Raw genomic sequence first — 144,179 nt, 5'->3', positions numbered from 1 at the left:
TTGATTATCTGAGATCACACCTCATACACACAGTCATATCCATCATGAATTGATTTGCATATTGTTTATCTCTCAAATAGTTTTATGATTGGATCCTCTATGGGGCTTGGAAGCTAGTAGAGTTACTCTTTACTAATCCTAATGTATGGTTGCTATTAGGATTAGAGTGATAGGATTTTAAATTATCATAAAGTATTAAAAGTCCTATTCACCCCCCTCTAGGACATATTCACATATTTCTACTTCAACTAAATTAGTTATTACCACAATTTCAATCAATTCATCACTCAGCACCAATCGCATGGCCGAAACCTCATACAGTGGCACCAAAACAAGTTGTATATCAAACACATGCAAGTGATGCACACATACCATAACATGTCTCAATTCCACACGTAAAGATCCATAGTTATAAATAAGCTAGTTCGTATCACCAACATACTCATTCACGGTTAAGAGTTAAGTGGTTCACCTCATTAGTTCCGTAGGAAGTGGGTGCATAAGTGTGACGTCATTATATGGCACTAGGTGCACTATCTATGAACTATGATAATACATACAGTGGTCCACTTAGTCCTTACATTCAATTGAACACCATCCAAGCATATAAACATAAATTAGCATTACCATACAATACAATCACCACATCTAACCATACACGCATCATTATCACTACAAGTATCACATATACAATCACCGCACATGTGTCATCACCACATGCATAATTAGATTTCAATCCAACACCTCAACATGTCTAATTATCATTTCAAGTGGACTAAGGCCTAGTTCATTGCCACACTTGAATGGGCTGGTTAGTGAGTTCCTGCATCCCATTCTTCCGGCTTGTTGGGTGGTCCATTTAATTACCATAAACGGTTCATTTGAAGACTCAATCACTTATTCACAAGGCCCAAATGGGACTTGGAATACATACATCATAAGAAGTCTCATGCACTTACCAAGAAGCCCAAACATAAGCCCAATACATACTTCACACGGAGTCTTACATTCTTATTAAGAGGAAGTAATCTATGGGCCTGATAGGTTTACCGCGAATAGGCCCACAAGGCATCCACTCATGGTGGGCTTTAAGGCTAATAAGCCCACCACGTTAATGCCCTTCTGAACATATTAGTGGAGTCCACAAATCAAGCCCAATACTATTAATAAGATGGGTTCAACAATCAATCTGACACACGTCCTAAGTTCACATACCTATTACATCATCATCATAGTCCACGAGTCTAGAGTGAACACACAATTCTCATATGCCCACATGGTCTTGTGGCCACTCCATTATCAGAAGTCCATATGGTTGAGTGGCCACACAAATGTCACTCTACTTGCCACCATAACGGATTTAAGATCAGATGGTTACTTATTTTTACTATACCATAACTTGCATAATGGGGTAACCACTTTATTAAACTTTCACATGGTCAGGCGGCCAGTACCACAAATTTACATAGTTTAGTATATATGCAATTACTATCATAATCTAGTGTCCACTTTTCAAAATATCCAAACATAATTGAACAATCATAATCTTACACATGAATACAAGGCTACACTAATTATGCTAAGTCTTAGGCAACAACCACCTCACACTTCATAGGGCTAATAATCCTGGTTTAGTGTCACATGATGAATGGACCAATGCCACATTTAATCACATTACATATAGTTTACTAGTCCCCACTTCCACCTTATTAATGAGCATAATATAAGGCCCATAATTATGTCACGCTATACCAAATTGAGGTCAACTTTATCATCAAGTTGTACATCATAATTCACATGACTTAGAAAATCCACACGTACAATTTTATTGTAAATGATTCGAGTGGCCATGCCAATGCTCATAAGCATGTGGTTGAGTCCTTGGATGGCCATCAATGCTACTTGATTTAATGTGGCTACATGACCATCTATACAATTTATAATCATATAGTTATATGGTACATGCATATACACCACCGTTGTGCATGATTAGGTGGCCATACTTACACCACATGACCTCATGATTAAGGGCTAGACAATTATATCCATTGCACCCTCACACCACTATAGTCCACATATTTGTTATAATCGAACATGTTCAAAGACTTAAACATAAGTCACACGATCCTACGACTTAGTTTTACACTGCAATCACAATTCCATAGGGGTCAAGAGTTAACCACACATCATCAAATTTGCTTAATTAAGTGTCGTAACTCAATCTTGCAGCATCACATGATCACATAGTGTAGATCTCACATGTCACACAATTTCACATGGATCAGGGACGACTCATGCACCACAAGTTCACATGGCTTAGCAGTTGCCTAATCATCACATGATCATGTAGTTTGGGCCACATACAATCACAAGTTTGCACATGTAAGGTGGACCACATCAAATTACCAGATCCCATATTCAGGGCCACAAAAGTCTTGATATCCTCTCCATCTAGGTTACGTCACCTTAGGAACAAGTCGAATGATAAATAACCATCACTGCAGGCCCACCCGTTGGATAGTGCAGGATACTAGCTCTGGGCCTGCTCTCAAGCGAACATATGGATGAACGACGTTGATATGAAGCACATGCCTCACATGGAATCTATAGCGAACCCATGATCTAGACAGTTCTGATGACACATAAGCAGTATAGTGGACTCGATAATGTCTTTTGAAGGTAAATGTTATTGTCCCGTGGACATGGTATACTGAGATTTGCATTTAATTTACTTTGAGTTAACATGAAGGGTTGGGTCCACTGAAATGGTGGGGTCCACTTCCCAAATGACTATAAAATGGATGAGCGGTGTAGATATGCTACACGTACACCTAAGTGGGCTACACATGCACCAATCCATGGTGGGCCTGGGGCTTAAAATCAAGTCAATTTGTGGCTTGTGTGGGCCACACCACACATAAAAGTTGAGAGGGTTACCCTATATTAAAATATTCATAATTATTTGTTGGGCCCACCAAGACATGGTTCATGAATCCAGCCCATCCATTTTGTGTGTCCCACTTGATTGAGGGGTCATTCCAAGTTTTAGATGCATCCAAATTGCATGTGGACCCAGTAAGTGCTTTTATATGCTTTAGCCATGTCTTCACATGATTTTAGATGGTGTGGGCCACTTGAGTTCCATGTGTGGCTGATTTTTGGGGATATCCCATTTTTAGAGGGGACCCATCAAATGCATGGTGTTGATGCTCAACATACATCACAGTGGGGCCCATGGTGAGACCCACCATCCTTGCCTACTTCAAGCAGCAGGATGCTGCTTGCTGCTGCATTTTTTGGACGCTGACAATAAGGGGCGTCCAACCCTTCTATTATATATATTGATGGTTTTTCATAGGTGGGGCCTACAGCAGGACGATCCAATCTGTCTGTCAGGTTCTCTAGCTCGTGATGGGTCAAATTGGCCCAACATTCAATATGTTTAGGTGTACAAGAACATCATAGTGGACCCTAACAATTTTGATAGTAAATATCACTATTAAAAATGATTTTCATTGGTGTGGCCTACCAGATATTTGGATTGGCTTCATTTTTTTCAGCTTAAGGCCTAAAATGAGTTGGAAAATTGGATGGACAGTGTGGATCAAATACATACATCATTGGGGGGGGGGGTGTTTTGGTCTCACAACCCCTCCCTTGTATAAGCAGCTAGATGCTGCTTGTTGGTAGTAGCCTCTCCCTTCCCTCTCTCTCTTTTATATATATATCTATGTGTGTGTGTGCACGCGCGCGCGTGTGCATGGGTGTGTGTATGTGAGCTTCGCCAACCCAATGGACCATACTTGGACAGTTTGGATGGCATACAAATATTCTAGTGGGTCCCACTATCAATGGGTCCCACATGAAGTCTATAACAATTTAGTTTTGTATATTTTCTCCTATACATCCACACCATTAATCGTATCATTATCATCATTATAATTATCTTCACCATCAATCATATTATCTTCATCATCCACACCATCTCTAACATTAAAGTATCATCTTCATCATCCAGAAACACAATGAAAACAAAATAAGAATGAGTGAGGAGGGTGTACTCGCCTTGATGGATTGATGGATGGTTGAGATGGAAGAAAGGGATGGGGTTGATGGCCCACCAAGATCACTTCTCTCTCTCTCATGGTAAGAAAATGGTGAAAATGTTAAGGATTGAAGGGGTATTTATAGAGAATTTGATAAAATTGTGGTTAGGTTAGATTAATGTGGTTATGATTATCTTAAGCAAGGATCATGGCAAGTAATGCATGATTAGAACATAATAGTGGGTTAAATGAGACATGGGGTGGCATGGTATGATGACATCGTGCATAAGGTGTTGTATGGAGAATGGTTGACTTTAAATACATATGATAAGGGGTAGTATGGGTGTGTGATAACACACACATGGGTAGAGATTCTCTCACCCATGTGTGGCATGGTGCATGTGTACATAGCATGTGTTGTGCACATGTGTGGAATGGAATATATGGCATCATGCGCACATGATATACCAACGATTCTTCGTAGTGTATCTCACTAACGGAGCATCGTATAAATGCATGGGCAGTACCTCCGTGATCGCGATGATGGGGCGGTCGATATCAAATAGGTTTTGAAGTCTTGGGTGTCTTGTTAGTCGGGTGTGCACTATGGATGACTAGCTTAGCCTCGAGAAGGGCGTTGATCATCGTGCACATAGGCATAGAAAATGGCACGGAATGGACAGGGTCTTACAATCTTCCCTCCTAATAAAAATTTCTTCATCGAAATTTCTAGTCACAAATACATTATCAAACTCATAACATGGAAAGCCAAACATGTCATCATACATATATAATACAATCATCCATCACACAAGTGAGGGTATTGCTCGCGGCTATCTCTCATGCCCGGGTACTAAGTATAGTCTCTAAGTTCTCAACTAGGAATCCTGTTTTGACTAGTTTCTCAAATCGGGAATCCTAGATTCATGTCTCTAGATTCATACAAATCAGGGGAACTAATAGCATCTAAGTTTTCGATCAATCACTGTGGGAGACCTAGCTTAAGTTCTTTTATGTTTTCCAACTGGTAACTTTGCTCGTAAGTGATCCCAAATCTTATGCTCCAATACCACCTTCTATCACGCCCCAAATTCGGGGACAGACAGCTTATGTAATTCCCCCAAATCTGGCACTAGACTTCCACACACCAAGTCACAAGTTCGGCGCACCACAAGGAAGACTTTTTACTAATTTTTTTTTAATAATAATACCCGAGTATGATGATCCGTAATAAAATTACTAAGAAACCGTCTCCATTATAAATCCTGATGGTTACAAGTGTAATGCTTTACAAAAGGTACACAATGTCAATATTGCCAAATCATAAAATAGATACAATGCATCAAGAAATCTATGTCCTCCAAGCTACTCTTGCCCCGAAAAAAAAAAGAAAAATAGGAAGCTTAGGCAAAAAGCTTAGTGAGTACACTCGTGTGTGCATAATGTACAAGCATACAGTAACAATCAAATATTAGAGTACAGAAACTGAAGTATAGTGATATGTAATGCTACATAAAGCCAATTGGATAAGATGCAATGTAAATGATAATATACAAAGGCATACATGATATATGTAGGCATGCAGGTCCTCCTTTAAAAATCCACATCACAATATATTATCATCATTGGGAATCACTAGGGCCTGGTATCCAGAGCAAGTCCAAAACTTGTTGAATAGAGGTCTCGTATACCCACCTTATCAGTGGGGGGCCTATAACCATGTCAATATCCACCCGACATGCGGGTAGTGGACCCATTTCAGGGGTTGGTCAAACCTAACCACATTCGCTGCAACTCTTCAGCTAAGCCTGGCCAAACCTCTTCTCACCTAACCACGTCAACGGGAGTCAGGTCTACTATGATCTTCAACACCAAGTGACCCATGGCATCCGCCTGGTCTTGATGATGAGGCTCGAGGGCACCACTTGAGGTTTAGGAAATTTCACCCAGGGGTCTGTGACCCATTATAAGAAACCCAAGTTTTCAGTGTCCACAAATACCAACCACGATGCTGTTGTGGTGGTCTGATTAATATAATCACGATGTTGTTGTGGTGTTCGATCCATCTCATGAGGATGTTATGAAAAATGCAATGATAATCCACAAGCACGCTATGCAGTAGAATTGCACTCAAGCAATGCTATGCATGTAAGCCACATATGCATACGAGACAACCCTAATACCAATCGGGCTCCTCTGCCAACCACATCCAATCTACAATCCACACTCATTATGTAAAGGATATACATGTGATATCAGTATCGACATAAACGTAAATTACAATGTAGCTCAAGTGTGCTTTAAGGACTTCAACCTAGGGACCAAGCCTATGGTCTCTCAGACCAGATAACATCCGCACATACTCCATCATGTGCACCCCACACCAACATCATCTACCACATACTCCATCATGTGCACCCCGCACTAACATCTTCTACCACATGCATATGAGATCCGCATAATCAAACTATGCACACCATGCACTTCTCATCCATGATGCATGTACATGTATATGTATGTGCAAATGCAATATGCAAAAATATCATAAGACCAGTAAAAAATTATCATAGTACCAACATGGAAAAACAATGGTATAATATGCACTCTCACTCATGATCATGGGGCTATGCGAGTGTCCACACTTCCACGTCACAAGTGTGCACCAACCACACAATAGCACATCTAGGATTAATCCATTGCTCGACACCAATCACAAGGCCGAAACCTCATATAATGTCACCAAAATAAGTTGTATATTAAACACATGCAAGTAATGCACACAAACCATAACATGTCTCAATTCCGCATGTAAAGATCCATAGCTATTCATAAGCTAGTTCGTATCACTAATATACTCATTCACGGTTAAGAGTTAATTGGTTCACTGTAAGTGCTAAGTTGTAAATCTAGCACCCTGTATTGTCAAATTTTGTTATGTCAAACCACTTTGGAGTAATTAACTTGTTTTGATAGATGGAAAGTTCACCTTCAAGTTTAATAGATGGAAAGTTCACCTTCATTCGAAGATGAATTTTCGAGTCATCTACATCAACATCAAATGCTATGACTACTTCAAGTGTGCATGTTCAACTTCGAGATCAAGCTCAAGTACTCAAGTTCAAGTGCATCTCAAGCTTAATCTTAAGTTAAAGTTCAAGCTCAAGCTCAAGTTCAAATACACTAGCTTAAGCTTAAGTCTCAAGAACACAAGTTCAAGATGCAAGGTTAAGCTTCACGTACTTCAAAGTAACCTATCTACCGAAGCGACCAATGTTACAAGTTCAATACTTACATATACATGACCCTAGAAAGACCTTAGGTTTAGGTCATTAATATTGCATATTTAATTTGGATCATAATACTTAATTTAGGCTTTGATTCGACTACTCCTAGTCATTGTTCGACAAGTCCAGGCACTGGCTTGACTAGTTTAGGATTTTACTAGAAAATTGGATAAGTCTGATACGTCTTCGACCAGTCGAGCACCCTACTCGACCGGTCATGGATACTGGCTCGACAAGTTGAGTAGGACTCAATTCGAACTCTAGCAATATGAATTTTATCCACTTGACCAGTCAAGTGTTTTGCTCGACCAATTGAGCTGGCCACTCGACTAGTCGAGTGTTTGTTTTATCCGATCATGCCAAAAAATTTAAAAATCGGTTATGTCAGGACCAGTCGAGCCGAACCTTAGACTAGTCTAGGGAACCAAATTGCAACCTATAAATAGAAGACATTTCTCAGATTCTATCATTCATTCCAAGCCAATTTAAGCCACCACTCTGAGAGATTAGTCCCCACTATTGTGAAGCTATTATGAGGTATTTAAAATTTCTTTTATATAGCTTTTTAGTTTATTAATTTCTTCATCTCTAGATTACATTTTACTTGATATGAAACGGGATTTTTCTTTAACCCTTTTTGAGATCCAAGAAATTGAATCCAAGTAGCAAAAGGTTGGATTTAATTTAAAATTCATCTAGACCTAGAACCCCTTCATTTGTAAGATTGAACATTGAACATCTTCATCTATAATGAAGCAGTTTTACCAGCTACATCAAAGAACTTCTTCAAATAAGTATTGTTTTTCAGTTTTCTGTATTTAGTTTGTGAGATTTAGCCAGAAAAATCTCTATTTGTGGTTTTAACTGAGATCAGTTAGGAAAATCTCAATGTGGGGTTTTTGATTGTGTAAGCTATTGAAAAACACATTTGTAAAGGTTTTAAGGTGAACCTTGGAAAAGCTTCTTTCTTAGTGAAAGGCAATATCCGGTGGGTGTGGATATTGGGAGTGGAGTAGTTATGTGGCTATTTGCGAATAGTTGGTGAACACACATGAACCACTATAATTCTTGGAGTTGTGGTGGATGTTATTTTTGTTATTTTTTGTGTGTGAATGCTTGTATCTCTTTTATGTAGATGTGGTGACTGTTGTAATAGCTAGATTTGTTTCTTTTACCTCTGTATTAATTTAAGTTTTTAATACTTGCCGAAGTTATAGAAATCAGGTTGTCCTACCACAAACCTTGGTTTTTGGTGTAAGGTTGTCCTTAGAACAATGTTTGTATCAACCTCTCAAGACTAGAGCATTTGAGGTTGCTATTTATTTATGACATCTGAATTTATTTTTTGCATTTATTTTTATTTGGTACAGTCCTATTCACCACCCTAGGTTTGAGAGCTTGTCCTTTTTAAGTGGTATCAGAGCTTAATAGCTCATTCCATCGGATTTATTTCCTGAGCTACTCGATCTCGAGCTTTCAATATGTCAAATTTTGATAGCCTATCTATTACTAGGCCACCACCATTTGATGGCTCCAACTATGCTTATTGGAAAGCCAGGATGAGGATCTTTTTGAGATTCATTGATGAAAGTATGTGGTAAGCAACAATTACCAAATGGAAACGACCAAGGACTAAAGTTTTAGGTAGTGATGGAATCAAGTTCATGCAAGTACCGCCTTATTATTTATGGACCACACCTTTAAAAAAAGAGCAGTGCTAATGCCAAAGCTTTAAATGCAATCACTTGTGCACTATCACTAGATGAGTTTAGAAGAATTATATCTTGTGATACTGGAAAACAAGCTTAAGATATCCTAGAAATGACACATGAGGGAACAACTATTATAAAAAAGTCTAAGGTTCAGATCCTCACCACTTGGTTTGAGGAAATACATTTGGAGGAAAATGAATCATTCATGGACTTCTATACAAAACTGAATGACATAGTCAACTTTATGTGGGGTCTTGGAGATAGCATCCTAGAAAGCAACGTTTGTGCAAAAATATTGCACTCACTTCCTAAAAGATTCAATTCCAAGGTGACTGCTATTCAGGAACTTAGAGACACTGATAATATGAAGGTCTAGGAACTTGTTGGTTCACTTCAAACTTACAACTCGAATTTCAAAGCTCCAAAAGGAAGTCTATAGCTTTAAGACCCGTATCATAGTCCGTACCATTCCGTTGATTCCCATGATTCTCCCTGTCGAATTCTGCCTACCCGCAACCTATAATCGACATTTACGCTTGACCCTGAGACACACGCTGTCAACCAGAGTCAAGTCAACCTGAAACTTGTACCCTAGCGACCGCATCGTCGCCACTGTTCCGATGCTACGTCTCGTGCGCCGGTCCGATACCTAGGCCAGGAGATGTGGGCCCGCGTTCAGATCGAAGAAAATACCGCGTGTTGTAAAACCCAAGAGAATCTCTACCTAAATATCACATCAATCCCATCAATGGTCAAGCACATGTCAACTACATATCACCTCACACCTCATCCCCAAGCAACCCCATAAGTCAACAATCACTTACACAACCCATACCCATCTTACACAATCTACCCCAAAAGTCAACAAACTCTTACACAACCCATCCCTCTCTCCCATCCATCACTCCATCCCATCTCCTCTCTCTCTTATTTCTCCCTTCTTTTCCAAGAAACCCAAAACACAAAAGAATCCCACGTCCAAGCTCTCCCAACCTCCATGAGAGAGTTTTGTGTGTGGCTCACTTCCTAACCCTCTCATCTCCCATCTCAACCCTTCATTCTTCATCATCTTCCGTTCAGATCGTAGCCAAGAGGACTACCTTTTCATCTGATTAAGAAGATCAACGGTGGGTGTTCTATAGGGTTAGATTTTTTTTTTTTGTATTTTTGATGAGGGGCCAAGTGGGGCCTACCGATTGATGGTATGGATCTCACTTTGGACCCTACATGTGGTCGATGGCCCACCATGTTTCACATGATCATCTTATGATGGGGCCATTCTCCATGGACCCCATCATGATGTTTAATTTTCTTGTATGAATAAGGGTCATCTAGACCTTGATTTTGGTGGAGAAGGGATCTCCACTGATGAATTTTGATCGGTGGGCCCACATGTAATGGGACCCACTTGATGAATGTTGTAAAAACATGAAAGGGAGGGCCCATAGTGCCGAGGTCCCTCCATCACTCGTCTATCATTCTCCCTCTTCTCTCTCTCTCCTGTTCTTTCATTCTTATTTGGTGATGATATGGCCGTGTGGCCCACCCGGATGGACCCCACCATGAAGTATGCATCTTATCCATGTTGTCCATCGAGTGGGCCCACCTGACATCCCATAAACCCACAGGCCCAAATATAGGGAAAACACAAATATCAGATTAATCCAAATCAGGTGGGCCACGTCCATGTGGGACCCACCATGATGCACGTGTTGTATCCAAATTGTCCAGCATCCAGGGACGCTGGACGTGGCCACACAGTGAAGTGTGAACTGATAGTGTGGTATACTGACTAGCTAAAAAAATAATAAATAAATAAAAGAGAATAAGAAATATAATATTATAATATTATTATTATATATACTATATTATCATATATATAATGGTGGGCCCTACATGAGACCCACCATGATATATGTATTTTATATCTGCCGCCTGGCAGCGTGGCCCCCACACATGTGAGGACTCCATCCTGATGTATAAGGTGGGGACCCACCATAGTGTATGTGTTTTACCTACACTGTCCACCGTCTAAGACCTACCCCATGTGTGGGGCTACACCTTGATGTATGCATCTATCCAGGCCGTCTGGGGCCTGGACGTTGTTATGTTAATAATAATAATAATATATATATATATATATATATATATTTATAAATAAATGTGGTGGTGGGCCCTACATGGGACCCACCTATGCTGCGTGAAGCAGCAACAACTGCATCATACATAGCTACCTAGCTGCTGTACTGACGGCAACACGTTTTGTGGGTCCCACCTATTTCATCCGCGATGTCTATTTATGGGGCCCACCATGATGCATGTATTGTATCTAGATGTCCAACCATTTGAGACATCATTTTATGGCATGAGTAAAAGAATGGGCCAAATCTATGGTTCAAACTGACCCCACCATCGAAAATTGATGGGGACGGTGACATCCACCATTCAAACTTCTAAGGGCCATAGTAGTTTCCAATCAAGCTAATATTTTGTTTTCACTTCATCTATCTCTACGTTAACTTATGAATAGGTCGGGTCCCAAAATACATAAGGATGGGCTCGACTTGATGTATATGAGGCCCATTGGTGCGTCCCGTGGACGCTGTCCACTTGATGTATATGAGGCCCACTGGTGTGGCCCATGTGATATAGCCACTTGATATGTATGAGGCCTAGATGATGTGGCCCACTCGTTATGTATGAGGCCAAGCATCGAGGCCCCTAGATGAGGCCCATGGGCATGACCCATTGTGATGTATCCGATGCCCATGGGCGTGGCCCATTGTGGTACATTCGAGGCCCTTGTATGAAGCCCAATGCGATATATGTGACGCCCATAAGCGAGGCCCGATATGATGTATGTGTGGCCATTAGGTTGTGAATGAAATCCCTTATGTGGGCCACTCCATGGGAGCAATGTTGGTTAAATGTCCACATTGATGGGCAATGATGGTTAGATGTCCTCATTATGACCTTCCTTTAGGCCTTGTTAGGTCCGTTCTCTTCATAGGTTAACCTAAATAAGTGGGCCCCATTCACCGTGCTATTGGATTGGATATAACCACAGCCGAGGGCTAATCTTTATATTATGTTTTGTTCGGCTGTTCATATATGGACCCCGCCTTTCTTATCAACCAATTATCAGTGCCGATCATCGATATTGATTATTGGTGCCGATTATCGAGGCCGATGTTGATTATCGATGCTGATTATTAGTGCTAATTATCGATACTGATTATTGGTGCCGGTTATCGATACCGATTATGAGTATATGACAAGGTAGCATCATGATATATGCCATATGCACCATCTGTATGCTTAATATGAGGAGTGATTGATCATAACACATGTCGTTGGATAGATTATTATGGCACTCCCTGATAGGGGGAGTTGCTCACACGAGCGTGCTATATGCGAAGGATTGCTGTATGACTGGGTAGTGTGATTCATGCATTTTGCATTGTGTGACATGTTTACTGTATACCTAGGGACATCAGGGCTGTAGCCTCCATAGGCGTATCATGGTTGGTAGGATTGGACACCGAAAATTTTGTTCTATATGGGGTGTTATAAATATCTTTAGGTGAAATTTTCTAAACCCTTATGGTACAAGGAGGTTGCTCCAACGTCTAGACCGAGTGGATGCATGAGCACCAAGTGTCGAATACCATGAGGCTGCACTTTCCACTGTTTCGTGGTCAATTGGAAGGGGGTGCGGCCTTACCCACCCGAGAGGAGGGGGCAAAGCTAGGCTAAGTTTGACTAGCTCGAGGAATGGGTTCGCTATCAATGAGACGAGCCTGATATTAGTAGGCGGATAGTGAGGTCTCTACCACTCACCTTATTGCGCGCGATGGGGCATCAATCTGGTTTGGAGTCTACTTGACCCCGATGATATTCCAGAGTTGAGTTGTATTGATATGTGGACTTAGATGAGGATTGGTGTGCTTGAATTGCATCTCGCATCGTATGGCCTTGGTATGGCCGACATCATTCATGCCTTACATCGCATGGCCTTGGTACGACCAATAGTATTCATGTATTCATAAGCATATTCCACATTACTCTGATATTACATAATGATATTACTACATTGCACACACACTTTCACCACCCTCTAAACTTTCTGTAAGCTTATACATGACCGTTGCATACAGGTGATGTTATCCCATCAGTGCTAAGGCAAGATCCCATCATGAAGCTTTTGTCTATCATCATTGTATTTCCCTTTATGCACATTATACTTATAAGTTTTTTCATAGTGGAAATGTGATGGAGTTTTTGGTTATTGTTTGTACGTTATGCCTTTGGTTATGCTTATTACGAATCAAACTTATGTTGAAAATCCTCCTTGTAGGATCCTAAGATTGGAAGAATGGGTGCCAAGAGCCGAGAATGGGGTACTATGGAGGCTGTCAGTGTTGGATTTAGCGATCGAAAATTTCGTGAGCCCGGTTTCTGAGTTTGGGGTGTGACAGAAGTTAGTATCAGAGCATAACTTGGGAAAAACTAAGAACATCATTACATTTCTACTATGAGTGATTAAGTCCCGAGTTCAGATAGCTTAACGATCTTTTATTACAGACCCTTAACATGTATGCTTTTGAGAGTTTTCAAAGTTGGTAGGCGCCTTTTCTCCTTCCTGTAGGACATGCCGCCCAGGAAAGTGACTCGTTTAACTTCTGCTCCACCACCTAAGACTCCCGTTCTACCACCTGCGGCTCCCACTCTACCATCTACGATCCCCACTTCACCACCAGAGATTCCTACTGCCCAGCCTAAGGATGCTGCTCTTCTACCAGAGACCAGTGCGGATCCGACTGTACCTGCCAGTGCCTCCCACTTCCAGCAGATGTTGCAGGAAGTGACAGCCACCATTCAGGGGTAGACCATGCAATAGCTGAGAGATGGCGCAAGCAAAAGTGCGCGAGCACCCTTCGTCGAGAGTTTTGACAGATCGATCCCTCACGTTTCCAGGGCGAGTCAGACCTGACAGTAGCTAAGAGATGGCGCTCCGATGTGGAGAAGATATTTGATACGATGGGATGTATGACCCAGCGGTGAGTTCGATTAGTAGTATTTCTTCTCTATGGTGAGGCTCAGTACTAGTAGACATCAGTCTCCCGAGCAACAGGCATCTATTTTGAGTGGACGTGGGGGGACTTTGTTGATTGGTTTGACCGATAATATTTTTCTGATCACATCCGATGACAGTGAGTATTGGAGTTTGAGGTCCTAGTGCAGGGTGATATGATGATGGCTTAGTATGTAGCTTATTTTGTAGCGCTGTCCAGATTTGTACCGTACTTGGTAAATGATGAGGAGCGGAGAGCCCGCCGCTTCGAGGACGACTTGCGTTATGGTCTTCGAGGTCGTGTTATTGGGCATGAGCTCCTGACTTTCAAGGGGGTGATATGGAAGGCCCAGATCTTTTAGGCTGAGTGGGCCAGTTCCCAGAGTGATCATGGCTAGAGGAGAGATCAAAAGAGGCAGGCTCCTTCCGGTGACTCCCAACAGCGTCGACCACAGTAGAGGCGCACAAGTCACCCAGCCTTCCGAGTGCCTGCATCACCTCCGAGGCAGTTCACCGATTCCTGTTTTGGGTGCAGTGCAACCGAGCACCATGTCTGGGAGTGTCCCCGTCCCCAGTTGTAGCAGTAGCCAAGAAGTTCACAGTAGCATCCCCCGCAGTTGCAGCGGAGACCCCCACAGTAACAGTGGCAACAACCCCCACTACCGGGGCGTCCTCAGCAGCACCATCAGCATTAGCCTCCGAGGTTGTAACACCAGAGGCAGCAGGTTCAACCACCTCAGTGATAGCAGCAATAGCAGCACGCTTAAAGGGGACAAACACCTCCCCAGCCGGCTCAGGCTAGGTTCTACGCAGCTCGGTAGGATCCACAGTGTAACGACCTTGGAATTTTCTGTGCTAATCTTTCCTTAAGTGGTTGTTTTGGGGTAATTAGCGCTTTACTCGATTGCTTGTGAAATTCGCATCAATCACTTTAAATTGAATCTGCATGGCTCTAAACGTGTAGATTAGTGAGCGCTACGTTACTCTGAAATCTGGGATCCATCGCTAAATCCAGTTGTTCTGGGGAATTTTTGGAAGATCTGGATCGGACCTAAACCGCGCGTCGAAAGTCCGATAGCGATGATCTTAGGCTGTTGCGGTCACCGAGTTGGGCTTGATCTTCACCTCGAAAATCAAGTCGATCTGATGTTCTGGGTCGATTTGATTGAGCTCGGAGTGAAGAGTGTGAGAACGGTTGGAATTTATTAAGCTTTTATTGAAATCTGAGTTGTGTCGCTTGCGCGACGATTTTAAGCATTCTGACCGTTGGATTCTGGCCCAATTTCACCCTCTGATCAGGATGGTTGGCCCAGGCATATCCTAGTGCTTGTGGACCTGATCGAGTTTCCGTGACCATTGAATTGAGTGTGGTCCGCCACGGCTGATCTGAAGAGCCGGTCGGTATGAAAACTCTGCTTGACCTAGATCCATGGTCAAGGAGCTTAAGTCCGACCTTTCGTGGTTATAGGCCCACCAGAAGTGCTTCGTTGGATCGAGAAAGGTGTGCTTTGGTTATAACCTAAGTATACCTTGACCCTGGGGTTATTTCCATCATTTTAAGGCCTATATATAGTCCTTAAACCCTAGCTCTCATTTCCATACGAATTTTCTCTAACCCTAGCTTGGAAAAAGAGTGGAAAAGAGAGAGTTAGTGAGAGAGATTGGTTGGTGATTCATCTTGATTCTTCCTTGTTCTTCTTCACCTTTGAACCTTTACTTTGAATCGTTCCTCTGACGATTCTGAGTTCTTTTGGGGTAAGTTAACCTAACCCTAACCTATGTTAGAGCTTAGATTAGACTTGGTGTTGTTGTATCTCATTTCTATCCTTATTTTAGGGTATTCTAGCGCCGTTGACGAAGACAACTCGTCTAAATCAGCTTGGCGGTTCTTTCTTCGCTTAAGGTGCGGGCTTTAAGTGTATAGGTTATGGTTTTCAAGGCTTTCAATCCCAGTTAGTGATTTATTCGTGTTATGGATGAGATTTCACATGTCAAATGTTATGTTTATATTGCTTTCCTGATATGCATGTGCTATATTGAGATTTGGGTATTCTAAGTGTATTTATAAAGTACCGTATACGTATAAAATACGCACTTGTGTTTGCCATGATTATTTGTCATGTATGTATGCTAGATGCATGTATGACAACTCCTTGGTAAAAGGAATTGTCTAAGTGCATGTATTCCAACATACGTCATGTATGTTGTTCCTTGTATGCTAAGTGTTTGTAGAAATGCATGAATGATCTAAGTGTAACTGATTACACTAATTGTGGGCGTTGAGAAGTGATTCTCAATACTCCTATTGATGCGCATGTTTTCCTTTATGCAGTTACCTTTCAAGTTATTTAAATTCAAGCATCTCCTATGCTTACATTTATGTTGAGTTGATATTCTTCAGATGTGTATGTAACATGATTTGAGTTATTGTTCCGTTATTGTTTTACATTCCCTATGAATATCTGTAGTAGTGTAGGATATTTGGGACTATGCCTTAGTCCAGGAGATCGGTAATTGACCCTATATTCGTGGTTGAGATTGCTTTCGCCACGTAGGACGTATTAGATGAACCCGAGCCGTATTAGAGTTGGCGCGGTGGTTTGGCCACGCGGAGTGTTTGCGCACTCTATGTCGTTCAATTCAACGTGCGCTCGTGCTAGTCGAGTTCGTCAAGTAACCCGATTGTCCGATGTATGTTAACCATGTATGGACGCTACTGCTTGAATCTAGGGTACCGAACTTACCAGTGAAATCCTAATAACCATGGTACCTGATCCGCTAAGACTCATGAGCCGGACATGGTGGTATGGGACACCGTGGTCGAGCTGTCGGCCTACGCTGGGGTGACGAGCCTCCCCGTAGTGACCAGTGAGCAACTTAACTCGTGAGCCGGTTATGGTGGTATGGGACACTATATTCGTGCTGTCGGCCTACATTGATTGGTGACGAGCCCTTTGTAGTGACCTCGAGCATACCTGGATACCGCAAGGAGGTGACGAGCCGATCTGTGGTAGTAAGGGCATGAAAGGCGTACATTGATTGGTGACGAGCCCTTTGCTACGACCTTAAATATAAAATCGCATGAGATGTCTAGGATTGACGACCCTAGTATGGATCACTGTTTGGATGGTGACATGAGGAAGGTATCTTAGTTTTCCAATCCTGTTGTGTGAAATGGACTAATAACAACTTGGTAATCATATCCATGCACCGCATTTGCATGTGCTTTGTAGATGTGGCGCACTTTGAGGCGATGTCATGCGCAACGTAAGATGAAGACGCTGAGGGTGTACGCGTGAGGGCACGCATCATACCGCATTCATACTTGCATTAACAAGAGTACTTAGGATTTATTTAATTGTCCTGCTTTATCATTACTGTTTGATTGAACTGATAACATGTTAACCAGTGCCTTATTATTCCACTGAGTTGATCACTCACTCCCACGTTTCTGGGGCGGTGTTACACACCCACCAGACTCTGTCTTAGGCCCTGATGTTGCAGATGTGAATGCGACGTCTGAGGCAGAGCGGGAGCTGGATGACGACGAGGCTGCCTTCTCCTATATGCAGCTTTTGACGGGTTCTAGCGAGCCTGGTTCCGCGGGATTTCTGGGATATTTCTAGGGACTGAAATGATGTAATTTGATACTTATAATTTTGTTAAATAACACTTTTACACGATCTGGTTGTATATGTAATTCAGGGATTACACTTGTACACATTTTACTATAAGTCTTCCGCTTGCTTTATTCACTTGTCCCTGAATCATATCTGTGTTTTGGCTTAATCTATTCCATGTTTTATGCACTAATACAGTCAACATACATTCATCATTAAATATGTTGCATAAGTGATGTTTTGGAACTCGGGAGTTGAGTTATGCTCGACCCCGAATTTCAGGGTGTTACAACTACTGTAATAAAAATTCTGAAATTGTCAAGGATCTACTAGTCAGACACGCAATTCGATCTGACTTAGGCAGAGATCATTTGCTTGTGCTCTTGTTTGAATAATGTTCTTACTCACGCAATCATTATTTCTATTTTTATCCCTTTTAGTGACTCAAGAATTGCCCAAAACGGTGGTGGCTCAAAGACAGGACATGCAATCGATACCAGCGATCCCATTGGAACCTTCCAGAAATCGCTTGATTTATGTCCGAATGACCCGATAGGCCTCAAACTATGCAAGGGGCCATTTGGGGCATTTCCAGTGGGGCCCAGGGGGGGAACCACATGTTTTGGACCAAGGGGGACTAGGAGGGCCTCGTCAAATCGGCGAGGCATCGCCGATATGTCCAGAGACCGGCGATGCCATCGCCGGTCGCCGGGCCAACGCGGGCCGATGCGGGCCGATCGTCCCTAGGTCTTGTGTGGCCCACCCTCCACGGTTTTCATTTTAAAACCTCTCCTTTTACCTATTTCCTTCACAAAACCTACCTCTCCTTTTCTTCCAAAACCTCTCCAAACTCTCTCAAATCTCTCCCAAATCTTCATCTTCCTTCCATTTTCGTGCAAACCCATCACCCCATTCTCAAATCTTCCATTCCATTGCTGATTTCTTCTTTTTCCCTTCTCATTGAGCCCTTTCATTCCCTATTTGGCTAATAGTTGTGTGGAAGCTTCACCATCTTCCTATTTCTCCCTTTCTCTCATTTCTCATGGCCCTCTTTGAGATCGTGACGGCCATCTTTTCCATTTCTTCCCTTCTTTCCTTGATGGGGAAGAAGAGAGCGCCCGTGGATGAAGCCGGGCCGAGCCGCCCAACCCGTGCACGGAGGCCGAGAGGTGCTGCCGCTAGCACGTCCGCCACGCGCGAGTTCCAGACGAAGCGGGATCTCGATCCTCGAGCTCCTGTCAGTAGGACCTTGTTGGCGAAATTGTCGCATGGAGTCTATGAGGGGCGTAGAGTCCTTTTTGAGGCTCATGTTGACCCGCGGCTCTTTGGTGAGTTCTTGTTGGAGCGCTTAGAAGGGGCTGGTTGGGGTCCCTTGTTCGAAGGCGAGTATCGCGCGAATGCTAGCACTGTTCGGGCCTTCTATGCCAATATTCTGGAGCCTTCGCTGGATCCTCTGCAGTTCAAGATTCCCTGTGGTAGCGGTCAGGTTGGAATTGTCAATGTTGCTTTGATATCCTGACTCTTGAAGGTGCCACTTGGGGAAGTGCATGCCAGCGAGAAGAATGTGGACAGTGTGCGCGAGAGGGATCATCGCACCCGATCCTTATGTGGTCGTCTAGTTGAATGGCAGCCGAATAGGAGTCTTCTGGCTTCTTTCATGACGGACGACTTCCGTTTGCTTCACCACATCTTTACGTTCAATGTATATCCAAGGTGGAGCAGCCGCAGTGAGTGTACGCGCCTGATGGTAGATTTTCTGTATCAGGTGGGGGCAGGAAGCGAAGTTGTATGTGCCAACGTACGTCTTGCACCAGATTATTCTCATCGCTCGTTCGAGTAGGAGGACCGAGTCGCTTCCATTTGGCCGCCACATTTGCAAGCTTGCACATGAGGTTGGGGATAGGCGTAGAGCTGAGAAGCCGGTCCTGTTCGCCATATCAACTTGAGGACCCTTAAGCCGATGGAGGTTGGTTCGAGTCGGCTTGCCTCGAGTGAGGGTGAGGCCGAGTCTCGAGAGTGGTGATGATGAGAGTTATGCTGAAGGTGGCGCGGAGTCTGAGGAAGAAGCAGAGCAAGGCGAGGAAGAGATTGAGGCACGATTCGAGTGATAGCTCTCCTCCAGTGGTGCCAGAGCAGGGCAGAGCGAAGCTGCAGAGATGCCCGTCTTACACGGCTTGAAGAAGGGCAAGCGCTTTACGCCAGGAGATGGTGGATCTTCGAGGCTTTGTTAAGCATAAGTTTAAGAAGATGTCTCGGACTTTGAAATCTATCTTGTGTTGCTTGCAGGATAAGGGTGCTCCGCCTCCATCTCCTGATTCCGACGAGTAGCATCGCCGTGGCCGTCTTTGCTTTGTTGTGTTTTTCTTTTTGTGTGTAGCCGTTGTTGGCTTGTAGTTGGAGTTGTTGTAGCTGTTAGTGGTTGTAGTTGTTGTGGTTGTTTGAAGTGTTAGATGTTGTTGTTTTCATGCTTTCCTAGTCGTGATTCATGTATTGCACTACTTGTATTGCGACGATTTTGGTTAATGGAATGCATGTTGTTTATTTTTGGAGTTGGAGTTGTGCTATGTGTTGTGTGGATGGATTATGTGACTTAGAATCTCGGTTGCATCCTTTGATTGAATAGTAGGGATGCCTCCTAAGGGTTCGAAGACTTCGGCCCGTCTTTCTCTGGATTGAGTCGCTTGCCGGGGTTCCTCCCTTGAGCGATAGCGAGTCAGATCCACAAGCGGGTCCATCTCGTGCCGGTGTTGGGTCGACACCTATGGCTCCTCCCGTCACACCCTCGGTTCCTGAGCCGAGCCATGCACCTTCTTCTGCTTCACCTGTTGATAGGTTTGAGCAGCAGCAGTAGTTTCAGCAGCAGCAGTAGAAGCAGCAGGAGTTCCTCTCCTCCATGGCTGGCATCTTTGCTCAGTCAGTAGGGGCGACTCCACCTGTTTCACCTATGCCTCCATCTGGGAGTGCCAGTGCCAGTGTTAGTGCCAGCGGCACATTCGAGCGATTCCAGCGCTTGCGACCTCCTACTTTTGCGGGTTCTCATAGACCCAAGGAGGCCGAGTATTGGATTGACCGCATCTCTAAGATGCTGAGACCGTTGCACTGCTCTGAGGTCGAGCAGGTTGAGCTTGCCACCTTCATGTTTGAGAAGGAGGCCAGTTTGTGGTGGGATAGTGTGTCGCACTGTTGAGGAGGACTTCGTGTGGTCGTGGCGGCGTTTGAGGCGCGCTTCCACGAGAAGTATTTCCGGTGACGTACCGACATGAGAAGGAGAGTGAGTTCCTTCGCCTCCGCCGGGGAGGGTTGTCGGTGACGGAGTATGAGAACCGGTGTGAGTTGGGGCGGTATGTTCCTTTGATCTGGGGTGATCACCCGATGAGGATGCGGCATTTTTCTCAGGGGTTGAGGCCTGAGACCGATCGAAGATTTGCTGTGCAAGCATTTCTTCATATGCGGAGCTAGTGAGCATGTCCTTGCGAGCGAGCAGAGCAAGACGGAGATAGAGCGTCCCGCATGCGAGCACCGATGCCTCCTAGGCCGCGACCGGATTTCTATGGTGCACCTTTCCTCGGCAAGAGGCCGCGTGTTGATTCTCCTCCGAGGCGTTCAGCCCCGCCGCTCAGCAGATGAGAGCCGATCTTCGAGATGTTCTTATTGTGGGAAAGGTGGGGCACTTGGACCGTTCGCTTCTCCCGTATGCGAGACGGGGTTTCACCGCAGAGGGTTAGCCAGGATGGTCTCGATTTCTCCTCCTGACCTCAGGTGATCCGCCCGCCTCAGCCTCCCAAAGTGCTGGGATTACAGGCGTGAGCCACCGCGCCCATGGTTCCTCCGCCGAATCGTCGAGCAGCTCGTGTTCATGCGCTTTCAGCAGAGGCCTATGTCTGACTTGGTGCCGAGGTCCTTTGAGGTGACAGGGCATATTGAAGGTATCCGTTTCTGTGTTAGTGGATACAGGGTCCACTACTTCTCTTATTTCTTATGCGGCAGTTAGGCGTTTGGGTTTGAGATCTGTTCCTATGCCTGGAGTGACGCTTACTACCGCTACGAGGATGTCCTCTGCCTTGGGCAAGCGTTGTATGGATTGTTTGGTCGATCTGGGAAGTGGATTGATCCGTGTTGATTTGCTAGTCGCACCGCTTTATCACTACGATGTTATTATGGGTATGGATTGGCTCACGAGGATGCGAGCTGAGATTGATTGTGAAGCGAGATCAGTGACGATCCATGGACCTGAGGGCGAGATTGTTACTTTCCCAGTTCAGGTCAGTTACCCTCTTCGTATTGATTTTTATTCTTCTTTGTTGGAGAGTTCGGCCGATTCGGCGTTGGTTAGTACGCCGGTAGTTCGGGAGTTTGAAGATGTGTTTGAGTCGATTCCTGGATTACCTCCTCAGCGTGAGATTGATTTTGCTATCGATCTTATGCCTGGTGCGGCGCCCATTTCTTTACCCACCTATCGGATGCCTCCGAGTGAAATGGAGGAGTTGAGGAAGCAGATAGATGGTTTGCTAGAATTGAGTTTTATTCGGCCCAGTGTGTCTCCTTGGGGAGCACTGTTATTTGTGAAGAAGAAGGATGGTTCCTTGCGATTGTGTATTGATTATCGCAGTTGAACTAAGTATCTGTGAAGAATAAGTACCCCTTGCCTGATTGATGATCCGTTTGATCGATTGAAGGGGGCACGGTACTTTTCGAAGGTTGATCTGCCGCAAGGGTATCATCAATTGCGCGTCAAGGATGGGGACGTGCGGAAGACCGCACTAGCTCCGGTCATTATGAGTTCCTTGTGATGTCGTCGGTCTTGTTTTACGAACGCACCGGCCGTGTTCATGGATCGATGAACAGGGTGTTTCGGCCTTTCTGCTTCGATTCGTCATTGTCTTCATCGATGACATTTTGATTTATTCCGAGCCGGGCAGAGCACGAGGAGCACTTAAGAGCGGTTTTGGGCACTCTTAGGGAGCATCAGCTTTTGGCACAGTTCTGTGATTTCTGGAAAGTGGAAGTCAAGTTCTGGGACATGTGGTGTCCAAGGAAGGGATAGCCGTCGACCTTGCCAAGGTAGTTGCAGTGCAGGACTGCAGCCTGGTTCGATTTTCGAGGTGAGGAGTTTTCTTGGCCCCGCAGGCTATTATCGACGCTTTATTCAGACTTCTCGAAGATTGCCGGACCGTTGTCGCTGACATGGAAGGATTTGAAGTTTGCTTGGAGTGAGTAGGCGGAGTTAGCTTTTCAGAGCGAAGGACAAGTTGACGTCCGCCCCTGTGCTAGTATTGCTGGACGAGAGCAAGGGGTTAAGTATATTATATATACCGACGCCTCTCGCATTGGTCTTGCTGGGGTTGTGTCCTTATGCAGAAGGACATGGTGATTGCTTATGCTTCGCCGCAATTAAGGAAACACGAAGAGAATTACCCTACGCACGACTTGGAATGGCAGTTGTCATCTTCGCATTAAAGCTTTGGAGACATTACCTCTATGGTGAGGAGTTCGAGCTCTTTTGCGACCACAAGAGCCTTAAGTATATTTTCACGCAGCGTGATTTGAATATGAGGCAGCGCAGGTGGATGGAAACATTGAAGGACTTCAAGTTCGATGTTTCTTACCATCCTGGTAAGGCGAACCTTGTGGCAGATGCGTTGAGTCGCAAGAAGGCTTTGGAGTTTGCGGCTCCGCTGATGATAGCAGAGTGGGAGATGTTGGAGTTCGTGCGCGATTTTGAGCAGAAGCTTACGGTGGTTGAGCCGTATGAGGTTATCGCACACATTCGTATACAGCGCCCGCTATCGACGAGAGGATCGTTGCGGCTCGCAGATGATGAGCTTTTGGTGAAGATGAGGCAGGGTTGGTACATGATGAGAACTCCGACCTGGAGTGTTAGTTCGATGGGGGCCTACGTGCGTGGCCGGTTATGTGTTCCTGACATCCCTGACTTGAGACGTGAGGTTCTCGAGTTAGCCCATAGTTCTAAGCTTGCGATGCATCCAGGTAGCACGAAGATGTATCAGGATATGAAGAGGTCTTATTGGTGGACAATATGAGAGTCCAGATTGCTGAATTTGTTTCTCGTTGTCTCACGTGCCAGCAAGTCAAGACAGAGCATCGCCGACCTCCTGGGTTGTTGCAGCCCATGCCCATAGCTGAATGGAAGTGGGATTTCATCTCTATGGATTTTGTTTCTGGGTTGCCGAGGACGAGAAAGGGATTTGACTCTATTTAGGTGATCGTCGATCGATTAACGAAGTCGGCGCATTTCTTACCGATCAGAGTCACTTATTCTGCAGATGAGTTGGCTAGGTTGTATATCAAGGAGATAGTACGTCTGCATGGAGTTCCCCTGGAGATTGTGTCTGATAGAGACACGCGTTTTACATCTATCTTCGGGACTTGTATCCGAGGAAGCGATGGGTGTGAAATCGAAGTTCAGCACCGCGTTTCATCCGCAAATAGATGGCGGACGGAGCGCGTGAATCAAGTCCTGGAGGATATGTTGCGAGCTTGTGTTTTGGATTTCAAAGACAGTTGGGATGATTGTCTTGCTTTATGCCGAGTTCGCGTATAATAATAGTTTCCAAGAGAGTATCGGCATGGCTCCCTATGAGGCGTTGTATGGTCGCCGTGCAGAGCACCACATGTTGGGCATAAATTGGTGAGCGTAGTTTGCTTGGCCCGAAGTTGGTGCGTGACTTGAGAGAAGGTTGACATCATTCGACGTCGACTTCTACTTAGGGAAGAGTTATGCGATACGAGGCGTCGGACCGCTTGAGTTTGTAGTGGGAGACCATGTGTTTCGAAGGTCTCTCCTATGAAGGGAGTTTTGCGGTTCGGTAAGAAGGAAAAGGTGACGCCGAGATTTATTGGTCCATTTCAAGTTCCGATCGAGTGGGAGCGGTAGCTTACCGCCTTGCTTTGCCCACACCTCTTGCGGGCGTGCATAACGTATTTCATGTTTCTATGCTGAAGAAGTACGTTCCTGATCCTTCGCATATTATCAGTTGGGAGCAAGTGCAGTTGAGTGAGGATGCCACTTATGTACTGCGACCGACGCGTATTCTGGATAGGAAGGAGCAGGTATTGCGTAGCAAGGTTATCCCTCTTGTGAAGGTGCTATGGACGCATCATGGTGTGGAAGAGGCTACTTGGGAATCTGAAGCTGAGGTCAGGAAGACCTACCCTCTGATCCTCGAGGATTATATGAAGGTATGAATTTCGAGGACGAAATTTTCTTTAAGGGGGGTAGATTGTAACGACCTTGGAATTTTTTGTGCTTATCTTTCCTTAAGTAGTTGTTTTGGGGTAATTAGCGCTTTACTCGATTGCTTGTGAAATTCGCATCAATCACTTTAAATTGAATCTGCATGGCTTTAAACGTGTAGATTAGTGAGCGCTACGTTACTCTGAAATCTGAGATCCATCGCTAAATCCGGTTGTTCTGGGGAATTTTTGGAAGATCTGGATCGGACCTAGACCGCGCGTCGAAAGTCCGATGGCGATGATCTTAGGCTGTTGCGGTCACCGAGTTGGGCTTGATCTTCACCTCGAAAATCAAGTCGATCTGATGTTCTGGGTCGATTTGATTGAGCTCGGAGTGAAGAGTGTGAGAACGGTTGGAATTTATTAAGCTTTTATTGAAATCTGAGTCGTGTCGCTTGCGCGACGATTTTAAGCATTCTGACCGTTGGATTCTGACCCAATTTCACCCTCTGATCAGGATGGTTGGCCCAGGCATATCCTAGTGCTTGTGGACCTGATCGAGTTTCCGTGACCGTTGAATTGAGTGTGGTCCGCCACGGCTGATCTGAAGAGCCGGTCGGTATGAAAACTCTGCTTGACCTAGATCCATGGTCAAGGAGCTTAAGTCCGACCTTTCGTGGTTATAGGCCCACCAGAAGTGCTTCGTTGGATCGAGAAAGGTGTGCTTTGGTTATAACCTAAGTATACCTTGACCCTGGGGTTATTTCCATCATTTTAAGGCCTATATATAGTCCTTAAACCCTAGCTCTCATTTCCATACGAATTTTCTCTAACCCTAGCTTGGAAAGAGAGTGGAAAAGAGAGAGTTAGTGAGAGAGATTGGTTGGTGAATCATCTTGATTCTTCCTTGTTCTTCTTCACCTTTGAACCTTTACTTTGAATCGTTCCTCTGACGATTCTGAGTTCTTTTGGGGTAAGTTAACCTAACCCTAACCTGTGTTAGAGCTTAGATTAGACTTGGTGTTGTTGTATCTCATTTCTATCCTTATTTTAGGGTATTCTAGCGCCGTTGACGAAGACAACTCGTCTAAATCAGCTCGGCGGTTCTTTCTTCGCTTAAGGTGCGGACTTTAAGTGTATAGGTTATGGTTTTCAAGGCTTTCAATCCCAGTTAGTGATTTATTCTTGTTATGGATGAGATTTCACATGCCAAATGTTGTGTTTACATTGCTTTCCTGATATGCATGTGCTATATTGAGATTTGTGTATTCTAAGTGTATTTATAAAGTACCGTATACGTATAAAATACGCAATTGTGGTTGCCATGATTATTTGTCATGTATGTATGCTAGATGCATGTATGACAACTCCTTGGTAAAAGGAATTGTCTAAGTGCATGTATTCCAACATACGTCATGTATGTTGTTTCCATGTATGCTAAGTGTTTGTAGAAATGCATGAATGATCTAAGTGTAGCTGATTACACTTATTGTGGGCGTTGAGAAGTGATTCTCAATACTCCTATGGATGCGCATGTTTTCCTTTATGCAGTTACCTTTCAAGTTCTTTAAATTCAAGCATCTCCTATGCTTACATTTATGTTAAGTTGATATTCTTCAGATGAGAATGTACCATGATTTGAGTGGTTGTTCCATTACTGTTTTACATTCCATATGAATATCTGTAGTAGTGTAGGATGTTTGGGACTATGCCTTAGTCCAGGAGATCGGTAATTGACCCTATGTTCGTGGTTGAGATTGCTTTCGCCACGTAGGACGTATTAGACGAACCCGAGTCGTATTAGAGTTGGCGGCAGTGGTTTGGCCACGCGGAGTGTTTGCGCACTCTATGTCGTTCAATTCAATGTGCGCTCGTGCTAGTCGAGTTCGTCAAGTAACCCGATTGTCCGTTGTATGTTAACCATGTATAGACGCTACTGCTTGAATCTAGGGTACCGAACTTACCGTGAAATCCTAATAACCATGGTACCTGATCCGCTAAGACTCATGAGCCTGGACATGGTGGTATGGGACACCATGGTCGAGCCGTCGGCCTACTACGCCGGGGTGACGAGCCTCCCGTAGTGACCGGTGAGCAACAAACTCGTGAGCCGATTATGGTGGTATGGGACACTATATTCGTCGTCGGCCTACATTGATTGGTGACGAGCCCTTTGCGTAGTGACCTCGAGCATACCCGGATACCGCAAGGAGGTGACGAGCCGATCTGTGGTAGTAAGGGCATGAAAGGCGTACATTGATTGGTGACGAGCCCTTTGCCACGACCTTAAATATAAAATCGTATGAGATGTCTAGGATTGACGACCCTAGTATGGATCCATGTTTGGATGGTGATATGAGGAAGGTATCTTAGCTTCCCAATCCTGTTGTGTGAAATGGACTAATAACAACTTGGTAATCATATCCATGCACCGCATTTGCATGTGCTTTGTAGATGTGGCGCACTTTGAGGCGATGTCATGTGTAACGTAAGATGAAGACGCTGAGGGTGTACGCGTGAGGGCACGCATCATACCGCATTCATACTTGCATTAACAAGAGTACTTAGGATTTATTTAATTGTCCTGCTTTATCATTACTGTTTGATTGAACTGATAACATGTTAACCAGTGCCTTATTATTCCACTGAGTTGATCACTCACTCCCACGTTTCTGGGGCGGTGTTACACACCCACCAGACTCTGTCTTAGGCCCTGATGTTGCAGATGTGAATGCGACGTCTGAGGCAGAGCGGGAGCTGGATGACGACGAGGCTGCCTTCTCCTATATGCAGTTTTCAGACGGGTTCTAGCGAGCCTCGGTCTGATGCGTGGGATTTCTGGGATATTTCTGGGGACTGAAATGATGTAATTTGATACTTATAATTTTGTTAAATAACACTTTTACACGATCTGGTTGTATATGTAATTCAGGGATTACACTTGTACACATTTTACTATAAGTCTTCCGCTTGCTTTATTCACTTGTCCCTGAATCATATCTGTGTTTTGGCTTAATCTATTCCATATTTTATGCACTAATACAGTCAACATACATTCATCATTAAATATGTTGCATAAGTGATGTTTTGGAAGTCGGGAGTTGAGTTATGCTCGACCCCCGAATTTTAGGGCGTTACACACAGTTATCTTAAGGGGTCATGGAGGGTATACTTTTAGTCTCTACAAGCATTGCACGTGTGTTGTTTGATTTTAGTGCATCGCATTCCTTTGTGTCCGAGAGTTTCTGCCGATCGACTAGTTTACCATTGGAGTCTGCTCTTGAGGACCTGTTAATATCGACTCCCTTGGGGAAGACTGCAGTGTTGGGCCAACTTTACTCATCTTGCCCCGTTCTGGTTGGGAATATCTTTTTGCCTGTCGATCTGTTTGCATTGTCGATGTTCGAGTTTGACATCATCCTGGTCATGGACTGGCTTGCCGAGTACCATGACTATTAGACTGCTCCGTGAGGACAGTCAAGTTCTGTATACTCAGCTTTCCACAGTTACAGTTCATTACTGAGCCCAATGAAGAACCGTTGTCCTGTATGATGTCTTGTGCCATAGAGGAGCCCATGGCAGTGAGCATCAACTAGTTGCCTATGGTTTATGATTTTCTCAATGTGTTCCAGGAGATTCCTGGATTATCGCCTCACTGCCACATCGAGTTTCAAATTTATCTCATGCCCGGTACTGTGCTTATTTCAAAGGCCCTGTATCATATGGCACAATTGGAGTTGCAGGAACTGCAGAAGCAGTTGGGAGAGTTGCGCGAGTTATGCTTTATCTGTCCGGGTAGTTTACCGTGGGGAGCGCAGGTACTCTTCATAAAGAAGAAAGATGGCTCATCGAGGCTTTGGGTGGATTACCGTGAGCTCAACAAGGTCACGATCAAGAACAATTACCCGCTCCTAAGGATTGATTATTTGTTTGACCCCCGTTTCGGTTATCATCAACTTCGGGTCCAAGAGGAGGACATTCTAAAAACGGCTTTCAGGATGCCCTATGGTCATTTTGAGTTCTAGGTCATGTCCTTCAGACTGACCAATGCACCCACGGTATTCATGCAGTTAATGAATGGGGTCTTCCTCCCATATCTCGATTAGTTTGTTGTGGTGGTCATCGACGACTCCTGATTTATTCAAGGACCTATGAGGAGCATGTACAGCATCTGAAGGTCACCTTGCAGACCTCTGCTCACACCGGCTCTATGCGAAGCTGGAGAAGTACAAGTTCTGGCAAGAGGAGGTGAAGTTTCTCGGTCACGTGGTGACGAGGGAGGGCGTCACAGTGGACCGCTCGAAGGTTAAGGCAGTACGTCAGTGGGGCCAACCCACGAACGCATATAAGATCTGCAGTTTTCTTGGTTTAGAGGGCTACTACTAGCATTTCATTGAGGGCTTCTCCCATATTGCAGCTCCATTGACCAAGTTGACTTGGAAGGATGTAGATTTTGTTTGGAGTGACGCATGTGAGCAGGTATTTGTAGAGCTGAAGGACCGTCTGACGTTTACACCTATCCTCACCCTTCCCTTTGGGAGTGATGGATTTGTAGTTTTTACCGATGCCTCACATATTGGTTTGAGTGTTATCCTGATGCAGCACAGGAGATTAGTGGCCTTCGCATCTTATCAGCTCAAGGTCCATGAGCTGAACTACCCCACACATGATTTAGAGTTGGTTGTAGTTGTCTTCGCACTAAAAGTGTGGAGGCACTATCTTTATGAGGTTAGGTTCGAGCTCTTCTCTGACCACAAGAGCTTGAAGTACCTCTTCTCGTAGTCCGAGTTGAACATGAGGCAGAGGCGCTGGATGGAGCTTCTGAAGGACTATGATTTTGATCTTCAGTACCACCTTGGCAAGGCGAACGTGGTAGCAGATGCCCTCAGCTGTCAGCCACGAGGCCCGGTAGTGTATATAATGGTCCAGGAGTGGAGGATGCTCGAGGATATAACAGAGTATAATTTTGAGTTTGGTCTGCAGTCTTCTATCATGTAGTTATCGAGCTTGTTGATTCAACCCTCTCTTGTCGCAAGGGTGATCGAGGCTTAGCAGGCTGATGAGTTGTTACAGAGTTATAGGGTTGAGGCGGCATCTGAGAGTCAGGAAGATTGGCAAATTGGTACAAATAGTGGACTTCATTTTAGAGGCTGATTATGTGTCCTGGATATTCCTGAGTTATGCAAAGACCTTTTGACCAAGGCACATCGATTGTGATTTTCTATCCACCCTGGCTCGACGAAGGTGTACCATGACATGAGGCGACAGTATTTTTGGGCGGGAATGGAGCACCAGATCACCAATTTTGTGGCCGAGTATGACACATGCCAGCGTGTCAAGGCCGATAATTAGAGACACCCTGGTCTATTACAACCGTTGAGCGTCCCAACGTGGAAGTGGGAATACATGTCGATATATTTTATTATGGGCTTATCGAGGACTCAGCGTGATCATGATGCCATATAGGTTGTTGTGGAATGTCTGACGAAGTTGGCACATTTTCTTGTGATGCGTGCGATTTGGTCTGTCGATCGGCTTGTGAGATTATTCATCGAGGAGATTGTGAGAATGCATGGCATTCCAATCTCGATCATTTCTAACCGAGACCCGAGGTTCACGTCTCAGTTTTGGGGGAGCTTTCAGAGGGTGATGGGGACTAATTTGCAGCTCAGCACTACATATCATCCGCAGTCCGATGCCCAGACCAAGAGGGTTAACCAGTTACTTGAGGATATGTTTCGAGCCTACACGAATGATTCAGAGGTAGCTGGGATGAGCATCTACGATTGGCTGAGTTCGTTTACAAGAATAATTATCAGGCAACCATTGGCATGGATCCCTTTAAGGCATTATATGGCAGACCGTGCAGATCTCCGAGTTGTTAGACCGAGGTTGAAGAACGGCCCTCCTAGGTCTCGAGCTTGTGCAACAGATATCAGAGGCTATCGATATCATCAGGTAGAGGATGCGCACAGCTCAGAGCCGACAGAAAAATTTTCCTGATCGTCGGCGTTGTCCCTTGGAGTTTGTTGTGGGGACCATGTGTATCTCAAGGTCTCACCCATGAAGGGCATAGTTCAATTTAGAGCGAAGGGCAAGCTTGCCCCGAGATTCATAGGACCTTTTAAGATCACTGGGCGCGTTGGCGCCTTGACCTATTTGTTTGCCTTATCATATCAGTTGCCTGGCATCTACAACGTTTTTCATGTCTCAATGTTAAGGAAGTGTGGGTCAGACATAGTTCCTGTTATTGATTGGCAGCCGTTGGAGGTTCGTGAGGATGCTTCTTACATTGAGCAGCCAGTTCGTATCCTTGATTGGAAGGAGCCGGTCCTTCGGACCAAGGTCATTCCATTGGTGAAGGTTCAGTGGGGTCACCATTCTGTTGAGGAGGCTTCTTTGGAGCACGAGGCCAAGATTTGAGAGCGTTATCCCCATCTCTTTAATGGATGATTATGCATTGTATTTTGTATGTTGTCTCTACTTGTATATGATGATGTTATCTTTCTTCTTCCTCATGAGTTATGTTTAGTTGCGATGATTGTGTAAATTTTGAGGATAAAATTTTTATTAGGTGAGGAGAGCTGTAAGACCTATATCATAGTCAGTACCATTCCATAGATTCTCGCAATCCTCCCTGTCGAATTTCAACAACTTGCAACCTGTAACTGGCATTTACGCTTGAACCTGAGACACACGCTGTTAACCCGAGTCGACTCAACACGAAACTTGTACCCTAGTGACCGCACCGTCGCCACTGTTCCGATGCCGCATCTTGCTTGCCGGTCTGATACCCAGGCCAGGAGATGTGGACCCGCATTCAGTTCGAGGAAAACGCCGTGCATTGTAAAACCCAAGAGAATCTCTACCTAAATGTCACATCAATCCCATCAATAGTCAAGTATATGTCAAGCACACATCACCTCACACCCCATCCCCAAGCAAGCTCATAAGTCAGCAATCCCTTACGCAACCCATACCCTTCTTACACAATCTACCCCAAAAGTCAACAAACTCTTATACAACCCATCCCTCTCTCCCATCCATCACTCCATTCCATCTCCTCTCTCTCTCTCTTATTTCTCCTTCCTTTTCCAAGAAACCCAAAACACAAAAGAATCCCACGTCCAAGCTCTCCCAACCTCCATGGGAGAGTTTTGTGTGTGGCCCACATCCTAACCCTCTCTTCTCCCATCTCAAACCTTCATTCTTCATCATCTTCTGTTGAGATCGAAGCCAAGGGGACTACCTTTCCATTGGGCCAAGAATATCAAAGGTTGGTGTTCCGTAAGCTTAGATTTTTTTTTTTGTATTTTTTATGAGGGGCCAAGTGGGGCCTTCCACTTTTGACCCTAAGTGTGGCCGATGGCCCATCATGATTCACATGATCATTCCATGATGGGGCCATTCTCCATGGCCCCCAACATGATGTTTAATTTTCTTGTATGAATAAGGGTCATCTAGACCTTGCTTTTGGTGGAGAAGGGATCTCCACCGTTGATTTTGATCAATGAGCTCACATGTAGTGGGACCCACTTGATGTATGTTGTAAAAACATGAAAGGGAGGGCCCATAGTGCCGGGGTCCCTCCGTCACTCATTTATCTCTCTCTCTCTATCTCTCTCTCTCTCATTCTTATTTGGTGATGATATGGCCATGTGGCCCACCCAGATGGAGCCCACCATGAAGTATGCATCTTATCTATGCCATCCATTGAGTGGGCCCACCTGACATCCCATAACCCACAGGCCCGGATGTAGGGGAAACACAAATATTAAATTGATCCAAATCAAGTGAGCCACGTCCATGTGGGACCCACCATGATGCCTGTGTTGTATCCAAACTGTCCACTATCTAGGGACGCTGGACGTGGCCACACAGTGAAGTGTGAACTGACAGTGTGGTGTACTCACCAGCTACAATAAATAAATAAAAGAGTAATAAATATAATAATATTATTATATATACTATATTATCATATATATATATATATATATATATATATAATGGTGGGCCCTACATGGGACCCACCGTGATATATGTATTTTATATCTGCTGCCTGGTAACGTGAGCCCCACACACGTGAGGACTCCACCCTAATGTATGAGGTGGGGACCCACCATAGTGTATGTGTTTTACCTACACTGTCCATCATCCTTGGACAGTGGGACCCACCCCACGTGTGGGGCTACACCTTGGTGTATGCATCTGCATCCAAGGTCTGGACGTTGTTATGTTATTAATATAATTATATATATATTATATTTATAAATAAATGTGGTGGTGGGCCCTACGTGGGACCCACCTATGTTGCATGAAGCAGCAACAGCTGCATCATACACAGCTGCCTAGCTGCTGTATTAACGGCAGCACGTTCGGTGGGTCCCACCTGTTTCATCCACGCCGTCTATTTATGGGGTCCACCACGATGCATGTATTGTATCCAACCATCCAACCCGTTGAGATATCATTTTATGGCATGAGTAAAAGAATGGGTTAGTTCTAAAGTTCAAGTGGACCCCACCATTGAAAATTGATGGGGATAGTGACATCCACCATTCAAACTTCTAAGGGCCACGGTAGTTTCCAATCAAGCTAATATTTTGTTTTCACTTCATCTTTCTCTATGTTAACTTATTAATAGGTCAGGTCTCAAAATACGTAAGGATGTGCCCGACTTGATGTATATGAGGCCCATTGGTGCGGCCCGTGGACACGGTCCACTTGACGTATATGAGGCCCATTGGTGTGGCCCATGTGATATGGCCACTTGATATGTTTGAGGCCTAGATGATGCAGCCCACATGTTATGTATGAGGCCTAGTGTCGAGGCCCCTAGACAAGGCCAATGTGATGTGTTTGAGGCCCATGGGCGTGACCCATTGTGATATATCCGAGACCCATGGGTGTGGCCCATTGTAGTACATTCGAGGCCCTTGTATGAAGCCCGATGTGATATATGTGATGCTCATAAGCAAGGCCCGATGTGATGTATGTGTGGCTGTTACGTTGTGAATGAAATCCCTTATGTGGGCCACTCCTTGGGAATAATATTGGTTAGATGTCCTCATTGTGACCTTCCCTTAGGCCTTGTTAGGCCCATTCACTTCGTGGGTTAACCTAAATAAGTGGGCCCCATTCGCTATTGATAAATACTCCATGCTATCGAATTGGATATAACCACGGCTGAGGGCCAATCTTTTTATTATGGTTTGATCGGCTATTCATATATAGACCTCGCCTTACTTATCGACTAATTATCGATGCCGATCATCGATACTGATTATTGGTGCCGATTATCGATGCCGATTATCTGTTCCAATTATCAATGCTGATTATTAGTGTCGATGACAATTATCAGTGCCTGTTATTGATACTGATTATGAGTATATGACAACATAGCATCATGATACATGCCATACGCACCATCTGTATGCTTGATATGAGGAGTGATTAATCATAACACATGTCATTGGGCAGATTATTATGGCACTCTCTGATAGGGGGAGTTGCTCATACGAGCGCGTGATACGCAGAGGATTGCTGCATGACTGGGTAGTGTGATTCATGCATTTCACATTGTGTGATATGTTTACTGTACGCCCTAGTGACATCAGGGTCGTAGCCTCCATAGGCGTATCGTGGTTGGCAGGATTGGACACCAAAAATCTTATTCTACATGGGGTGCTATAGATATCCCTGGATGAAATTCCTTAAACCCTTATGGTACAAGAAGGCTGCTCTAGTGTCTAGGCTGAGTGGATGCATGAACGCCGAGTGCTGAATACCATGAGGTCGCGCTTTCCATTGTGTCATGGTCGGTTGGAAGGGTTACGACCCTACCCGATCGAGAGGAGGGGGCAAAGCTAGGCTGAGTTTGACCAGCTCGAGAAATGGGTCCGCTATCGACAAGTTGAGCCTAATATTGGAAGACGGATAGTGAGGTCTCTTCCACTAACCTTGTTACATGTGATGGGGCGACAATCTGGTATGGAGGGTACTGGACCCCGGTGATATTCCAAAGTTGAGTTGTATTGATATGTGGACTTAGATGAGGATTGGTGTGCTTGAATTGTATCTCACATCGCATGACCTTGGTATGGCCGACATCATTCATGCCTTGCATCGCATGGCCTTAGTACATTTAATAGTATTCATGTATTCATCAGCATATTTCGTATTACTCTATATTGCATAATGATATAACTATATTGTGCACACACTTTCACCACCCTCTAAGCATTCCGCAAGCTTATACATGACTGTTGCATTCAAGTGACATTGGATCATAGTAGCACTGAGGCAGGAGCGCATAACAGATTATCTTGGAGCTTTTGTCTATCATCATTATATTTCCCTTTATGCGCACTGTACTTATAATTTTTTTCATAGTGAAAATGTGATGGAGTTTTTGGTTGTTATTTATGGGTTATACTTTTGGTTATGCTTATTACGAATTAAACTGATGTTAAAAATCTTCCTTGTAGGATCCCAGGATCGGAACCTGGCGAATGAGTGCCAGGAGCCGAGAATGGGGTACTACAGAGGCTGCCGGATTTGGCAATCGGGAATTTTGTGAGCCCGGTTTCCGAGTTTAAGGTGTGACAATAGCCCTTAAATCATCCAAATGTAATTCTCAAGAAAGTAATAATTCTATTTGTGAAAACTCAAAGGATGATATGGCCTTATTAACTAAAAAGTTTTAGAATATTTTTAAAAGTAAAAAGAGAGTTGATTTTCAAAAACCCTATGAGAAGAAAAAGGGTAAAACTAAAAATTGGAAATCATTAAAAGACAGCCAATGTTTCAACTGCCATGAATATGGGCATTTGGCAAATAAGTGCCTCAAAAGGGACAAGCCAAAGAGAAAAGGAATGTTGGCCACATGGGATGAATCATCCTGCTCTGAAGCCTCTTCTAAGTCGGATGATTCAGAACTCGAATTGATAAGTGAAGTCAAGGCCTTAATGACTTTAGCCAGAGTCACTTCCACAGATAGCTGTGACTCATTTGAATATGGAAATCTGAGGAGTGACCCTAAAAATGAAGATGATCTTCAGGATGCCTACAATGCCCTATATAGGGAGAGTTGTAAGAATGTTGTCAAGCTTAAACTTCAAAAAGAGAAATTCCTAAAATTAAAAGAGGATTTTGAAAACTCAGTTTTAGAAAATTCGCATATTTTTGATTGTTTTGAAAAAGCTAAATGTGACTTGAATTTCAAAACATCTGAACTTGAAAAATTAAGATCAGAGAATGATAAACTAAAACTTGAAGTTTCTTCCCACTTGAGTTTAAAGGATACATGGAGGTATGCCAGGGAGACCCTAAACTTGAAAAATTATGAACCGCATCTAGAAAATGTGGAGATAGATCAAGTCTAGGCTATAATAAAAACATGCCTCTGAAAAATAAGATTGTAACTCCTAAGTTTGTTAAAGGAGAATCTTCCAACTCAAAGGGAAAAGGCTTAAATCAAAACAGTTTTAAAAATCCTAAAACTTTTCAAGCTTTCAAAGTTAATACCAACCATATCAACCTTAGAAATTAAAATTATAACCCTTTGGCTGAGAAAATTGTGGACTTACTCAAGGAGCTTATCAAATTTAAATCGAATATGAGAGTTAATTATAAGCAAAGGAAAACCAACGGTGCTCCAAAACCAAAAATGATAATGAAATGGGTTCCTAAGGTTACTTATCTGGTTGCCCACACTGCCTTCAAGGCTTTGAGTCAATCAAAGTGGTACCTAAATAGTGGTTTCTTTAGACACATGACAGGTGACAAAGATTTGTTCACCAATTACAAAGAAATGACTGATGGGTTAATCGCATTTGGTGATGGAAGCAAATGCAAAATAATTAGCCAAGGTACGGTTCAACTTTTCAACCTTCCTCCTTTTGAAAATGTTTTATTTGTAGAAGGTCTTAAGCATAATCTTTTGAGTATTTCTCAAATCTGCGATAATAAGCATAGTGTCAAATTTACTAATCAAGGATGCGGGATCTTAAATGAGAAAGGTTGTGTGATATTGAATGGTCAAAGAACATCTGAGAATTGCTGTATTGTAAGTGATTCTAGCTCATCTAAATTATCTTGTTATATGGTCCAAACCAATGAGACCGAGTTATGGCACAAACACCTTGGACATGTAAACTACTGGAATTTATATAGACTGAGCAAGGCTGATCTGATAAGAGGTCTACCCAAGTTGAAGAAAATGGATACAATTTGTGGCGAAGGTCAAATTGGGAAACAATCAAGGAGTAGTCACAAGAAAGTGAACTCCTTCACCACATCTAAACCTTTTGAACTCCTCCACATGGATCTTGTTGGACCAACTAGAATGGAGAGTCGAGGTGTAAAGAAATATTTTTTGATAATTGTGGATGATTTTACCCAATTTATATGGGTAGCTATCATGAGAGAAAAGTCTAAAACTCTCGATGAAGTGAAAAGGGTACTTAAGCGTATCCAAGCTAAAAAAGAATCAAATATTGCTAAGATCCGTAGTGACCATGGATCGGAGTTTAAAAATAATAATTTTGAGAAGTTCTGTAGCGATCACGGAATATCGCATGAGTTTTCTGCACCTAAGACACCTCAACAAAATGAGGTTGTAGAAAGGAAAAACCGTGTGCTTCAAGAAATGGCTAATGTTGTGTTGAACAGCGCAAGTTACTTAAAAAAACTATGGGCCGAAGCTGTTAACGCTGCATGCTATATAATAAACTGAGTGTACATCAGAAAATCAAAAGATAAAACTTATGAACTATGGTTTAACAAGAAGCCCATAGTTAAATACTTTCAAGTTTTTGGAAGTAAGTGTTATATTTTGTGTGACCGCAAAAATTTAGGGAAGTTCAACACTAAAAGTGACGAAGGGATCTTCCTAGGGTATGCTCTAAATAGTTTAGCATATCGAGTTCTTAACAAGAGTACTGGTGTCATTCAGGAGTCCATAAATGTGGTTATTTATGATCACCTGAATACACCGACTACTAGTTCAAAAGATGATGAAGTCAATATAATTGACAAACCTAACTCCTCATCTAGTTAAATCAACACTAAACTTCGATCAGTTAAAGACCATCCTACCGATCAAATACTAGGTAACCCTCTCACTGGTGTGCGTACTCAAAAACAATTAGAAAATATATGTAATTATGTGTGTTTTACTTCCCAAATTGAGCCGGCCAATGTAAAAGAAGCACTTACTAATGAAAACTGGATAGTTGTCATGCAAGATGAATTGAATCAATTCATTCAAAATGATGTATGATATTTGGTTCGAAAACCATCTAATAAACATATCATAGGAACTATGTGGATCTTTAAAAATAAATCTGATGAGTTAGGGAATATAATAAGAAATAAGGTAAGAATGGTTGTACAAGGGTACACACAGACAGAAGGAATTAATTGTGATGAAACCTTTGCATGTTTCATCAGATTATTTATATCCATTACATGTTTCAAAAAGTTTAAAATATCAAATAGATGTCAAGAGTGCTTTCTTGAACGATGATTTATATAAAGAGGTTTATGTTGAACAACCTAAGGGTTTTAAAGACCCTAGACACTCTGATCATGTGTATCACCTGAAAAAGGCACTCTATGGTTTAAAACAAGCTCCCAGGGCATGGTACGAGAAACTGACTAAGTTTTTACTAACTCATGACTTCGTCATAGGGAGTGTTGATAAAACTCTATTTTTTAAGAAAAATAATGAACACATACTTATAGTACAGATATATGTTGATGATATTATTTATGGCTCTACATGTTCTAACCTGTCTACTGAGTTTGTAGAGTTCATGAAATCCAAGTTCGAAATGGGCATGGTGGGAAAACTGAATTACTTCCTAGGTCTGCAAGTAAAACAACTTAAAGACGGTTTTTCATTTCTCAAACCAGGTATGCTCTAAACTTGGTTAAGAAGTTTGGATTTGAGAGTGGTAAGAACTTTAATTCTCCTATGAGTACAATCTTAAACTTTCTAAAGATGCAACAAGTAAGAGTGTAGATCCTAGGTTATATCGAAGTATCATTTGTAGTTTGTTATAATTAACTGCGAGTTGAACTGATATAGTATTCAGCATAGGTATCTGTGCTAGATATCAATCAGATCCTAAGGAATCTCACCTGATTGCTGTCAAGAGGATTATTAGGTATGTCACAAGTTTGGTTAATTTAAGCCTATGCTATCCACATGATACTAATGTTCAATTAGCTAGTTATTCGGATGCTGACTGGGCTGGGAATATACATGATAGAAAATCCTCTAGCGGTGGTTACTTTTATATTGGGAACTTTTTAGTTTCCTAGCATAGCAAGAAACAAGTTCCATCTCCCTATCAACAGCTGAGGCTGAATATATTGCAGTTAGAAATGCCTGTACTCGGCTTGTGTGGATGAAAAGAATGTTAAATAATTATGGTATTGCGAAAGATACAATGATTCTGTATTGCGATAACTCTAGCGCAATCAATATATCTAAGAATCCCATCTAACATTCCCGTACCAAACATATTGACATTCAGTATCATTATATTTGGGAATTAGTAGAAGAAAAAGTTATTTCATTAGACTATGTGTAGAATGAAAATCAACTTGCGAACATATTCACTAAACCTCTAGATAGAAATAGGTTTTCTAAATTAAAAATAGATATTGGTATGTGTAATTCTAACTAAGATTATCATGATTACATGTTAGTATTTTTGTATATTTTTGTGTAATTTATTTTTTGAATTAAAATTGTTAAAATATGCAATTTTTGTGCTCACACGACCAGTCGAGCACATACTCGACCAGTCGTGGTGCACGGACAGTGACCCCTTTTAGGTTGAAAAAGTCTTTTTTCTCCAAATTTCTCATCTTTCTAACTCGCCCCTTCTCCAACCCATCGAATCCATATTTAATTCATGTAAGTCCTCCATTTTTTAATTCCCTTTGGATTTAGGATCCTTGAGTCTCATCTTGCTTGAGTCTTGCATTTATTTCAACTTTCCTTGTGGTTTGTTGGGTTTTTTAGAGAAAAATCTGTTGGGTTTGAAACCCTTGCTTTCCTTGTTAGTTTTTCTTGATTAATCTTATTATGGAAGGTCGTCCAAAGAAAACTAAAGCATTATCTTCTCGGACCACTTCTGTTAGGGTGAGAACCTTATGGCCTCCCGATGATGATCTCGAATATGTGTGGGATTTCCATCAATGTGAGGTCATTGTTGAGCGTTCGATAAATGCAAACCATCTCACCCAATTTTAGATCATTCCTCTCCTTGTTGTTGTAGGATGGGAAAACATTCTGAATAGGGGCGGACCTGCATACCGCTCCATTACGCAGGCAATGTTGGCTTGTATAAACGATGTCTCAATTGAAGAATTAACCTTCACAATTACATTCAAAGTAGGTTTATATAAGGTTGATCGATTTATTATTGTTGACCTACTTGATGTGAATGTTAATGACGACAATATACCTATATTGGTCTTAGCCGAGAATATAACTGAGTTAGAAAAATGGCTTTTGACTCGCAAACTATACAACATGGACTCGAAATGGAACTTTGGGAATGCACTCCTGGCCAACCAAATGTTGCCAAAATACAGACTATTGCATTGTATCTTCATTTCCAATGTATATCCCAAATCCAGAAATAAAGCTGAGTTAACATCTTTTATGGTTCGTATTCTTCATTTTGTAGTGTCTGGTACTCTTGTTTGTCTTCCCTCTCTAATTTGTTATATCATTATCCAATTTCAACTTCATCCAGGTCATAGCCATGTTCATTTTTCTTATTTGATGACCGCACTTGCATTGCACTGCAATGTGGTCATGCCACTTGCTGAAGCACTTATTATGCTTCTCCCATTCAACAATTCAAACATCAATAAGATGAATTTGAAGCTAACTCCTGGTTAAAAGGATGGGAAAGCTGAGGAAGTTGGAAAAGAAGATACATTGCCCTAAGACACTATGATGAATGACATTTTCGATGAGTTAGAAGAAGATGATCTTGAGGTTGATCCTGACTTTCAGCCTTTTGACTTTGATGAGCGTCTCCGCTCACTAGAAGAGAAGGTGGATGGACTCATAATATCCCAAGATAATCAAATGAAATATATGTGTAAGTATTTTAGACGCATGACTAAGGGATTACACCTGATAGATCCATCCATTCCACCTCCTTCTTCATCTGATTCTGATTAGATTTCGTTATTTTCAATGTTGGACTTGTATTAACTGCTTAACTTTACTCTTACTTGGTGACTTTTTATTTTGGACATGTATAAGTGTGTGATGTTAATACTCTTTCTTATATGTTTTAACTGCTAACTTTCACACTCTTTCTTATACTCTTCACATATTTGATAACCACGTTCATATATTTTCATTTCTTTCTTTCTCATTGTGTGACAAAAAATGGGGAGAAATTGTGTACATGATGCTTTATTTTATTTATTATGATGTAGTTATGTATGAATGGTGGATGTAGAGAAATGGAAATGCATATCATGTGGCATATGGGCATGTATGTGATTTTTTTTTTGGATATGTATATCTTAATATAGGTCTCTACAAGTCACTCAGCTTCATTTGAGGGAGAGTAGATTGAGGGGGGAGTTGTGATTGTTGGATTTGACATAAAGGAGTTTTTGAACTGTGTGAATCTGTGTATTATAATAGGTTAATTTTCTATAAGTTGGTTTTGTCACAAATTTGACAAAGGGGGAGATTGTAAGTGCTAAGTTGTAAATCTAGCACTCTGTATTGCTAAATTTTGTTATGTCAAACCACTTTGAGTAATTGACTTGTTTTGATAGATGGAAAGTTCACTCTCAAGTTCAATAGATGGAAAGTTCACCTTCATTCGAAGATGAATTTTCAAGTCATCCACATCAACATCAAATGTTACGACTACTTCAAGTGTGCATGTTCAACGTTGAGATCAAGCTCAAGTACTCAAGTTTAAGCGCATCTCAAGCTCAAACTTAAGTTAAAGTTCAAGCTCAAGCTCAAGCTCAAGTTTAAATACACTAGCTCAAGCTTAAGCCTCAAGAACACGAGTTTAAGACACAAGTTCAAGTTGTAAGGTCAAGCTTCATGTACTTCAAAGTAACCTATCTACCGAAGCAACCAATGTTATAAGTTAAATTCTAACATATAAAGTACACATGACCCTAGAAAGACCTTAGGTTTGGGTCATTAATATTGCATATTTAATTTGGGTCATACTACTTAATTTAGGCATTACTTCGACTAGTCCTAGTCATTGTTCGACTAGTCCAGGCACTGACTCAACCAATCCATTATTTTTCTCGACCAGTCTAGGATTTTACTCAGAAAATCGGATTAGTCCGGTAGGTCTTCGACCAGTCGAGCACCCTGCTTGACCTATCATAGATACTGGCTCGACAGTCGAGTAGGACTCAACTCGAACTCCAACAATACAAATTTCACCGACTCGACTGGTCGAGATGGCCACTCGACTAGTCAAGGATCTGTTTTATCTAATCACCCCAGAAAAATTGAAAATTGGTTCTGCCAGGACCAGTCGAGCCAAACCTTAGACCAGCCGTGGGAACCAAATTGCAGCCTATAAATAGAGGACATTTCTCAGATTTTATCATTCATTCCAAGATAATTCAGGGCACCACTCTGAGAGATTACTCCCCAATATTGTGAAGCTATTGTGAGGTATTTAAAATTTATTTTACATAACTTTTTGGTTTCTTAATTTCTTGATCTCTAGATTACATTCTACTTAATATGAAAGGGGATTTTGCTTTAACCCTTTTTAAGATCCAAGAAATTGAATCCAAGTAGCCAAAGGTTAGATTTAATTTAAAATTCATCTAGACCTAGAAGCCCTTCATTTGTGAGATGAACATTAAACATCTTCATCTGCAAAGAAGCAGTTCTACCGGCTACATCGAAGAACATTCTTCAGATAAGTATTGGATTTCAGTTTTTTGTATTTGGTTTGTGAGATTCAGCCAGAAAAATCTCTAGTTGTGGTTTTGACTGAGATTAGCCAGGAAAATCTCAGCGTGGGATTTTTTATTGTTTAAGCTCATTGAAAAACACATTTGTAAAGGTTTTAAGGTGAACCTTGGAAAAGCTTCTTTCTTAGTGAAAGCCAATAGCCCATGGGTGTGAATATTGGGAGTGGAGCAGTTGCATGGCTATTTGCAAACAGTTAGTGTACACACATGAACCACTATAATTATTGGAGTTGTGGTGGATGTTATTTTTGTTCTTTTTTATGTGTGAATGCTTGTATCTCTTTTATGTGGTGGTGAATGTTGTAATAGCTAGATTTGCTTCTTTTACCTCTGTATCAGTTTGATTTTTAATACTTACTGAAGTTATAGAAATCAGGTTGTCCTACCATAAACCTTGGTTTTTTGTGTAAGGTTGTCTTTAGAACAACATTTATATCAACCTCTCAAGACTAGAGCATTTAAGGTTTCTATTTATTTCTGCTATCTGCATTTATTTTCCATATTTATTTTTATTTGGCATAGTCCTATTCACCCCCGCCCGCCGCCTCTAGGTCTGAGAGCTCATCCTTTTCATTCACCTCATCATATCCATAGGAAGTTGGTGCATAAGTGTCACATCATTATGCGACGCTAGGTGCACTATCTATGACTTGAAGTAATACATACGGTGGTCCACTTAGTCCTTACGTCCAATTGAACACCATCCAAGCATATAAACACAAATTAGCATTACCATACAATACAATCATTGCATCTAACCATACATGCATCATTTTCACCACAAGTATCACATTATATAATCACCACACATGTGCCATCACCTCATTCATAATTAGATTTCAATCTAATGCCTCAACATGTTTAACTATCATTTTAAGTGGACTAAGGCCCAGTTCATTACCACACTTGAATGGGCTAGTTAGTGAGTTGCTAAATCCAATTCTTCCAGCTTGTTGGGTGGTCCATTTAATTACCACAAATGGTTCATTCGAGGACTCAATCATAACTCATTCATAAGGCCCAAACGGGACTTGGCATGCATACATCACTAGGAGTCTCATGCACTTACCAAGAAGCCCTACATAGGCCCAATATGCATTTCTCATGGAGTCTTATGTTCTTAGTAAGAGGAAGTAACTTATGGGCCTGATAGGTTTACCTCTAATGGGCCCACAAGGCATCCACTTAAGGTGGGCTTTAAGCCTAATAAGCCCACCACTCTAATACCATTGTGAACATATTAGTGGAGTCCACAAATCAAGCCCAGTATTATTAATAAGATGGGTTCAACAATCAATCTAACACACGTTCTAAGTTCACATACCCAAGGGATTACATCATCAGCATAGTCCACGAGTCTGGAGTGACCACACAATTCTCATATGCCCACATGGTCCTATGTCCACTCCATTATCAGAAGTCCATATGGTTGAGTGGCCACACAAATGTCACTCTAATTGCCACAATAAATGATTTAAGGTCAGATGGTTACTTATTTTACTATTCCATAGCTCGCATAATGGGGCAACCATTTTATTAAACTTTCACATGGTCAAGCAGCCAATACCACCATTTTACATAATTTAGCATATATATATATATATATGATTACTATCATGATCTAGTGTCCATATTTCAAAATATTCAAACATAATTGAACAATCATAATCCTACACACGAATACAAGGCTACAATAATTATGCTAAGTCTTAGGCAACAACCGCCTCACACTTCACGCGACTAATAATCTTGGTTTAGAGTCACATGATGAACGGACCAAGGGCCACATTTAATCACATCACATATAATTTAGTGGTCCCTAATTCCACCTTATTAATGAGCATAATCTGAGGCCCATAATTATGTCACATTATACCAAATTGAGGTCCACTTTATCATCAAGTTGTACATCATAATTCACATGACTTAGAAAATCCACACATACAATTTGATTGTACATGATTCGAGTGGCCATGCCTATGCTCATAAGCATGTGGCTGAGTCGTTAGATGGCCATCAATGCTACTTGATTTCATGCGGCCACATGACCATGTGCACATTTTACAATCATACAGTTATATGGTACATACATATACACTACCGTTGTGCATGATTAGGTGGCCATACTTATGCCACATGACCTCATGATTAAGGGCTAGACAATTATATCCATTGCACCCTCACACCACTAGAGTCCACATATTTGTTATAATCGAACATGTTTAAAGGCTTAAACATAAGTCACATGATCCTACGACTTAGTTTTACACTGTAATCACAATTCCATGGGGTCAAGAGTTAACCACATATCATAAAATTTTCTTAATTAAGTGTCGTAACTTGATCCTGCAACATCACATGATCACATAGTGTAGATCTCACATGCCACACAATTTCACATGGATCAGGGACAACTCATGCACCACAAGTTAACAGAGTTTAGCAGTTGCCTAATCATCACATGATCATGTAGTTAGGGCCACATATAATCACAAGTTTGCACATGCAAGGTGGACCACATCAAATTACCAGATCCCATAATTCAAGGCCACAAAAGTCTTGATATCCTCTCCATTTAGGTTACGTCACCTTAGGAACAAGTCGAAAGACAAATAACCATCACTAAAGGCCCACTTGTTGGACAGTGCGTCTACTAGCTTTGGGCCTGCTCTGTTTTATACCATACTCTAAAACAAGAAAACATGTGGATGAACGACGTTGATATGAAGCACATGCCTCTCATGGAATCTATAGTGAACCCATGATCTAGACAGTTCTGACGACACATAAGCAGTATAGTGGACTCGATAATGTCTTTTAAAGGTAAATGTTATTATCCCGTGTACATGGTATACTGAGATTTGCATCTAATTTATTTTGAGTTAACATGAAGGGTTGGGTCCACTGAAATGGGGGGGTCCACTTCCCAAATGACTATAAAATGGATGAGTGGTGTAGATATGTAACACGTACACCTAAGTGGGCTACACATGCACCAATCCATGGTGGGCCTGGGGCTTAAAATCAAGTCAATATGTGGCTTGTGTGGGCCACACCACACACAAAAGTTGAGAGGGTTACCCTATATTAAAATATTCATAATTATTTGTTGAGCCCACCAAGATGTGGTTCATAAATCCAGCCCATCCATTTTGTGTGTCCCACTTGGTTGAGGGGTCATTCTAAGTTTTAGATACATTTAAATTTTAGGTGGACCCCAGCAAGTGCTTTTACATGTTTTAGCCATGTCTTCATGGGATTTTAGATGGTGTGGGCCACCTGAGTTCTGTGTGCGGCTGATTTTTGGGGATATCCTATTTTTAAAGGGGACCCATCAAATGCACGGTGTAAATGCTCAACATATATCACGGTGGGGCATGTGGTGGGATCGACCGTCCCTGCCTACTCCAAGCAGTGGGACTCTGACAGCAAGGGCATCCGACCCTTTTGATATATATATATATATATATTGATGGTTTTTCATAGGTGGGGCCTACATCGGGAAGATCCACTCCATCTGTTGGGTTCTCTGGGTCGTGACGGGTCCAACAAGCCCAATATTCAATATGTTTAGATGTACAGAAACATCACAGCAGACCCTAATAGTTTTGATAGTAAATAACACTATTAAAAATGATTTTCAATGGTGTAGCCTACCAGAGATTTGGATTGTTTCATTTTTTAGCTTAAGGCCTAAAATTGAGCCAGGAAATTGGGGGGGGGGGGGTTGTTGTGGTCCCACAACCCCTCCCTTGTATAAGCAACTAGGAACTGGACGCTGGCAGCAATGTCTCTCCCTTCTCTCTCTCTCTCTCTCTTTATATGTGTGTGTGTGTGCGTGTGCATGTGTGTGCGCGCGCATGCAAGTGTGTGCATGGGTGTGAATGTGTGAGCTTGGCCAACCCAATGGGCCATACTTGGCCAGTTTGGATGGCATACAAATATTCTAGTGGGGCCCACTAGTAATGGGTCCACATGAAGTCTATAACAATTTAGTTTTGTATATTTTCTCCTATATATCCATACCATTAATCATATCATTATCATCATTATAATTATCTTCACCATCAATCATAATATCTTCATCATCCATACCATCTCTAACAATAGAGCATCATCTTCACCATCCAGAAACACAATGAAAATAAAATAAGAATGAGTGAGGAGGGTGTACTCACCTTGATGGATTAGATGGATGGTTGAGATGGATGAAAGGGATGGGGTTGATGGCCCACTAAGATCACTCCTCTCTGTAGCTCTCTCTCTCTCTCTTATGGTAGGAAAATGGTAAAAATGTTGAGGATTGAAGGGGTATTTGTAAAGAATTTGCTAAAATTGTGGTTAAGTTAGATTAATGTGGTTATGATTAGCTTAGGCAAGGGTCATGGCAAGTAATGCATGATTAGAACTTAATGTTGGGTTAAATGAGACATAGGGTGGCATGGCGTGATGACATCATGCATAAGGTGTTGTATGGAGAAGGTTGACTTTGGATACACATGAGAGAGGGGTGGTATGAGTGTTTTACATCACACACATGGGTAGAGATTCTCTCACCCATGTGTGTCATGGTGCATCTGTGCATAGCATGTGTTGTGCACATGTGTGAAATGGAATATATGGCACCATGTGCACGTGATATACCAACGATTCTTCGCAGCGTATCACACTAATGGAGCGTCATACAGATGCACGAGTGATACCTCTGTGATCACGGTGATGGAGCAGTCAATATGAAATAGGTTTCGAAGTCTTGGGTTTCCGGTCCATCGGGTGTGCACTATGCACGACTAGTTCAACTTTCGCCAAGGGCGTCGATCATCGTGTACATAGGCATAGTAAATGGAATGGAATGGACGTGGTCTTACACGTCACTAACTTCTATGTGCCCCACTATGATGTATGTTTTGTATCCACAGTGTCCATTCATCTGGAGAGACATTTAGGGCATCATCCAAAGAATGAGACAAATCCAAAGCTCGGGTGGACCCCACCACAAAAAACAGTGCGGAGAGTGACGTCCACCATTAAAAAGTTATAAGGGCCACAAAATTTTTTGATCAAGATGATATTTTTGTTTTCCATTCTTTCATATCTAAGTTAACACATGAACATGTGATCTCAAATAGACATTATGGTGGAGCTTCGGAAGGTTTCAATGGTGGGCATCACTCTCTCCATTGTTTGTTGTGGTAGGGTCCACTCCAGCCTTGGATATGCCTCATTCTTTGTATCATGCCTAAAATGATCTCTCAAAGTGTATGGATGGTGTGGATACAAAATATACATCATGGTGGGGCCCACATAAGTTGGTGATGTCACTTTAATAGTGAGTCTCACTACTCACTTGTCAATTGCTAATCCACGTCCGTAGTTACTAAGGGACGCAAATTGTGTCCCACCTCCACCCGTCTTTGGGAACGGGCGGGAGCTTTAAGAGGCCACCGTGATGTATGGGTCTTATCCACACCGTCCATCCATTTTTTTCTTCATTTTAAGCTAATAGCCTAAAAATGTGGCAGATCCAGACAGATGTGGGATACAAAGTGGGGATTAAACCCTTACCAATGAAAAATTCATGGGGGCCAAAGAAATTTTGGATGGAGCTTATATTTGTGTCTTCTCTTCATCAAGATCTATATAACTTTATGAATAAGTTGGATGGAAAATATAAATCACGGTGGGCCCTAGAAAATATTCAATGGTGAGAATTATTATCACTGCTACTTCCTATGGTGTGGTCCACTTGAGCCTTATATCTGTCTAAACTTTGGTTCTATGTAATAAAATGATGCTAAAAAATGGATGAACAGTGTGGATAAAACCCATACTTCACGGTGGCCACTTAAAGCTCCTGCCCGTTCAGAGCTGGGCAGGGGCAAGGTAGGATGCACTAAGCATAATTGAGGGTCCTCTGTTGGCCCCACTTGAGATTTTGATCTACATCAGTTTTGGGTTAATGATGGTCACCATTGAAACCTTCCTAGGGCCCACCGTTTATTTGCATCTGGACATGTTCATAAGGTCGCTCCAACCTCAATGAAGGGAAAAGATCTAAAACTTTTATAGCCCTTAAGAATTTCAATCAACACTGTGTGGCCCACTTACAATTTTGATCTACCTCATTTTTGGGTTCACACCATAAAATTATTTTTAAAAATGTATGAATGTCATGGATTTATCACTAAAATCTTAGTGGGACCCACCTAGCATCCCGACGGAAGAATTTCAAGTGAAAAGGCTTCTGAGCATCCTTCAGAGAGTTAGAGAATAGGGTGAAGAGGCACGACAGAGAAGGAAACTTGCTTTTTCAAACTCGCGCATAAGAGCGCCTTCATGTAGATCGTCTGCCTTATCCGACATTTGATAGCAAGGTTTACACATAATGACATGTGAACTGGTGCATAGCTGAGCATTTCTCTCTCTCTCTCTCTCTATATATATATATATATATATATGGGAAATGGTTCTATGTAGTCGAGCTCATGGGAACTTCCCATAAGGTTGAGTTGTGTGGGCTCCACTATGATGCGTGTCGAACATCAGCACCGTACATTTGATGGGTTACCTTTAAATTATGGGACATCTCAAAAATCAACTGTCACACCCCAAACTCCGAAACCGGGCTCATAAAATTCCCGATAGCCGAATCTGGTACTGACAGCCTCTATAGTACCCCATTCTCGGCTTCCAACACTCGTATGCAAGATTCTAATGCTGAGATCCTACAAGGAGGATTTTCAACATGAATTCCTTTGGAGATAAGCATAACCACAAGTTTACCCAAATCACAAAGGCAACATCATCATCATATATCCACTAAAATAAAAAACTTGAGTAAAATATATGAAGGGAAAATATAAGATAAATGCCAAAAGCTCCAGAAGCTTTGTTGCATGCTCCTGCCTCAGCTCGACTGCATCCTATCGTCTCCTGCACGCATCTATTATGCATAAGCTTATAGAAAGTTTAGAGGATGGTGTATGTGTGTATGCAAGATAAGTGCCAAGCATACAAATATCAGCGTAAGCGGAATATTGGCAAGGCTATAAATCATTTAATATTAGAATATGCAATGTAGATCGGCAATGCAATGCAGAGTCATAAATGAGTTAAATATCAGATATCGAGAATGCAATACAATATGTAATACTAAAGAGCCACGAATACCATCAGCCTCATCTAGGCCATATAAATGCAGAAACATAGCAACCTAAATGGCATGTGCTGAGGATGTAATGTAATATGAGGTGCGAAAGACATGACTAAAATGGAGAGTGAAGTCGGAATGATAGTATGTAGTATCGCAAGCTATGGGGTCCATCACAAGGAGTCTTCTATCCAAACCAGTCCCATACCTAAATTTGGATAGCCAGACTCTATGTGGTAAATGCCTGATCTCAAGTTGGTCGCATGCCCCAACCGAAATCCTGGCCACTGCGAAGGTGCATATAATGATTTGCCTGTGTACTACCAGCCCGAGTGGATAGTGAATGAATGAATCAAATACTGAGTACGCAACTTCTGCTCAGTAAGTCTACATATCAGTGTTGTACATCTCAGGGATCATCACTGGGGTCTAGTACACTCTAAGCTGGCTACCGCCCCTACCGGCCGCGCAGCCCGGCCAGTGGAAAAGACCTCACTGTCCGCCTACTAATATTGGCCCAGCTCATCGATAGTGGACCCACTTACGAGCTGGTCAAACTCAGCCTAGCTTTGCCTCCCCTACCCTCAGGCCGGTAAGGCCACACTCCCTCCCAATTGACCACGACACAGTGGGAAGCACGGCCTCTCAGTATTCAGCACTCAACGCTCATGTCTTCCACTTGGTCTAGACGTTGGAGCATCCCCTGGCCACAGGAGTTTAGGGACTTTCACCCACAGACATCTAAAGTGCCCATATGCTCAAACCAAACATTTCTGATGTCCCATCTGGCCATCCATGATATGCCTGTGGAGGCCACAACCCTGATGTCACTAGGGCACCAAATGATCATGTCACAAAATGTGAGACGCATGAGCCATACCATCCAGTCATGCATCAAACCTGCGCCTACTGTGCTCTTATGTGGGACAACTCCATCTCTCAGTGAGTCCCATAAACAATCAGCCCAATAACACATGATATGCTCAATCACTCCTCATAACAAGCATGCAAATGATGCATATGGGCATGTATCATGAAGTAGACTAAGCATGATTATAATCACATACATCATGGTGGGCCTATATAAGGCGGCCCATGGCACATAATCACATACACGTGGTGGGCCTCACACATCACAACTAGGCCTCGCACATTCATGGGGCTTCACACCATCACAATGGGCCTCATATAATCACAATGGGCCTCATCCAATTATAATGGGCCTCATATAATCATAATGGGCCTCATATAATCACAATGGGCCTCATACAATCATACAATGGGCCTCATACAATCACGATGGCCTCATATAATTACAATGGGCCTTATATAATCGCAATGGGCCTCATATAATCATACAATGGGCCTCATACAATCACGATGGGCCTCACATAGTCACAATGAGCCTCATATAATTGCAATGAGCCTCATACAATCATATAATGGGCCTCATACATTCACGATGGGCCTCACATAGTCATAATGTTATGCTAACACATACTCAGTGCGTATACCAATCATAGTCGTAATCAATAACATGAGGATCGGTCCTCAACAGTGGATATACCAAACCTGATACCACCGATCTTTCCACCTACGGTGATGATGTACTCTCATCATATCAAGGATGGGCCTAGACGGCATACTCATATTAAGAATGGGCCTAAGAACAAGGAATGGGCTTCCTTGCCTGTTTCATCACGTAGCAATCTAGGCTTCCTAAGGGCCTAATAAGCACAAGGTCGGCCATATTCCTTATGGAAGTCTCGGTATGACACAAGATGGGCTCTAAGGCTTGGGTAGTCCTATAGGGTATGGTGGAAAACATCATTATCAAATAGGGGCCCAACGGATTAGGGTAGCCTAATCAAGGGAAAGATGGATAATATAATCATCAATGGGGGCCCAACGGTTTGGGTTAGCCTATTAAGGGGAGATGAGAATGGGTTTAACAACGGGCCCTAGGAAGAGTTACAATGTGGACATCTAACTATCATTGCTCATACAACATGGACATTAAACCATCATTGCTCCCAAAGCATGACCCATTTAATATTACCTAAGAACATGGATGGGCATCATAAACATCATAACATACATCATGGTGGAATCACACGTCACAATGGACCATATCACATGTGCCTCACTCATCATAATGGGGCGCATCACATGGGCCTAATAAACATCACAATGGGCCGCATCACGTGGGCTACATCACACGGGCCACATATACATCATAATGGGCCACATCCCATGGGCCTCATGTACATCATAATGGGTCGCATCCCATGGGCCTCATGTACATCACAATGGGCCACAACACATGAGCCAGGTATATATCACATTGGGCCTCAAACATGGGCCTCCAATACATCATATTGGGCTTCATCAATGGGCCATAAAAATGTCATATTGGGGTGCGCCATGCACATTCCAAATGGGCCCACCAGATGAACAACATGGGTGTACAACACCTACATCAAGTGGACCGCACGTCCAGCGGTCCAAATGGCGCTAATAAAACACTTACATCACCTAGGTCCCACGTGGACAACATGGATGAAATACATACATTAGGTGCACCCAATAGATGGACAACATGGACATAAAATACATACATCATGGTGCGCACACATAGCACCATCCAGCGATGGACGGTGTGATGTATAACACATCATTAAGGTAGGAGCCCACCATAACATTTATTTTCCATTCAATCTGTTTATAAGGTCACAAAGGCCTGAATAAAGAGGGATAAACAAATTTCATATTGATCCAGAACTTCTATGACTCCACACAGTTTCAATAGTGGACGTTCAATCCTCACTGATTTTTGTAGTGTGGTCTACCTGATAGACGTTCGATCCAACAACTATATAGTTGGGAGATGGATGGTCTGGATATAACACATGCCCATGATTAGACCACAAATTTGTTGACGTCAGTACAACAGCTAAGGGCCGCTCATCCAGTAGATGGATGGTTTAGATGTAAAATAGATGGAGGGGTTAATAAAATATATTCATCATGCGGGACCCACAGAACTTGCTGGCATTAATCTAGCAGCTGAATTGCTAGTGGGGTCTACATAAATGGACAACAGAGATAAGACACATACCAAGGTGGGACCTAGTGTCCAACAACTGCTGGACGGTGCTGATAGGACCCATACATTAAGGCACGCCACACACAGCACGTCCATGAACGGACAGTGTGGGTATGGAATACATACATCAAGGTGGACCCCACCCCCACACGTGCAGCATGTGTGGGGTGGGTCCCACATCCCACCAAATGGATGAACGGCATGGACATATAGCATGGTGAGCTTCCACCTATCACTGTCTGTGAGATGGACGGTGTGAATATACAACACATGCATGGAGGTGAGGGTCACCGTCCTAGCTGGACAGTGTGGAATGCAATACATAGATCAGTGGGCCCTACATCCTTAGATGGACGGTCGGGCGATGTGACAAAACACATATATCATGGTGGCGTTCCAAGGGCTGGATGGACGGTGTTGGTGCAACACACGTATGTGCCAGGGTGGGGTCCATGTGTTTGTGGCCCACCAGCTCAAGCTGGAATTTGTGTTTCTCCTACTGTCCACGTAGTCAGCAGGTGGATGGTCCTGCTGCTGCTACGGTGTAGCCCAAAACCATGCTGGATCTGGGCCGGGCTGATGGACAGCTGAGGATTGAACACATGTATCAAGGTGGGGTCCGCGTCAATGTGGCCCACATGTTTAAATCAAGCTGATATTTGATTTTTCCTCATCATTAACGCCTGTTGTTGGACAACAGGCAGTCTAGCAGCTCATGGCCCATCCAGCCCATGGTTTGGTCAGCCAGATGATGGACGGTGGGGATATAGATCATGTACATCAAGGTTGGGTCCACCAGTGTGGGCCTCACAACCTTAGATCAAGCCGATATTTATGTTTACCCTTCATATGGGCCTGCCACAATGGGACAACAGGACGTCCCACATGTTGGACAGTCTGGATCATCATACCGACATCAAGTGGGCCATCATACACAAAAGGGGAGAGAAAGAAGGAGAGAGAGAGAGAAAAAAAAAGTCATGTGATGGAGGGCTCCGCCACTATGAGCCCTCGTAGGATTACAATACATAAATCATGATGGGTCCCAAATGGGATCCATACCATCAATCGGTAGGCCCTACTTGGCCCATCACAAAAATCACAATCTAATCCTATAAACACCCACTGATAGTCTTCTTTTTTAGCTTCTCGGACTTCTAAGCTCCTTGGCTTTGATTTTGATGGAGGATGATGAAGATTGAAGGGCTAGGATAAGAGATGAGGGGGTAGGAAAGTGGGCCTTGATCTTGGGTTCTCTTTTCTCTCCTTGGGATTTTCACTCATGGAAGCTAGGAAAAATGGTAGATAATGAGTGAAAGATGGGAGATGTAAGGAGAGAGGGATGAGTGTGTAAGAGGAATGGGATGAGAGGTATGGTGGTGTAAGGAGAGATGACATGAGAGTTGACTTTGGGGGGTATGATGTGGCATGGGGCATGCGTTACCTTACATTATTGGTAAGAGAGTGATGGGCTAGATATGGGTTGTACTTTGATTGATTGATGTGATGTTTGGGTAGAGATTCTCTCGGCATTCACAACAAAAGGCATTTTCCTTAAAATAAACGTGGGCCCACAACTCTTGGCCTAGGTATTGCATCGGTGCGCAAGTCACGGCGTTGGAACCGTAGTGATGGCATGGTCGCTAGGGTACAAGTTTTGAGTCGAGTCAATCAAATCTAAGAGATGTGACTCAAGGTCGCATGCAAACACTGTCTACAGGTCACAGGTTGCTGAAAATTGTCAGGGAGGATCGTGGAAGTCTAAGAAATGGTACGATCTTGGATACGGGCCTTATAGTTCTCCCCTCCTAATAAAAATTTCATCCTTAAAATTTATAAAATTGACAAGGGAAGAGGAAGTATCATCATATATACATGTCAAGGCACAATCAATCTATAAAAGGATGGGAATAATGCTCTTTAATCTCAACCTCACGCTCCCAAGACGCCTCATCAACACTATGATGACCCCCACTAAACCTCATATCCTCGATAAAAAATGATCGAAACTTGGATACCTTGTAGCCTCACCATCTCATCAATGACTAATCTAACAAGATGTTTCTAATGCTTGGTCGCGTGTATCGTTGGTGACTCCTCCTGATGATTGATGATCCTACTGAGCTACATAAAACTTGCCCTAGGCCTACTGGGGAGGTGTATGTCCCCCCCATTGAGGTCATTACTGTTGAAAATGGGGGTACTCATGCTTATGATGCCCCGACTCACCACATATGAAGCAAACACCTGTGAACGGACTTTGTGGTGGTGTTGAAGGTGTTGATGGCGCTCGAAAGGATGGATGTTTCATATGCCTCTGCGGTCGTCGATGCTGCTGGTACTAGGAACTACCAGAGGGGGCCTTCCTCTTCCAGTCTCCTCTGTGGTCACGGACCCTCTACAAATTGGTCCATTCTGCCTCATAAATTTGGTCCCTCTAAACTACCTGCTCAAAGGTCGGGAGCATGTGTCTGACGACACGGCTTCTGAGGCCAAAACGTAAGTCGTTCTCAAAACAGCCGGCCTTCCGCTCCTCATCATCAACCAAATACGGCACGAACCTTGATGCACCATAAAACGAGCCGCATACTGCGTCACAAACATGTCTTCCTATACCAGGGTCTCGAACTCTAATGCTTGCTGTCAACGAATATGGTTGGGAAAATACTACTAGTCAAACCGATCTACAAAATCCACCCAGGTCCACCCAAAATCGGCTCCCATTGCTTGGACGACTGATTCCCACTAGTGCTCAACCTCACCCTAGAGAAGAAATATAGTTAACTAGACCCGCTACTGGGTCGTACTTCTTATGGTGTCAAAAATCTTCTCCACCTCGGAGCGCCACCTCTCAGCTGTTGTCGGGTCTGGCTCGCACCGGAAGTGCAGGGGATCGAGCTGTCGAAAATATCGAAGAAGGGCACTCACATGCTCCTGCTTTCCTGGGTTGGCGTAACAGTGGGGTGCCTGCCTACTCCTTAAGGGTGACTGTCATAGTTTATGACATCTTTTGTAGCTGGGTGGTACTCACAAGTATGATCGGATCCGCACCGGTCTTGGGTAGAGGAGTGACATCCTCAGGCGGGGTAGTAAGAATCTCCAGTGGTGGAGTGGGAGTTGTAGGTGGTAGGGCGGAAGTCACAGGTAGTGGAGTGGAAGTCGCTTAGGTCGCTCTCCTAGGCAGCATGTCCTATAGGAAAGAACAAATGCGCCTATCAACCTTGAGAACCCTCGAAGGCTCAAATGTTAGAAAACTAGAGCAAAAAGTTAAACACTTGGGTCCTAATTACTCTAAGTTCTCAACAATCATAGAGTGTACGGTAGCTATCAGCAGATATGTGATGTTATCCTCAAGTATTCTCAAGTTATGCTCTGATACCAACTTCTATCAAGCCCCAAACTTAGAAACCAGGCTCACAAAATTTTTAATCGCCGGATCTGGTGCCGACAGCCTCTATAGTACCCCATTCTCAGCTTCCAGCACCCATACGCCAGATTCCAATCTTAAGATCCTACAAGTGAAATTTCAACATGAATTTCTTTGTAGATAAGCATAACCACAAGTTTACTCAAATCATAAAGGCAACATCATCATTACATATCTACTAAAATAAAAAACTTGTGTACAATACATAAAGGGGAAATACAAGATAAATGCCAAAAGCTCCGAAAGCTCTGTCACATGCTCCTGCCTCAGTTCGACTACGTCCTATCGTCACTTGCACACATCTATCGTGCATAAGCATATAAAAATCTTAGAGGGTGGTGTATGTGTACGTGCAAGATAAGTACAAAGCACACAAATATCAGCATAAGCAGAATACTGGCAAGGCTATAAGTCATTTAATATTAGAGTATGCAATGTAGATCGACTATGCAATGTGGATTCATAAATAAGCCAAATATCAAATACTGAGAATGTAATACAATATGGAATTCTAAAGAGCCACGAATACCATTAGCCTCATCTAGGCCATATAAATGCAGAAACATAGCAACCCAAATGCCATAAGCTGAGGATGCAATGCAATATGTGGTGCGAAAAAAAAGACCAAACTGGAGTGTGAAGTTGGGATGATAGTACGTAGTATCACAAGCTGTGGAGTCCATTACAAGGGTCTTCTATCCAAACTAGTCCCATACCTAAATTTGAATAGCCAGACTATATGTGGTAAACTCCTAATCTCAGGTTGGTTGCATGCCCCAATTGAAATCTTGGTCACTGCGAAGGTGCACAATGATTTGGCTGCGCACTACCAGCCCGAGTGGATAGTCAATGAATGAATCAAATGCTAAGTACGCAACTGCTGCTCAGTAAGTCTATATATCAGTGTCATACATTTTAAGGATTATAACCGGGGCCTAGTACACTCTAAGCTAGCTACTGCCCCTGCCGGCCACGCAGCCCAGTGAGTGGAAAAGACCTCACTACCCGTCTACCAATATCGGCCCAGCTCATCGATAGTGGACCCATTTACGAGCTGGTCGAACTTAGACAGGATTTGTCTTCCATACCCTCAGGCAGGTAAGGCCATACCCCTTCCCAACCAACCATGACACAGTGTGAAGCATGGCCTCCTGGTATTCGACACTCGACACTCATGTCTTCCACTCGGTTTAGTCATTGGAGCATCCTCTGGCCATGTGAGTTTAGGGACTTTCACCCATGGACATCCAAAGTGCTCATATGCTCAAACAAAACATTTTTGGTGTCCCATCTAGCCATCCAAAATATGCCTGTAGAGGCTATAGCCTTGATGTCACTAGGGCGCCAAACGATCATGTCACAAAATGTGAGATGCATGAGCCATACCATCCAGTCATGCATCAAACTTGCATGTACCATGTGCTCTTGTAGGGTAACTTCGTCTCTCTTAAAGTCCCATAAACAAACAGCCCAATGATACATGCTATGCTCAATCACTCCTCATAACAAGCATGCGAATGATGCATATGGGCATATGTTATGAAGTATATTGAGCATGATTATAATCGCAAACATCATGGTGGGCCTGTATAAGGCGGCTCGTGGCCCGTAATAATGAACGAATGGCGTGCACACAATCACATACACATGGTGGGCCTCACACATCACAATTAGGTCTTGCACATACAAGGGGCTTCACACAATCATAATGGGTCTCATATAATCACAATGGGCCTCACACAATCACAATGGGCCTCACACAATCACAATGAGCCTCATATAATCACAATGGGCCTCATATAATCACGATCAGCCTTATATAATCATACAATGTGCCTCATACAATCACGATGGGCCTCATATAACCACAATGGGCCTCATATAATCGCAATGGGCCTTATATAATCGTAATAGGCCTCATACAATCATTCAATGGGCCTCATACAATTATGATGGGCCTCACATAGTCACAATCAGCCTCATATAATCGTAATGGGCCTCATATAATCGTAATGGCCTCATACAATCATACAATGGGCCTCATATAATCACAATTGGCCTTAGATAGTCACAATGTTATGCTAACACATACTCAGTGTATATACCAACCATAGTCCCAATCGATATTCACCTATATATATGGCAAGGTTGATAGAAGGGCAACAAATCTAATCCATTACATGAGGATCAGTCCTCAAAAGTGGATATACCAAACCTGATACCACCGATCTTTCCACCTACGGTGACGATGTACTCTCCTCATATCAAGGATGGGCCTAGATAGCCTACTCATATCGAGAATGGGCTTAAGAACAAGGAGTGGGCTTCCTTGCTCGTTCCATCACGTAGCAATCTGGGCTTCCTAAGGGCCCAATAAGCACAAGGTGGGCCACATTTTGTATGGAAGGCTCGGTATGAACACAAGATGAGATCCAAGGCTTGGGTGGTCCTGCAGGGTATGGTGGAAAGCATCGTTATCAAATGAGGGCCCAATGGATTGGGATAGCCTAATTAAGGGAAAGATGGGTTATATAATCATCAATGAGGGCCCAACGGTTTGAGTTTACCCATTAAGGGGAGATAAGAATGGACCTAACAACGAGCCCTAGGGAGAGTTACAATGTGGACATCTAACCATCGTTGCTTATACAACGTGGACATTGAACCATCATTGCTCCCAAAGCATAACCCATTTAATATCAACTAGGAACATGGATGGGCATCATAAACATCATTACATACATCCTGGTGGAATCACATGTCACAATGGGCTATATCACATGTGCCCCACTCATCACAACGGGCCGCATCACATGGGCTCAACACACATCACAATAGGCCGCATCACACAAGCCACATATACATCATAATGGGCCACATCCCATGGGCCTCATGTACATCACAATAGGTTGCATCCCATAGGCCTCATGTACATCACAATGTGCCCAACACATGGGTTGGGTATACATCACATTGGGCCTCAAACATGGGACTCAAAAACATTATATTGGGCCTCATCAATGGACCATAAAAACATTATATTGGAGTGGGCCCTGCACATTTTAAATGGGCCCACCAGATGAACAACATCAATGTACAACACCTACATTAAGTGGACTGCATGTCTAACGGTCCAAATGGCGTTGATAAAACACTTACATCACTTAGGTCCCGCATGGACAGCAAGGATGAGATACATACATTAGGTGGGCCAAGCAGATGGACGGCGTGGACATAGAATACATACATCCTGATGCGCCCACATAGCATTGTCCAGTGATGGACGGTGTGATGTACACCACATCATCAAGGCAGGAGCCCACCATAATGTTTATTTTCCATCCAATCTGTTCATAAGGTCACAAAGGCGTGAATTAAGAGGGAAAAATAAATTTCATATTGATCCAGAATTCTGTGACCCCAAAATGTTTCAATGGTGGGTGTTCAATCCTCCATTGATTTTTGCAATGTGGTCCACTTGATAGACATTCAATCCGTTAGCTATATAGCTGGGAGATGGATGTTCTAGATATAACACATGCCCATGATCAGACCACAAACTTACAGATGTTAGTACAATAGCTAAGGGCTGCTCCTCCAGTAGATGGACTGTTTAAGTGTAAAACAAATGGACGGGTTAATAAAATACATGCATCATGCGGGGACCACAGAACTTGATGGCGTTAATCCAGTAGCTGAATTGCTGGTGGGGTCCACATAGGTGGACAGTTGAGGTAAAACACATATACTAAGGTGGGCCCCACTATCCAGCAGATGTTGGACGGTGCTGATAGGGCCCATACATTAAGGTATCCCCACACAGCACATCCATGAATGGACGGTGTGGGTATAGAATACATAGATCAAGGTGGGCCCCACCCCCACACGTGCAGCACATGGGTTGGGTCCACATCCCACCAAATGGACAAACGGCTTGGATATACAACATGGTGAGCTTCCGCCTATCACCGTCCATGAGATGGGCGGTGTGAATATACAACACATGCATGGAGGTGAGGGACCACGTCCCAGCTAAACGGTGTGGACCCCACACGGACGGACGATGTGGAATACAATACATAGAACAGTAGGCCCCACATCCTCGGATGGATGATCGGGCGACGTGGAAAACACATATATCATGGTGGTGTTCCGAGGGTTGGATGGATGGCCTGGATCATGGCTGTCAACACATGCATCATGGTTGGGCTCCAAAGGTTGGATGGATGGTGTAGGTGCAACACACGTGTTGCCAGGGTGGGGTCCACATGCGTGTGGCCCACCAGCTCAAGATGGAATTTATGTTTGTGGACGATCTAACTGCTGCTACGATGCAGCCCACAACCATGCCAGATCTGGGCTGGGCAGATGGACAGTTGAGGATCGAACACATGCATCAAGGTGGGGGTCCATGTTAATGTGGCCCACCCATTTACATCAAGTTGATATTTTATTTTTCCTCATCATTAACGCCTGCTGTTGGAAATTATGCAGTCCAGCAGCTCACGGCCCATCTAGCCCATGGTTTGGTCGGCTGGATGATGCACGGTGTGGATATAGATCATGTGCATTAAGGTGGGGTCCACTAAGGTGGGCCCCACAACCTTAGATCAATTCGATATTTATGTTTGCCCTTCATATGCACCTACCACAACGGGACAGCAGGCCGTCCCACCTGCTGGACGGTTTGGATCATCATACCCACATCAAGTGGGCCATCATACACAAAAGGGGAGAGAAATAAGGAGAGAGAGAGAGAGAGAGAGAGAGAGAGAGAGAAAATCGTATGATGGAGGGCTTCGCCACTACGAGCCCTCCTAGGATTATAATACATAAATCAAGATAGGTCCCAAATGGGATCCATACCATCAATCGGTAGGCCCCACTTGGTCCATCACAAAAATCACAATTTAATCATGTAAATACCCACTGATAGTCTTCTTTTTTAGCTCCCTGGACTTCTAAGCTCCTTATCTTCGATTTTGATGGAGGATGACGAAGATTGAAGGGGTAGGATGAGAGATGAGGGGGTAGGAAAGTGGGCCTTGATCTTGGGTTCTCTTTTATCTCCTTAGGAATTTCTCCTATGGAAGCTAGGAAAAATGGTAGAGAATGAGTGAAAGATGAGAGATGTAAGGAGAGAGGGATGGGTGTGTAAGAGGGATGGGATGAGAGGTATGGTGGTGTAAGGAGAGATGACATGAGAGTTTACTTTGGAGGGTATGATGTGGCATGGGGTATGGGTTGCCTTACATTGTTGGTAAGAGAGGGATGGGCTAGATATGGGTTGTACTTTGATTAATTGATGTGATGTTTGGGTAGAGAATCTCTCAGGATTCACAACCCCCGGTGTTTTCCTCGAAATAAACGTGGGTCCACAACTCCAAGCCTGGGTATCACATCGGTGCGAAAGATGTAGTGTTGGAACCGTGGTGATGGTGCGGTCGCTAGGGTACAAGTTTTGAGTTGAGCTAACTTAGATTAATGGGATACGACACAAGGTCGCGCACAAATGCTGCTTACAGGTCGCGGGTTGCCGAAAATCATCAAGGAGGATTGCAAAAGTCTAAGGAATGGTACAGTCTAGGATACGGGCCTTACATCAGCCGTATATAGAACTTAGGTGGGCCATACCATCTAAAATCATGTGAAGACTAGCCTAAAACATATAAAAACACTTGGTGGGGCCCACCTGAAGTCTAGATGCATATGAAACCTGGTCTAACCACTCATCCAAGTGGGACACGTATAATGGATGGCCCAAGAAATGATTATAGATGTTTTAATGAGAGGGTAACCCCTCTCAACTTTTGTATGTGGTGTGGCCCACAAAAGTGTCATCGATTGACTTGATTTTTAAGCCCGAGGCCCACCATGGAATGGTGCATCTGACTGATGGGGTAGATTTTCGATATGCATCACTGTGGGGCCCATACAACTCGACTTCATGGGATATGTGTGTGCGTGTCAAGAGCTTGTTTGGCATTTGTTCTCTAATTTAATAAGAGCTAGTCTAATAAGTTCTTTTTATGATAATTCTTGTTTTAAATAAACTTTTTTCAGTAACGTCGTGTTTTGGGAAAAAACAAAAAAGATTTATTTAAAATAAGCAGGTTTGCTAAATCATTTACATAAGAGCTTTTTCAAGGATAGTTGATGTAATTTTTAAGTTTACAACAAGTGCATTGTAAAATAATTGATGTCATTTTAAAGATTACAACAACCGCATTATAAGAGGAATTTAGATGGTTGTTCTGGTTAATCTTAACATGGATTGATGGTACCTCAAATGATAAATGAATGGATTGCTAAAATCTTCATATTTTAAGACATTGGGTCATTAATTATGTTGGACATTAGATAGGGATAGGCCATCATATGGAGCGCACCTTTTTATGGATCATCCATTATGTGAGCCAAACCTTTAAAGTGGGTTGTCCATCATGAGAGGCCCATCTTGGAGATCGACCATTCATCATTAGGGGTTGACCTTTGATGTGGATCATCCCTTATGTGGGGCCCACCTTGATGTAGGTCATCCATCACCTAGGTCCCACTATCAAATACTATGTCCTTTATGTGGGGCCCCTTAATGTCCACTACCCATCATGTGGGCCCACCTTTGATGTGGACTGTCCTTCAAGTGAGCCCACTTAACATGGATGGTCCACATGCTGGGCCACATTTTGATATGGACCATCTATCATATGGGCCCACCTTTGATGATAATTGTATATTATGTGGGCCCACCTTGATATGGACCATTCATCATGTGGGGGCACCTTCAATATGGGTTGCATCATGCAGTCCCACCTTTGATGTCCACCATCCATTATGTGGGTCCCACCTTTGCTATGGACAAGCCATCATGTGGGCCCACTTGATGTAAATAGTCAATCAAGCGGGGCCACATTTTTATGCGAGCCATCTATCCACGTGGGATCCAACTTTGATGTTCATTGTCCCATCATATGGGTCCCACCTTTGTTGTGGACTGACCATCATGTGGGGCCCAAACTTCAATATAGGTTGTTCATCATGTGGGCCCACCTTTGATGTCAACCTTCCATTATATGGTCCCACCTTCAATGTTCACATCCACCATGTGGATCCCTCCTTTGATGTGGACCGAGCATTGGGTGGAGTCTATTTGATGTGGATAATCCATCATGTGCGGCAAAACATTGATGTGATTGTGCATTATGTGGGCTCACCTTTATGTTAACCATACGTGATGTGGAACCTCACCTTCAATATGGGTTGTTTATCATGTGGACCCACCTTAGAGAGATTCTTAAGAGAAAAGAAGAGAGTAAAATGGGATTAACTTAAAAGGTCTAAGGACAAACTTGTCAAAAAATTAGCTAAAAATGGCTACGCGCTCAAGCTAAATAAGCTCTTAAAGAAAAAGTGACCCATGAGCTTTTTTTCTAGTTTCTAAAAGACAAATAAATCATAAAATTATAGTTTTATCAAATGATATATTTTTTAAATAAGTGATTTTTTTATAAAATAAATAAATAAGCTCTTATTAGTAGAGATGTCAAACGACACTTAAGATTATACTGATTAATCAATCTCGACCATTTAATTAAAGGGAGAAAAATTAAAAGCTCGAAGGGGAAAAAAATCTAATGGCTAATAGTCTTTGGTGTATATTTTTTTCTTTAATAATCCATTTAAATTTAGGTAAACGGTATGGATGGTTTGGATTGGTGTTCAACTTACCGTGTGTGGGTTTGAAAAGACATCATCATCTTAAAGTTGCCGAAAACTAGGATGTGGTTTGGATAGCGGCCCCAATGCTAGCCAGATAGCAGGTGTCAAAGCTTTGTGGCCTCACCATAATAATTTCTTTTATCCACATTGTCCATCTATTTTCTTAGATTGTTTCAGGGCATGATCTAAAAATTAAGGCATATCCAACTCTTACGTGGACCAAACCACATGAAATAATGGGGATTAAATGTTTATTATTGAAAATTATTTAGGGGTCACATAAGTTCTAGATTAGCCTAATATTTGTGTTTTGCCTTCACCGAGGTCTATGTACCTTATCAACAGGTTGAATGCAAATAAACATTCCAGTTAGCCTTAAGAATTTTTAATAGTGAACATTCAATCAACATCGTTTTCCTGTGGTGTGGTCAATTGTGTCAATTCAATCAAATAAGAGGCCACAAGTGTGATGAAGGGCATGTATTCAGATTTCTTATGTGATTATGATGCATGAGCATGCCAAAGTTTGCATGACTCAATGTTTGATTAAACCATTGGTACCCCCGTGTAGAGTCAGACGGATTAGAAACTAGATGCAGGGTCCAACTATCCTTTCAACCACTGATTGTGATCAATGATCTAGCAATTTGTTTAAGGGTAAGGGTTAGCCCTTTAGAATGGATTCTTTTAGCCATGTGTAAATGGACTTAAGGACTTGTTCTTTTAACAATAATTTAGCTTGATATTTCTCTAAAGGAATTAAGATGAATAGATAAACAAAAGGAAAGCTAGACAATGTCGATTTCATTAATATTTAAATGTATGGCCCATTACAATAACAAAGTATCAAACAACCAAAGAAATAAATAAACAAGAGATAAATACTTGATTTGTCTATTAGAATAGATGATTGAAGCGAATGGTTAGCAAGATGTGACCGGATAGTTGTGATTGCTAAAGTTAGAACTCGATTGATCATAATCCAAGAACTTAAGGTTGTAGACATTTAATCTACTCCTATAATGTTGTAACGAGAGCTGTTAGAAAATAATTATCTATGTTAGAAATAAGCTAGGCTATGTTAAGATAAAAGAAAGGTAAATTGAAAAGTAAATATGTGTGTTTGGTATAAGGCATCTAGCTATTCTTCGTGTGCTCCTTTTATAAGCTTCTGAGATGCGGTGACACTGTGCTCTTTAGTATTATGAAGGATCAGGACGATCTACTGTGGAAATCTCCTTGATTCTTCTACATTAGAGTAGTCTATTATGTATGCCCATGTGTACAAGAGAGAGACTCAGTTCTTCGGATCATGCATTGGCTGGAGTACTTTGTCATTAGACTTCTATATAGAAAAGTTGTTCGGGTCCTTATGTCACTTGGCTTTGGCATCGGTAGAGAGTACTTTTGGCATGACTCTAGCATTTAATGCTAGATAGAGATATGCTTTGATAAGATTTTGGCATTTAATGTTGAGAGAAACAGAGAGAGAGAAAGAGAGAGAGAGAGACTTGATTTAATGAGACCCTTGCTTATTTATATATATTCTTTTTAATAGAACTCTCTCATTTAATGCTCTCTCATATGCATCTGGACCAGACCAGAATTCTTGGTCAAAGTTGGTTTGACCAACTAAAAGAGAAATTTTTCTCTTCTCTCTCGCCAGCGTCCTGACGGGGTCACCCTATGATGTGTTGTGGCCCACCACTATTGATCAAACGAGTGATTCAAACCATCCATTCGAACCAGATAGTGGGGCTAACCATAACGAGGGTGACCATCTACCACCATGCACGCGATCGCAAGAAGACCACTTCAAACGCAGGATGAACGGCAGGAAGATTTGATCCCTTGGGCCGCACCAAACTCGAGCAAAAGTGTCCATTCTCGACTGAAATTCTACCATGAATCCAATGGATGGGGTGGATTTCTTTGATGATGAGGACCATGGGCCCACCGAACACCTCAGCGCGGTAGAGTGTGCAAGGACGTGCGTTCGGATGCCCGGCCCACTGTGGGGAGTTGTGTGATCCAGATCAAGGTCAGATCCAGGATCCGGACCATCCATAAGTTGTAAAAGGGGGTCTTGAACCCCACCATGGAGTTAGAATCAGAGTTTGGGATGATCAACATCCCAAAACTCTTTCCAAACACAAGTTCTTTCCAAGTTTCACTACGAAAGGACAGCTGGCTGTGTAGACTCTCCACCAACTCTAGCTTATCCGACTGCCCTACCTACTTGTTATAAAAGGAGAAAGAGAGAATGTGTAGAGGGCATCCAGGGACATGTGGAGGAGGGAGAGAGAGAGAGAGAGAGAGAGAGAGAGAGAGAGAGAGAGAGAGAGAGAGAGAGAGAGTGGACGGCAACAAGTGGAGTTTTTCTTCTCTTCTTCCTTATTTTTTTCCTTTGATGTTTTCCTTTAAGAGATTTTAGTTCATTATGATTATGATAGGCTAAACCCCTTAGCTAGGCTAAGAGGTAAAACTTGTAGTGTGATGGGATACTTTCTATAGCTTGATTCATGTTTATTAAACTCTCCTTGATTTTAGTTTGATTATAAGAAATACTTTTAGTTTTTAATTGTTTGTTGTGACTTAAATTACAATAGATCTACCATAGCTTTGAGTATGTTCTTTTCATTATAGGGGTTGTGAACTTGAGAACCCTATTGTTCACCATCGTCTGATAGACATGGTTGGATGATGAAACCCTTCCCAACGTTCATAATTTTCCCAGATTGGTTGTGGATTGGTATGTTTTGTTGTTTCCTCTATCTCATGGGCATCGTTTAGTGATGGAGCCACTTCTAGTTCTCATACCTATCATTCATTGAAAACTAGATCAAAGGAAGTTCAAATTGGATTTTTAAAGAGATATCTTCCAATTGGATGAAGGTGGGACTCTGATTCCAGTTGTGTTCTAGAATCAAGCATAGATCTCCCTGATCTCTACAAGTGGATCCTTGGAAACCCTAGTTTCCCACCTTTGAATTTAAAAGTTTTAGTTACATAATTTATAATTATTCTCTTAAATTTTCCTGATTTAGATTACATCTTCCTCTAGTTCTAGTTCTAATTGCTTTTAGAATATGTACAAGTTTCAGTCCTTGTGGATTCGACCTCAGTCTTACCAAGATTATTACTACATCGTGACCCTACAGTTGGGGTTGTGAACAAGTTTTTGGCGCCATTACCGGGGACTAACGGTTGCGTTTTTTGATGATTAACTAGTTTTAAAATTAGGTTAAGATTAGGTTTTTCTAATTTTAAGTTTAGGTTTTTTTGTTTGATTTTAGAAACTAACCTAACTTTCCTGTTTTATAGGATCCTAATATAGACTTTCTAAATTGGTAATCTCTTTCTAATTTTTCAATTATCCTATTTTTAGGGTTAGGGTTTATTTTCTGTTTTTAGAATTCCTATTTTAGAAACCGACTTGTTTTGTTATGTTTTGCAGGATTTTAATTAAGAACGTCTAATTCGGTAACTTCTCTCCAACTCTCTCTTTCTTTATATTTCTAGATTTTTATTTCATTTCTTCCTTTTTGGGTTTAGGTTAGAATCTAAGATTGAGGGCTGAGAGTGTTTCATGCCCAAGTGGGTTCGTGACAACACTTGACATCTTTTGAGTAAAAGAGGATGGGTTGAGGGGTTATCTATCCATCACAGGATTAGACACCACTCGAGATCCTCAGAGTTAATTGAAGTGAAGGCTGCAAATCAACCGGTTAATCAATCAGAAAGATAACCTCAACCTAGGGTTGAGGAAGTCCAGGATGAGAATGAGGTGCATCAAGCACCCTCGCCTCATACTTTATGAGATTATTTACAACCGGCGGGGGTGAGCATGCCCTCACGCATGGTTTTTCTAGAAAATACGGGACACATGGATATTAAGCCAGGGGTGATCCAACTCCTTCCAAAATTCCATGGACTTGAATCTGAAAGTCCATATTTGCACTTGAAAGAGTTTGATGAGATCATAGCCACTTTATATTTTCCAAACAAGTCTGAGGACATAGTCAGGTTGAAACTCTTTCCATTTTCTTTGAAAGAGAAAGTTAAGACGTGGTTACATTCAAAGTAGTCAATCATGGAATGATATGATAAGGGAGTTCATAAAGAAAATTTTTCCACATCATAAAATGAACACCCTTAGAAAGTCAATCATGAACTTCACCCAAAAGGAGGATGAAACATTCTTCTAGTGTTAGGAGCGGTTCAAGGATCTTGTCAGTTCATACCCACAACACGGTTTTGAAATAAGGCATATTATACACTTTTTCTATGATGGTCTGACATCTTCTATGCGCCAATTGGTTGAGACAATGTATAATGGGGAATTCATGAATAAAAATGTCGATGATGTGTGGGACTACTTGGATAGACTTGCTGAGAACACACAATCATGGGACACTTACCCAAAATCAAGCACCACTTCTAAGCCCACTCAATTAAAGGAGAGGGGCAGATTATACCTTCTGAATGAGGATGATGATATTAATACTAAAGTGTCTAATCTTATAGGAAATTTGAGGCCATGGAACTAAAGAAGGATAAGGTTAAGGAAATTGTTTGTGGTATTTGTGCTTGCAATATTCACACAACTAAAAATTATCAAACAATACCTGCCTTTCAAGAGGTGTTGAATGAGCAATCCAATGCCGTGAATAATTACCAAAGACCTTTTAATGAGCCTACCTCCAATACATACAATCCCAGTTAGAGAAATCATCCAAATTTCAGTTGGAGGAATGGACAAACTACTACCTCTCAAGGTTTCTTTAATCAAATTTCAAATTAAGGGAAACCTCAAGAGGATCCAGTTCCAAAACATATTCAAGACCAAGAGCTACTAAATTGGAATTCGGCACAAGCATTCTAGGATATCAGATTAACATTGGGAACATTTGCGTCATTTATTCAAAGGATAGAGTCGCACTTAACAATTGGGGGAAAGGGGATGCTTCCTATTCAGCCTCTCCCCAATCCTAAACATTAATATGAGATAAGTGATCCAAGCTCTTCAAATCTGATGGAGCAAGATAAATCCATCACCACTCTTAGAGGTGGGAAGACCATTGACAAAACTATTCTAGTTTGGGCAGTTTGGGCTGAAAAGCCTAAGGACCCGGAAGAGGACAACGATGATAGAACTAGTACTGCTCCACAAGAATTAGAACTGGAACTTCAAGACAAGTCAATTGCTCCATTCCCCCAATGGTTGGTTCACTAAAACCATTATCTAACTCTCAGGACATTTTAGAGGTATTAAAACAAGTGAAAGTCAATATTTCTCTACTTAATGTCATAAAACAAGTACCTTCATATGCCAAATTTCTAAAAGACTTGTGTATGACCAAAAGATGACAAAATATTCAAAAGAAAATCTTCTTAACTGAGAAATTGAGTGTCATCCTAAAGTAAGATATGCCATAGAAATTCAAAGATCTTGGTAGCCCAACCATACCTTACGTAATTGGGAACTACCGAATTGAGCACACACTTCTTGACTTAGGAGCAAGCGTAAATCTGATTCCTACTCGGTCTGCAAACAGTTAGGTTTAGGTGAATTAAAACCCACCATAACTATACTATAACTTGTTAATCGCTAAGTTTGTGTACTGAGAGGGATAATTGAGGATGTGTTGGTCCAGGTTGACAGATTTTACTACCTTATAGATTTTATCATCCTGGATACGGAACCCATCAATAACATGAGCACTCAGATTCCCATCATTCTTGGTCGTCCATTCCTTACCACTTCAAACGCAATCATTAATTACAGGAATGGAGTCATGAGTATGTCTTTCGGGAATATGACATTGGAGTTGAATATCTTTTTCAATACAAGCAGACAATTAGATGATGATGACGATTTTCATGATATTAACATGATTGACTCTTTTGTGGAAGATAGAACACCTTTGACCTTATCCTCTGACCCTTTATAAACGTGCCCGACCCACTCCCATGATTTTGATGATGACATGATTGGGGAGATGGTTGTCATGCTTAATATTGTGCAGATACTTCAAGTTAACTGGTGGAGGCCACAATTTGAAGAACTGCCCTAAACTGATGTGGTGCCTCTACCTTCTACCTCAAGGCACCGAAGCTTGACCTAAAATCTATGCACTCTGATTTGAAATATGACTATTTTGGTCAGGATGAGTCATACCCGATGGTATCTCTTCCCACCTTAAGCAAGGATAGGAGAGTATGCTCATATTTACTCTCATTGAGCATAAGAGAGCCCTTGGATGGACGATTACAGACCTCAAGGGAATTGACCCTTCAATTTGTACTCACCACATTTATCTCGAGGATAATGCGAAGACCTCATGGCAATCATAACATAGACTAAATCCAAACATGAAGGAAGTGGTTAAGGCTGAGGTTCTTCAACTATTGGATGTGGGTATCATACACCCAATATCTGATAGTCAATGGGTGAGTCTAACTTAGGTGGTTCCCAAGAAGTCTTGAATCACCATCGTAGCTAATGCCAATAATGAACTTGTGCCAACTATAGTTACTACTGGTTGGAGAATGTGCATTAACTACAGGAAATTGAATACCATCACAAGGAAGGATCACTTCCCTCTGCGCTTTATTGATTAAATCTTAGAAATGTTAGTTGGTCATTCCTATTACTGTTTCCTTGACGGATATTTGGGTTACAACCAAATAGCGATAGCCCTTGAAGATCAAGAAAAGACCACCTTTACATGTCCCTATGACAACTTTTCTTACTGAAGAATGCCATCGAACTATGTAATGCCCCTCCCATTTTTCAGTGATGTATGATGAGTATTTTTTTTGATATAGTGGGGCAATATCTAGAGGTCTTCATGTATGACTTCTCTGTCTTCGGTCCATCTTTTAGAGAATACTTAGAGATCTTAAACGTATTCTAAAAAGATGTGAAGAAAAGAATTTCGTACCCAATTGGAAGAAGTGTCATTTCATGGTTCGTAAGGAAATTGTCCTTGGACATATCATCTTGTCCAAAGGAATTGAGGTAGTTAAAGCAAAAAATTGATCTTATCTTTAACCTACCTCCACCTAAGAACATACCAAATGTGCAATCCTTCTTAGGATATGCCATTTTTTTTTACAGAAGATTCATAAAGGACTTTAGTTTCCTCTCTCGTCCTCTATGTAATCTACTTTAAAAGGATGCACCATACGAGTAGATTGAGCAATGCCAGGAAGCTTTCACTAAGCTTAAGGGCATGTTAACCATTGCACCTATCATGCAGCCACCCGACTGGAGCCTTCCTTTTGAACTTATGTGTGACACGTTTGACTATGCTCTTGAGGCGATTTTAAGCCAGAGAAAAGAAAAGAAGCCCTACGTTATTCATTTCTCAAGTAGAACTCTAAATCCTGCCCAAGTGAACTACTCAACTACAGAAAAGGAACTCTTAGCCGTAATGTTCACTTTGGACAATTTTAGGTCCTACTTGATCGAATCCAAGATCGCTGTTTACACAAATCATGCGGTGCTCAAGTATCTTCTTTCTAAGAACGATGTTAAGACCTGCCTGATAAGATGGATCCTCTTACTCCAAGAATTTGATTTCAAAATAAAAACAAAGAGGGAGTAGAGAACGTAGTGGCTGACCATCTTTCTTGCCTTGATCTCTTTGATTCCCTTGAGACGACATACATAAATGACATGTTCCCTGACGAACAATTATTCAAAGTCTCCCATTCACCTTGGTTTGCTGATATTGCTAATTATCTTGCCACAAGTTTCACACTGACACATTGCACTGCCCAAGATTGGAAATTCTTCATTGAGGTGCGTAAATTCTTCTAGGATGATCCGTATTTATTTAAATATTGTCCAGACCAAATTTTGAGGAGATGTGTGCCAGACAAGGAGCATCAAAGTGTTATCTCCTTCTATCACTCTCAGGCATGTGGTGGTCACTTTTCTGCTTAAAAAAGACCACGGTCAAGATTCTTCCTGGCCCACTATGTTCAAGGACACTCATGAGTTTTGCAAAGCTTGTGAGCATTGTAAAAAATTGGGAGTATTATCCCATCAAAATATGATGCCCTTGAATCTCATTCTTATCATAGAAGCATTTGATTGCTGGGGCATCTATTTCATGGGACCATACCCGCAATCCTTTGAAAAATTATTTATTTTGCTAGTAGTAGACTATGTCACTAAATGGGTCGCAACGATCCCATGCCAGAATAATGACCATCGAACGGTCATTAAATTCTTAAAAGAGAACATCCTTTCCTAGTTCAGAATGCCTCGAGCCATCATTAGTGATGGGGGCTCACACTTTTGTAATAGGCCATTTGCGAATTTAATGAAGAAATATGACATCTCTCATAAGGTGAGCACTTCATACCACCCACAAACAAGTATGCAAGCTGAGATTTCTAATAGGGAGATCAAACATATTTTGAAGAAAATGGTTAACCCTGATTGAAAGGATTGGTCAATTCAATTGACCAATGCTTTATGGGGTTACCGTACTTCATTTAAAACACCTATTGGAATGTCTCCCTTTAGACTTGTCTATGAGAAAGCTTGCCACTTTCCTATGAAGTTGGAACATAGAGCCTAATAGGTGATCAAAAATTTGAATTTCAATTCGGACAACGCTGGCTCACTACGCAAACTTCAGTTGAATGAACATGTAGAAATCTGGAATGATGCGTATGAGAACTCGAGAATTTACAAGGACAGGATGAAGGCATTTCATGACCAACACATTCTTCAAAAATCATTCACATCAGGTCAGAAGGTCCTTTTGTATAATTATCGGTTACATGTCTTTCTGGGTAAACTCCGATCTCCTTGGACCGACCCTTTACTATTCAATGCTTATCATCATGGGGCTATCGAGATTCAGAATCCAAACAATGGCAATGAGTTTAAAGTCAATGGACATTGATTAAAGCCATTTGTTAAGAAATTTGATTTAGAGGACATGTCCATACCTCTAACTAATCCTATGTACTAGGATTGATCTCTTAGTCTGACGGAGGTGTAGTTAGGTTTTCGGTTTTCCATCTAGGATAGTTTTCTTTATGCCATTTTAGGATAGTCAGCTTTATGCCGTTAGGATAGTTTACTTTCCAATTGTTTTGGGATAGTTTGTTTTTTGTTGGTTTCACTCTTATGTTGATCCACTCTCACACTGAGATCTTTTGGAAAAGCCTCTTGATTCCTTCCTCTGGTACTACCTTTCAATCACTTCGCCTTTACTTTCATTGTCTCATGTGCATTGCATGCTTATATCTTTTATATCGAGGACAATGTAGATTTCAGGTTGGGGATGGGATTACCTAATTAGTGTTTTCTCAAACTTGAATAAAAATTGTGAAAATTTTTCAAAATTTTTACCGCAAAATTTGTGAATTTGAGTGATTTTGAAGGCCATTCTTAATTGAAAAATATAAGATACTTCATGTTGGTGATTTATGACTCTCGGATTCAGTTACCAATTAAATTTCACAGTTAAGTTCGAATTATTAATCCATGATTAGAAGTTTTAAACATTGATTGAGTCATGATTTCACATGTCACATCTAGCTTGCACATTAAAGCTTCAGTTCTATATTGAAGGATTAACTTAGAAATCACTAAGCATGGAAGGAACCAACCCGGGGAATTTTTCCATCACATTCAAGGGGAAAAAATAAAGAGAAAAGAAAGAATACCCAATTAAAAAATAGTTGTCATCGAAAACGGCTATCTGTTAAAGATCTTTAAAAAAAGGTTCACATAGCATGAAGCCATCGATGGAAAATCAAAAGCTAGAAGAAGAAAAAAACTGAATTGTAAGGCAAGTTTCAGTTTAGGTTGGGTTATTTGGAATGCTCATTTTGGTTATCAATGTTAACATGAAAATTGACGATTGGACCCTTAATTGTGATAAGTCAAGGTTACACTATGCATCCATGAAACTCAATGTTCAGAATTGTTCTAATTAATGGATTAATACTTTGAACTTGGCCATGTAGTTTACCATGCACTTAAGTTTAGGAGTAGGTAATGCCCAACATTGATGTATCTTGGAATTCTATTATCTGGATTGTTTTTTCAAAAACCACTCGAGTTTATAAAAATTGTCCTGTGGTTCTCGAAATATTTCTCATATACTTTACTTAGGACTAGCAAAATGCTAGTTGGGGATTGTGTTGAGGGTCAAATATTGCATATTAGACCCCAATTATTACTTGGTCTCATGTACATGATAATGTTTAATGTTCTATTTTAATCATGTTTTTGTTGCAAGGTGAATTTAGGAGCTTGGATTGAAAAGGGTACTAAAAACATATATTTGATGCTCTAGAATCACCAAGGCAAGGGATAAATCTTAGGAGACCGAGATTGAAGAATTCACACGCCAAAGATCCGAGGAAACCAAGTGATTGAAGACAAGGAAGCCTGAGAATCGTCGTAAATGTAAGATCATAGGGTTCTGTTGAGGGTCAAATATTGCATATCAGACCCATTTATTGCATAGATTTACACGCATGATACTGCTTAATGGCCTGATTAATCGTGTTTATAATGCAGAGTGTATGTACGAGCCTGGACCGAAATGGGTGCTTAAAGCATGGACTTAACGCTCTAATGACACCAAAGCATGGGACGAACCCTAGGAGACCAAGAGCGACGGAATCATACACCAGGGGTCCGTGAAAATCGAGAAACTGAAGTTCAAGGGGCCTGAAAAGTGTCCAGAATGCAAGATCACGGGGTTCCTGTCATCTGATTGATTCAAAACTTCATGCATGTGATAAGGGCCATAAATTATCCGTACATATTAAATTTCATCTATTGGATACCTTTGGAAGCAGCCCAACGGACTGATCAGCACATTAATTCCTTAAGTGGGGCCCACATGGTCTTTGGATATGCCTCAAAGTTGGTGTCAACCCATTACATGAGGAGATACAACAGATGATCGGATCAGATTTTGCAGAAACATTGCAGTGGACCCCACCTCGTGTGGAGTGTGTATGGTGCAAATAAGCACCCGCCGCGCGCCAACCAAACCAAAACGGTCAGGGAGTGCTGACCCGACTCCCTGCCTCACACGGATTCCGTCTTCCTTCTCCCCACTAGATGCCCGGAGTGATGATCGGACCCGTCCATTTGTTCCACGGGTTAGCCGAAACCCCCGCCTAGGTTTCCTTTCTCCTTCATGCAAGCATATGGGTGAAGATCTTAACCGCACGCAAGATGAACGGTAGCACAGAAGATCGTTTGGGCCATACAGATTCCAGTTCAAAAATAGCCCTCTTCGAATGGTTTTTCGAAGGCATTCCAATGAATGGATTGGATTGTCCTGAATGCCTTGATTATGGGCCCACCGATCGTCAAAACAGAGTTCCCGAAGCTCTGTTTCGCAGCGGAGTTTGCAAAAAATCATGTTGGGCAACCCTCTGAATTGATCAAGATGATCCAAGCCGTCCATTCGTTCCAGAAGGTCGAACCGACCGTTAAAAAAGAGTTCCTCCAAGCCCATGCACGCACACTCAGAAAAGTCATGGTCAAACGCAATTCGGACGGTAGAACAATATTCTTGATGGGCCACACTAAATACGACCCAAACAGCATCAAATCCGACCGTTTTTGCGAGACCAATCCAATGGTCGGAATGGATTCATTGCCTGATGATCGATCCTAGGCCACACAAAGCATCAGCGCAAGCAATTGGCAACACTCTTACGGTTGCTGCGTAAAAGAAGCGAGCTTGCACACCGACTCCAGCCAGGTCTCTCCAACTGCTAGCAAATTATATAGCAAGGAAAGAAGGAGAGGAGGAGCATTCGTGGAGGCTGGAACGGGATCAGCGTGGGGAGGAGAGGAAGAAAGAAAAAAAAAAGAAGAAGAAAGGTGGGTTGCTGATGCACGTCAGGGAGAGTGAAAGAGGAAGGAGGTGAGCTCGGCTAGGAGATTGAGAGAGTACAGGGGAGGCTGGAGCCGTGGAGCATGCTGGAGGAGAGAGATTAGTTGGACTGGAGCAGAGGCCGACCTGGTTCTTCTTGTCCTTTATAGTTCTATTATTTTTTTTTTAGAATTTAGCCCAATCATGTGTGGCTAAACCTCTTAGCTAGGGCTAAGAGGTGAAGCCTGTAGCGAGATGGGAGAGTCTATTCTATGCTTTTCATTTAAATTCATGAACTGAAGTTGATTTTTAAGTTGATTATTAAAGGAATATTTTCTCAGTCTTTAATGATCTGTTGTGACTGAAATTACAATGGGTTTGCAATGGCTTTGAATACTTCTTTGTCTCTTTTAATGTTTATGACGTCAGGAAGGCCCCATCACAGATATCATGCCCTTCTCATCCTCATGGTTGGATGGTGGTACCCTTCCTAATCTTCATACATTGTTGATTGGTTGGTAATTAGTTTAATCCTGTTGTTTGCTTTGTCTCCTTCCTGGGCATGGTTAGATGATGGAATCCATTCTAATTCATATACCTTTCATCTTGTGAAGAAGGCAACCTTTGAATTTCATAATCCTTGAAGCAGGCATAAGATCTCCCTAATCTCTACAAGTGGATCCTCTGAATCCCTAGTTTCCCTTCCTCTGAATTCCTTAAAGTTTTAATTAATTATTCCACAATTATTTCTTAAATTTTATTTGGTTTAAATTGCATCTTAGTCTAGTTCTATTTCTACCTAGTTTCAGGACACGTACAAGTTTCAGTCCCTGTGGATTCGACCTCGGTCTTACCGAGTTTATTACTACATCACAACCCTATACTTGGGGAGTGAACAAGTTTTTGGCGCCGTTGCCGGGGACTGACGGTTACGTTTTTCTGAAATTAATTAGTTTTAGAATTGGGTTAGGATTAGGATTTTACTAACTTTAGGTTAAAGGTTTTTATTTCATTTTATTTTTAGGAACTATTATTTTATTTTTAGAACCTAACCTATTTTCCTGATTTTGTAGGATCCTTACATAAGTTCTAAATTGGTAATTCCTTCCTAATCTCTCTACTTTTTCTACCTTTTAGAATTAGGGTTTAAATTTTGAAATTTTTAATTCTAGTATTTTTTTTCTATTTTTAGGAAGCAGTTTATTTTTAGAAACTAGGGTAGTTATTTCCCTTTCTAGAAAAATCCTCTAATTTTCGAAACTTTTCTCTTTTGTTTTTCACTTTCTATTTTTAACTCTTTTTAAATCTAATTTGTTTCCTCATTTATTTTTAGGATTTTTGTTTAGAAACTAACCTTCCTATTTTGTAGGCCTTTAAGATAGAAATTTCTAATTTGGTAAGCTCTTTCCCTACTTCCTATCTTTCAGTTCTCTTTTACTAATCTACTTTTTAGTTTAGATCTTTCCTAATTTATTTTAGAAATCTCCACTTCCTTTTAAGAATTCCTTCTTTTAAGAACGTCTATCGGTAACTCCAATTCTCTTTCTGCAGGGTTTGGTAATTCCTTTCCGGTCTAGATGTTCTTTTCCTTTCTTAGGATAAGTTCATTATAGGGTTTTTGTGTTTTCATGCCCAAGTGGGCCCGTGACGACACTCGACATCTCTTGAGTAAAGGAGGATTGGTTGAGGGGTTGACTATCCATCAGATTAGACCGCTCGAAATCCCTCTCGAGTTAATTGAGTTAACCGAGTAATCAACCGGTGAAAGATCCTCCACCTTCCAGGGTGGAGGATACCCAAGATGAGAATGAGGTGCAACAGCACCCCGCCTCGTACTTACGAGATTATCTACAACCGGCGGAGTGAGTATGCCCTCATGCATGATTTTTCCCGAAAATACGGGACTGGACATCAAGCCGGGAGTTATCCAACTCCTTCCCAAATTCCATGGACTTGAATGAAAGTCCATATTTACATTGAAAGAGTTCGATGAGATTATAGCCATTATGTTTTCCTAATGTATCCGAGGTCCAGTTAATTTGAAATTCTTTCCTTTTTCCTTAAAAGAGAAAGCTAAGACGTGGTTACATTCAATGCGTCCATTGGTCGATGGAACGATATGATAAGGGAGTTAAAAAAAAATTTTCCACATCATAAAATGATTACCCTTAGAAAGCGATCATGAACTTGCCCAAAAGGAAGATGAAACATTCTTCCAATGTTGGGAGGTTCAAAGATTTGGTCATTCATGCCCACAACACGGATTTGAAACGTGGGGCATTACAAATCCATGCGCCATGATGGTCGACATCTTCCATGCGCCAAATGGTGAGACAATGTGTAATGGAGAGTTCATTAATAAATATTCGACGCGGTATGGGATTACCTCGATAGACTTGAAAAAACACAATCATGGGACTATTACCCAATGGCGAACACCACGTCTAGCCACTCAATTAAAGGAGAAAGGGGGATTATATCTCTTGAAAGAAGAGGATAATCTCAAGTATAGACTACGCTCATTAGGAAAGTTGAGGCCATGGAAGGAAAGAAGGATAAGGTCAATGAAATTGTTTGCGGCATTTGTGCGATTGCAACATTCACATAACTAAAAATTATCAAACAATACCTGCCTTTCAAGTGTGAATGAACAAGCTAATGCCGTAAATAACTATCAAAGACCTTTTAATGGCCTAACTCCAACACATACAATCCTGTTAGAAAAATCATCCAAATTTAGTTGGAGGAATGGACAAACGGCGACTCTTCAAGGTTTCTTAATCAAAATCCAAATTCAAGTGAAACCTCAAGAGGAACCGGTTCAAAATCCCATACAAGACCAAGAGCTACTAAATTGGAATTCGCACAAGCATTCTAGGATATCGATTAACATTGGGAACATTTGCGTCATTTATTCAAAGGATAGATGACGCTTATAGAAAAGGGGATGCTTCCTATTCAGCCTCTCCCCAATCCTAAACCGCACTACGAGAAATGACCCAAGCTCTTCAAATCGGATGGGGCATGCTAAATCCATCACCACTCTTAGGAGTGGGAAGATCATTGATAAAACTCTCTAGGCCCGAAAAGCCTCAAGAACCCTAAGAGGACAACAATGATGGATACATGCTCCACAAAAAGTAGAACCGAAACTTCTAGAGAAGCCAATTGCTCCATTCCCCAATGGTTGGTTTCACCAAAACCTCTCTCTAACTCTCGGACATTTTAGAGGTGTTAAAACAAGTGAAAGTCAACATTCTCTACTTGATGTCGTAAAACAAGTACCTTCATATGCCAAATTCCTAAAAGACTTATGCACGACCAAAAGCGATGGAAAATTATTCAAAAGAAAATCTTCTTGGAGAAAGTGAGTGCCATCCTAAAGCAAGATATGCCATAGAAATTCAAGGATCTTGGTAGCCCAACCATATCATGTGTAATCGGGAACCATCGAATTGATCACGCACTTCTTGACTTAGGAGCAAGCGTAAATCTGATTCCCTACTCGGTATACAAACAGTTAGGTTTGGGTGAATTAAAACCCACCTAACCACACTTACTGATCGCTCTGTTCGTGTACCAAGAGGGATAATTGAGGATGTGTTGGTCCAAGTTGATAGATTTTACTACCTTGTAGACTTTATCATCCTGGACACCGAACCCATCAATAACATGAGCACTCAGTTTCGTCATTCTTGGTCGCCCATTCCTTGCCACTTCAAATGCAATTATCAATTGCAGGAATGGTATCATGACTATGTCTTTTGGAAATTTGACATTGGAGTCAAACATTTTTTTCAATACAAGCAAACTAGATGATGATGACGATTTCCATGATATTAACATGATTGACTCTTTGGTGGAAGATAGAACACCTTTCGACCTTATCCTCCGACCATCTTGAGACGTCTGACCCACTCCCATGATTTTGATGATGACATGATTAGGAGACGTGCGCCTTGTAGGGAGACGTGTGCGTACTTGAAGTTAACCGATGGAGGCCACAATTTGAAGAATTACTGCCAAACTAATGTAGTGCCTCTACCGTCTACCTCAAGGCCGAAGCTTGACCTAAAACCTTTGCGCTGATTTGAAATATGCATATTTGGGTCAAGATGAGACATACCCGGTGGTGATCTCTCCCCCACCTTAAGCAAGGATAGGAGAGTATGCTCATATCAACACTAATTGAGAATAAGCGAGCCCTTGCAAGCACGAAAGCGGACCTCAAGGGAAACAACCCCTCGATTTGTACTCAACACATAAATCATGAGGATAATGCAAAAACCACTGAGCAACCACAACGTAGACTAAATCCAAACATGAAGGAAGTGGTTAAGGCCGAGGTTCTTAAACTATTAGATGTGGGTATTATATACCCTATATCCGATAGTCAATGGGTGAGTCCAACTTATGTGGTTCTTAAGATGTCTGGAATCAGCATCGTAGCAATTGTTAATAATGTACTAGTGCCAATTAGAGTTACTACTAGTTTGAGAATGTGCATTGACTATAGGAAGTTGAATACCGTCACGAGGAATGACTACTTTCCTTTGCCCTTCATTGATCAAATTTTGGAAAGGTTAGCTGGTCATTCCTATTATTGTTTCCATGATGGGTATTCAGGCTACAATCAGATAGAGATAGCCCCTGAAGATCAGGAAAAGACTACGTTTACATGTCCCTATGACACCTTTACTCACCGAAGAATGCCATTCGGACTATGTAATGCCCCCGCCACTTTTCAGCAATGCATGATGAGTATTTTTTCTGATATGGTGGGGAAATATCTAAAGGTCTCCATGGATGATTTTTCTATATTCGGTCCATCTTTCAACAAGTGCTTAGAGAGTCTTAAATGTGTGCTAAAAAGATGTGAAGAAAAGAATTTGATACTTAATTGGGAGAAGTGCCATTTCATGGTTCTTATGGGAATTGTCCTTAGGCATATCATCTTGTCCAAAGGAATCAATGTTGATAAGGCAAAAATTGATCTTATCTCTAACCTACCTCTACCCAAGAACATACAAGACGAGCGATCCTTCTTAGAACACGCCAATTTTTACAGATCATTCATAAAGGATTTTAGTTTCATCTCTCGTCCTTTATGTAATCTACTTTAAAAGGATGCACCATACGAGTGGACTGAACAATACCAGAAAGCTTTCACTAAGCTTAAAGGCATGTTGACTACCGCACCTATCATACAATCACCCGACTGGAGCCTTCCTTTTGAACTTATGTGTGACACGTCTGATTATCCTCTTGGGGCGGTTTTAGGCTAGAGAAAAGAAAAAAAAAAGCCCTATGTTATCCATTACATAAGTAAAACTCTAAATTCTTCCCAAGTGAACTACTCGACTACAAAAAAGAAACTTTTAGCCGTAGTGTTCACTTTGGACAAATTTAGGTCCTACTTGATTGGATCCAAGATCTTCATTTACATAGATTATGCGGTGCTTAAGTATTTTCTTGCTAAGAATGATGTCAAAGCCCCGCTTGATACGATGGATCCTTCTTACTCCAAGAATTTGATTTGGAAATTAAAAAACAAAGAGGGAGTAGAGAACGTAGTGGCCGACCATCACCTTTCTCGCCTTAATACCTCTTTGATTCCCTTGAGGCGACCCATATCATTGACATGTTCCCTGACGAACAATTATTCAAAGTCTCCCATTCACCTTGGTTTGCGATATTGCTAATTATCTTGCCACAAGTTTCACATCAATTTGTTGAACTAGATTGGAAATTCTTCATTGAGGTGCGTAAATTCTTCTAGGATGATCCTTATTTATTTAAATATTGTCAGGACCAAATTTTAAGGAGATGTGTGCTAGACAAGTGAGCATCAAAGCGTCATCTCCTTCTATCACTCTGCATGTGGTGGTCACTTTTCCGCTAAAAAGACCACGGCCAGGCTTTTGTTGGCCCACTATTTTCAGGGACACTCATGAGTTTTGCAAAGCTTGTGAGCGTTGTCGAAATTGGGAGCATTGTCCCGTGAAATATGATGCCTTTGAATCTCATTCTTATCATAGAAGCATTTGATTCGCATCGATTTCATGGGACCATTACCCCAATCGTTTGAAAAATTATTTATTTTGCTAGTAGTAGATTATGTCACTAAATGGGTAGAAGCGGATTCCGGGTCGAAAGAATGACCATCGCACGGTCATTAAATTCTTAAAAGAAGAACATCCTTTCCTAGTTCAAAGGGGCGCCTCGAGCCATCATTAGTGATGGGGGCTCACACTTTTGTAATAGGCCATTTGCGAAGCTTAATGAAGAAATACGGTGACATCTCTCATAAGGTGAGCACCCCATACCACCCGCAGAAGAAGTGGGCAAGCTGAGATTTCTAATAGGGAGATCAAACACATTTTGAAGAAAACGGTTAACCCTGATGTAAGGATTGGTCAATCCGATTGACCGATGCCTTTTGGGCATACCGTGCTGCATTTAAAACTCCTATTGGAATGTCTCCTTTAGACTTGTCTATGGAGAAGGCTTGTCACTTTCCTGTGGAGTTAGAGTTTGGGTGCCAAACATGATTTTAAAAATCTTGAATTTCAATTCGGACAACGCGGCTCACTACGCAAACTTCAATTGAATGAACTTGAAGAAATCCTAAATGATGCATACGAAAATTCGAGAATTTACAAGGACAGGATGAAAGGCATTTCATGACCAACACATTCTTGACCGCATAATGTCAAGTCAGAAAGTCATTTTGTATAATTCTTGGTTACATCTCTTTTCGGGTAAGCTTCGATCTCGATGGACCGACCCTTTTACTGTTATCAATGCTTATCATCATGGGGCTATTGAGATTCAGGATCCCGACAATGGCAAAGAGTTTAAAGTGAACGGACATCGATTAAAGCTATTTGTCAAGAAATTTGATTCAGAGGACATGTCTATGCCTCTGACTGATCCTGTTTACCAGGATTGATCTCCTAGTCTGATGGAGGTATAGGTAGGTTTTCGGTTTTCCATCTAGGATAGTTTTCTTTATGCCATTTTAGGATAGTCAGCTTTATGCCGTTAGGATAGTTTACTTTCCAATTGTTTTGGGATAGTTTGTTTTTTGTTGGTTTCACTCTTATGTTGATCCACTCTTACACTGAGATCTTTTGGAAAAGCCTCTTGATTCCTTCCTCTGGTACTACCTTTCAATCACTTCGCCTTTACTTTCATTGTCTCATGTGCATTGCATGCTTATATCTTTTATATCGAGGACAATGTAGATTTCAGGTTGGGGATGGGATTACCTAATTAGTGTTTTCTCAAACTTGAATAAAAATTGTGAAAATTTTTCAAAATTTTTACCGCAAAATTTGTGAATTTGAGTGATTTTGAAGGCCATTCTTAATTGAAAAATATAAGATACTTCATGTTGGTGATTTATGACTCTTGGATTCGGTTATCTATTAAATTTCACATAAGTTAAGTCATTAATCATTGATTAGAAGTTTTAAACATTGATTGAGTCATGATTTCACATGTCACATCTCGCTTGCACATTAAAGGTTCAATTCGATATTAAAGGATTAACTTGGGAAAACTGAAAGGATTGGGCAAATGGTCTTTACCTTAGGTTTGCTCCCTATAGAATTTTTCCATCACATTCAAGGTGAAAAAATAAAGAGAAAAGAAAGAATACCCAATTAAAAAATAGTTGTCATCGAAAACGGCTATCTGTTAAAGATCTTTAAAAAAAGGTTCACATAGCATGAAGCCATCGATGGAAAATCAAAAGCTAGAAGAAGAAAAAAACTGAATTGTAAGGCAAGTTTCAGTTTAGGTTGGGTTATTTGGAATGCTCATTTTGGTTATCAATGTTAACATGAAAATTGACGATTGGACCCTTAATTGTGATAAGTCAAGGTTACACTATGCATCCATGAAACTCAATGTTCAGAATTGTTCTAATTAATGGATTAATACTTTGAACTTGGCCATGTAGTTTACCATGCACTTAAGTTTAGGAGTAGGTAATGCCCAACATTGATGTATCTTGGAATTCTATTATCTGGATTGTTTTTTAAAAAACCACTCGAGTTTATAAAAATTGTCCTGTGGTTCTCGAAATATTTCTCATATACTTTACTTAGGACTAGCAAAATGCTAGTTGGGGATTGTGTTGAGGGTCAAATATTGCATATTAGACCCCAATTATTACTTGGTCTCATGTACATGATAATGTTTAATGTTCTATTTTAATCATGTTTTTGTTGCAAGGTGAATTTAGGAGCTTGGATTGAAAAGGGTACTAAAAACATATATTTGATGCTCTAGAATCACCAAGGCAAGGGATAAATCTTAGGAGACCGAGATTGAAGAATTCACATGCCAAAGATCCGAGGAAACCAAGTGATTGAAGACAAGGAAGCCTGAGAATCGTCGTAAATGTAAGATCATAGGGTTCCCACCATCCGTTTAGCACGAAACCTTATATTCGGCTTGAGGATCATAAAGTAACCATACACATAAAATTTCAGCCCTCAGATCTTTGTGGAAGTGGTCTAATGGGAAAGATCAGTCACAAATTCACTATTTTGGGGCCCACTTGATCTCTGGATATGCCTCAATTTTGAACTCAACCCTTTAAATAAGATAGGAAGGCAGATGGACGGTGTAGATTCATCAGAAACATCATAATGGGCCCCACTAGTAGTTGCTGGTGCACTCGCAGTGCACCAGACCAGAATTCCTGGTCAAAATCAGTTTGACCGAATAAAAGAGAAAATTTTCTCTTCTCTCTCATCAGCATCCGCACGGGGGCACGCTGTGATGAGTTGTCGCCCACGACTATTGATTAGACGGGTAATCCGAACTGTCCATTCGAACCAGGCAGTGGGGCCAACCATAACCAGGGTGACCATCTACCACCACACGCAATCGTAAGAAGACCACTTCAAATGCAGGATAAACGGCGGGAAGATTTAATCACTTGGTCCGCACCAAACTCGAGCAAAAGTGTCCATTATTGACTGAAATTCCACCACAAATCTAATGGATGGGATGAATTTCTTTGATGATGAGGACTAGGGGCCCTCCAAACACCTCAGCGCGGTAGTGCGCAAGGACGTGTATCCGAACGCCCGGCCCACTCTGGGGAGTTGTGTGACCCGGATCAAGGTCAGATCCAAGATCCGGACCGTCCATAAGTTGTGAAAGGGGGTCTTGAACCCCACCATGGATTTAGAATCGGAGTTTGGGACGATCGGCGTCACAAAACTCGTTCCAAACGCAAGTTTTTTCACAGTTTCATTGTGAAAGGAGAGCTGGCTGCGTAAACTCTCCACTGACTCCAGCCTATCTGACTGCCCTACCTACTTGTTATAAAAGGAGAAAAAGAAAATGTGTAGAGGGCATCCAGGGACGTGTGGAGGAGCAAGAGATACATAGAGAGAGAGAGAGTGGATGGCAACAAGAGGAGTTTTTCTTCTCCTTCTTCCTTGTTTTTTTTTTCCTTTGATGTTTTCCTTTAAGAGATTTTAGTTCATCATGATTATAATAGGCTAAATCCCTTAGCTAGGGCTAAGAGGTAAAGCTTGTAGTATGATGGGATACTTTCTATAGCTTGATTCATGTTTATTGAACTCTCCTTGATTTTAGTTTGATTATAAGAAATACTTTTAGTTTTTAATGGTTTATTGTGACTTAAATTACAATAGATCTACGATAGCTTTGAGTATGTTCTTTTCATTATAGGGTTTGTGAACTTGGGAACCCTATTGTTCACCATCATCTCATGGACATGATTGGATGATGAAATCCTTCCTAATGTTCATAATTTTTCTAGATTGGTTGTGGATTGGTATGTTCTGTTGTTTTCTTTGTTTCATGGGCATGGTTTAGTGATGGAGCCACTTCTAGTTCTCATACCTATCATTCATTGAAAACTAGATCAAAGGAAGTTCAGATTGGATTTTTAAAGTGATATCTTCCAATTGGATGAAGATAGGACTCTAATTCTAGTTGTGTTCTAGAATCAAGCATAGATCTCCCTTATCTCTACAAGTGGATCCTTGGAAACCCTAGTTTCCCACCTTTGAATTTACAAGTTTTAGTTACATAATTTACAATTATTCTCTTAAATTCTCCTGATTTAGATTACATCTTCCTCTAATTCTAGTTCTAGTTACTTTCAGAATACGTACAAGGTTCAGTCCAAATGGATTCAACCTCATTCTTACTGAGTTTATTACTACATCGCGACCCTACACTCGGGGTTGTGAACACTGATTTCACTATTCATTTGGCATATTTAACTATTCACTTGCCCACAACACTATTCACCCAGCAGGCACTATTCACCGAGCCTCTATCCATCGAATCACCCATTAGGTTAGTCCTTTCGCTCATAGAACTTTTTCATGGGTCATTAAAGTTTTCTTATTAGCCGTTGTGGCCATGATTGAAATAGAGAGCTAACAATGTCCTAGAGTAGAGGTGAATAGGGCATTATCAAATAATCAAAATAAATGCAAAATATGTAAATATTATAAACATCTCAATTGCTTGAGTATTGAAACTATGATTCCAAATAATTCGTAGGACAATCTTCACCTAATATATTAGGTAAGTCAACCTTATTTCACAAATGTCTTTAAAATCAAACATTCAAACTAGCAAGATTATATAAAAAGGATTACAACATTCACCACTAAAATAAAATAATAAAATATATCTAACCACAGAAAATAATAAAGCATTCAACACATGACACAAGGAGTTGTAGTGATTCGGTGCTTAAAAACAGTCGCACTTACTCCACTCCTAAAATTACTTCCCTCGTAATTTTGGCTTTCACTATAAAAAGGTTTTCATAAGGTCACCTTAATAACATGATATAGTTCCTTGTGATTTTTACGACCTATCACAATAAAAACCCAACCTCTAATTTTCACATGCTATCTCAGACAAAACCTCAACTGAGATTTTCACAGGATATCTTAGAAAAACATAAACAGAGTTTTAGAAAGTATACTTATCTTTAGATGTAGAAGACGTAGCAAACTCTCGTAGCAGAAAGACCTCTTTCTTAAACGTAGATGGTGCAGTGTTCAATTAGATAGAAAGAGTCCAGGGTTCTATAGATTTTAAGTATGAAAAACCCAAATGCTACTTAATTCAATTCTCTTAGATCTCAAAGAGGAGTATAATTTACTCTCTTAGATTAAAACTTAAAATGTCTGAGAATAAAGGGAATTGAATAAGTTATTAAAATAAATTATAAATACCTAAAAATAGCTTACCAAGGACTTGAGCTTCTCTCTCTCTCTATTGTAGAAGAATTATGATAATAATTTTGTGTAATTCAGAATGAGAGAAAGACTCAATTTATAGGCAAAAAAGTTAGAACTTCGGCTAGCCCACGATAGGTTTCGACTAGCCTGAGTTCACTGGATTCTGTTCAATGAATTTCAACTGGCTCGAGGTCAAATTCGATTGGACGAATTCCCGTGAATTCCAAAAATATAAGTTGCTGGAATTTCACCCAAACTTTCTTAGGCTGGCCGAATTTCAAGCTTGGGCTAGCCGAACCATAACTTGGGCTAGCCGAATTTTTAACAAAAGTTGTTATTTACGGCGGGCTTAAAGTTGGGCTGGCCGAGGAAGCTTAGGTTGGTCAAACCAAAAGTTAGGTTGGATAAATTTCAGGCAAAAACATGTGTAAAAGCTCATAATAAAGATTTTTGAAAGCACCTAGTCCTTAGGTATTTCTAGGGTTTATACCACCTGAGATATATCAAATATCTAAGTCACTTTGACTTATACTTTGTCTTGGACTTTGTCTTGGACATGGGTGACGATTTCTTTGAGAGGATGTACAGATCTTGTCTTGACCATAAGCCGATCTGGAGTTGATCTCCAGGTTCTACCTTGAAGCAATTTTGTCTTACAAAATTTGACAATCTTTGGTGCTCAACATCATAGCACTTACATTGATGTTTTTGTATTTTGGTCATGAGAACTTTCTTGTATTTGGCCAAGGTGGCCTTAATGATCCTCCATGCAACCATTGTGGTTTGCTCAAAGTTGTATGCTGCCTGTGGCATAGATCTTGTGATAGCATCGTTGATGTAACATGTTCTATGGCCATTGAGGTTTTCTTATCGATCTTTCTGGCCATGATGTTTTTGCATTTCATCATGAGTACTTTCTTGTATTTGGCATGAGTTGTACGTCTATCTAAGGCATAGATCTTGTGACAGCATCGTTAATATAACACATGCTTAGGCGGCACATCTTTTGACAGGTTATATTCGTGGGGAACCGGTTTTAGATGCAGATGATGTGGCTATGACAGTTCATCACTTGGCTTTTCTGGAGCACTATGTCAATTAGTTGCATAAACTTTTTTGCAACATCATTCATATGGTATATGCCTTAGTGGCATATCGTTTAACAAATCTTCTTCATGAGGGATCAATTTCCATTTTTGGGCCCCGGGTGTCCCTATACTCGACTTCTTCAACCATTTCTTGAGAAGTCATTCTTTTGATGTTGAGTGACTACTTGTTGTCTTCAGCTATTTTGATTTAAAAAAAAAAAAATCAGCCTTGATAATATTCGCACCTGTCGAAGATTTGGTTACCTCTAACACCCTAGTTTTTGAAACCCGATTATACGACTCATTTCCCAAAAACCTGAGCATTAATGTTTAAAGTTGAAGAATTTTGTCATTAATCAGAGTTAGCAGTAAATACTAGCAGAGTAAACTGTGTATTGAGTAAAAGTTTTTCTTTCATAATAAAATCCAAATGTAGTGCCCATATAGGACTCATACAACTCAAGTACCAAAAATACACTAATCTACAATTAAGATCTATCAACTAATGATGAGCCTTGATATGTGTCATTGGGACCTTGTTGGTCAACTGCCCGATCTGTTCCAACAATCAAGTAAATAGCATCGGCTCGCTCTACGCCTGCATCAATTAATATGTTTTGATAGCGTCAATGGTTATCACAGTGAGGAATACCCTTTAAGATTACACATTCATCATTCATAATCTAATATAGTTCTCACGAAATAGAAAGAGATATATTAAACAATGAAATTTGAAATCATGATCATATACTAAAAAATATAGGCAACATAAGTTAACCATTAAGGAAAATGTGGTAGAAATCGCAACACAAGAAAATATGTCCAGATAGTTAGATAATCAACATACGACCTTATTTTACACACGAAAATTACATCGTACGTGAATTCCGTAAGATGACTAGAAAATCAACAAGTGAACTTCCACTTCACTCAAAAATTATATAGAATTCTACAAGCGGACTAGAAAATCAATAAATGAACTCTAGCTTCATCTAAAAATTATATGAACTCTGCAAGGTGACTAGAAAGTTAGCAAGTCAACTTCTGCTTCACCTGTAAATCACAATACAAGTGAACTCTAAAAGGTGAATAGAAAATCAACATGTGAACTCCAGCATTACTCGAAAATCATATGAACTTTGCAAGATGACTAAAAAAAATCAATAAATGAACTTTAGCTTTACCCAGAAATCATATTAAACTCTGCATAATGACCCGAAAATTATTAAAATTATACAAATATTCTATTAACGCAGCAAATGTCAAATGTTCAATCAAAACCACATAGGGATAGTATTCAATCAAAGCAACATAGGGCAAATATGCAATTAAAGCCACATAGGGCAAATATCCAACCAAAGTTATATACGATAAATAGTCCATCAAAGGATGTAATAAAACTGGATTGTCTCCAAAAGCCACATAGGCACAAATGATCCGCAAGATGGTGAGTCCATAGCAAATTCCATTTGATTTATCAAATCAAAATGTTCACTACTTTGAGGACCTCTAAATATACCATTAAATAATTACAAGTAACAAACATCTAACTGATTGACAAATTTTTAACTTGAGATAACATGTGGCAATCAAATCATTCATGTTATTAGAATTAAAGATACATGTCAATTATTCAATTCAAGAGTCATTTGCGCAACATATTGGCATATTTTTGTAGCGAGTCAAGAAGATTAATAAATTAACTAAAGAGGTTCTAATGTAAGAGATTAAAAGGGAGAGTCCTCACCTTATAAGTGTGAATTGTCTCTCCAAAGTTGTTAAAATGTGTGTAGGATTCTTTGGATCAAGTCCTTGAATTGGCTTGAACTTGACTCAGTTTATGACTCGGTGCGGTTCAATGAAAAATTGATGCGACCTGATGTGAACTTAACGAAACTCTGACCTCCCTAGGGTATTAAGTGCCGTTGATATGAATTTGGGCCAATCGGGCTACACTCGAATCTGACTTAGTACCCACCGAGTCATCTACTCTTCTTTTCCTTCTTCCTCTCTCTTTTTATTTCCTCCTTTTATCTCCTTTTTACCTGATCTTCTTCATGCCATCTCCTCTTCTCACTCAGCTCAACCAATAGCGTTTGGACCGAAGCAAGACCCAAACTCAGCTCGACAACTCAATGGAGTTGTATTGGCAAGTGCAACAACCACCCCAAACCTTTCTCTCTATATCTTCTCTCTTTTTCCTTCTTCTTTCTATGACCCATGTCTAGCAAGGCAGCTGGACCAAAACTCGCCCCAACTCAAACTGATCTCAGCATACTCGGTGTCAACCCAAACTCGACAACAAGTCGAGCGCCCGACTTAACATATCAACCGCACACTTCTCCTTCTTCTCTTCATCTTCCTTCCTTTCTTCTCCTCATTTCCTTCATTTTCTTCCTTACTCTTTGTCACTACTAGGAATACTAAGCAAGAAGTCGGGCACAAACCAGACAGTAAGTCACGCTTGACTCAGCAACAAGTTAGACTTGTTCCAGCAGCTTGGTGTGACACGCCTCAACTCTCTCTCTCTCTCTCTCACTCTCTCTCTCTCTCTCTCCCTACTTCTTTCCTTCTCTTATCATCTTTCTTAGTTGTTCTCTTCCTCTAGAATGACCCACAACTCCTAGGATGCGAACAAGTCTGGCCCTAACTCGTAAACACCTGACCCGACTTAACATGACTCTGACTGCGACCTAGTGTGGTAGCCCCTGATTGAACACGAACGGGAGTGTGGCACCACCCATCTTCCTCTCTCTCTCTCTCTCTCTCTCTCTCTCTCTCTCTCTCTCTCTCCCCTCTATCTTCCTCTTCTCCCTCTTGCTAATAGGAAAATCGGATGGCACCCTGGACTCGAACCATGACTTAACCAAGTCAAGTCGGTGCGACACAAATTGCGCTCTCTCTCTCTCTCTCGTTTTATATTTTTGGAAAGGAATCCCTAAAAGATAGCTTTCATAAGTTCTCGTAAATTCATTCTCAAGTTTTCGAACATAGCTAATCATTGGATTAGTTAGGATATTAGCATTCTTAATGATTGGTTTGAGACGAGATCATAGTGATACCCTTAGATTTTGTTAACATGGCTAAGATTAAACATTATAAACAAGTTCCTAATATCAAGGCCCTAGATGGACGTGTTGGATTAGGAAATGGGCTCCAGCACAAGGTGATGGGTTTCTCGGCTCAACGGGGAAGATAAACCAACTGTTAATGGTGGATCATCGATCAATGGCTATCCTTCTGGTTTAACACATAGGGTCAATGTGGATACATTCAATGATCACTGTACGATCCTCCTTTTGGATGGTTGTGATGAAAATCTCAATGGTTCATGAGATTTTAAGTTGCGACGTCTTTTCCAGTGTTTGCGAGATTCTCCCTTGGACACGGACAAACCTCCTTGTTGCCCTAGCTTGGACGATTGAGATCGTTCTGAAGAAGGCCTTAGAGCCAATGAATGGTGGAGACTTCTCCATAAAGTTGAAATGGAAAGATGTTTTTTGCATTATTCTCTCAGCCTGACAGAGCCCTAAAATAGATGGGTTGTGGAGTTAGGATTCATCGAGGTGGACGGCTAGGTTTGGAGAACCTCCAACGTTGCAGGGAGAAACGGAAGTTTCCATTTTCGAAAATTGTCGCACACACAACTTGTCTTATGTTAGGCATGGTGCATACGCACATGTGCAAATCTGTGCGAAATAACTTGGGGTTTGGTCGGATTTCCTGTCAAAGCATGATGGGTGATTTAGATCATCCGGATGGATGATCATGGTGGGCTAGCATCATCCCGAACAGACATCATCCATTTAAAATTGGCTCGGCGAGAAAGCATGAGAAAATCTCTCCTTTTTCGGTCGAGCACGGGTTAGTGCTCATTTGACTTGGGTTGCGGTCCGGTGTGCCACGGGTGTACACATTACTATGTGCATTTACCATCATTTGGGGTCCACAGATATGGTTTAGATAAATCTACTCCGACCATTTGATTCATTGATATATATTGGGTCATGAGTCTAAGAATGGGGCTGATCTAAAGCTCTAGTGGGCCATACATGTATATTTTGTTCTTTAATTATGGGTTTTTGTGGATCCAAATGGCAGATCATGTTCAAAGCTGGTCATCAACTGTTATAAAGGTTCGTAGTCCAATTTAGAGTAAGTTTATCAATTATTTCTATAATTAGCTAATCATACATCTTAGTTGAACGAATGTTCGTGAGTTTGCATGATTGAATTATTTCGGAACAACTCATCCACGGTCCAAGAGTCCTTTAGATGAATCTAATAACTAGTTTTGATGATCAGGCCCATCATCGTATGATGTGAGGTCTAAATCCAATAACCGATCTCAAATCCCATAATTGATCTTTAATTTCAACGGTTAGATCTTGTGATCCAACAACGCAATTGTTTCAGACTCATTCATAGCTAGTTCTAGGTGTCCAAAAGACCGTATAAGTGGAAATCTAACTATTGATTCAATACTTAAGAGGGTCAGATAGCTCGATCTACAAATGAAGATTACCTCTAATGGCCAGATTCATGTTAGAGTGAGGTGGATAGTTCAACAGGATAGGTACTCATAGTAACACCCAAGTACTGAAAAGTACGGGGTGTTACATAACCCTTTGGTCATGAGATTGAGGAGTCATGTTTTTTGCCTGTCATAGTTGCGCCGCAAGTACCAAATTTTGAGTTGTTGTCTTCAGGACTTGTGGGGCCTAATGCATCAAACGTTGCCCCCATGGTGGATCAGGCTTTGTATATTTTTTTGGTTTTGTTAGCAACAACGGTGATTTCCTTTGTTGTGCTATGGGCATGAGTAGTTGTCCATCAAGCTAATCAGTGCCTGCGTGGTGTTGCCCCAAGCATATGGTTGTTTTGCAAGTTCACATCGTGTTGGCTATCCCCATCACTGTTTCTTCTGGCAAGTACTTGAGGGGGTGGAGGATGGCCTTGTAATTCCACTTGACCAAATCTTATTGGAAGATGCCAACAAATTATTTGTCAATTCAATTAAACACAGTGCCATATGTGTGATCGAGAGCTTGTATTTGAATTTTGTGTGTGATTATGATTTGTAGCCATATTAGAGTCTGCTTGACTCAATGTTTAATTGAACTACTATTGCCCTTGCGTTGAGTTGAGTCAGACTGATCATAGAATAGATGTGGGATCCAACTATCCTCATAATCACTGGTTGTGATCACTAATCATCCATCAACCCTTTGAATGATTTTTTTCTTTTAAACCTTGTGTGAATGGACTAAGGATTTATTCTTTTTAACAATACTTTATCTTGATATTTCTCAAGTGAACAAAGATGAACACGCAAATAATAATAAAAATCAAACTAAACGATGATGATTTTATTAACGTCTGAATATATATATTCTATTACATTTTTACCATATATAAAACAACCAAATAAATAAGTAATCAAATAATAGGTCCTTCATTTCAAGTCAGTCTTCATGTAACGAGGTCGAGCACTTGTGAGAGGTTTGTACGGGAAGAGACACCGGCCTTTCATTAGGTGGGGTATGTTGCACGTGCCATAGTGTCGGTTGGCTCATCTACCAGGTCAAACTTGTACGAGAAGAGGGGCAGCGTAGTGAAAAAAGTCCAGTGGGGCTAAGTCAACATAAAAATATAGAAAACTTTTTGGTACATGGCATAATTGCGTTGCAAACTACCTAATGAATGATTTAGGTGGTTGACACGTTTGCATCTGTTTGGAATTTTTTAGTCAGCAGGATCACATAGTTTCCACCATAGGAGTTTCAGGTGCAGGAGTAGGGCCACGTTTGGTGATCCCAGCCATTGTTTCTTTTAGATCCACTGGAAGGGGACGCTAGTTGCCTTTGCGGGGCACAGGAAATTCCTATGATAACTAGTCTATCAATTGGTATGGCTTATAAATATTAGAATAAGATAAAAATATTAAAATAAGACATCAAAAACTCATGTGGCTACACCACTTGAAACAATGATAACAAAAACCTACACAATTAAAACTTTCCTGGAGCCGATCATATTGTTTTTATGCCATCCAAAAAGCTCATAAGTTATTACAACTCAAATAATGTGTAGGAACGAATGTAATCCTGATACAAAACTTCCGTCGCCAACAAAGTTTCCAATGGTGGACGTTCAATCCCCACTGTTTTGTGTGGTATGGTCCACATTAGTTTTCGATCTGCGTTCTGTTGGATTCCTCTCATTGCTATGCTGAAAAATTGATGGATGAAGTGGATTTATTACGGGCATCTTTGTGGGCCCACACAGTTTCGGCCCGCAAGAACTTTCTGTGCCAGGAGCACTGATAATTGGCGCCCGCTGGAAGAAGGATGACTCAGGTACCTTTTTGATCAGTTGACCGTGGGTCAGTAAGACGCAAATCGAATGGTTAAAATTGTCCCATCCTGGAAAGCTTGGAGGCCCACTCTACCCACTGTGGGACAAAACAGACCAAATGATTTGCAGTACTCAACCATGGGTCCACTTCTTAGAGTTGAAAACTCTCATGTATAGTATGCAAAAAATGCGGGCCATAAATTATATAGCTAACCTCCACCATCCATCTTAACCATTCATTGATTAGCCTGAAAGTTAACAATTAAAAAGTAAAATAGAATAGCTTTATTTTTCAATGGGGAAGTCTTGTTTATTCTTATTGTCACCAATTCCTACCAAATCCAATCAAAATGAGTTGTGTGTGGTCTTGGAGATTTTTGGAATATATGAAGAGGATTATATGATAATATAGTTAGAGCACATCGAGTGATGTCACATCATACGCTATGTGGTCAAGTGAAGAGTAATTGCGCGGAAACGGTTATAGGACAGATGACAATTTTAGAAATGAAGAGGATTATGTCATGCTAAACAATTACAACAATGATCAAGAATATGAGAAGAATCTAAATGGTCGGGTTAAAACTATATATAGCAAAGTATTTCAACAAAACAAATTGTCTCGTATCAACTCAATCAAACCAAATCTATCTTTCAATTATCCTTATAATTATTTGTCATTTGTATTCCTTAGTATAATCATTTTACTTTTTGCCTGTCAACTACACTTTGTAATGTAATCCTTTACTTCTGCCTATTGTTTACATTCTTTAGTGTAATCCGTAACATTAATCAAGTAGTTATTAACTTTAGCTGTAATTTGGATTTACGCTCATACGTTGGATTTAGATCGAGCATCAATCAATTTTCTCCATCTAGGAAGGTGTTTTGCAGATGTTCTTCACGACCTACTGTTAGTGTCACACCCCAACTTGAAAACTGGGCTCACAGAATTTCTGATCGCCGAATCCGGTATCGACAGCCTCCGTAGTACCCCATTCTCGGCTCTCAGCGCCCATACACCAGATTCCGATCCTGAGATCCTATAAGCAAGATTTTCCATCGTACATTTATCTCATAAGAAGCATAACCACAAGTTTACCCAAATCACAAAGACAACATCATCATTGTTGACGCATAAAAAAAGAGAATAGAGAGAGAAAAAAGCAGGAGTTGTTGTACGGAAATCAGCTGAAATCAGCCGTTGTGTGGAAATCAACTGTTGTGCAGAATTTAATGTTGAGAAACATGTTTACACACAAAGGAATCCACACAAAGGCTTCCGCACAAAGGAGTCTGCGCAAATGAGTTCGCATAAAGGAGGAGCGCACAGCAAGGTCCGCACAAGGGAGAGCGCAGTGCTGACGTAGCACATTCACACATGTGAGAGGGCTATAAATACCCCTTGACCACTCTGCAGGGGTCATTAGCTAGCAATTGGAGAGGAGCAAACCAAAGAGAGAGAAGGTAGAGTTGAGTTCGAGTTCATTGTCCGTTGTGCGGAACAACCATTGTGCGGCGCATAAAGCTTACTGCGCACAAAGGCTCATTACACACGAAGATCATCAGCGCAACAAGGGTCGTCAACGAACGAAGGGTCATCAGCATACAAAGCTCTTTGCGCATAAAGGCTTTAGTGCACAAGGATCTTAGTGCACAGTGGACCCTTTTCAGTGACTTTCAGCTGGATATTTGGTATAATCAAATATTATAACCAAATATCCTCTTTCTACTGCAAGTTGTGAATATTCTATTTTGGAATCAAAGGAGAACGGGATGTAAAAGAACTTGCAATAAATAAATTAACATTGTGATTATCTCTCTTGCCTTCTTCTGTTAATTATAAAGTGAATAAATTTCCCCAAACAAAATACATTTGTTTCTTGTTCGAAACAAAATGGCGACTCTGCTAGGGAATTTTATTTTTTCACTTGAGTATTAACTTAAGGATCGCAAGGGAGGTAATCGTGACTATTTGACGCTTTCAAAGCACCAAAATGGCGACTCTCAACGGGAAAACCCTGCCTTTCATCTCCAAAATAGAATATAACTTAATATAAGTATTAATTTTGTTTTCTTTTCTATTTTTTAGAAGGAAAGAAAAGAATATTGTGACTAATCAAGCAATGGCAACCATTCAAGGAAAAACATTTTTCTACTTCACTGCGATAGGGTTTGTCATGGAGTATGTCGATAAATAAACTGAGGGTAGCAAAGATAAAGCAGTACTGAGGTGGTAAACAGAATCACGAGTAGCTGTTACAGTCGTAACTGCTTCACTAGTAGCACAGAAAGAAAGAGATGAATGGGCTGTCGTCACTCGCAGGAGGACAAGGACCCGAGGTGTAACGCCCTAAAAATCGGGGGTCGAGCATAGGCTCAACTCCCAAGTTCCAACGCATCACTTATGCAACATAGATAATAATGATTAAATGTTGTCCGTATTAGTGCATTAAACATGAATATGATTATACCAAAACAACATATCATACTCCAGAGGCAATTAAAGTATGCCAACGGAAGACTGTGATATGTATATAAATTGTACAAAAGTAATAGCAAGCCCTCAGAGTATGAATGTTACTAGGTTAAATAATTACAAGTTTAATTCAAAATATAAAAAATCAGAATGTGTAATGTTCTCTATCCAAAACCCTATAGCCCTGTCAGCGCAACTCTAGGTCCACATAGACCTGCGAGAGAGTTGCATATAGAAGAACTCCTCCTAGCCATCGTAATAGTCCGGTTCTGCCTCATAAGCATCGCCATCACCTGCAGCTAAGACAGAGTCTAGTTGGTGTTTAAAACACTGTGCTAGAACGTGGGAGTGAGTGATTAACTCAGTGGAGATATAAGGTAGATGTTAACATGTTATCAATTCAATCAAGCAGTAATGATAAAGCAATACAATCAAGCATCCCTAAGCACTTTGGTTAATGCAAACATGATATATATTAATGATGCATGCCCTCGCCTGCACTCCCTCTATGTCTTCCTCTCACGGTCACAGCATGCACCCCTTCCTCTATGCACTTCCTCGCCAAAACACCATGCAATGCAATGCATGGTCGTGTTAGCCAAGTTCTTAGTTAGACATATTCATACAGCAGGATTGGGAAGCTAACGCACCTCCCTTTACATCATAACCTAAACATGGATCCATCTAAGGTCGTCAATCTTAGTAGTTACATACGATAGATGGTTTCCAGGTCGCTACGGAGAGGCTCGTCACCGTCAGCGTAGGCCTAGTTTATACTCTAGTTTACTACAGAAAGGCTCGTCACCTTAACGTAGTTTCTAGTGTATGCTCGAGGTCACTACGGGCTTGTCACCTGATCGTAGGCCGACAACTCGAATACAGTGTCCCATACCACTGTATTCGGCTCACGAGTCTAGGTTGCTCACTAGACACTACGGGGAGGCTCGTCGCCCCAACACAGGCCGACAGCACGACCACAGTGTCCCATACCACCATGTCCGGCTTATGTGTCTTAGCGGATCGAGGTACCAAGGTTAAACAGGTTTGACACTAGTAAGTTGGTACCTTAGATTCAAACAGTAGCGTCCATACATGGTGAACATACATCGGGCCAATCGGGTTACTTGACAAGCTCGACTAGTACGAGCGTACGTCGACTTAATCGACATGAAATGCATAAACATTCTGCGTGGCCTAACCACTGCCGTCAAATGACGTACGAGTCGGATTCATCGAACATATCCGTCGTGGATAATTCAATTCAGCCACCGATCGTAAACCGTTACCGATTGCCTAGGCTACAATGTAGCCCCAATCACACTTCAAACATTAACATTCACGTGTAACAACCAAAGCCAGTATGTGACAACCAAATCTGAATATAAATCTTATCTGAGCATTTCAACATAACACATACTACACATGTTACACTACATAGGCAGTTCATCCATCAATCACATAGTAGTAAGGAGGGTTATATAAAGAAACTGTAACCATAGATAAGGGGATTGAGAATCCTATCTCAACACCCTCATTACATACATTTAAACCAGCATTTTCTTATTCAGGCATTTTATCAAATACTTAGTCTACACATTTTACATACATGTAATAAATCAGTTAAAACACATGTTATAGCAAATCCTCCTACATAGGAGTTTCCACATGTACAATGATCATGTATTAGCAATCAATAATCATAGCAAGTATAAATCATAATTCCATATTCATTCAAACATTTTAACAAACACTTAAAATGCATTCGAAAGAGCCTAACCTACATATATGTGTAATATGCTAAAACATCCTAATTATGCATATATGATAGCACTCAAGTCAGTCATAAATCATTGACTGACATTGAAATCCCTAAAAACCATAACCTAAAAATTTATAGTCTGCACCTTTCACCAGTAGACTCGTAACGAACTCAGTTCGTACACCGACATGCAGTCTACATCACAACGACAACCTAAAGTATGAAATAGGTTAGCTATTTCATCATTTACTCTATTTGAAACCCTAAAATAGGTTAGGGTTAGGATTTCTTACCCAAAAATGGAACCAAAATCATTGGTATGGCAATACGGTAGCAGTGATTCGATACTTAGAGCGGCATGGAAGGATCTCTACAACAAACCCTAGCTTTCCCTCACACTTTCTCTCTCCTTCTCTTTCTTTTTCTCTTCTCTCACCTAGGGTTAGAAATTCGTATGTAAAGGGTGAGAGAGGGTTTTAGGCCTTTATATAAGCCCAGGATTGATGGAAATGGCCCCAGGGCCAAGGTATACTTAGGTTATAGCCAAAGGGCGACAGTTTTGGTCCAACAGAACACTTTCGGAGGCCCTTTTTTTTACATGCGGTCGGACTTAAGCTCCCTAACATTGGATTTAGGTCGAGTTAAGTTTTTGGTCCAATCGGATTTACAGATCGACCATGGCGGACTAGTTTTAGTTCAATGGTCAGCGGTACTCGATCAGGGCCACAAGTGTACTGACATGTGTTGGAAATTTTTCCTGATCCGAGGGTGTAATTGAGTCAGATTTTGATGATCTGAACCCTTAGATTTGGCCTGCAAGTGAAACGACTCAATTCACTTAATTTTCAGTTCATTTTCTAAAGATATTTGCGTTTCTCACACACTTCGCTTCGGGCTTAAGTTGTGTGTTTTGGGATATTATTAGGAATTGATTTCCGATATGGTTGTCAACCCCTATAAGGCAGTCATAACCGTATAGTTTCGCTATAATCGGACTTTCGACGTGCGGTCTAGGTCCGAAACGGAGTTTCATAATGCTCCAGAGAGCAACTAGGTTTTGAGATGGATCCTAAGTTTCTAAGTAATGTAGCATTAACAGTTCTACTCGTTTTGGGTCTTACAGATCATATTTAAAGTGATTAGTGCTAATTTCACAAGTAATCTATTTTAGCACTGGTTAATTTTTGTTTAATTTATAAAGGATTTGGTCCTAAGTGATTTCTGCCTGAGCTGGTACTTGGGTCTTTGTACAGATTTTTTCGAGATGTTATAATCTACCTCCCTTAAGAAAAATTTCATCCTTAAAATTAGTACCTTTTCATACTCCTTGAGAATCTGAGGGTAGTTCTTGTGAATCTCGGCTTCTATTTCCCAAGTAGCCTCCTCCTCAGTGTGGTGTCTCCAAAGAACCTTCACAAGTGGAATCACCTTACTGCATAACACCTGCTCCTTCCTATATAGAATACGCGTCAGTCACAATATATAAGTAGCATCCTCACTCAACTACACTTACTCCCACTTGATAATGTAGGAAGGATCAGGAACATATTTCTTCAACATCAATACATGAAATACGTTGTGGATGCCTATGAGTGGTGTGGGTAAAGCCAGGTGGTACGCTATCACCCCCACTCGGTCCAGTATCTGGAATGGGCCAATAAATCTCGGCGTGTGCTTCCCCTTCTTGCCAAACCGAAGAACTCCCTTCATCGGGGAAAATTTCAGGAATACGTGGTCCCCGACCTCGAACTCTAGCTGTCGCCACCTCGTATCGGCGTAACTCTTCTGTCTGCTTTGCACTGCAAGAAGTCGACGTCTGATAATGTCGATCTTCTCTGAAGTCGTCTAAACTAACTCGGGGCCAATAAAGCTCTTCTCGCCATCCTCTGCCCAGTAATGCGGTGCTTGACAGGGACGCCCATACAAGGCCTCATAGGGAGCCATGCCAATACTCGCCTAAAAGCTGTTATTATACGCGAACTCTGCATAAGGAAGACAATCTTCCAACACCTGATTTACCCGTTCCGTTTGCCCGTCAGTCTGTGGGTGGAACGCGGTATTGAACTTCAATTTCACACCAATTGCTTCCTGGATACGAGTCCAGAAGATAGATGTGAATTGCGTGTCTCGGTCCGACACAATCTCCAAAGAAACTCCATATAGATGCGCACAATCTCCTTGATGTACAACCTGGCCAACTCATTTGCAGAGTTTGAAACTCTGATAGGGAGACAATGGACCGATTTTGTCAACCGATCCACAATCACCCATATGGAATCATGTCCCTTTCTTGTCTTTGGCAACCCTGAAATGAAATCTATAGAGATGAAGTCTCACTTCCATTCAGTTATAGACATAGGCTGAAGTAGACCAGGAGGTCAGCGATACTCGGCTTTGACCTGCTGGTACGTGAGACAACGGAATACATACTCTACTATGTGGGCCTTCATGTTGTCCCACCAGTACGATCACTTCATGTCGCGATACATCTTTGTATTACCAGGATGCATTGCCATCCTCGAATTGTGAGTAGCCTCAAGAGCTTCCTTCCTCAAATCATGAAGATCTGGGATGCATAGGCAGCCACGATAACGTAAGCCCCCATCCATTCCAACTCTCCATTCTAAGTCCACATCTGTACTAACCTACTCTCTCATCTTCGCCAATAGCTTGTCATCTTTCTGAGTCACGATGATCCTATCGTCAATAAGTGATTGTACCTGAATATGTGCGATGCTCTCGAACGGCTCCTCTATCGTAAGTTTTTGCTCAAAGTCTCACACAAACTCTACCATATCCCACTCTGCTATCATCAGCAGAGCCGCAAACGCTATCGTCTTCTTATGGCTCAATGCGTCTGCCACAAGGATGGCCTTACCAGGATGGTAGGAGACCTCAAACTTGAAGTCCTTCAAGGTTTCCATCCAACGCCATTGTCTCATATTCAAGTCCATCTACGTGAATATGTACCTGAGGCTCTTGTGGTCACAAAAGAGCTCGAAATCCTCTCCATAAAGGTAATGTCTCCAGAGCTTCAATGCAAAGATGACGGTTGATAACTCCAGGTCATGCGTGGGGTAATTATCCTCGTGTTTTCTCAACTGCCGCAATGCATAGGCAATAACCCTGTCCTTCTGCATAAGGACGCAAATCAAACCAACACGAGATGCATCGGTATATATCGTATACTTGACCCCTTGCTCTGGCAATACTAGCACAGGGGCGGACGTCAACTTGTCCTTTAGCTCACGAAACGCTGCTTTTGCCTTCTCATTCCAGGCAAACTTAAGATCCTTCCGAGTCATCTGAGACAATGGTTTGGCTATCTTGGAGAAATCTCTAATGAATCGACAGTAGTAGCCTGCTAGGCCAAGAAAACTCCTCACCTTGGTAACCGAACCGGGCCGCTCCTAATCTTGAACTACGGTTACCTTAGCAAGGTCCATAGCTATCCCTTCCTTGGACACCACATGTCCCATGAACTTAACTTCTTCTTTCCAGAAGTCGCACTTCTTGTACTGTGTAAAAAACTGGTTCTTCCTGAGAGTATCGAAGACTGCTCGCAGGTGCTCCTCATGATCTTCCCGACTCTTAAGTATATACGGATGTTATCGATAAACACGATGACAAATCGGAAAAGAAACGGCTGAAACACCCTGTTCATCAAGTCCATGAACAGGGCCGGTGCGTTCGTAAGGCCGAACGACATAACGAGAAACTCATAGTGCCCTGAAAGTTGTCTTCTGCACGTCCTCATCCCTGATGCGCAACTGGTGATACCCTGACTGTAAGTCGATCTTCGTGAAATACTGTGCCCCCTTCAGCTGATCGAACAGGTCATCTATCCTAGGCAAAGGATACATGTTCTTCACCGTTATTAGGTTCAACTTGCGATAATCAATACACAATCGCAGAGATCCATCCTTCTTCACAAACAGCACAGGTGCTCCCCACGGAGACACGCTAGGCTGTATAAAGCCCACGTTTAACAGATCATCTATCTATTTCCTTAGTTTCTCCATCTCACATGGAGGCATGCGATAGGTCGGTAGTGAAATGGGCGTCGCACCTAGCACAAGATCAATCGTAAAATCGATCTCGCGCTAAGGAGGCAATCCAGATATCTTCCTGAACACGTCCTCAAAATCCTGAAATACTTGCATGTTTCCAAGTGTTGGACCATCGTCCTTCTTCAGTAAGGAAGCGTAACAAAGAACTCAAAAGGGCAACTAACCGGCACGGGAAAAGTAAAAGTCGTGCCGTCAGGCCCGAAGGCTGTCACTAGTCGGGTCTCGTAGTCGATCTCGACCTCATTTCAGTAAGCCAATCCATACTAAGGATGACGTCGAAATGGTATATCGTGGTGATGATCAGGTCAATGCATATCGTCCTGCTCCCTAGATCTACCAAGCAACCCTCATACATCTTAGTGGCATCTGTAAAAGTTCCTGGTGCTGCAATAACTCTCACCCTAACCATTGGGGTCATATTCAGCCCTAGGCCCTTGACTGCAGAACATGATATCACTGAAATAGTGGACCCGGTGTCTACCAGCAGAAATACGGGGGTACCTTGGATGTGGGCAGTGACCTCGAAAGCTAAAGGCACCGAAGCTGCTGAATCAGACGCTTCAACTGTAAGCGCATGTACTCGCGCCTGTTGAGAACGGTTGGATTACAGTACCATAGGTCATTAAGGCAGCCTAAATCAGGGCGCAGGCAGCCGAAAAGATGGATGTGCTGGTGCTGACCGTAGAGGTGGAGCTACAATCGTCTGAGGAAGCGGGCGGTTGATCCTCTGTGGCGGTGAGAAGTCGTTGTCCCTCATCATGGTGAAACAGTAGGTATCTGCACGGCTTGACCTCTTACAATAAGTGCACCATAAGTTTGGTCATCTCATAGGGGCTAGTGGAGCCACGATCCTGGGAGGCCAGTCTGTGCGGGGCCTCTTGCCGAGGAACGACCGACTCGGTAGATCTGTTCAAGGCCTCTGATCCATGGGTGCACGTGTGCGAGATAAACGATCCTCATCCTTCTCCGCTCTTAAAGACATGTTCACTAGCTCAGTATAACTGGGTATGCTAGCACCACACATCTTCGAGTGAATCTCAGGTCGCAGACCCTCAAAGAAGAGCCGCATCCTCATTGGCTGACCGGCGAGAATCAAAGGAGCATACCTAGCTAGCTCCGTGAACCTGTTCTCGTACTTTGCCACTTTCATGCTTCCCTGTTGGAGGTGAAGGAACTCATTCTCATTCTCATGGAGGTACATGAGGGGAAAATATTTTTGGGGGAAGCAGGTCTCAAAGGCCTCCCATGTCCACACATATTTGACAGCAATAGTGTGAAGAATGCTGTCCCACCATAAACTGGCCTCCTTCTCAAACATGAAGGTGACTAGCTCAACCTGCTCTGCCTCAGTATAGTGTAGTGGCTTCAGCATCTTAGAGATGTGGTCAAGCCAATACTCGGCCTCCTCAGGTCGGTGAGTACTCGCAAAGGTGGGAGGCTGCAAGTGCTGGAATCACTCGAAAAGGCCGCTAGCACTCATATTACCCATAGGCTGCACAAGAGGTGTAGGTGGAACCACACCCATGCTCTGGGCAAAGACCCCTGCGATGGTGGCCAAAAACTGTTGCTGCTACTATTGTTGCTGCTGCATTAGTAGTATCATTTGCTCCAACCTATCAATAGGAGGAGCAAACTGAGGCATGTAAGGCGTCGAGGTAGACGCATGGTTCTACTGAGGAATCGATGGTGCAACAGGTGTAGGCCCATTAGTGGGGCCAGTGGCCGGCTGAGAATCCAGCATAGTATCGTGAGTCGGGCCCGAAATGGGGTCCGTATGGCTATCGCTCAGGGGAGGTGCCCCATCATTCGAATCGCTAAGAGTGAGACGTGTCGTACTCCGTGTGGCCTTAGGTGGCATTTCCTATATACAATATAGGGTGCAACCCAGGTCAGATTCAGTATGCTCACAAACTAAACTACACAGCATTCACACACAACTTAAGGAAACTTCATGCATTTCATTTGTCAAAATTGTCACAATACATGAGATACATCGTTACATGAATCATGACAGAAGATGCATGTGAGCTAATACAACCAAGGCTTCAAACGCTAAAACATACTACCAAACTACCACACTACTAAGCCTATCGAGGCTACACATAGAAATAAGCAAACAAAGCAAAATAAAAGATGACTACATGCACAACTAGTTGTTAGAATCCGGCGATAGTGGAGGTGCACCCTTGTCCTTCACACAGCACAGGATAACCCTCAAGGTGCGAGACACCTTCTTGAATTTCCATTTCATGAAGGCCTTGTTCTGTTTAAGCTTGGCTTGGGTCTCTCCAAGTTCAACCCGGACCCCTGTCCGACCTCCTATCGTAGGGCGGCTTGGCCCTCCTCGATTAGAGCCTAGCGAGCTTCTGATGTAGCCCGATCACTATCACACTCGTGTGTAGCAGGAGGAGAAGCCACATCAGGGGCTTAGGCCTCCACTTCTTTCTCTTCTTGCCCTTCCTCCTCACCACTAGTGTCATCTCCATCGCCATCCTCACCGCTTCCTTCGTCTTCCTCGCCACTTTGTTCCTCACCCTCTCTCTCCTCGATCTCATCACTTTCCTCCTTGGTATTGTCACCCTGCTCCCTAAGGCGGCCTCGGTGTTGCCTTTCGCCAATCCTCATATTGTCAAGCGTGCTTGCATTAATAATATGGATTAGGGCAACGTCACCCATATAGAGTCAGAAGCTGTAGTGGCAGGCGATCTTGCAAATCAGTTGGCCAAATGACAGTGTGGTGCTTTCCCTATTAGACCTTGCCACTTTGATTATCTGCGTCAGGACGAGAGTGCACTTGGTGCGGTTACTTGATCGGGGATACACATTATACTTGCATATGTTGTGGAGCAACCATGAAGCTCGTGCACTCGGTGCGGCTTGACCGGGGATACACGTTATACATGCATATGTTGTGGAGCAGACGGAAGTCATTTGACATCTTAGTTGAAGCGAGGCCAGTCCCCCACCTCTAATGCTCGAGCTGGCCACAGAGGAATCACGTGCGGAGTCTCTTCTCCTGCTTACTAGCGCAATTCTTCTCGCTAGCATGCACCAATCCCTTCTCAACACCCATGACACGAACAATGTCATCCACACCAATTGTAATCTCTTGCCTACCCAGAGGAATGGTAAACTAGAGGGGCTTATATATCGAACTCCAAATGAGGTCATAAAAAGTGCGCACAGTGTTTGCACTCGCAAGAGCTTTTCCCTCGAATATGGGACCCCACCCATTTTCTGCAAGAAATTCGATGACTGGGTACGTCCCAAACATCTTCTCATCGACGTGTACTTCAAACACGACCCTGCGGTTGCAGAACTTATCGAGACCAATGTTCGGTAGTAGGGATCTCTCTAATGAAATCTGAGGATCAAGGTCTCACTTGGACCTCCGTTCTTGCTCAGCACTAGCAATTGCTTCAGCGTCCACCCTCCTCGTCGGACGACGTGGTCGACTTAGCCCAGCCTCATCTGGGGCCCCTCTTTTCCTCGCCATGAGAGATAAGAGCGTAGAGATGGAGAAGATCGTGGTGACCACTTCAAAGAAAGCCATGGAAAATAGGATGGGTTGTTGGGTTTTGGAGTTTTGAGACACACCAATGGGTTTGTGTACTCAATTGGGAAGGAAATGGAAGATGGTGTGAAAATGGAGGAAAAGGGGTGTCTTGAAGGTATGGAAGAAGATTTGAGAGGAGATTAAAAGAGGTAGTGAGTTTTGAATCACTTGAAAAGAGAAATAGGGAGGTAGTGATGATGAAGGAAGAAGATTCGAAGCTTGAAGATGGGTTTAATGCAATGGGTTAGAGAGGAAGAAAGATTTGAGGGGTTTGGGAGAGAATATGGGGTGGAGAGGGGTTGGGATTTTGCAAAAACACCCTAAAATGGGTTTTTAGAGAGGGGAGAGGGGTCCCACACGTGTGTGGAGGACCCCACAGTTGGTCGGTTGGTGGGGCCCCACTGGGCAGGCGAAGGCTCCGCTTGGGCGCTGTTTGGCCGGGCGGGGCCTCGCCGATCTGGCGGAGGCTCCGCCCGAGGTTTGTTTGGCTAGCTGTGGCTCTGCATGGGGGCAGTGTCCACTCCCCCCCCCCCCCCCCCCCGGGATGCTGAAAATGTGTGGGACCCACCTCGGATCCCATCATAAGTTGTGATATGGCTCCCCCGCATTCGTCTGGTCCACGTTCGCACTCCAACTTACGAGTATTCATGTTTTTGGCATGTTTCATGTGTGAGATTGACAGAATTGATGTCCATACTCATCAATTAATGGATTAGATGGAGATTAAGATCATTTTACATAGTCAAAGGTGCCTACGGGGTGAACTACGATGGTTAGTTTCGGTTGAATCCAACGACCGATGAAACTAGAAATCCTATAACCGTTTATACGTTTTATTGCACCCTCGTAAGTCAAAGTGTGTCATTGGGCATTGTGTGACCATAACCTAGGTCCAGTTTAATCTAAATCATGCTCTGATACTAACTTGTAATGCCCTGAAAATCGGAGGTCGAGCATAGGCTCAACTCCCGAGTTCCAACGCATCACTTTTACAACATAGATAATAATGATTAAATGTTGTCCATATTAGTGTCTTAAACATGAATGTGATTATACCAAAATAGCATATCATACTCTAGAGGTAATTAAAGTACGCTAGCGGAAGACTATGATATGTATATAAACTGTACAAAAGTAATAACAAGCCCTCATAGTATGAATGTCACTAGGTTAAATAATTACAAGTTTAATTCAAAATATACAAAATCATAATGTGTAATGTTCTCTATCCAAAACCCTATAGCCCCGTCAGTGTAACTCCAGGTCTACATAGACTGCCAGAGAGTTGCATATAAGAGAACTCTTCCTCGTCATCGTAATAGTTCGGCTCTGCCTTATAAGCATCGCCATCACCTATAGCTAAGACAGAGTCTGGTTGGTGTTTAAAATACTGTCCTAGAACGTGGGAGTGAGTGATCAACTCAGTGGAGCTATAAGGCAGAGGTTAACATGTTATCAATTCAATCAAGCATTAATGATAAAGCAATACAATCAAGCATCCCTAAGTATTCTGGTTAATGCAAATATGATATGTATTAATGATGCATGTCCTCACCTATACTCCCTCTGCGATCATCCTCTTACGGTCACGGTGTGCACCCCTTCCTCTGTGCACTTCCTCGCCAAAGCACTGTGCAATGCGATGCATGGTCGTGTTAGTCAAGTTCTTAATTAAACATATTCATATAACAGGATTGGGAAGCTAAGGCACCTTCCTTTACATCATAACCTAAACATTGATCTATCTTGGGTCGTCAATCCTAGTAGTCACATACGATAGATGGTTTCCAAGTCACTACGGAGAGGCTCATCACCATCGATGTAGGCCTAGTTTATATTCTAGTTTACTATGGAAAGGCTCGTCACCTCAACGTAGTTTCTAGTGTATGCTCGAGGTCACTACGGGGTCGTCACCTGATCTTAGGCCGACAGCTTGAATACAGTGTCTCATACCACCATGTTCGGCTTACGAGTCTGGGTTGCTCACAGGACACTACGGGGAGGCTTGTCACCCCAGCGTAGGCCGACAGCACGACCACGGTGTCCCATACCACCATGCCTGGCTCATGAGTCTTAGCTGATCGAGGTACCAAGGTTAAACGGGTTTGACACTAGTAAGTTGGTACCTTAGATTAAAACAATAGTGTCCATACATGGTGAACATACATCAGGCCAATCAAGTTAGTTGAAAAGCTCGACTAGTATGAGCGTACATCGACTTAATTGACATGAAATGCATAAGCATTCCACGTAGCCTAACCACTGGTCGAACTTATCCATCGTGGTTAAATTAATTTCGCCACTAGGAGTTTCCACACACACAACGATCATGTATTAGCAATCAATAATCTTAGCAAGTACGAATCATAATTCCATATTCATTCAAACATTTTAACAAACACTTAGAATGCATTCGAAATAGCCTAACCTACATATATGTATAATATGCTGAAACATCCTAACTACGCATATGTGATAGCATTCAAGTCAGTCATAAATCATTGACTGACATTGAAAGCCTTGAAAATCATAACCTAAACATTTATAGTCCGCACCTTTCACCGGTAGACTTGTAACGAACTCAGTTCATACACCGACTCGCTGTCTACATCACAACTGCAACGTAAAGTACGAAATAGGTTAGCTATTTCATCATTTACTCTATTTGAAACCCTAAAATAGGTTAGGGCTAGGATTTCTTAACCAAAAATGGAACCAGAATCGTTGGTATGGCAATACGGTAGCAGAGATTCGATACGTAGAGCGGCAGGGAAGGATCGTTGCAGCAAACCCTAGCTTTCCCTGACACTTTATCTCTCTTTCCTTCTCTTTGTTTTTTCTCTTATCTCACATAGGGTTAGAAATTTATATATAAAGGGTGAGAGAGAGTTTTAGGCATTTATATAAGCCCAGGACTGATGGAAATGGCCCTAGGGCCAAGGTATACTTAGGTTACAGCCAAAGGGCGACAGTTTCGGTCCAACGGAACACTTACAGAGGCCCCTTTTTTTTGTATGCGGTCGGACTTAAGCTCCCTAACATTGGATCTAAGTCGAGTTAAGTTTTCGGTCCAATCGAATTTACAAATCGACAGTGGCAGACCAGTTTCAGTTCAACGGTCACCGGTACTTGATCAGGGCCACGAGTGTACTGACATGTGTTGGAAATTTCTCCTATTTTGAGGATGTAATTGGGTCAGATTTCGACGGTATGAACCCTTAGATTTGGCCTGCAAGTGAAATGACTCAATTCACTTAAGTTTCAGTTCATTTTCTAAAGATATTTGCGTTTCTCACACACTTCACTTTGTGCTCAAGTTGTGCATTTCGGGATACTATTAGGACTTGATTTCTGAGATAGTTATCAAGCCCAGTAAGGTAGTCATAACCATATAGTTTTGTAGTAATTGGACTTTCGACGTGTGGTCCAGGTCCAAAACAGAGTTTCATAATGCTCCCGAGAGCAACTGGGTTTTGAGATGGATCCTAAGTTTCTAAGTAATGTAGCGTTAACAGTTCTACTCGTTTTGGGTCTTATAGATCATATTTACAATGATTAGTGCTAATTTCACAAGTAATCTAGTTTAGCACTGGTTAGTTTTCGTTTAATTTCTAATGGATATGGTCCTAAGTGATTTCTGCCTAAGGTGGTACTCGGGTCTTTGTACAGATTTTTTCGAGATGTTACATGAGGTGTAACTATGGCAAGAATAAATTCACCACTGACAAGAGTCAGGGGACCGGTAACGCGTAATATTGTCAGGTGGAATCCTGAACTCGCTCCCCCTGCGATATATCCTGGGCAAATAGTTATGCAATTAGTGTCGCGTGACTTCTCGACTTTGATCACCTCTAAGGTCAAATGGACGAGAGAGCAGAAAGGTAAGGCATTATTAACAAGCTCACCAATGACCATATCGCCCCTCTTGATTAATAGCCTCAGAAGTGTCTAGAAGTCAAACGAAACCCTATCCTCTCCTCTCTTCGTAAGCCCTATTACGTCGACGTACTCTCGTTCCACTCCAACTATAGCTTCGTCAAAGAGTGGAGAAGTTGCAGTACATATGGCCGGAACAAATCAAGATGATATGCCAACCACGGAAGATCATATGAGTGCAATGGTAGAAGCGCAAAGAACACTATGGGAAGAATGAAGAAATCTCATAGAGGGTTTAACAACCCTTGCACACATGTGGCCTAGTTAATAGCTCCACCAATGATGGGCACGATGAACGGACAAGAAAATCAGCCTAAAGTTTCTCAACCACAGGGGACAGGATCATGAGGGTCTATCTCAGCAGTAAGAACCATAACACAAGATGAAGTGAGACAAGTTGTTGAAGAAGCCGTCGGAATAGAAAGAGAACGTGAAAGCACTGGTCGTTTCAAGTATTGAAGCCGTACCCAAGAGAGGTAGAAGATATCCCATTCCTGGCCAATTTTAAGCATCCAGATTTTCTGAGGTTCAATAAGGAGGGGTAGCCAGAATAACACTTAATGCACTTCATTACTAGCATGGGGAATTTTTCTGCGAAACCTCAGTATTGTTTATGATTGTTTAGGTCATCACTGACACACAAGGCATTTCGATGGTATTCCAGTTTGGCCCCAAGGTCGATAAGTACTTGGGAACAGATACAAGATGCTTTCATGTCAAACTTCTTTTCTTCAGAGCGTAATGTTAGTATTACGGAATTGGCTTCTATGCGGCAGAAAGAAGGAGAGCCGGTGGAAAAGTCTATAAACAGATGGAAAACATTGGGAGCCTCATGTCGATAGCTACTGGAAGAAAAAGAATAGGTCAAAATGTGTCTGAATTCTATGGAGACAGGGATCGCGTTTGGACTCACCAGCACCGACATCAAAACTTTCTGTGACCTTGCCACTAAGGCTCATGCCTTGGAATTGATGACTCGCAAGATGCCAGCATTTCACCATGAGATAACTAGGAGAGTGCCTAGCAGAATGGCTGTAAATACTGTCGATTGTGATAAGAGGAGCAAAAATATAAGGGACTCAAGGAAAAATAGGCCTGAATGAAAAGAAGAATGGAACCAATCAAGAAATAGATACAGTGGAAAGAGGTCCAGGATGCTCAATTCTCATGAAGGGTTCACGTTCGACAAGGAAGATGTTATTCCTATGATGAACCAACTGTTAAAAGTCAGCACACTACCAAAAAAATGAGCAAAGGCTACGGACTATATAGGTCTATAGCTACGGCTTTAATCTGTAGCTAAATAGCTACGGATTTAATCCGTAGCTAAAACTAACTTAATATGTAGCTAAAACATACCTCCCCATATGACCTTATTAGAGACGGACGATGCTTAAGGGGTTCCATGGGGCCCATTGCAATATATTTATTTTATCTAATCAGTCCATCAATTTTGAAATATTATTTCAGTGCATGAGCCCAATAATTAAAAAGATCAAAAGTCTAAGTGGACCACACCATGAGAAAGAATGAAAAAAATAAATTTATATCGTTAATATGTGGTGTGGTCCACCTAAATCTTAGATCTGACTCATTTTTTGGATAAATCCTAAAAATGAGCCGTTAAAATGAATGGACGGAGTGGATAATTAATATACACAATGGTGGGCCCCACAAGTCCTAAAATAAATCACCCCTAAAATCCCGTCTACGGACCTCTCCCGCGCACCCTTCCCGCTCACCCTATTTCACATAAGTAAATCCTTATTTCTCTCTCTCGCCGGCTCGCGACTCACCCTCCCTCATCCTCTCTCTCTCTCTCTCTCTCTCTCTCTCTCTTGCACTCAGCCCTCTCTTGATCTCTCACGCTCCCTCACCCTCTCTCTATCTCTCAACCCCATTTCCCTATCTGTTTCCCAACCTCTCTGTCTCCCTTGCTAGGGCTTTCAAAACCCCCTTTCGCTACAAGAAGGAGAAGGAGAAGGAGAAGAAGAACGGTTAGTCTCTCTCTCTCTCTCTCTCTCTCTCTGAGATGGATCAAAAATCCCAATGAAGGTTTATCCCTGGTCTTACGTAGGGACGGTTATATCGACTGCAACGGCGAGTTACATATTTTTACATGCGTTTGTTCTAGATTTTTTACAGCATGTGTTTGGATTGTATTTCTTTAAGGAGTCAGAGGATTTTTTTGTGATTTTCGTTGTAGATTCTGCAGAAGATCCTTCGTTTTCTCTGTAGGAGGGAGATCTGGATTTTAGGGTTTGTCAATAGGGTTGTGAATAGGAATAAGATGCCGTAGATTCTTCTGTTTGCATATATGAGACATTCTAATATTACTATATATGGATTTCTTGTCAAAAAAAAAAGTTGTTGCAGATGTAGAGAAAGAGGAAGCTGGCAGAGGAAGAAGAGGCAGTTGTGCTGCTGATGGCTCTCTCATGTGGTTTTGTATCTGCTGCCTAATCCAAAAGCATACAACTAATCTCTCTCCCTCTCTCTGTTTTATTACTGTGTTGGTTTTGTTCGTTTTGGTTTCTTTCAAGAGAGAGAAAGGGGGCAAAGATCAACCGTCTGTCTCTCTCTTTACAGATTGTTCAAATGCAAGGAAAGTTCCTATAATGTATAATGTTACTTTTGGAATATATGAGGAATTTTGGAATTTTGGCTTTAAAAAAAGGCTGCATACATGATGCCGAACAGACCAAATGTTTCCCATACACGAATGGGCTTTCTAAAAGAACTGATGGTGTAAACATGAATAGCCCATACACGAAATTCCAAGCCAACATTTTGGTCTGGGAAGCAATCATTGAAACATTGGATACCACTCTGGTAACAACAAAATGGGCTATGTACGAACTTGCGAAAAATCCTAAGAATCAGGTAGCTCTCTCAGTAGATTCAATCATTTATTCATCTTTACCTTTTCAGTTTTATATGTTTCTGATTCCAATTGTTGTTGTAGGACCGTCTATACCATGAGATTAAAGAAGTTTGTGGGCTGGAAAAGATCATAGAGGAACATCTGCCACAATTACCATACTTCCAAATCCTACTGAGAACCAGGTTGGAAAAAATGTATTATGAGCTTAAGCCCTTTGGAAAAGAACTCATGATGAACTTGAAACAATATGGAAATATGTTATAAGTTAAATGATCTTAAATAAGTTGATGTTTGTCCTCTTCATTTTTTTCTTGTGCTTTTCACCAACATTGGTCAGGTTAATAGTTTGCAGGGTCCTTGGCATTTGCTTTTGAAACATTCCTCCCTTGTCATAGTAAATATATATATATATATATATATATATATATATATATATATATATCTTATTCTTTGTCAAGCTTTGAAAAATTCATTCTAAAAGGGGTTCCTCTGAATGGCTTTCATAGCTAATTTGAGAAATAAATACCAACTAGTCAAATTCCAGCTTGTTCAATTCACTAGTGGGCATGTTTACGGCTTCACATGGTATGTCTGGATACTTCGTCCAAACTAAATGGTATTTACTATGCTTTGTAATTTCAGTTTCCAAGATAGAAGGTATGAATACAAAGGTCTTAATAAGGTCTAGAAGGGGAAATTAGCAGAGGCAAAGGCTAGTGGGAATTTTATAAGGATTCATGAAGCACATGTATGGGTGATATAGTTCCTTGATCAATCTATGTTTTGCAGTTCTTATGTTGATTGTTTTATCTTATTAAATGCCTAGTATTACACTCTCTAGTCCATAATTGTACACATTTCCTTTATGTCTGTCATTGCACTTATTTTGATATCATGTATTGGTTTTACATTCAGGTATTTCATGTCAATTTGCTGATGTGCATGTAATGTTGCCATGATATGACTATATGGCATGCCATCTTCTTTCTCGGGATTGTTGCTAAGGTAAGTTTTAAGAGTGAGAAATGTTGAACAATATTCTCACGAATAGGATTGAGTGTTTTTTCAGTGGTTCACACAGATGCCAATGTGGCATAGGCATGTGGTTTAGGCCATTCATTAGGTAGCGCCCTTCAAAATGTTTGCTTGGAATTTCGTGTTATACCAGTAATGTGTTCATTCGTCTCATTAACTTCTCTAACAGTTGTGCATGTTTTCAACTTGCTAGGGACAATGTTGATAAGGTGCCAATGGAAATTTCTTGTGATTGTTTTCAAGTTTTAGCTATCATTCATTGTCAAATATATTGCCTTTTGATGTTCCTTCCCTCGTTAATGATGGTAGTTGTACTTTTTTATTTTATTTTTTTCAATGTGTGTGTTATAGTTGTATTGTATTTTTTTCCCCCAATGCCGAGAAGCTATAAGTTGCTTTGTGAAGTATTCCCTTTGCAGTTCACAAAAAAATCAAACTCATTGTTGTAAGCTTTGTGTGAACCACTGGCCAAGGAGTGCTTTTATAGCCTCTAAAGTTAGCATGATTGCTACTCATGAATGAGCTTATCTGTTGTAGCCTTTTGGAGGTGCTTGGTCATATTTGATTTTTAAATTGTACTTCTACAAAATTCTTAAGACTCTATTTCCATTGAGCATTTAGTCATGAAGTTTTGTGCATGCTTTAACCAGGATTATATTTTACCTTTCTTAGTAAGAGTTGAGTACGATGGACCACGCCTTACGGTTATTACTATTTATTCACCATGGCACCTTTTTGGCATTGCTTTCCTAGTTAAAAGAAAGACAACTGTTTAACATTGCTATATGTTTCCGTGGTTGTACTGAGTAGATTACAACTACATGCATCAATCTATTGAGTAGATTCTAACTACTTGCATTAAGTGTAAAACCAGTACTCAACCCATTCTTGTGGTTGGCTTGGTTTGACTACCGGTCCTAGGTTTGGCCCTCTTGGACTGTTTTGGCCCAAAATCTGCCTCTTTCTAATAATTAAAAAAAAAAGGAGGCAATTTAACAACTAATATGTTGTTAGCCTAGTGGTTAGGGTGTTTGGTTTCTAAGTAGAAGTTGTAAGTTCAAGGTCGGTCAGATTCAGTACCTTTTTTTTCACTAAGTAGTTATCTCTGTAACTGACCAGGTTTTAAGGTTTTAGTGTTTATGTTCTAAAATGTTAACATGCAGCTGCTTGACTTCATTTCCCCTTTTCATAGGGAAGTTGCTCGTGGTTTTGAAAATTCGTTTCGGCAATATCATAAGCCACCCTGTTAAGTGATAGAGGGTTGTGCCAGAGAAAAAGGGCTGAATCAGCCCATATCAGTTGATATAGGCTGATACACCCCACATTGACACTGATACAGGGCTGATACAGCCATAAAGGAGCCATTTCAAAATTTTCCAACTTTAGTTTTTGTACGTAGTTGTTTCTTCAATCAACCATGTAGGAAGCTTAAAAACTAAATTTATATTGGATCTAGACTTATTTTGAATCAAAACACAAGATTTGAGTGATATTTGATAGATTGAAGTGAAATCAATCATTTTGAGAGAAAAATAGAAAAAGGTGAAAATATATACATATACATATATATTTATTTCTTCATCTTCTTTCTGTTGTTTTTCAATGTCATGGGCCATAATATATCAAAGCATTCCTTATACGCATTTGAGTAGGTCCTCTTTGATTGACTTTCAATAGGTCAAACTAGCAGACAACATTCTTATAAATATGTGTGTGGGGGAATATACCTGTCTGTTACATTCTTATAAACTACCATGATTGGTTCCATGCCATTTTTCACCTTCTTTTTCCCTGCAACATTTCTAAGAGTAAGAGGCAGTCATTATCAGAATTTAGTGTGTGGGTTTGTAGAATAAGCTTTATTCCATGAGTGTTACATTGGGGCGGGCCCACTTGTGTGTATATGGCTTTATTCCTTGAATGCTACTATGTATAGAAATTATTTGAGTTGTAGATATTTTTCTCTAGATGGAAAATAGAACAGATCTTCCCAATGCTGTCTATCATGATTTAAAGATGGCAGCATCATGCGTCGCACACCACAAATCCTCTCAACTACATATGTGGAGCATATGCTGGCTGATTGATCTGCATAATTGACATGCTCCACACAGTGGGGCTCGTGGTCTGGATAGTTTTGCATTAGTGCCACGTGAGGAGTAGTCACCACCATTTTAAATGGAGTCTGGCCCATTACGTACGATGATGTGCTATATCACAATAGTTTGCTTCTTTGCATGTTTTATATGTTCTTTTGAGTTCTAGAATTAAACTCAAGGTTGTATTAATGAATCAAATGATGCTGGCTCCATATTAAAATTTTTGTTACTTGCATTCCAACGGTGTTTAAGATGTGTTGTCTTACAGGGCATTGGATTGTTTAAATTGTAACTATTTGAAGAGGGCTTAGTTGCACGATTCTTCTGAGTTCTAACCAAGTGCTCTTCCTACTTTGAGTCACGCTTCAAATTCCTGTTCCTGCTCCCACTTCCTAAATGCTGATACTTGATAACATTTTGAAGTAGACACTTCCTGACTCCCACACCTAAGTTTGTTGTTGCTTTGCTTCATGCACTGTGCAACTATTCAAGAGAATGTTGGCATTTTTTTTAAACTTATAAAAAAGAATTCTAGCATTGTCTTTTTAGTGGTCAAAGGTGGAAATTTGTTGCACTTTCTGTGCATCATGTTGTGAATTTTGAACAAGTGTTGATGAGAGACTTCAGCTCAGTTTATAAACTTTTGCATGGTTCTTTTGCAAATAAAATGCTATTTCAAAAGATTGAAGTCTCATGAAAGCTTAATGTGTTGTTTGTTGGATTTAATGCTAACTCATGATTTTTGCAGGTTGGATTGGCTAAAATTCTGTATTTATATTATGAAGATCTGTACACCCTCCCTAACAAACAGCTCTCATTTGGGTTGGTTTCAGAAATTTCAATATTCCATTGTATCTTCTTTTTTTTTTTTTATTCAAGTCCATGTAGGTAATAGTATCTGAGGATATTGTATCCTTGATTCAAGTCCTTTTAACTCTGTATTAGAAAGGGGGAAGTTTTTTAACTGCTTGCTATTATTTTTTCAGTTAGATTGGCCTTTGTACCATGGGCCATCCATACTAGTGCCAACCATTTGGACAGTCAGGATTCACTGACTGTATAGCCACATTTACTGTCGAGTTGGTAATGGACCATTGTTCATTGCACAACTGGAAAGCTCCTATGGATATACTCAATGAATGCTGAAATACTTCCCTCTTATGAAACTTAATGTTATTTTCTTAGGTATGGATTTGCATGTGAGATGATTTTCTTAGACAGTTTTTAACTAAATTCTTAATATGCTGACCCTTTAAAAAAAAAAAAAAAAACCTTTTATTTGGCTTTGATAAATTCTCAGCATTCGATAATATATGAAATTAATTCATTTGTTTGGGATTTGTTTTTTCACATTTCAACCAAGTTAGCACCTAAAACTGTCTATATCTTCCAATAGACATGTATATATAGTTTTCCCCTAATGAAGGGAATTGCTTGAAAGTTTCTAATGTAATACAAATTGGATAATGTTGATTCTTAATTTCCTTTACACATGATTTTTTCCTTAAAATAATTGTCAGCCAATCTCTTGCTTGAGATGCTACTAAATGTGGTATCTACTTGTGAAGTTGCTAAAGATCATGTGAAGAGTATGAGTATGCGTGAAAAAATAATAATCTTGGACATAATCTTGACCTCATTGGTGGAGCCTGTACTTCCCTTCTTACTCAAGCATGACGGTTATGTGCATTCTTTCAGGTGGATGTTGCATGTGGGAGGGTTAGAGCTGCATATTTCAAATTCAAGCATCTGGTACGTCTCTTGTCAAGAATGCACATGTGTAGTTCATTAAACAGTACATTATGTGATATCGTGTGCATGATATCTATGTTGTAATTTCTCTCATGTATTTTGCTTAAAATCCATGTTTATGTATGATTCTCATGCATTGACATAGATTTGAGCTAAAAAAGATCGAAATAGAAAATTTGAGAAAACAGGGGAGATTTTCTTTTATAAAGTAAGTATTTGGGACCAAGTGGTTACGTATCTGCTCCATTAAATTTGCTCGAAATTAATGGAGCAGACCCGGATGTGCGTCGGAGCTATCCGGATGAGCGGGGGTCCGTGTGTTATGACCATGATGAAGCTGTCCATTTCCTATGGACAGCATTGGAGGGGCCTGGCCATTTGGATAGGCCGTGTTTATGTATTTGATCAAAATTAATGGAGCAGATCCGGATGTGCGTCGGAGCTATTCGGAAGAGCGGGGTTCCCTGGAAAGAGGGAACCGCTATTATGACCATGATGAAGCTGTCCATTATTTACGGACAGCATTGGAAGGGCCTGGCATTTATGTCGGATGGTCGTATTTATATTTGTATTTGCTTTGCAGGGACCATACCCTTAACCTAAACCAAAACCTAAACTTCAACCTACACCTAATCCTAATCTTAACTCCTTAACCTAAACCTATACCTAAACTTGAAAACCCAAACATAAACCCCATCCCGAACTCAAACCTGATATCATAAACCTAAACCTTAACCTATTCTCAATTCCCTAAACCTATGTCTTATAACCTAAACCTATAGCCTAAACCTAAACCTAAACCTTAACTTATACCTATAACCTATAACCTAAACCAAAACATATGACCTAAAACCTTAACCTATAACCTAAACCTCAACCTTAACTTAAACCTATAACCTAAACCTGAACATATAACCTTAACCTAAAACCTAGAACCTAAACCTAAACCCATAACCTAAATGTATTCTCAATTCCCTAAACTTAATCCTACACTTAATCCTAATCTTAACTCCCTAACATAAACCTAGACCTAAACTTGAAAACCCAAACATAAACCCCATCCCGAACCCAAACCCGATTTCCTAAACCTAAACCTTAACCTATTCTCAATTCCCTAAACCTATGTCTTATAACCTAAACCTAAACCTAATAGAAAACCTAAACCTTAACTTATACCTATAACCTATAACCTAAACCAAAACCCATGACCTAAAACCTTAACTTATAACCTAAACCTCAACCTTAACTTAAACCTATAACCTAAACCTGAACATATAACCTTAACCTAAAACGTAGAACCTAAACCTAAACCTATAACCTAAATGTATTCTCAATTCCCTAAACTTAAACCTACACCTAATCCTAATCTTAACTCCCAAACCTAAACCTATACCTAAACTTGAAAACCCAAACATAAACCCCATCCCGAACCCAAACCCGATTTCCTAAACCTAAACCTTAACCAATTCTCAATTCCCTAAACCTATGTCTTATAACCTAAACCTAAACCTAAACCTAAACCTAAACCTAAACCTTAACTTATACCTATAACCTATAACCTAAATCAAAACCCATGACCTAAAACCTTAACCTAAAACCCAAAACCTCAACCATAACTTAAACCTAAACCTAAACCTATATCTTAAACTCAATTCCCTAAACCTCAACCTAGACCTAAACCTAAACCTATAGCCTAAACTCAAATCCCTAAACCTTAACCTATAACCTAACCTAAACTTATACTTAAAACCTAAAACTATTCCCAAATCCCAAACCCTATAACCTAAACTCAATTCCCTAAACCTATCCTATAACCTAAACCTAAACCTATAGCCTAAACTCAAATCCCTAAACCTTAACCTAGACCTAGACCTAAACCTAAACCTATAGCCTAAACTCAAATCCCCAAACCTTAACCTACAACCTAACCTAAACTTATACTTAAAACCTAAAACTATTCCCAAATCCCAAAACTTATAACCTAAACCAAAACCAAAACCTATAACCTAAACCCGAACCCATTCACAAATCCCAAAACCCAAACCTCAACCTAAACCTAAACCTAAACCTATAACCTAAACTCAATTCCCTAAACCTCAACCTAGACCTAAACCTAAACCTATAGCCTAAACTCAAATCCCAAAACCTTAACCTATAACCTAACCTAAACCTATACTTATAACCTAAAACTATTCCCAAATCCCAAAACCTATTACCTAAACCTAAACCTAAACCTAAACCTATAACCTAAACTCAATTCCCTAAACCTCAACCTAAACCTAAACCTAAACCTATAACCTAAACTCAATTCCTTAAACCTCAACTTAGACCTAATCCTAAACCTATAGCCTAAACTCAAATCCCATAACCTTAACCTATAACCTAACCTAAACCTATACTTATAACCTAAAACTATTCCCAAATCCCAAAACCTATTACCTAAACTCATTCTCAAATCCAAAACCTATAACCTCAACCTGAACCCATTCCCAAATCCCAAGACCTATAACCTAAACTAAAACCAAAACCTATAACCTAAACCCGAACCCATTCTCAAATCCCCAAAACCCAAACCGACACCTAAACCTAAACCTAAACCTAAACCTATAACCTAACCTCAACCTAGACCTAAACCTAAACCTATAGCCTAAACTCAAATCTCTAAACCTTAACCTAGACCTACACCTAAACCTAAACCTATAGCCTAAACTCAAATCCCTAAACCTTAACCTAGAACCTAACCTAAACCTACACTTATAACCTAAAAGTATTCCCAAAACCCAAACCGACACCTAAACCTAAACCTAAACCTAAACCTATAACCTAAACTCAAATCCCTAAACCTTAACCTATAACCAAACCTAAACTTATAGTTAAAACCAAAAACTATTCCCAAATCCCAAACCCTATAACGTAAACCAAAACCTAAACCTAAACCTATAGCCTAAACTCAATTCCCTAAACCTCAACCTAGACCTAAACCTAAACCTATAGCCTAAACTCAATTCCCTAAACCTTAACCTAGACCTAGACCTAAACCTAAACCTATAGCCTAAACTCAAATCCCTAAACCTCAACCTAGACCTAGACCTAAACCTAAACCTATAGCCTAAACTCAAATCTCTAAACCTTAACCTATAACCTAACCTAAACCTATACTTATAACCTAAAACTATTCCCAAAACCCAAACCGATACCTAAACCTAAACCTAAACCTAAACCTAAACTCAAATCCCTAAACCTTAACCTATAACCTAACCTAAACCTTATACTTAAAACCTAAAACTATTTCCCAAATCCCGAAACCTATAACCGAAACCAAAACCTAAAACCTATAACCTAAACCCGAACCCATTCTTAAAAACACCCTCAACCTATTACCTAAACCTATAACCTAAACTATTCTCAAATCCCTAGACATAAACTAAAAACCTAACCTTATAACCTATAAACTCAATTAACCTAAACTCAACTACCTCAACCTCAACATTCCCAAAACCCTATAACCTAAAACTATAATCTATAACCTAAAATCCCTATCCCTAAACCTATAACCTAAACCTAAACCTAAACTCAATTCCTAAACCAAACCTCAACCTATAACCTAAACTCAAATCCTAAACCTTATACCTATAACCTATAAGATAAACCTATACTTATAACCTAAAACTATTCCCAAATCACAAAACCAACACAATTCCCTAAACCTAAAGCTAAACCTAAACCTATAACCTAAACTCAATTCCCTAAACCTCAACCTAGACCTACAATCCTAAACCTATAACCTACAACTCAAACCCAACCTAAACCTATAAACCTAACCTAAACCTATACTTATAAATCCTAATTTATTATATAAAAGTTCATTTACGGTTTAATCTAAACTCCCTAACCTAGACCTAAACCTAAACCTATAGCCTAAACTCAAATCCCAAAACCTTAACCTATAACCTAACCTAAACCTATACTTATAACCTAAAACTATTCCCAAATCCCAAAACCTATTACCTAACCTAAACCTAAACCTATACTACTATTAAACCTAAACCTATAAAACCTAAACTCAATCCCTAAACCTTAACCAACCTAAACCTATCTCAAATCCCAAAACCTTAACCAAAAACTAAATCTATTCCCAAATTCCAAAACCTCTACCCTAAACTAAAGCTAAACCTAAACCTATAACCTAAACTCAATTCCCTAAACCTCAACCTAAGACCTAACCTAAACCTAAACCTAATAGCTTAACCTAGACCTAACCTAAACCTAAACCTATAGCCTAAACTCAATTCCTAAACCTCAACCTAGACACAGACCTAAACCTAAACCTATAGCCTAAATCCCTAAACCTTAACCTAACCTAAACCTCAATCTAAACCTTAACAACCTAGACCTAAACCTAAACCTATAGCCTAAACTCAAATCCCTAAACCTTAACCTATAACTAGACCTAAACCTATACTTAAACCTAAAACTATTCCTAAACTCAAATCCCAAACCTATAACCTAAACCTAAATCCAAAACCTATAACTTATAACCTAAAACTATTCCCAAACCCAAAACAACCTAAACCTAAACCTAAACCTAAACCTAAAACCTAAACTCAAATCCCTAAACCTCAACCTAGACATAAACCTAAACCTATAGCCTAAACTCAAATCCCTAAACCTTAACCTATAACCTAACCTAAACTCCTACTTAAAACTTAAAACTATTCCCAAATCCCAAAACCTATAACCAAAACCAAACCAAAACCTATAACCTAAACCCGAACCCATTCTCAAATCCCAAAACCCAAACCTCAACCTAAACCTAAACCTAAACCTATAACCTAAACTCAATTCCCTAAACTTCAACCTAGACCTAAACCTAAACGTATAGCCTTAACTCAAATCCCAAAACCTTAACCTATAACCTAACCTAAACCTATATTTATAACCTAAAACTATTCCCAAATCCCAAAACCTATTACCTAAACCTAAACCTAAACCTAAACCTATAACCTAAACTCAATTCCCTAAACCTCAACCTAAACCTAAACCTAAACCTATAACCTAAACTCAATTCCTTAAACCTCAACCTAGACCTAATCCTAAACCTATAGCCTAAACTCAAATCCCTAAACCTTAACCTATAACCTAACCTAAACCTATACTTATAACCTAAAACTATTCCCAAATCCCAAAACCTATTACCTAAACTAATTCTCAAATCCAAAACCTATAACCTAAACATAAACCCATTCCCAAATCCCAAGACCTATAACCTAAACTAAAACCAAAACCTATAACCTAAACCCGAACCCATTCTCAAATCCCCAAAACCCAAACCGACACCTAAACCTAAACCTAAACCTAAACCTATAACCTAACCTCAACCTAGACCTAAACCTAAACCTATAGCCTAAACTCAAATCCCTAAACGTTAACCTAGACCTAGACCTAAACCTAAACCTATAGCCTAAACTCAAATCCCTAAACCTTAACCTATAACCTAACCTAAACCTATACTTATAACCTAAAACTATTCCCAAAACCCAAACCGACACCTAAACCTAAACCTAAACCTAAACCTATAGCCTAAACTCAAATCCCTAAACCTTAACCTATAACCAAACCTAAACTTATACTTAAAACCTAAAATTATTCCCAAATCCCAAACCCTATAACGTAAACCAAAACCTAAACCTAAACCTATAACCTAAACTCAATTCCCTAAACCTCAACCTAGACCTAAACCTAAACCTATAGCCTAAACTCAAATCCCTAAACCTTAACCTAGAACTAGACCTAAACCTAAACCTATAGCCTAAACTCAAATCCCTAAACCTCAACCTAGACCTAGACCTAAACCTAAACCTATAGCCTAAACTCAAATCTCTAAACCTTAACCTATAACCTAACCTAAACCTATACTTATAACCAAAAACTATTCCCAAAACCCAAACCGACACCTAAATAGACTAAACTCAAATCCCTAAACCTTAACCTATAACCTAACCTAAACTTATACTTAAAACCTAAAACTATTCCCAAATCCCAAACCCTATAACCTAAACCAAAACCAAAACCTATAACCTAAACCCGAACCCATTCTCAAATCCCAAAACCCAAACCTCAACCTAAACCTAAACCTAAACCTATAACCTAAACTCAATTCCCAAAACCTCAACCTAGACCTAATCCTAAACCTATAACCTAAACTCAAATCCCAAAACCTTAACCTATAACCTAACCTAAACCTATACTTATAACCTAAAACTATTCCCAAATCCCAAAGCCTATTACCTAAACCTAAACCTAAACTTAAACCTATAACCTAAACTCAATTCTCTCAACCTCAACCTAAACCTAAACCTAAACCTATAACCTAAACTCAATTCCCTAAACCTCAACCTAGACCTAAACCTAAACCTATAGCCTAAACTCAAATCCCAAAACCTTAACCTATAACCTAACCTAAACCTATACTTATAACCTAAAACTATTCCCAAATCCCAAAACCTATTACCTAAACCTAAACCTAAACCTAAACCTATAACCTAAACTCAATTCCCTAAACCTCAACCTAAACCTAAACCTAAACCTATAACCTAAACTCAATTCCCTAAACCTCAACCTAGACCTAATCCTAAACCTATAACCTAAACTCAAATCCCAAAACCTTAACCTATAACCTAACCTAAACCTATACTTATAACCTAAAACTATTCCCAAATCCTAAACCGACACCTAAACCTAAACCTAAACCTAAACCTATAACCTAAACTCAATTCCCTAAACCTCAACCTAGACCTAAACCTAAACCTATAGCCTAAACTCAAATCCCTAAACCTTAACCTAGACCTAGACCTAAACCTAAACCTATAGCCTAAACTCAAATCCCTAAACCTTAACCTAGACCTAGACCTAAACCTAAACCTATAGCCAAAACTCAAATCCCAAAACCTTAACCTATAACCTAACCTAAACCTATACTTATAACTTAAAACTATTCCCAAAACCCAAACCCACACCTAAACCAAAACCTAAACCTAAACCTATAACCTAAACTCAATTCCCTAAACCTCAACCTAGACCTAAACCTAAACCTATAGCCTAAACTCAAATCCCTAAACCTTAACCTATAACCTAACCTAAACTTATACTTAAAACCTAAAACTATTCCCAAATCCCAAAACCTATAACCTAAACCAAAACCAAAACCTATAACCTAAACCCGAACCCATTCTCAAATCCCAAAACCCAAACCTCAACCTAAACCTAAACCTAAACCTATAACCTAAACTCAATTCCCTAAACCTCAACCTAGACCTAAACCTAAACCTATAGCCTAAACTCAAATCCCAAAACCTTAACCTATAACCTAACCTAAACCTATACTTATAACCTAAAACTATTCCCAAATCCCAAAACCTATTACATAAACCTAAGAGGAGTGAGGGCGTAGAAGAAGGTAGCAGTGATTACATTACGATCAGGAAGGAATATAACAAGTCCTGCAAAGAAAAAAGTGGGGATTGTGAGGAGAGAAGTCACTGAGAAGAAGAATGATGATGACGGGAAAGAAAAGAAGAGTGAGATGGCAAAAATGACTTATGACGTAGTGAGTCATCTGAAGGGCATACCAGCTCGATTAAGCGTCTATGATGTGCTTAAGTTGTCAGAAGAATTTCAGCAGAGCTTGGTCCAAGCATTGTCCAATCATGATGTTAGAGAAACTTTATTGGCAGAATTAGAACGCGAAGAGCACGATGAGCGAGAAAATTGCCTGCCAGTCATTTCCTTTTCCGATGACCATTTGATCTGCGAGGCAGAGCATAACAGGCCGCTAATGATAAAAGGCCATATCTAGGGAAAGAAGGTCAAGCGAGTTATGATCGATAATGGGTCTGCAGTGAACCTCTTACCACTCTCGATGTTGAGTAAATTAGGTTATCGTCATTCTGACCTACGCCCTATTGGAATGATGATATAGGGCTTCAATCAAGATGGGCAACGTGCACTTGGTGAGATTACAATGACATTGGAAATAGGAGAGTTAATTACTGATGTCGTGTACCACATTATAAATGTTGTAATGACATACAATTTTCTCCTAGGAAGGCCATGGATCCATCAATACAACATCGTACCCTCTACGTTACATCAATGCTTTAAATACTGTAAACATGGAATACAATATAAAGTAACGGTTAATGCAAAGCCATATACAGAGGCTGAGTCCTTCTTTACGGATGCTAGTTACTATAAAGAGTTCACTGAAGATGAAAGAGAGAATGATGAGGGCAAAGTTCTAAAGGACAGTCAAATAAATGTGATTACAGAGGGAACAGAAAAAACAGGATCATCCAGGACTGCAGTAGTAAAGAAGAAATTCTATTTTGTACTAAAAAATTTGAGATAGCTAGGACAACAGCCATTAACCTTGCTATCACCCGAACAGTTGAAAATTTTGCAATCTAATTATACAATGCCATTACCGTGTGTTGAGAGAAATAAGCCATTTTCGGCTACCCTAGGAAGATTTTAGGTCAAGGCTAGCGCAAAACATCCAGAGCCAATAAAATTTTATGCTTTAGTAGAAGCGAAGGTATGAGAAGAGACCGAGAGTAATGTGTACTGCGGTAGGCTAACACCGCAAGACCTCAAAAAGTATAGTCAGGCAAGCAAGAAAATCATGAGAAGTATGGGGTTTGACTACGCAGAACCCACCGGCTTGAATCATAGGAAAGGAATTCAAATTCCTTTTGGGATTGGCCAGGAAAAGTGAAGAAAATTTCAAGGACTGGGGGCAAAGTCATCGGTGAATATGGTTACAACCAAAAAATTATCACAAGAGGATCCTCAAACGATCGAGCATCCTAAAATGGCTCTAAAGTAAATGAAAGACAGGGGGTAGTCGACAATAGATAGTTTGGGTGAGATAAACCTAGGTACTGAAGAAGAGTTAAGGAACACAATCATCAACACCGGCCGTTCTGAGCAAGAGTCTGAGAAGTACGTTCAGCTCCTCAAGGAAAATAAAGACGTCTTCACTTGGACGTATGCAGAGATGTCGGGCTTAGAACCTTTTGTAGCACTGCACCGATTAAATATCTTTAAGGAGAAAAGGCTGGTTAAGCAAGCGCAAAGATAATTTCATCCAAACTTGGTTCCTTTGATAGAAGAAGAAGTCAGTAAGTTGATAAAGGTCGGGTTTATCAGGGAGGTCAAGTATCCTAAGTGGATATCGAATATTGCCCTGTAAAGAACAAAAACAGACAAGTCAGGGTGTGTATTGACTTTAGAGATCTGAACGAGGCCTGTCCGAAAGATGATTTTCGTCTCTCAATAACTGAATTACTGATTGACAATACGACTCAGTATGTTATCATGTCCTTCATGGACGGCTATGTAGGGTATAATCATATTAGAATGACACTTGAAGTTGAAGAAGCTATGACATTCAAAACATCATTGGGAATTTATTGTTACAAAGTTATGCCATTCGGTCTCAAAAATGTTGGGGCAACATATCAGAGGGCAATGTAGAATATCTTCCAAGACATGATGCACAAGCATGTTGAGTGTTATGTCGATGACTTGGTTGTTCGGTCAGAAAATCATCAGGAACATCGTGAACATTTGGTGTCAGTTTTCCGTCGATTCAGAAGGAAGCAACTGAAGATGAACCCAGCTAAATGTGTATTCAGGGTATCTTTGGGTAAATTTCTCAGTTTTGTCATCCGACACATGGGTATTAAGATAGACCCAGGGAAATTTAAAGCCATTCAAGATATGCTTCCATTGAAAACATTAAAAGAATTAAAAAGCCTACAAGGAAAGCTGACGTATATCCATTGGTTCATTTCAAATCTAGCAGGAAGATGTCATCCATTTTCCCATTTGATGAAAAAAGGTATGGAATTTGTGTGAGACCAAGCTTACCAGAATGCGTTTGACTCAATAAGAGAATTGTTGAAACAGTCGCCGGTACTAATAACTCCGGTAAAAGGAAAGCCGCTTATTCTGTATATATCTGTAGCTGAGAATTCTTTAGGCACTTTGTTGGCTCAGGTAAATGAATCTGGGAAAGAAACTGCTCTTTATTATTTAAGCCGAACTCTGATGGGTGCAGAATGCTATTACTCTCCGATCGAGAAAGAGAGTCTGGCATTGATATTTTGGTTCAGAAATTAAGGCATTATTATCTCTCCCATGACATAACTTTGATTTTAAGAGTAGATCCGATAAAATTTTTTATGACAAGGCCGATGCTGTCTGAAAGATTGGCCAAATGGATGCTGTTACTTTCAAAATATACTATTACGTACGAGCCGGCGAAAGCTGTAAAAGGACAAGTAGTGGCGGACTTCCTTGCAGCACACCCTGTACTAGAATGCGAAACCATTAGCAATGACTTTCTGGATGAACAAGTTATGCTGGTTGAATCACACAACCCATGGCAAATGTATTTTGACAGTGCTGCTAGAGCATCAGGAGCGGGGGCAGGAGTGATATTCATTACTCCTCAAGGTGATTTATTACCGTACTCCACGCTGGCACTACATGCATAAACAATTAGGTTGAGTACAGAGCCCTCATCATTGGAATAGAAATGGCTTAAGAAATAGAGATAAAAACGCTGCATATTTCGGGGATTCTAAATTGATTATAAATTAATTAACGACTGACTTCGAAGTGAGAAAGCAAGAACTTTTTCCATATTGCTGGAAAGCGCAGCAGTTGCTGGAGCAGTTCTGTCATGTCGCAATCAAGCATGTACTACGATCTAAAAACGCAAGAGCGAATGCTTTAGCTAGCTTGGCAACGGCTCTGTCCTGCCCGAATCGAAGTCCTCTTCATATAACTATAGAAGAAAGATGGTTTTTGTCATCTTCAAGGCTCATTTAAGAGAGCGTCGAAACACTTCCTTTATCGTGTTTAGAGATATCGACAGATGATTGGTGTCAGCCCTTCATCGATTATCTGAAATATGATATCCTACCAGAAGATCCTGTGCAAAGAAAGCAAATTAAGCAACGGACAAACAGATTCATCATATGCAGTGAAATATTGTACAGGAAATCTTATAATGAAATGCTACTACATTGCTTAAGTGAACAAGAAGAAGGTCAAACATTGTGAGAATCACACTCTGGAGAATGTGGGGCACATCAAGCTAGCCGAAATTTATTGTATAGAATACATCGAATGGGGTATTATTGGCCTTCCATGTTCAAAGATGCGGTAGATTATGCGAAGCGGTGTCATGAATGCCAGATTCATGGAGACGTTATACATGTTCCTCCAGAAGAGCTACATCAGTCGGTCACCTCTTGGCCCTTCTCTGCTTGGGGACTTGATGTCATTGGTCCTATAAATCTACCTTCGTCCAAAGGGAAGCAATATATATTAGCAGTAACAAATTATTTCTCCAAGTGGACAGAAGCAGTTGCTTTAGGCAATGTCAAATAAAAAGATGTGGTTAATTTCATCCGACATGCAATCATATACCGCTATGGTATTTTGAAGAAGATCGTTACAGATAATGACACTCTGTTAAAAAATAAAGGCATGGAAAAGCTGTATAAGAAATTCAGCATTCATCACTCATTTTCAATACCTTACTATCCACCGGCCAATGGATTAGCAGAGACGTTTAATAAAACGATAGTCAAGATACTAAAGAAAACAGTGACAGGGAACAAGTACGATTGAGATGAAATATTACAAGAAGTATTGTGGGCATACAAAGCTACCCACCGGTAAAAATCTTAGAGGGTGGTGAACGTGTGGGCGTAAGGTAAGTGCTAAGTATACAATATTAGAGCAATGCGGAAACATGCTGGTAAGTCCATAAATACCATCAGCCTTTGTTTCAAACAAGAAACAAATGCATTTGATTTGGGGGATTTTATTCACTTAATAATTAACAAAAGAAGATGAAGAAGATAACCCCAACATTTATTCAGTCTGAATTCTTTTACATCATTTCTCTCCTTTGATTCCAAAATAGAATATTCATAGAACCATAATACAAAGCACATGTGACGTATATCTTGATCACTCCTTTGATCAAATTTGAAGCTTTTTTTTATCTTTAACTACTGGAGAAATCACACTTATGTCACTTTAACGGGGAAACATCATTGTGCACTGACAGCACTTGGGGCAGGAGCATTATGCACTGGAACACCATGTTGGAGGGCACTATGCGCTGGTGAGTACTGTACGTTGTAGCTTATTGTGCGCTACAACCTATTGTGCGCTGCACAACACTTGTTCCACACAATAGGTGTAAACTCTACCTCTCTCTCTAAGGTCTGCTCCTCTCCTTCCCCTTTAGAGGAGTCACGGGGTATTTATAGCCCTCTCACACATGTGAATATGCCACGTATTCATCGTGCGCTATTCATTGTCTGTTGATCCCCTCTATGCGGACCCAAATCTGTGTGGCCTCCACTATGTGGCCTCCACTTTACGGACTCCACTATGCGGACTCCTCTGTCCGGGTTGGCCTATTAGCGCATAATGCCTTTGCGTGCAACATAAGTTCTCTCTCTCTCTCTCTCTCTCTCTCTCTCTTTTATATGCCTCAATAGATTCCCCTTGATCCTACATTTAAAAAAAAAAATTATCTATAAAAATAAAAATGTGGGATCAATACTTCAATATTCTAATTAATTTTACTCCTTTCTCTTTACTTTGCACTCTATACAATTTTACGCATAATGACTTTACGCGTAATGAGTTGCACACACTGGATTTGCGATAGTCTATAAATACAAGGTCAATGCTCATTTCCATCACTATCTACTTCACTTCCTGCTTGCCTAAGTCTCTTGTGTGCTGAACTTCCCTGCACACAACGACAGGTGGCGCACAATGCCTTTCTACGCACAATACTTCCTTACGTACAATAACTCTGCACACAATGAACTTTCTGCATAGTGCTTTGAGCACGTAGTGAACTTTACACACAGTGAATCCAGTGCACAATGCAGACTTATACATAATTTAAAACTTGCTTGCCCTCCTGCACGCAGCAAGATTTGCTCCACTCTTTCAACTTTTGGGACTTGGAATTCTTATGCATATTTCAAACTACTTTCCCTAATTTTTATTTTGTTCACTGACTTTTTTGTAGATTTTCGATGGTTAGCCCTAAAAGACCTCATGCCTCCCCAAATATTACTAGACCCTTAGACTCGCAACTAGCTGAGACTCACACTCGAAAAATGCCTAAATCTGCCGAAGGTTATTCTTCCTTCTTTAAGGAACCTGCTCCTTCTTTCATCAATTTTACGGACCACATCCAACGTCTGTCAGACTACATTCGCACGACCATTCTAATGAAGGAGATAGAGGGACCTCCCATCGAAGGGCAAGAGTCTGATTGGGAAGACTGGCTAAAATCCACTACCAATCTTCGAACAGACGACATCCATCTGGCCCCTACCGAATCTTCCCCCTCTCTAGTGATTTTGATGAAAGCAAGGGAAAAGAACAAAAATGAAGCCTTCCAAGAGAAAATCCGGGAACATAATAAGAGACACTTCCAAAATGCATGGGATACGATCAAGTCTAACGCTGATGCCATCGAATTTTGCAATCCCTACAAAGATGAGATTATCACCATCCCCTTACATCTCCAATGTCATCTGTCAATACTCTAAAGTGAACCGACTGATTACATGACACAAAACTGACTCTTGTATGTATCAAACTGGGTTATCAAAGAGCCAAAAATCCTCGAGGGCTATCTCATGGAGAAATGCCTAATCCATAAGACCGGGCAGATATCATACATGCACTTCCTTACGCTATGTTACAATCCTCATGCCATATACCCCACTCAGTTCTTCAAAATAATTCAACAACATTTTCATGATCGCGATTCCCTATGGGGTAAAGATGAATTTAGAACACGGGCTATTTGGGCTGATCGTTCATATTATAGTGCATGGGGTAAGGCGATCCTGAAGAAGTATAAAGATGTTCTCATTGCAGCAAAGATATATTACGTTATAGATGCCACTTCAGTGTTCTTTCACAACAAAACCATGATTTATAAGGGCTTTCTGAAGTATTGGTCTTCTACTAAAATTCTATTCACCTCCCAGTTGGTGAAGTAAGTATCACTTCGTGGGATCTACGTAAGATGGCAAGTTTGCCTATCTCCATATCCTTTCTGGAAGAGTACGTTCCTATGAATGAGGAATTTGCTTACGTTGTCCCTAATAGGGTGCCTAAGATTTCAGCATCTACCATTGAACTCTTCCGCGAAATGTCTTCTTTCCCAGATGTTCAAAAGATATCCCCTCTTCAATGGCTCACACATTTCTCCCGATACCTACTGTAAGCATTTCAACATTTCTTTTCTCTTTTAGATAAAATTTCTCACACATGTATATATCCTTATTTCACTTTTTTTCGTCACTTAAGTTCCCTGGCAGTCATTAAACCCGATTTGCAAGCAACTTGCATAAAGATAAAGGGCCCAGCCAAATTCACCACTAAGACCGAGTTAACTACTTTCTTGGCTTCTTGGTTAAGCTTAGTCATCCTTCCTAGTTTGAAAAGCTCGGATTCTGTTCGACCAACCTTATTTGTAGTGGTGGGCGCGATGGCAGAAGGCAGGAAAAAATACTCTTTGGCTCCTCCTATGTTATGCTTGCTATACAAAGCTTTTGGACATGCTTCGGTACATTGTTCAACCCCAGCGATAGGAGCCTCATCTTCTTTCACCCGATGGTACTATTTCTCCGGCTGGCTCGGTGTTTACTTCCCTTGGACTTATGGTGACCTGGAGAAGGCCTATGTCCATCCCGAACATCTGCCCTTATGATATTTCCTTAAGCGAAAGATGATAAAGAAGGGGTACGACTGGATAGTGGATAAGATTGAAAACACGGAATCTATTGATTTCTTTCTATTCTATTTGGATTACCAAGCTGAAGATAGGGAGGTCGAAGATAACAACAACTTGGAACCTATTGAGAGGACCTTCTTTCTTTGTATCCGCTCCTGCAGCTTACCCATTGAGAAGGGGTAGAGTTTTAGAGAGAGCCATACTATCCGAGTAGATTTTCCAAACAATTTGGGTATGATCAAGACGTACCTCAAGTAAGAGAGGAGGTCATGCGGACAATGAGAAGCTACGGAGTTGGCCCCTATAATTGGGCTCTGATATGGAAGTAGCTCTTGACAAGAAATTTTAGCTCTAACTTTCTTCTTCCGGGGTATAATCATCAAGTAACAACCTCCTATTCGTGGATGCAGTGGTGGATGCATCATTACTACTTGGTGTGCAACTGTTTTCCCGTGGATTGCCCCATTTAGGTTCCTCCTCCGCGTTTGAGAAACTACAAACCAGAGCAAGGAATCGAGTATTTTATTGAGAAAGACCATGCCACTGTTCCGAGGCAACTTCTCCGCAAAATTTCTATAGAAAACTCAATTAGAGAGATAAAGTAGTCGAACACTCGGGAAGGATGGATTGCTTTCGGCTCTCCTTTATACTTAATAAGACGGGGAGAAAGACTAGCTACTCCTCGTGATGAATTCGAGACTGCGGGTGGTATCATGCCTTCCCCTACTCATGAAGGAGAAGACCAGCCTGGACATCCTGCTCCTCTCACCTCTCCTGCTACAGAGCCGGTCACAACTACAACTTCTCTCGCCATTGACCATGCAACCACCACGGTCGTCTCTGCCATGGGTGATGCAACAACCACAGTCCCTCCTATTTCAAGTCCTGCTACAGTTATAGCTTCCCCTGCTGCAAATCGGGTCACTATTACTACATCTCCTATGACTCATCCACGTGCCAAGTCACTGTCTCCTAAAATTCTGGCACAACAGGTCCCTTCTCCTGTTTGAAGCGTTCGTCTTCTCCCTGTGAAGACTGCTTACAAGGGGAAACAAACCATGTCAGAAGAAGATAGTTCATCAGAATACTCGGCTACCAAGAAGATAGTTCATCAGAATACTCGGCTACCAAGAAGATAGTTCGTCAGAATACTCGGCTACCACTCCATGCAGCGATACATCTTCTTCTGCAAGCTTGACCGACGAAGGAGACGTCTTATTGAATCAAGAAACCGAAGCTAAGTAGATATTGAAGAAGAGGATGAGGCTAGGGCCAAATCTCCGCCTCCTGACACCCAGATCAGTCGTCCTGATATCCCTCTTCTGATTACATTGACCTCATTAGAAGAAGAACAACTTGATTATGGAAAGTCTAGCTATTCTCCAAGTGCAAATATCTTTCTTTTTCTATGCCTCATATTCTCCATGTATCGTGGAAGCCGTTGATGTAATTGCTCATGAAGCATCGACACTAAGGGAAGCAGAAGCCCAATCGTTAGAGATTCAAACAGGGATAGAAAATATGCTTCTTCCTTAAAGCACATAAGAAGTTTTGCCGATGATCACCGCAACATCTGATGCCCCCATTCATGCTGATAAATCTCCTATTATGCGTCCTCCTCCTATCCAACCAGTAGCCTGGAGTTTGGAATTCTTCTCCGACCCGGTTGACGTTCCGACTCCGACAACTCTCGACTTGAGTATTGGAGGGGCTCAGGAGCTTTCTTTCAACATTGTCGTGGCTACAGATGCACCAGGAACCTGTTCTATTCAAGCTACTCTACAGTTGCCCTAAGACAAGGTATGTACTTTCTTTTCTTCTTCTCATTTTCTTTACATCGTTATATATATGTATCTTCTTCTTTTAATTTATAATTCTTCTTGTGTTTCCAGCTTCAGTCGTACCAACTCTAAGCGGATCTGAAGGCTCTAACTCAGTAGCTACAGTTTTTTTTAGACTTTCGTTAGAGAAGGTGTCACCTCTCATGCTGGGATTCTTCAAGAACGCAATCTCTGTCATCATAAGTGCTTTTGAAGATCCAGCCCAGTGGCCCTTTTTAGAAAGTGCCGTAGCCGTTCTTGACCACTCAACTCGTCTAGCGCATGTCAATGTCCAATCCCTTCATGATTCCTTATCACAGTTTTATGACTCCACCAAAAACTTAAAGGCAGCACAAGGTGTTGTCATTGCTCTAGAAATTCTAAACCATCAAAAAGAGCCAGCGCTGCTCAAGGAGAAACTTTCTTGTTCAGACAACATTCTCTCTAATTGTGGTGTTGTTAGTCAATCTCTTCATGAGAGGTTAAAAGCTTCTGATAGAAATAAGGTAATCATTGATGATCAAATCGCCCTTCTTGATAGAGAGATTATGATACTCAAGGGTCAAAAGAAACAGAGGAGTTGAATATTTGTCAAATCAGGGAGGATCTTGAATCGAATACTCAAGTTGCTGGCATCAAGAAGGCTGAAAAAATGAAGAATAGGGAAGCTGCTACCTTTTTGAAATCAGAATTTATCACGCCCCAAACCTGGAAATCGAGCACACAAAATTCCCAATTGCCAAATTCGGTACTGACAGCCTCTGTAGTACCCCATTCTCAGATCCCAGCGTGCATACGCCAGATTCTGATCCTAGGATCTTACAAGGAGGATTTTTCAATGTACATTTGTCTCATAATAAGCATAACCACAAGTTTACCCAAATCACAAAGGCAACATCAACATCACATAAGAAAAATGAAAAAGCGAGAGAGAGAGAAAGAGGCACGCGTGTGATGGAGGGACCCTGTCACTATGGGCCCTCCCTTCCATACATCACAACATAAATCAAGTGGGTCCCAATACATGTGGACCCACCAAAACCGAAATCAACGGTGGAGATTCTTTCTCTACCAAAATGGAAGGTCTAGATGACCCTCATTCAACTAAGATAGTAAACATCATGATGGGGTCCATGGAGATTGGCCCCATCATGGTATGATCATGAGAATTATAGTGGGCCATCGGCCACATCTAGGGTCCAAAGTGAGATCCGTACCATCAATCGGTAGGCCCCACTTGGCCCATCATCAAAAGAATGAAATCTAAGCCTATAGAAGCACCTACCGTTCAATCTTCTTGGTCCGATGGAATGTCAATCTTCTTGTGTCTCACTTAGATGGAAGATGATGAGAAATGAAGGGCTAGGATGATGGATCTTGGGGTGAAAATTGGGTCACTCACAACACCTTTTCTCACCTTGGAAGAGCTTGGACGTCCACCACTTTTGCTTAAAATTTTTTTATTGAGAAAGAGAGAGAAATGGTGGTTGTAAGGGAGAGGTTATGGATGTCAGTGATGGATGTGAGCTGATAGGTGTACTTGACATGTGTAAGTGTATAAGAGAGAGGGTAAAAGAGAGTTGACTTTAGGGTTGCTCTTCTACTTGACATGAGGTGATTGATTGATTGATTGAGTGATTGATTGATGGGACATGTTGTAGAGATTTTCTTGGGATTACAAACGTGCGGTGTTTTCCTCAAACTGAACGCAGGCCCACATCTCCTGGTGTGGGTATCTCCTCGATGCGCGAGATGCGGCATCGGAATTATGGCGATGGCGCGGTGGCTAGGGTACAAGTCTCGGGTCGAGCCGACTCTAGAATATGGGACACGACTCAGGGTTGCATACAAATGCAGTCTACGCGTCATGGGTTGTCAGAATTCGACTGGGAGGATTATGGAAGCCTCCAAAATAGTATGGGCTAGGATACGGGCCTTACAACTCTCCCCTCCTAATAAAAATTTTGTCCTCAAAATTTAAAACATGACACAACTAATACAAAGTTTACAAGGGAGGAAAATCTTATCGCTATAGATATAATCATCTAACACCTAAGAGATGGGGGCAACAGCCACGAATATTAGCCTCTTACTCTCAAGACGCCTCGTCAGCACTATGATGATCCCACTGAACCTCGGATCCTGGATTAGAAACAATCGAAACTGGAATTCTATGCAGTCTCACAATCTCAACGGTAGGGAGCTATATCAGAAAATCTTTAAGTTATTTGAACTCAGAGATTTAACCATTCTAAGTTCTCAACAATCATAGAGTGAAGGATAACTATCAGTAGATATGTGATGTTATCTTTAGGTATTCCCAACTTACGCTCTGACACCATCTTCTGTCACGCCCCAAACTCGGAAACCAGACACACAAAATTTTCGATCACCGAATCCGACGCCGACAGCCTCTGTAGTACCCCATTCTTAGCTCCCAACGTCCATATGCTAGATTTTGATCCTGGGATCCTACGAGGAGGATTTTTAATATGAATTTGTTTCGTAAGAAGCATAACCACAAGTTTACCCAAATCATAAAGGCAACATCATCATCATATATCCACTAATATAATCATTTGAGTACAGTGCTGAAAGGGAAATACATATATCGAAATCAAAGCTCCAGAAATTAGTTACATGCTCCAAGCTCCACGCTACTGCAACCTAACACCATCTGCACACATCTATCGTGCAAAAGCTTATAGAAAGCTTAGTAGGTGGTGAAATTGTGTGTAGAAGGTAAGTGTTAAGTAAGCAATATCAGAGTAATCAGAGTAAGCAAAAATTAAGATCATGAATCATACGATACCAGAGTAAGCAGAAATATACTGGTAAGTCTATGAGTGCTATCGGTCGTACCAAGGTTACGCAATGCAAGTCGTGAATGCTAACGACCATATCAAGGCTATGCAATACAAAACATGATAAGACAATAATAGATGCCGAGGATGCAATGTAATATGCAAATCCTGATGAGCCACGAATACCATCAACCTCATCTAAGCCATACATCAAACCTGCGTGTATCGCACGATTATGTGGGGATAACTCCGTCTCACAAGGAGTCCCATAAACATCTCAGCCTAATGGCATCTGCTTTAATCAATCATCCATCATAACATGCATATGAATGATGGGTGTCCACAGAAGGATGGTGGATCTAGTCCAAATATCAAGATAAGCTCACTGATTTAAAACGCGTCATGATAGTTAAGGAAAGAATCCAACTTATAACCACCACAACACCAGATGATGCTTCTGATGTGGGACAAAGTTCTGCCTTCACTATGTGCACAGTAGCCTGCCAATCACTGGTAACTCGCTCAGGTCCTCATGCCCCACCCACTCAGTGTCCGCCCACGTGCGCCCGCCCACATGTGATCACAGCGATGCAGCATCACAATATCCCCCACCAAGGGCAAATCTGAGTCTAAGTACAATAAGTGGGCTTCCTTACCCTCTCTATCGAGCAATAAACTGGACTTTCTTATGGGCCCAATATATACACAAGGTGGGCTCCAAGGTGTAGGTATCATAATGATATGTTGTCACATACTCGACAATCGACATTGATAATCGGCCTCAATAATCGGAATCAGAATCAGTGAGAATGGGCCTAACAAGGCCTAAGGGAAGGTCACAATGTAGACATTTAACCATCATTGCCCATCAATTTGGACATCTAACCAATATTACTCCCAAGGAGTGGCCTACATATAGAGCCAAAACATATAATGAGCTTGTGGCCTCACATAAGGGCCATATACACATCAAGTGGGCCGCATTGCATGGGCCTCGAATACATCACATTGGGCCTCGTCCATGAGACTTGAACACATCACATTGGGCCACACCCATAGGCCTCGAATGCATCACATTGGGCCTTGCCCATGGGCCTTAGGTACATCAAATGGGCCGCATCACATGGGCCTCATATATGTCAAGGTAGGCCTTAACGAAAGGCCACAAATACATCAAGTTGGGCCTCATAACATGGGCCTTATATATATATATATATCAAGGTGGGCCTCAATGAACGAGCCACAAATACATCAAGATGGGCCTCAACAACAGGCCTCATAAATTCCTAAAAAATGAATCATATTGAAGGATCATTTGGACCATCCACAAATAGCAATGGAGATAATATTTTTCACTATTAAATAAATCATAGGGCCCACCATACAGTTCATTTTCCACCCAATCTAATCATAAGGTATTAAAGACCTAGATTAAGAGGGAAAACAAATTCCCTATTAATCTAGAACTTTTGTGACCCAAATGGGTTTCAATGATAGAGGTTCAATCCTCCACTATTTCTGTGGTGTGGTCCACCTGATCAACGGATGATCACATCACTGTGTGGGCCACCATAATGTATTTGAGATCCAACTAATTCATAAGTTAACATAATGATAAATGAAGTAAAAACAAAAATATAAGCTTAATTGGAAATTACAGTGGTCCTTAGAAGTTTGAACAGTCGACTATTTCAACGGTGGGGTCCACTTGAACTTTAGATCTGACTCATTCTTTATTTCATACCATTAAAATTATATTTCAAAATGGTTGGACAATATGGACACAACACATTGCATCATGGTGAGCTAAAACACATACATCATAGGGTTGGGTCCCACCGTCCAGTGGTGTGGACGGTGTGGATAAAACACATACATCATGGAGTGGCCCACATAGTGTGGACGAGCACGTGTATCACGGTGGGGCTTGTCCGGCAGTGCACAGCATAGCAGTGCCCTGCTGTACGTCCTCTAGACATTAGTGGTAGCAAGTGCTACTGCATATATATATATATATTATTTATTTTTTTCTAAGACATTTCCTAGGTGGGGCCCACATTAGTAAAATCCAACCCAACCATTGGTTTCTATGGCCCAAGACAGACCCATGAAGCCCAATATTTGACATGTTTTGGGGTACAGAAACATCAGGGTGAATTTCAATGATAAAAACACTTTTTCTATGATATGGCCCGCCAGATAGTTAGATTGACTTCATTTTTTGGCTCAACGCCTAAAATGGGATGAGAAATAGGATTAGACCCATACATAAAGGTGGGACCTACATGAGTGGCCCACCCAAAGGGCTTGGAATCAAACTGATATTTATGTTTTGCTTTTCACATGAGTACACCCACTCATTGTTCACGCTCTAGCAAGCACATCCAGCATCCCTAGACGCTAGACAGATGGCGTGGATATGTCATCAAGGTGGGTCCCATGTGGACGTGGCCCACTTACTTGGATCAATCTGATATGTATGTTTTCCCATCATCTAGAGGGTGGGGCCCACGTAGCTTAGATGGTTTGGATAAGACATACATCAAGGTGGGGTACATCTAGGTGGGCCACACAGCCACATCATCACCCAAAAAATGGAAAAGAGAGGATGAGAGAGAGTGAAAGGGAGAGATCGAGTGATGGAGGGACCACAACACTATGGGTCCTCCCTTCCATGATTTACAACATACATCAAATGGGTCCCAATACATTTGGGCCCATCAAATAAAAAATCTACCAAAATAGAAGGTCTAGATGACCCTCATTCAACTAAGAAAGTAAAAATCATGATGGGGTCCAAGGAGATTGGCCCCAATGGGATGATCATGAGAATCATAGTGGGCCATTGACCACATCTAGGGTCCAAAGTGAGATTCGTACCACAATCGGTAGGCCCCACTTGGCCCATCATCAAAAGAATGAAATCTAAGCCTATAGAAGAACCCACCGTTCGATCTTCTTGGTCTAATGGAACGCTAATCTTCTTGTGTCTCACTTAGATGGAAGATGATGAGAAATAAAGGGCTAGGAGGATGGATCTTAGGGTGGGAAGTAGACCACTCACAACACCTTTTCTCACCTTGGAAGAGCTTGGACGTCCACTACTTTTGCTAAAAAAAATTTTGTTGAGAAAGAGAGAGAAATGGTGGTTGTAAGGGAGAGGTGATGGATGTCAGTGACGGATGTGAGTTGATAGGTGTACTTGACATGTATGAGTGTGTAAGAGAGAGGGTAAGAGAGAGTTGACTTTAGGGTTGCTCTTGTACTTGACATGAGGTGATTGATTAATTGATTGAGTGATTGATTGATGGGATATGGTATAGAGATTTTCTTGGGATTGCAAACGTGTGGTGTTTTCCTCGAACTGAATGCGGGCCCACATCTCCTGGCGTGGGTATCTCCTCGATGCGCGAGATGTGGCAGCAGAATCACGGTGGCTAGGCTATAAATCTCAGGTCAAGTCAACTCTAGAATATGGGACACGACTCAGGGTTACGCACAAATGTAGTCTACGTGTCGCGGGTCACTGAAATTGGACTGGGAGGATCGGGGAAGCCTCTGGACTAGTACGAGCTAGGATACGGGCCTTACAAAATTGGTCGGCGTTCTTGATCAGGCTAAGATTATTCTTGAGGCTAAACATACGACTGCTACGGTACAAATTCAACTAAAAGAGGAATTACAATGTTATGTAGTAGTATTAAACATATCTGAGGATCTATAAGAATTGCATCTTTCATATAGGTTTCTTCATTTCTTTTTTTTTTTTGTTTCTTTTTCTGTTATGATGTATAAATAGATTATGTTGTTTTATTTGAAGCAAGTATATTCTTGATAATACAACCATTGATTTTGAAATACATGTTGATGCAATACTTTCATATTCATGCTTCATTATATCTACCATTTATATTTATGAATCATAAAGCGATCCTATGTGATGTTCATTTCAATGGGCAGAACTATTTTGTTTTAAAGTTAGTAGAGTTACTTTTGCACATAGTTTAAGCTCTTGAGTAGTGGAGTAATCATAGTTTTTTAGACTCATAAGTAGTTGGAGTCAGGTCTTACGCGAATGGTCTCTCTAACTCTCCCGAGTTCTCTGGATTTATCGTGGTCGGGGAGTTCACAAACCGCGGTCCATCAGAGGGGCCCAGTGAAGCTACCAGAGCTGTGAACTTAATGGGATTTATATGCAAGGTTGGCTACAATAACTCTCTAGAGTTCACGGGGCACACAAGGCTACCTTTGGTAGAAAATCTAGGGCCTCTAGTCCATCAATGAGGGGGTGTTTTTATTGAGACTCTGTCCTCATGAGTTAATACTGAAATCAAGCCAAGGATCTAAGGGGTCTTATTTTATTCCCCATTTTTTTTGTCTCTAAGTACGGACCTATTCACATGAGAATATTTTCATCCTCGTCTATGACACTGTCGGAGAGCTTACAGACGACATTGGTCTCACGCGTGACTGGCCATTGAGGACTTCTGGACTTTTGAGGCTTTTAGTCACTGGCTCCACCCGCTGCCCACAAGGGTATGCATGTAATGTGGCTTATAGGGGATTTTTAGGGCTGTTGGCTTCACACTGCTGTCCCGAAAAATATATAAGTCTTATGTATAGTTGGCCGTATAGGGCTTGGCTAGGCTGCCTTAGATGATGGACCACCATTGCTGTCATAGGAATCTGTATTCGCTTGGCCATATAGATCATTCTACTACCATGAATGGTGAATCAATAATTGATATATCGTTGTTGCTTGCTATTGCCCATAATAATATGATAATATCTGTCTTTATGTTCAGTCAACTTGGCGATAATAACAATTTTGATAGGTGACCCATAATGACAGTGATGGCTGTGATTTCAGCAATATTCATTGATGTTTACTCTTGATATGCTTGAGAATTCACCTTTTATTCATCATTTGTGAAGAAAGAATACAAGGCTCTGCCTTTAAAGGCTGTTTCACCATTTCATCTGTGATTGCCCCCTTTTGATGTAGAAGTATTATTCTGATAATCTTCTAGATCAAAACCTTTCCCACTGATAAGGATGATATTTCTTAATGAAGCGAGCATTGACAGGTATGCTGATGCCTCGTCCGTCTTGATCTGTTACTTTGTATGCCCCATTAGAATAGACTTCAGTTATAATGTCGACCCATCCCATTTAGGGTCGAACTTGCCCCCTGTCCTTCGGGTGACCACTATCGGTCTTTTTAACATTAGAACAGATCCCCTTTCTTGAAGGATTAGTGCTTAACTTTTTTATCAAAGGCGGTGAAAATCCTGGCCTGATATAACTGCAATCGCTACTAAGCTGCTAGTCTTTTTTCATCAAGCAGGTCCAATTCTGTCATTCTTATTCTTGTGTTCTCATCATCCGTAATTAACTGGTGCACTGTTATTCTGAGTGAGGCAACTTGCATTTCAATTGGCAGAACTACCTCTACACCATAAACCAATAAGTACGGGGTAGCTTGTGTTGCCGTCCAATGGGTGGTCCTGTAGGCCCATATAGGTTCTTGCATCTTTTCATCCCAATCACGCTTATTTTTTGTCACTGTTTTCTTCAATATTTTTACATTTATTTTATTGAACGCCTCTGCTAACCCATTGGCTGGTGGGTAATAAGGTGTTGAGAATGAATGGTGATTATTGAACTTGAGACATAACTTCTCCATGCCCCTATTCTTGAAAGGAGTGCCATCGTCTGTAATGATTTTCTTTGATATGTCATGATGGTAGATTATTGTGTGCCATATGAAATTGACAACATCTTTCTCTTTAACATTCCACAGCACAATTGCCTCAATCCATTTGGAGAAATAGTCCATTGCTGCCAATATATACTGCTTTCCATTGGACGGCGGTGGATTTATGGGGCCAATGACATCGAGTCCCCATGTAGCAAAAGGCTAGGTAGTAGCCAACTGATAAAGATCTTCAGGGGGTACATGTATAATATCTCCATGGATCTGACATTCGTGGCATCACTTTACATAGTTTATAGCGTCTTTAAACATTGTCAGCCAGTAATATCCCATCTGGTGCACTCGGTGGAATAAATTTCGCCCAGCCTGATGCGCCCCAAACTCCCCGGAATGTGCCTCTCATAGCACTTAACCTGCTTCCTCTTCACTCAAGCATCGCAACAGTATTTCATTATAAGATCTTCTGAATAACACCTCGTTACAATAATGAATCTT

Source organism: Magnolia sinica, chromosome 6, assembly GCF_029962835.1.
Source record: "Magnolia sinica isolate HGM2019 chromosome 6, MsV1, whole genome shotgun sequence".
Classification (NCBI taxonomy): domain Eukaryota; kingdom Viridiplantae; phylum Streptophyta; class Magnoliopsida; order Magnoliales; family Magnoliaceae; genus Magnolia; species Magnolia sinica.
Note: the sequence above shows the minus strand (reverse complement) of the source record.